Source organism: Pongo pygmaeus, chromosome X (genome assembly GCF_028885625.2).
Source record: "Pongo pygmaeus isolate AG05252 chromosome X, NHGRI_mPonPyg2-v2.0_pri, whole genome shotgun sequence".
Lineage (NCBI taxonomy): Eukaryota > Metazoa > Chordata > Mammalia > Primates > Hominidae > Pongo > Pongo pygmaeus.
Window position 1 is genome coordinate 106,589,584 of NC_072396.2, and position 144,179 is coordinate 106,733,762.

At 40.4% G+C, this 144,179-nt stretch overlaps 3 protein-coding genes, 1 long non-coding RNA gene and 1 pseudogene across 11 annotated transcripts; 3 read left to right on the forward strand and 2 right to left on the reverse strand.

The window, feature by feature from the left end:
- LOC129024155 (forkhead box protein N3-like) overlaps window positions 1-509 on the reverse strand; it is a 1,541-nt pseudogene extending 1,032 nt beyond the window's left edge.
- Window positions 510-3,504: 2,995 nt separating this feature from the next.
- On the forward strand, window positions 3,505-23,640 carry LOC129023802 (nuclear RNA export factor 2-like). 2 transcript variants are annotated; one of them, XM_054470623.1, is made up of 21 exons: window positions 3,505-3,655; window positions 13,404-13,587; window positions 13,830-13,962; window positions 14,551-14,634; window positions 14,746-14,850; window positions 14,969-15,049; window positions 15,159-15,228; window positions 15,387-15,475; window positions 15,596-15,703; window positions 15,890-15,999; window positions 17,701-17,737; window positions 18,143-18,211; window positions 18,290-18,345; window positions 18,492-18,599; window positions 18,716-18,774; window positions 18,883-18,998; window positions 19,099-19,141; window positions 19,798-19,870; window positions 20,363-20,545; window positions 23,160-23,220; window positions 23,367-23,640. In XM_054470623.1, exons 1-20 carry the CDS (start codon window positions 3,652-3,654, stop codon window positions 23,179-23,181), a joined length of 1,734 nt encoding a protein of 577 aa, XP_054326598.1. In that variant the 5' UTR covers window positions 3,505-3,651; the 3' UTR covers window positions 23,182-23,220; window positions 23,367-23,640. The 2 variants fall into 2 exon arrangements, with proteins under 2 accessions (XP_054326598.1, XP_054326599.1); XM_054470624.1 differs by lacking the exons at window positions 14,551-14,634; window positions 14,746-14,850.
- Window positions 20,922-50,741, reverse strand: LOC134739033 (uncharacterized). Its single transcript, XR_010125411.1, has 2 exons — window positions 50,351-50,741; window positions 20,922-24,086 (listed from the first exon to the last, which is right to left on the reverse strand). It is a non-coding gene; the product is annotated as an uncharacterized LOC134739033 (long non-coding RNA).
- Window positions 50,742-50,794: 53 nt separating this feature from the next.
- Window positions 50,795-119,923, forward strand: GPRASP1 (G protein-coupled receptor associated sorting protein 1). Of its 7 annotated transcripts, XM_054470625.2 has the most exons (7): window positions 56,762-56,885; window positions 100,887-101,018; window positions 111,440-113,083; window positions 113,644-113,734; window positions 114,299-114,366; window positions 114,689-114,766; window positions 115,048-119,923. In XM_054470625.2, the coding sequence occupies exon 7, from the start codon at window positions 115,382-115,384 to the stop codon at window positions 119,567-119,569; it is 4,188 nt and encodes a 1,395-aa protein (XP_054326600.1). In that variant the 5' UTR covers window positions 56,762-56,885; window positions 100,887-101,018; window positions 111,440-113,083; window positions 113,644-113,734; window positions 114,299-114,366; window positions 114,689-114,766; window positions 115,048-115,381; the 3' UTR covers window positions 119,570-119,923. The 7 variants fall into 7 exon arrangements, 5 of the variants coding, with proteins under 5 accessions (XP_054326600.1, XP_054326601.1, XP_063516355.1 ...); XM_054470626.2 differs by lacking the exon at window positions 100,887-101,018 and having other exon boundaries at window positions 56,777-56,885; XR_010125375.1 differs by lacking the exons at window positions 111,440-113,083; window positions 113,644-113,734; window positions 114,299-114,366; window positions 114,689-114,766; window positions 115,048-119,923 and adding exons at window positions 50,951-51,084; window positions 52,698-52,743; window positions 53,114-53,211 and having other exon boundaries at window positions 56,714-56,885; window positions 100,887-103,199.
- ARMCX5 (armadillo repeat containing X-linked 5) lies at window positions 53,335-55,391 on the forward strand. The gene has a single exon (XM_054470629.2). It carries the CDS (start codon window positions 53,376-53,378, stop codon window positions 55,050-55,052), a length of 1,677 nt encoding a protein of 558 aa, XP_054326604.1. The 5' UTR covers window positions 53,335-53,375; the 3' UTR covers window positions 55,053-55,391.
- Window positions 119,924-144,179: the final 24,256 nt, after the last annotated feature.

The following is a 144,179-nucleotide window of genomic DNA, read 5'->3' on the forward strand; positions in this document are numbered from 1 at the left end:
CTTATTCAACGACAAATTGTGTCTCACTGAGTATTTCCACCCAGTAGGTGCATTTGCAAAATATGGAAAATGTTTCAAGATCCAGTTGTAAATATCTTTCACTGGCAGGCGCTTGGTTGGAGAGTCCTCGATGGCCATAAATATGAGGCAGCTAAAGGAGTAAGGGGGGATTGCAGTTGGGGTTCTGCCTGGCATCGTAGGGCATATCAGAGTGGGTGGGGACGGGGGCTGTCATCGTCCAGGCCCTGGACCGGGCTGACACTCTTGAGGATCGACTCCCCAGAGCTCTTCAGCAAGTTATTGCTCTCATGCAGCCAGCTCAGGTTGGTCAGCTCTTCATCTTCCATGGTCCCCTCTTTCAATAGGATGTCAGGCAGAGAAAAGTCGAGGTCATCGTCTTCCTAAAGGGCCTTGGAGAAACCGCTGCCCCAGTAACACTGACTCAGTCCACTGGAGACACTAACTCCTGAGCTTTCTGGCATCTTACTGGGAGGCATGACGGGACCCATTTACATGAAGGCTCCTGAGTCAGAATGGGTCCAGGAAACCGAGGTCAGCATTGCTTCCGTCCCAGAAAGGACAGAAGGGCCTCCATAATCACGAGAATGCTGGTCTTCTAGGGGCTTGGATCACCTGCCCCCGCGTTGCTTCTCACGGCCGCATTCCGGGGATGCGGCGACGCTGGACTCACATGTGGTCCAGCCGCTGGGTCGCGCCGTCTCCCAGCCGAGCTGCTGCCAGAACCCCGGCTCCTGTGCCCGGCGCCCGCCCGGCACCTGCCCAGGCCAGAAGTTAGGTTTCTAATTCACTAAAGGTTTAGGATTAATAGTTCGTGAAACTGTTTTACACATTTCAGCGTGACTCCAAAATTCTTCATCAATATTAGACTCATGCTGCTTACGAAAATGCAAAATAAATGCAGTTTTTCTACAAGATCATTATAAGCTTATGTATTTGCCTTATACATACTTTTGTAATTTCCACTGAGAGTAGAAATCATCAAATCTTACTCATCTCTGCATTTCTCACTAAGCATTATAGCCTAACACAGAGAGGTGCCCATTAAATGTCTGTTAACAAAACAACAGACATCAAAGGAAAGCTTTAGATCTGGAATAACTAAAAATATTCTGACATTATTTGGTATATGTTAAATAGTTCATAATAAATTTTATTATAATTTAAATAGTGCATAATAACATTTTAAAAATCCATGCAACAAGAATCTCTCATATGATGAATTCCTAGAAATGATGCTGCAAGTTCAGAGGTCTGTAAATTGTGTAAAATTTAAGTGGTGAATATTTTTCAAACAAATGTATATTGTGAAATTCAAATATTATAAACTAATTTACAAAACAAATAAAATACAAAGAAGAAAGCAATCATGATTACTTCCTTAACTCAGCAATGGCAGCAATATTCTTAATCTTCATTACTACACACAAACACACACATGTAGTAATGTGTGTTGCTCATCCTATGTACCAGTGGAATACAGGATAAGGGATGTGGCCTACTTAAGGTGCTGTAAAGAGAAATGGGTCTGTTTCTTACTCTAGTGCTCTATCCAACAGATTAACACCTATTTATTCTTCTGAACACCTTTCCTAATTAGCCTCCAGAGAAATCAGTAGACATTATTTTTGCTGACATTCCCAATCTTCTTAAAACAATTAAAGAATGGGGGCAAGGAAATGAGCACATCAATGACATGCAAAAGAAAGGAGAGAGTTCTGTTGTTGAGGTCCTAGATAGTAACGATCACTCTGTTATTATCTAACTCTTCTTCCCCAGAAGCTATTGTCTTTGAATTTGCACAACAACAAAGTTTGCTGGCTGGATGACCTGTCTAACATTATAAAGAAGGCCCCCAAAGTCAAGATCCTGAACGTCTCCAAAAATGAGGTGAGAAGAAAGGGCCAGATCAAATTTGGGTTGAGGGTAAATTATAGTGCACATCAGGATGATAACAAGAAATAGGATCCCCAGCAGACACGGGCCAGCTCCTGGAAATGCCTTCACTGGCCAGACCACCCACTCCTGCTCTTCTTTTTCTCCTAGGAGCAGCTTGTGCAAGTACTTCAAGGATAGCAGAAATATAAAAACTCAAATTTGTGATGGGGAAGACTGGGCAAGGTAAGGGGGTGTGATGGGAGCAATCACAGGGGCCAAGGGCCAGGGTGTGGCAGCACCCCCCCACCAAACCTTGCTTCTTCTCTCCTCTACAGACCTGCGGGGGCAGCTGCTAAAGCACACAAAACATGACATTGTGGACTCCCTCAGTGTGTGTCCAAAACTCAGCATGACCTCAGCTCCTTCCTGGTGGACATGTGTTACCAGAAGGCAAGCACCTGCTTACTCCCTTGGACAGGCCCAGAGAGCCAGAGCTGGGTAGGAGGTTAAGGGGGATCCTGAGCACTGGAGCTCTTCCCTTTCAGAAATGGATGCTCTACTTTTCTGTCTATGGTATGTTGAAAGAAGGTGAGTGTCTGTAGAGTCCCCTTCCCAAATCCCCCACTGCTCCCTCCCCCTGGCTGGACTCCCTCTCAGAACTCTCCCAGCTTCCCTGACCCCTTTTGTTCCCTTCCTATTCACCCTGTGTTCTTCCGTTCCCACTCTACTCCCAAAGAATTACCTGTCTTATTGCTAAGTCATAAATTTAATAAAAGTTTAGAAATACTTTCTATATTACCAAAAGAAAAAATATTAAAATCTGAAAAGCTGGAAGAACATATTTGCAACAATATTGCAGACTTTGTGTTAATATCCCTGTGCTAAAGGACTTTTGCTTACCAGGAGAAAGTGTAACAAATATCAACAGTTAATTTCCCTGAAAAGCAAAATGATCTATAATAAACATCTGCATCCAAACCACATTTGGTAAAGAAATGAGAATTAAAAGATGTCACAATATGTGAAAAAAATCAGTTTGCAGAAAATTATGTGACTTCAAATTCTTAAAAGAATATATATGTATAGTATATATATGTATGTTTGTTACTTACAAATATTTTAAGGTAGGTAAACATCTGCCTTGCATATCTAGAAAGTGTGCGCCAGATTGGTAAATAGATTACAGTGAATATCTTTAGGTCATCGTGAGGTGATCATATTGATAGAAGGTGCAGAATGACTTTATTTTCAAAATATACATTCTATAGTGTTGAATATTTTATAATTACGCAAACTTCAGGGACAGCAAGGAGCTGGTGATTCCGCAAATAAGTTTTCTCCTCTTCCATAAAGGAATACAATGTAATGCATTGGACAAAGACTGAATAGCTGAGCTCTCTGTTTGTAACAAGTACCTGGGTCTGAGGCCCTGATTGTATCTAACCAATTCTGCAAGAATATTTCCCTTGGAAACGGCTCCCGGGGGGGTTAGGCTGGTAGCGAACTTAGGGGGCAGTAAGAAAAGTAAATTCAGTCTCCTCTAGCCCCCAGAGGTCTCCTCTCTATGCCTTTGAAGAAGGGACTTCCTGTAAGGACTCCATCTTGTCCACTAACAAAGTTGCTTGGGACTTGCTCTCACCTTCCTCAGCTGCCCTCCCCAAACTTCTGCAAACCCGGAGCTCTAGACCGCAAAGATTCCCCTTAAGAGAGCCCTGTGTGGACACTGGTGAAAGGTCACTGCCTTAAAGACACACCATGGGTGAGTTGTTCAGCATGAAGCCTTGGCTTTAGGTCCCTATAGGGCAGGAGGGACTGAGCCCCCTCCCCACCTCCATTCCAACCCACATGACACCTAGCGGACTCTCCTTTAAATGGGAAGTAGCAAGAGCCCAGGCTGACTGTTTCCCACTCTCTTGAGGTCTTGGACCTAGTGGGTCCTGACATATCCACCCTGGCTCCACATGGAAAACTTCCCCTCCTGTGGTTATGGAAATGGCTGAGCCGAGATGTTCCCCTGATTTAGGGGAAAGGTCTGAGTCTTGTGATCCTCTCTGGTCCAGGATTTGGGGAGTAAGGAGTGTCACCTGAGGTGAGGGATATTGGAAATTAACATTCTTGAGATTTATACTGGGGTGGAGGAGGGGCAGGGAACCCACCAATACCCTCAAATTTTCAGCAGCCATTCAAAGTAGATTGTATTACCACTATAGCGTTTTTGAGGCTTGTTTTATAGGTCAGCATATAATCTGTTCTGAAATGTTGCATGTGCTGTCATATGCAGTGTTCTTTCTGTTAAGTAAATTTTGTTTGTTTGTTTGTCTGTTTTTTGAGACGGAGTCTCGCTCTGTCGCCCAGGCTGGATTGCAGTGGCACAATCTCGGCTCCCTGCAAGCTCCGCCTCCCGCGTTCACGCCATTCTCCTGCCTCAGCCTGCCTAGTAGCTGGGACTACAGGCGCCCGCCACCATGCCCGGCTTTTTTTTTTTTTGTATTTTTAGTAGAGACGGGGTTTCACCGTGTTGGTCAAGATGGTCTCGATCTCCTGACCTCGTGATCCGCCCGCCTCGGCCTCCCAAAGTGCTGGGATTACAGGCGTGAGCCACCACGCCCGGCCTCTGTTAAGTAAATTTTGTTAGTCATGTTTTTTAAATCTTCTTCACCTAATGGATTTTGTGGCTGTTTTATTTGTCATTCAGTGAAGTATGTTTAAGTTTCCTACTGAGAATGTGGATTTGTTCATTTCTTCATTTACTTCTGTCAGTTTTTACTGTGCATTTTTTTCTCCATTTACTTCCATCAATTTATTGTCATGTATATTTTGGCTTTGTGCTAAAAAGTACATACAAATTTGTTTTATTAACATATTTATGTTGAATTGAACCATTTGTCATTACAAAATATCCCTTCTTCTAGTGATATTTTACTGAAAGTATATTTTTTCTCTTATGAATAGTTATAACAGCTTTCATTTCGTCAGTGTTTTAATGGTATATTTTTGCCATTTTTTTTTCAAATGTCTTGTGTTTTGTTTTACATATGTTATTATTAAGGAGCATTTGATTGAATTAATTTTTAATTGAGTCTTATGATCTCTGCTTTTTTATTTGAAACCTTCAGTACATTACATATAACATAATTCCACATAAATTTGGCTTAAATATAACATTTTTCTGTTTGCTTTATATCTATTTTCATATTCTAATTTTCTCTTTTCCTTTGTAAAATTTAAAATTATTATTTTTAAATTATTAATTTTTGCCTCATTTGGATTGATAATGTGACATTCTTCTGTCACTTTTGTAGTCTACCTTTAGGATTACAACATCCATTCTTGCCTCTAATGTACATTAGTTCTTTTACATATCCTTGGACAACACAGGTACCTTCCAATATTTTAATTCTTGTAATGCCCCTCCCAATATATGGGTGTGCATTTTTAATTATATATATTTATATATTTAAATTCCTTTTTAAAATTATGTTTAATTTTTATCTTAAGTTCTGGGCTACATGTGCAGGGTGTGCAGGTTTGTTACAGTTAAACGTGTGCCATGGTGGTTTGCTGCACAGATCAACCCATCACCTAGGTATTAAGCCCAGCATGCATTCGCTATTTTTCCCAATGCTCTGCCTCCCCCATCCCACCCCTCCGACAGGCCCCAGTGTGTGTTGTTCCCTCCCTCAACAAACTAATGCAGGAACAGAAAACCAAACACCGCATGTTGTCACTTATAAGTGAGAGCTGAACAATGAGAACACATATTTAAATTCTTTAAAGACATTATCACTGTATTATATAGTCAATATTCATTTAGATTTTCCTACGTATTTGCCAATGTAATTATTCTTCATTCCTTCTTATATTTACTTGCCTCAATCTGGGATCATATTTCTTTGGCCTGAGGATGAATCTTTAGTTTTGAGTTGACTGGTGACAAATTTGCTTAGCTTTTGTTTGCATTAAAATGTCACAAGTAGGGCCGGGCATGGTGGCTCATGTTTGTAATCCCAGCACTTTGGGAGGCCAAGACTGGCAGATCACTTGAGGTCAGGAGTTCGAGATCAGCCTGGCCAACATGGTGAAACTTTTTCTCTAGTAAAAATACAAAAATTAGCTGGGCGTGGTGGCATGCGCCTGTAATCCCAGCTACTCAGGAGGCTGAGGCAGGAGAATCACTTAAACCCAGAAGGCAGAGGTTGCAGTGAGCCAAGATCGTGCCATTTCATTCCAGCCTGGGCAACAAGAGCGAGACTCCAGCTCAACAACAACAACAACAAAAAAGTCACAAGTAGCCTGGAAAACATGGCAAAACCCCGTCTCGACAAACAAAAATTAGCCAGGCGTGGTGGTGCGTGCCTGTAGTCCCAGCTACTCTAGAGGCTAAGGTGGGATATTGCTTGAGCCAGGAGGCGGAGGTTGCAGTGAGCCAACACCGTGTCACTGCACTCCAGCCTGGGCAGCGACAGAGTGAGACTTGTCTCAAAAAAAAAAAAAAAAGTCACAAGTGTGAAAAAAAAAACACTTAAAGTGCTTTTTTCTATTTTCCCACTCCACAACAACCATCAGCACAGAAGACTTCTGTGACCAAATGTGTGGGGGAGTTTTCCCCACCAACAAGCAAGCAGTCAGTTTTATAGTAAACACCTGCTGTGTGTCCTCTAATTTAATTTTGAAAGTGTCAAAATTAAATTAGGTTACCTGGAGATAGCATCAGATCCCACAGGTTGGGGCTCAGTTCCCAAGACTGGCCCCCTACTTCAGACACCACCTGTCGGAAGTCTGGGGCTCCAGAACTTCTGACTGATGGCCTTCAAGTTGGAGTTCCTACAACCCTCTTTTTGAATGTGATTACTTTGCTAGAATGGCTCACAGAACTCAGGGAAGCACTTACATTTACCAGCTTATTATAAAGAATATTGCAAATAATACAGACAAATAGATGTATGGGGCAAGGTACAGGGAAGGGATGTGGGGCTTCTATGCCCTCTCCAGGTGTGCCACCCTCCAGGAACTTTCATGTGTTCATCCATCCAGAAGTTCTCTGAACTCTGTCCTTTGACTTTTTATGTAGGCTTTTTATGTATGCATGACTGATTAATCCATTGGACATTGGTGACTGACTTAACCTTCAGCCCCTTGAAAGTGCCAGTGCTTTAATACTGCCGTGCTCTTTCCAGTGACTGTCTCCCATCCCGAAGCTACCTAGGGGCTGCCAGCCTAGCATACAAAAAGACTTCACTTTGGAGTTTATAAAAATTTTAGGAGCTGTATGCCAGGAAACAGGGTTGAAGATCTAATATATGTTTTGCAATATCACAGATGTTTATTTAACTTCCATTTTTGTATCTTTCAAAAAATGGAAGTTAAGTAAACACACAATTCTAGGCCTACAGCTATTATACTTTAGCACTCTGGGTATATAACATTACTTTCTTCAAGCTACATTATTTCTGTTTAAAAATTATATATCGATCCAGTCTTATTTTTGCTCATTTGAAGATAACCCATTGTTTTTATTTTACTTTGAATATTTGCTTTTTTCTTTGGATTTCAACAGCTTTACTATGATGGACCTGGGTTTGGTTTTCCTCATGCCCCACTGTACTTGAAATACACATTGCTTCTTGCATCTGTGACTTGGTATCTTTTGTTACTTTTTGAAACTGCTCAAAAATTATACCTTGAAATACTGCTTTTGCACTACTCTCTTTTCTTTCTTCTAGAACGCCAATTAAACATGTTTGATGTATTTACTGTATCTCCTTTAATTTTGCCCCATGTCTTTTTGTATTCTTCATCATTTTGTGTCTTCATACTTCATTCTGGATATTATCTTCAGATCCTTCTTTCCAAACCTCCTTGTTGTTCAAGGAGATGTAAAAGAACTAATATGCATTAGACTGTGATAAGGCAAGAATGTACATCGTAATCTGAAGGGTAAAGACCACAAAAGTATATTTGTTATGTTATGCTGCTAATCACAAAGTTGTTCTTAATTACAGTGATTGGATTTATGAATTCTAGAAATTCTATTCATTTTAATATATTTTCCAATTCTTGGATGAAATGCTTAATCTTTTATATTCTTGACAATAATGCCATTATCTGATTATCTGGATTTTATGTTTTTTATTGTCCTTTTTTTGTTTGTTTGCTTAGTTTTTAATCATGTCATTTTATCTCCTTCTAGATTTTTTTTCAGAGAACTATATATAATAAATTATAGATTTATTTATTTCAGTCTTAGGATGAAGTTGTCTTGCTCCAGGGAAGATTTTTTTCTGCCAACTTGCTAGGTTGCAAGGAAAACCCCAAATCTCTTTAATCCCATGGATGATTGAGATGATTAATTTGGACTTCAGTCCCTTGGAGGGCTGGTCTATTTCCAGTTTACCCGTATTTACCTGACGTAGCTCTTAGAGGTTCCTATCTAAGCCTGAGTGGTTTGCCAAGGTCCCTTCTCCTTAACATACCCAACTTCAGATTTTATGCTCTTAGCTCTATGACTCTGGGAATTTGGCACAAATTCACAGCATTTTAGCATCGTACCTATATCCTTAGGCATCACCAACTGCTGCTAGAAAAAAATCAGCCCCAAGGATTGGGATTACATTCTGAGTTTCCTTTTTTCCCCTGGTATTTCCCCCATAACATCTTATTGTATCATTAGCTTTTTGATGCCTTTAAACAACCTTTTATTTTAAATTGTTTTCCACACTTTTCTAGTTGTTCTCAGTTGGAAGTTTGGTGCAATGTAACTAGTCTCTCTTTGCTGGAAGAAAAACTCTAAATTTATTTTTTCAAATGCTGAGTTTGGTATAGTTCTTATTATCCTCATTATTATCTTCTTTACTGTGTCTTCTCTCTAATGTTTGGAAGATAATGTCACAGGAATGGGAAAACACATGTAATATGCTTTCCATGAAGTTTTCCAGATGGACATATATGGCTAGCATGGATTCGGTATATCAGAAGTTTTTCTCATTTTATTGTATTGCCATTGCTCATCCTCATCTTATGCTTCCATCCTTGAGTGTTTGCCTCTTGTTTATGAGATTGTCAGGTCTCTTTCAGCCTTCAACTACTCTCTGATATCTCAGCCACTCCCCTGATAATAAATTCTGGATCCTTCTCTTCCCACCATCCTCCTAATTATGAATATATACATTGAGGGAATGTTTTTCAAAATATAAACTTTAAAAAGGGCAATTGTTTTACCAACATATACAAATTTTCAAAATGGTTGGTGAACTGGTGAGAATATAAGCTCATTCACTCACTCTTGATTAACATGCAAATAAGTATAAATGTATATTTTAAATGCCACTTCTAAAAATCTCTTAAATTTGAAAGCATTCATGTTTTGACCAAAGTAATCCGCTTGTAGAATTATTGCAGGAAAAACTGTAAACAAATAATAGAATGTATATATAATCCTATTCTTCGCAGCATTGTTTATAGTAGCAAAAATTTGGAAAGATTTATTAAAATTTGAAATTTTATTAGTAGATTAAAGTTTGTGACAGATTTTTTTTTTTTTTTTTTTCTTGAGACGGAGTTTCGCTCTTGTTGTCCAAGCTGTGATCTCAGCTCACCGCAACCTCCGCCTCCTGGGTTCAAGCGATTCTCCTGCCTTAGCCTCCCGTGTAGCTGGGATTACAGCCATGCGCCACCATGCCAGTCTAATTTTGTATTTTTAGTAGAGACAGGGTTTCTCCGTGTTGGCCAGACTGCTCTTGAACTCCCGACCTCAGGTGATCCAACCGCCTCGGCCTCCTAAAGTGCTGGGATTACAGACATGAGCTACCGCGCCCGACCTGTGACACATTTTAACTATAATAATAATCTATTGTATAAATTATATTAAAGTCAGAAATTGTTATTTAGGTATTTTAGAAAATATGAAAAAGGTAAATTTTGGACTAATCATATTTATTCTTTCCTGAGCTTCCAGCTCAATGAGATTCAACCATCAGTTCTTGCTCTGGTAAACAGGTGCCCTTAGCTTTAATTTCCACAGTGTCTTTAAAGGAAAGCATATTAATTTGACAGATAATAAAAATCAATTAAATATTATTTCTGAACATGCAATGATATAAAATGTTAACTGAAATAGTAGGTTACAGATATTTTTACAATATGATTGCAGTTTGAAAATATATCTGTGTATATATAACATATTCAATAGCACACAAGCATACAGCAGCAAACATATTCACTTATCACCTCTCTGTTTCTCTCAGTCTCTCTTTCTCCCTCTCTCTCAAATTATTTGTTAAAGAAACTGGATCTTTTGTCATGCATTTGGTTCGTTGCCTATCCACAATGATGAAGCCCTAAATTGCTGCTGAGGCCTGATCAGATTCAGGTTTAATGTTTGGCAAGAATATTTCATAGGTGGTACCCATAACAAAGTACATTATATCTGGTTGTTTCCCTTTTTGTGATTTTTGCAAGGCATTAATGATCACTGTATAAATTCTTTATTTAATTAGAAGTTTTTGAATGATGATAGTCAAATTCTATCTTGCCTTCTTCATATATTAGCTAGAATATTCCTATAAAAATAAAATTTCATCAACAATTTGGCTATCTTTATGTACAGCTTGCATAGGGAAGGCAGAATAAATATTTGATTTTTCCCTTTTATTTACAAATTTTTATAAATATAAGTTGGTTTCCTGGCATTCTACAAATGTCATCAATAAGGTTCTTCTTGGTTGTTGTTTTTGAGTATCATTATGAACTCACGGCTTTTTAACATATTGATGGGATTCAAACCCTTGTTATAAAATTTTTGAGCAGAGGAATGAGAAGATTTGACTTATGCTTCAAAAAAAATCACTCTCCCTGCTATGACGAAAATGCATGGTGAGGGAGCAAGTGTAAAAGCAGAGGGACAAGTTGGAAGGCAATGTAATCCAGGAGATAGATGTTGGTGACCTTGCCAGGGTAGTAGCAATGGAGGGAATGAAAAGGGGCCAGACTCTGGATATATTTTAAAGGTAGAGTCAAGAGACTTTCCTGATCAGTTGGATGTGAAGTATGAGAAAAAGAGAGCACTCCAAGCTATCATCAAATTTTGGGGACTGAACATTTCTGGATCAAATGCTCTAACCCATATTTAATTTCACTTCCAGTGCCATACAGGGAAAGTCCCAAAGGTTATGAGTAACAAGACTATCTTGACCATGGGTCACATGGTGAAAGCAATGACTTTCCAGAAGAGTTCATCTGAGGCCTGGTCATAATAAGTATATTGTAAAGTGATGAGGAGTGAATAGAATGTTTACTCACAAGTATGTCCTGAGATAACATGGAGTAATTAATATATAATATGTATAAAATACAAACCTATGGACAGGCATGGTGGCTCATGTTTGTAATCCCAGCAATTTGGAAGACCGAGGCAGGCAAATTTCTTGAGCTCAGGAGTTCGAAACCAGCCTGGGCAACATGGTGAGACCCCATGTCTACCAAAAATTAAAAAAAAAATAGCCTGGCATGGTGGTGTGGTCCCAGCTACTTGGGAGGCTGAGGTGGGAGGATTCAGTGGAGCCCAGGGGGTGGAGGTTGTAGTGAGCCAAGATCATGCCTCTGCACTCCAGCCTAGGTGACAGTGTAAGACCCTGTCTCAAAAAATATATATTTCATATAAATATATATTTTATATAATATATATTTTTATATAAATATATATTTTATATAATATATATTTTTATATAAATATATATTATATAATATATATATTTATATAAATATATATTATATAATATATATTTTTATATATTATATAAATATATATTTTATATAATATATATTTTTATATATTATATAAATATATATTTTATATAATATATATTTTTATATATTATATAAATATATATTTATATATTATATAAATATATTTTTATATATTATATAAATATATATTTATATAATATATATTTTTATATATTATATAAATATATATTTTATATAAGGTAAAATACAAACCTAGAGAACCTTAAATTTAGATGCTAAAAGGAAGCTGGCTTCGGATAGTCTAATTTCCTTAATCCCCACTTCCAAAACCACTAGTATTACCATTGTTTCAGTTGAATGTGATAAAAATAAAATATCCTTTGTGAATATGCTTATGGGAAAGATAATTGATACTATCTTGTAGATGTAAATTAAACTTCCAAATCTTGTCACATGGTGAATTGAACATGTTGGTGGGGAATACGGAGGGTGAACAAGGAAATTCCTAGGAGTAAATACAGTGTGAAATATAACTGAAACACTTTATAAGCATTCCTGAGTCCACAATTATTTGATAAAGTAGACTTGCTAGCAAAGAAAACCAATAGAAACAAAAAGAATATTACATAATGATAAAAGGATCAATCCACCAGGAAGACAGAATGATCCTACCTGTGTACACACCCAAACAGCAGAGGCTCAAAATACATGAAAGAAAAACTGATGGAGCTGAAATAGCCAAGTCCACAGTTGTCATTGGGGCCTTCAACATCCCACTCTTAGCAATTGATAGAATTACTATACAGAAAATCTACAAGGTTATAGAAGATGTGAATAGTATAATCAGTATAATAGTATAATACAGTAGTATAATCAATACAGATCTACATGACATATATAGAACATTTTATCCAACAACAGCAGAGTACACTATTTTCCCACATATCTTATAACATTCATGATAGACCATGTTCACAGACATAGACCATGTCCTGGGCCATCAAAAAACCTCAATAAATTTAAAAGAATGAAAGTCATACAGAGTATTCTCTCTGCCACAGAAAAATCTCTAAACACTTGGAAATTGTAGTTGACACCTATCATTTCTGATCATTGTTCAGCTCCTTGTTATAGAAGAGTAGAGGTTAGAAGCATTGCCTTCTCAACTGAAAGGCATTTCAGGCTCAGCAAAAAGAAAGCTCACTCTGTATTTCCAAAAGAGTATTGTTGAGGGCAAGGCTGGAGGCAGAGAGACAGTTCAGCAGGATGATGCATCAATCCATCCTGTCATGAAAGCTTGCACTAGAAAAGACAGTACAGCTTGCTGATTGTTAATAAAATCAATTTGGTGGCTGATTGCATTTGGGAGGTGTGAGAGAGGTTGCCTATCAGGTTTTGGTGAGGTTGTTAGACTATAGTGGCATAAGAGAAGGCAACATTTGGATCCTTCCTGGGGTATGGTTGATGTCCAGTCTAATCCATGAACATTCACACTTCTGTTCTCTATAAATCCTGCTCCATTTTCCAAATGGTTCCAAACAGTTACCTCCTCCTTTAAGATCTCTTCCCTAACTATGTCATCTGTGAGAAAAGGCTTTCCTATCTGGACAGGTAGAGGAGTTTGCTTTCTGGGGCTTGTGTGACTGCTCTGTTAGGGTGGGTTGGCACTTTGCTTGCCTTACTATGGTGTTAGGCCAAGAAATGGTACATGGTATATGACCACTGATGTGTCTTCAAACTTGTATTTTTGTTCCAAATTTCAGAACACAGTGATGGTAGCAGCTCTCCTCAAGGAGAAAATAAAGGTGGAGATTCTTCCCAGGGGAATTTTGGAAAGGAGAACCTTCATGATGAACATGATGGGTATGAGCTCCCACCTCCCCACCTTCAGAAGGAAGATGAAAATGTGGAGGTGGGTGATGTCCACGAGGACCCCCAAATAAGAAAGTAAGTGACCAGGCAGGCTGGTTTGCACATAGCAGCCCCTGGGACTTTGTAATTCTTTCACTCTCTGTAGTCTTTTTTTCCTCTCCTTGAAAAACTGAAGAATGCTAGAAGTGAAGTAATGGCTGAGAAATCCTAATTGCAGACCTGGTTTTCAGTGAGTTGAGGGTGTATGAAAAACTGTGTCACATTTCTATGCATTTCTATACATTTATAGACATATCTTTTTATCCATTTCCCTACAGCAACCCCTCTACCTTACAACCCGATAGGAGGAGTGTGAAATGCCATAGTGAATACCAAGATAGAATTCCTCCAGAGAGAGAAGTGGAGAAGAACACACAGAATGGAGACCCAGGGACCTGGTTCAAGGTCACAGTGAGTGTCCTCAGAAAATGCAAAAAATGTGCAGGAAAGGTGGGTCAGGGAGAGTTGTGTTAATCACACGTAGAAATACTAGATATTTTTCTGAGGACAAGGAAGTTAACATCTAAGCACAGGTTCAGAAAAACAATGTAAAGGGAACAGGCTGACTGCAAGAGGACCCAAGAGGCTGTCTAAACGCAAAGGTGGAAACTACTGCCAAGAAGATGTGGCAGGTCTCCACAAGATGCCTCATGGCTCAAGCTGAGTGTAGCAGTGTTGAGTTTCTGGAGTTCTTGTCAGAGGTGCAGGCTGGGTCTTCAATAGGTAGAATCTCCTAGCACCTTAAAAAAAAAGATCATTTAGAACATCTGAATTTTATTATCTGAGAGGTATATTTGGAATAGAGAGAAAGGACAACTAGGAAACCCATGTCTGGCAAAAAAAAAAAAAAAAAAAAGTTGCAATCATGTTAATGGTCCCTATCTTAGAAGTCTTTTAAAGCTCCATTAGAAGGTTAGAATAAAACACTTAGTTGGGTTATTTTCCAAACTTAATTCCATGTTGTCTCTCTTCTATCCTGTCCCTTCTTTTCACCATTAGATTCCTTATGGGATAAAGTATGATGAGAGTTGGATAGTGAATTCAATCCAGAGCCATTGCAGTGTCCCCTTCACTCCAGTCACTGTAAGAGAAGATGGTGAAGCCAGATGAGTAGGCACAAGGGAGGGGGAGACGCCTGACTCAGCAGGGGCCACTGACCTCTGACACTATTGCTCTTGCCTTTACTCCCTGTAGTTCCACTACAACAAAAATCGGGCCCATTTCTTTATTCAGGATGCTAGTGTTGCCTGTGCATTAAAGAAAGTCAACTGCAAGATTCATGATGAGGAAAACCAAAAGGTGTATGTCAACAACATTCCCTATATGTAGTCTCTGGGAAGGAGGACAGGCCAGGGGCTAGTCATTGTCTTTTTTGAGATTGAGGTCCTGGTGCTCAACTTGCCTCACCTTCTTGCAGGTATTTGTTTTTGTCAATCTTTCTACTAAACCCCAGTCTATCCAGAAAATGTTGAAACCAAAAGAGATAGCACAGCTAAAGGTAATACAGACTCAAGGCACCACTTCTTCCCCCACCCCTATATTTCCCTGTTACCACCACTACCACTACCAGAGCCTCAGAGCTGATCTCTTCATCTCTGTCTCTGCAGCTGACCCTGAACAAACGATATGATGTCTCCCAGCAAGCTCTTGATCTCCAGAGGCTCCGCTTTGACCCAGGTATGGCTGACGGCAGCAATTCTAGGGCAAGTAGGGGCAGAGCAGTCTGCCTGGGAGGGAGACTTATATGGATGGCAACTTTGGGAGGGGTTGGTGCTGGTGCTGGTCCAGTCAGGCCCCTCACAGCCTTCTGATGCCCTTCTCTCGGCTTCCTGGAGACTTGGTGAAACATCATGTTGATATAATCCTGAATCAAAGAAATTACATGGCTGCCACTCTGAAGATCATTGAAAGGAATTTCCCTGAGGTGAGGCCTTAGGCCCAGTGCTAGTATTTAATTAGAGGGGTGGAAGAGATGGGGTGAAAGGCAGATTTGTCTCCAAGGCTCGAGATAGTATCCATCACTCTAACTGTTCTTACCTGATAGCTATTATCTTTGAACTTGTGCGACAACAAACTGTACCAGCTGGATGGCCTGCCTGACATTATAGAGAAGGCTCCCAAAGTCAAGACCCTGAATCTCTCCAAAAATAAGGTGAGAAGGGGGAACCAGATCAACTTTGGATGGAGGGTGGATGGCAGTACACATCAGAATAATGGCAACAAGCAGGCAGAGGCACCTGTGGGTGACTGTGAGGACTGGGGGAATTCGGGACCCAGGGTCCCGGGTGTCTCTCTTTCCCTGGCCCTCCTTCTCCAGTTTCCTCCCCATCTTTCTTAGCTGAAGTCGGCTTGGGAGTTGGGCAAGGTGAAAGGGTTGAAGCTCGAAGAGCTATGGCTAGAAGGGAACCCCTTGTGCAGCACCTTCTCTGACCAGTCCGCCTATGTAAGGTCAGTGGCAACCCCTGTCGCCCTTCCTGGGCACCTTTGCTCCTTGGGTGACTGAGCTGTATCTGAAAGTGCCCTTATGCAGGAAGCAGCAGCCTTGGTCCTCTGCGAGGACCACAGACCTCCCCTCCTACTCTCTCTCTCTCTCTCTCTCTCTCTCTCTCCCCCTCCCTCCTCTCTCTCTGACTCACTCATCTGTGCTTAGAGGTTTCCTTTCCTTCCTCTGACATGGTCCCCTTTTCACCTGCTCTGAGGTGTATTTCCCGCCTGTCTCCACCAAGCCTCCTCCAGTGTGCCCTCTGTGAGTATGCTCCAGGAAGTGGGGCTCCCCCACCTCCCCAGGACCAGCAGTATTCAGATGCTGGTGCCCTGGACCGAGAAGAGTCCTTTAGTCCGGGACCTCATGCTGAGACAGGCCTTCCTGCCTCCATGCTGAGATGGGGCTTCCCTCCCCCGTCCCGAGAGGGGTTCTCCTTCTCTTGCTCCAAAAAGGTCCCCCCACCTGTCCTGGGCTGGCATGGAGGCTTCCCTGCCCCATACTGAGGGCTGGGGCCCTGGGTGGCTGTTGTCATGCCATCTCTTCCTCTGGCCCAATGCCAGGAGCTGGGCCCTCCTTGGGGAGAAACCTGGGTTTCCTGAGTCAAGGGGCCAGAAGTGGGCCACGTTCCTGAGGCAGGAGTGGAAGGCAGAGGGCAGAGGAGGTTGAGGAGACAGGAGGACAGGCCTCTCAAGGCACTGCCCCACCTTCCCTCCACACCTCACATCATCCTGCCTGGGCCCTCAGAGGAACCCTGGGTAGCCCGAGATGGGTAGCATTCCTCGGTCAAGGCATCAGCACAGAGGGGCACAGGAGTCAGGGACCATCAGAAGAGAATGCAGTGGTCTGGAGAGGGGGTCCCCAGACTCTGAACCCCATGCTGAGCTGGGGCCTGACCCTTCACTCCTCCCGGGAGAAGGTCTCCTGTCCCCGTGGCTGCTCTGTTTCCCATGCCCAGCTCAGACTGAGCTCACACAGGTGAGAAAGGCTCCAGCTGCATCCAGTGGGCCCCAGCCCAACAGGTACATGTTTTCCTTTCCTGCCTCAGTTCCCAGGGCCAGCCAGGGGCGATGAGGGAAAGGGCTGCAGCAGGGGAGCCCTTTTCTCCTCTATACCTCCCTGAACTCCACCTCCACAGTAGAGCATCTTTCCCTTCCCTTTGCTTTGCGTCCTGTTTCTCCCTTGCCTCTCCTCTCCTATGTCTCACCCATCTCTCCCTCCCCTACCTTCACCCCATTTCTGTTGTCATCCCCCTGCCTTCCCCTTCCTGCCTCCTGAGCCCAGCCTCACTCACCTACCTATCCTAGCATCCTCAGCATCCCTAAGACCTGACCTGGTCTTGGCCAGGGGCAGGCCAGGCAGACTGATGGACAGCCAGTGGGGTATCAGAGCCCTGGGCTCCCACTCCATTTCCTGCTCCCTGCGGAGCCTTCCGTGGGGATTTGAACACAGGGGAGGGAGGGAGGGGGAAGAAACCCTGGAGCTCCCAATGCTGCTTCTTGTGGCACTGGAGAAGAGAGTCGGAGCAAGCTAGGTGGAAGCTAACCAGGAGGAAGGAGAGGGAGGAGAGTGAGAGGGGGAGAGGTAGGGGCAGGGGGAGGGAGAGGAAGAGAGGCTGTGCAGCCCTGAATTGTCAATCACTTCATTCTATTTTTTGTTATGGACAGTACCATCCGGGAATATTTCCCCAAGTTGTTACGCCTGGTAAGTATTTACTGTCATGATTGTCTCCTCTTACTCAAGTACATGACCTCTATGCCTGCCCTCAAGTCCTTTGGCTCTTGCCTGGATTACATGTTTGTATCCAACCCTCATCCATTTTAGAGGCATAGATTCCTGAAAAAGACAAGAATATTCTCCCTGGAATAAAATGTCCATAAACACACACATGCACCCACACTCACTAATTCACACAAAAGTTGCATCTAATAATAGATGCTTCCAAGACCCATTGTTGAAGACTCCATCTGTTGTCTTGCTGATGGAATTTTGAGGGGGCCATTTCATGCCTCACCTCTGACTCTTTTTCCCTCCGGGCCTGTTCATCTCCTTGCTCATCCAGCTCTACCTCCCTGGTATGCACTACTGACTGCCTCTTTCCTTTCTCAGGATGGCCAGGAGTTAGCATCTCCAATTATGATTGGCATTGAAGCCCCTGAGATAATAAAACCTTGTAAGGTAAGGAGGGACCAGATTTGAGATATTGTAAGGGACGTTTTTTAAACCACATAGTTTCAAGATGTCTTTTGATTCCAGGAAAGCTATAAAGGATCTGAGACCATAAAGAGTCTGGTACTTCAGTTCCTGCTTCAGTAAGTACCCCAGAATCCTGAGGCAGTGGAAGGCTGAGACAAGACAGGCCACCCAAGCAAATGTCTATTCATGGATTTAGGAAGTCTTCAAGTCTCCTTTGGGGCCCAGGCCACAGAGATAGCCTTTCCCCACTGCTCTTTCACAGGTATTACTTGATCTATGACTCTGAAGATCGAAAGGGTCTCCTCAGTGTTTACCATGACAAGGCCTGCTTCTCCCTGACCATTACCTTCAACCCTGAGGACCCAGAACCGTGAGTATCATGGCTCTGACTCTGCTCTGGGGCCAAGTGGCTCCCCAGCAAAGGCCAGTTCCTGGAAATGTCTGCACTAGCTGGACCACCCACTCCTGTTCCTCTTCTTCTCCTAGGAGCAGCTTGGAAAAATACTTCAAGGATAGCAGGAATATAAAGAATATCAAGGACCCTCGTGAGTGTGTGATGGGTGAAGATCAGCATGGGAAATGGGGTGGAGAGTCAATAATAGGGGACAGGGTACAGGGTGTGGCAGCCCTCAATGCTTCTCTTTCTCACACAGGCCTGAGGATTCAGCTGCTGAAGCACACAAAACGTGAGATTGTGGACTCCCTCAGTGTATTGCCCAGAACTCAGCATGACCTTAACTCCTACGTGGTAGACTTGTGCATCCAAACGGTGAGCACCTGCTTCCTCCCTCAGTCAGGCCCAGAGAGCTGAAGTAGGTAGGTGGGTAGGAGGATCATGAAGGCTCTAGTTTTTTCTTCTTTCTTTTCAGGAAAGGATGCTCTTCTTTTCTGTCAATGGAGTATTTAAGGAAGGTGAGTGTCTATAGATTCTTCTCTCCAGATCACTCATTACTCCCTTCCCCAGGCTGGGCTTACTCCAAGAACTCTCTCAGCTTCCCAAGTTACTCTTCTCCCCTTCCCTTGCATTCTTCCTCTCCTGGCAACTTTCTGTTATCTTTGTGTTCTTTCCTTTTTGTTCCCTTCCCCTTGTGTTCTTCCTCTCCCCCAATTTTGTTCCCAAACATCATTACTTCCTGACCTACATCCATGCCAGTCTGCACCTGCACAACTCAGGTGTTAGGGACACAGCCTGTAGAGTTTGATGGCTCTCATCCCAGGTTGTTACTTTGCGAACTTGGGACATTGTCCTGTTACCTAACCCCTCAGTTTCCTCATTTGCAAAATGGGGTTGGTGAGCTCATCTCTTGGGCGACTGTGTAAAATGAATCAAGCGAACTCATGTTTGTCAAGAGACCGACACATGTTAGGGGGTTCTATCCCTGGGTGCCGCTTGTTGCTATTGTTGCCCTCTCAGTCCCTGAAACCCCCTCCTGACTCTCACTGAAAAGTTGTCCCAGCCTGGCTCCCTTCAGGGTGCCAAAAGATTATCTCCCTGACTGGAGAACCCTGTATGAATGTGTAAAGCATGTGCAACTGTAAGGAGGTATCATTGTTTGTTGTTTTTAAAGTGGAAAGAGAGTCTCCAGGTTCTGTTCTTGCCTTCACCCGAACCTTCATCTTGACTTCTGTCAGCAATTCCAAGTAAGTGCTGTGTTGTGGGTGGGAGCACCCATCCTGTCCTGGAGCCAATGGTGTGGTAATGTGGTGGTGCAGTCCTCGGGATGTTCTCAGTACCATGGAAAGCCAACTGGTAGATCCAAGGAGAGGTCTAGATTATGAGAATACCAGATTCTCTTTTTGGCCACAATACTTACTAATTAGCTGTGTATCTTTTTGACCAGTTGTAAGATTTCTCTGTGAAACAGTCCTTTTCTGAAAATGGGATGTCTACTTCTTTTGTAAAGTGTAAATGCATTGGGGTTAAATCTACAAATCTAAGGAAACTGGTAGACAATCTCTCCAAAGGTGGACTCTGTAGCAGGGGTAAAGCCTACCAGCCAAGGAATCCGAAAGGTGGGCAGAGTAGGGGCTTGGAAGGAATCTGGTTCCTCAGTGGCAGTGGAAGCAGGATCATTGTTGAAAGTGTGGGGTTGTCCATTTTTCCAGTTGTCTGAGAGCTTGTCTTTCCTTCAGTCTGTATATTGTGAATGACAAGCTGATTGTGAGGAATGCCAGCACGAAGGAGACCCAGAGTGCCTTCTCCATCCCAGTGCCTGCACCCTCCTCCAGCTCCTTGCCTACCCTCTCCCAGAAGCAGCAGGAAATGGTGGAGACTGTCTCCACTCAGTCTGGGATGAAACTTGAGCAGTCTCAGAAGTGAGTGCTGGGAGTCTTTCAGGACAGATGTGAGCTGGGAAGAGTGGGGAGTGAAAAATGGAAACTCTCAGTTAATTTGTAAAAATAACTATTTAGATGTGGTGCTTCCAAAAATGAGTGGCCTCATAAAGTATATATATTAATTGATTGTGATAAAGAAATTAATTTTTAAACAATATAGCGTTCAGATCACATGACATGATCTTGTATATATAAAATCCTATGGAAACCACTTAAAAACACGTTAAAATTAATAAACAAGTTCTGCCTTGTTTCAGGATACAAAATCAATATACTAAAACCAATTGTATTACTATATACCTGTAATGAACAATAAGAAAATAAAATTAAGAAAACAATTCCACGTACAAAAGCATAAAAATAACACAGGAACAAATTTAATGACAAAGAAAAATCCAAAACATTTACTTTGAAATCTGCAGTACATTATAGAAAGAAATTAAGGAAGACCTAAATAAATGGAATGACATCCCATGTCCCTGGATCGGAAGACTTAATATTGTTAAAATGGCAATACTCCCCAAATTTTGTATATAGATTCAATGCAAATGCAATCCATATCAAAATCCCAGCTGGCTTCTTTATAGAAATTAAGAGGTTAACCATAACATTTAAATGAAAATACAATGAATGCAGAATAAAAAATAATTTTGAAAAAGAACAAAGTTGGAGGACCCACTATAAAGTTACTGCAGTCTTACTACAAAGCTACAGTAATCAATCCATACTGAGTGATACAGACCTAAGAATAGACATATAGATCAATGTAATAAAATAAGAGTCCAAAATAAACCAAAATCCTTACCTTTATGGTCAATAGCTTTTCTACCAGAGTGCCAAGAAAAAAAGCCAATGGATAAAGAAAGAATAGCCTTTTCAACAACTGGCGCAGGCAGAACTGGATATCCACTCACAAACAATGAATTTGTACCCCATCATATGCCATATACGATAATAAATCAAAATAGCCAAAGGCATAAAAGTTAGAGCTAAAACTATAAAAATCTTAGAAGGAAACAAAAGAGTGAATCTTTGTGACCTTGAATTAGACAGTGGTTTCTGACATATAACAAAACACACATACACACACAAAATTAGATAAAGTGGATTTCTTCACAATTTAAAACTTGTTTTGCATCAAAAGGCACTATCAATGAAGTGAAAAGACAACCCAAGAATCAGAGAAAATATGTGCATTATTATACATCTGATAAGGGACTTGTATTCAGAATATATAAAGAACTCTTGGAACTCAACCATAAAAATGAAAATAACCCAATTAAAATCTAAACCACACTGAGGTATCACTTCACACACAGCAGGATGGCTACCATTTTTTGAGATCGAAATAACAAGTGTTGATAGGAGGAAAGCAATAGGGAGAGCTGTGTTAAAAGATACAAAATTACAGCTACATAGGAGGAATAAGTTCTAGTGTTTTACAGCATTGTGGGATGACTATAGCTAACAATAATATGTAGTTTCAAATAGCTAGAAGGAGGATATTAAATGTTCCCAACACAAAGATAAATATTTAAGATGATGGATATGCTAGTTACATTCATCTGCTCACTGTACATTGCATGTATCGAAACATCATTATGTACCCCATAAATATGTACAATTATTATATGTCAATTAAAAAATATTTTTTAATGTTGACAAAGCTATGGATAAATTGGAACCCTCATACATTGCTGGTAAGAATGGAAAATGATGCAGCTACTGTGGAAAATAGTTTGTCAGTTCTTCAAAATGGTAAATATGGAATTACTATATGACACAGCGATTACACAAAGAGTGATGAAAACTTATGTTCACACAAAAACTTGAAAATGAGTGTTTATTGCAGCATTATTTGTAATAGTCAAAAAGTGGAAACAATCCAAATATTCATCCATTTATGAAGATAAATAAAATGTGATATATCTATATAATGAAATATTACTTGGCAATAAAATAGAATTAAGTTGTGATACATGCTATAACATGGGTGACCCTTGAAAATATTATGCTAAGTGAAAACAGCCAATCACAAAAGACTACATATTATATGCGTTCGTTTATATAAAATGCCCCGAATAGGCAAATCCATAGAGACAGATAACAGATTAATGGTAACTAGGGTCTGGGCAAAAAGGAGAATGAGGAGTGACTGCTAACAGGTAAGGAGTATTTTTTTTAAGGTGGTGGAAATGTTTTGGGTAGATAAAATTGTAATGGTTGCACAATCTTGTAAATATACCAGAAAAATCACTGAATTGTACACCTTAAAATGATGAATCCTGTCTTACACCACAATTTTAAAATTAGTGGATAATTTTTAGCTTTGAATTTCTATTTGTTATTTCTTGAACATCTTTTTTGTCAATATATATTAAGCCCTTGTTCATTTGAACAACCCTATTTTCCTACTCTGTATTCTAGTGGGCATGAATGTCAGCGATAGGCATTTTGGTTTTCCCTAGGACTTTATTCATCATTACAATAGTGCTCATATTGGTACGTGGGTCCCAGCAAAAAGTAGCATAGATTAAGGGGTGGCATTGCATAGTCAGCGTGTTAGAGATCACCTGTTCTTCTCCCATCCCAGGTGCTTTCAGGACAGTGAGTAGAACTACACCAAAGCTGACCAGGTTTTCACTATACTCCAGGTGAGATCTGGGAATCAGGTGGGTAAAATGTGGATGTTTCCTGTCTTTCAGAAAGGCCAGAAAATTGTAGGCCAGGTGATCTGGGTATGGAACCCAGGGCATCTGGCTCTTTGGATGTCCCAACTCCTTTTCTTTACTTCCTCTAGACCGAGAGCAAGATCTCAGTGGAGGCCTTCAAGCAAATCCCCTAAAAGGAGCCCTTCGATGTCTTCTTTGTCTTCATTTACATCCTCTTTGTTTCCTCTTTTTACCAGCCTAAGGCTGTGCCCAGGACTGGGGTTGGCAGTCTGGCTCACCAGAAAGCCAAAGTTAACTTGCAGGCCGGGTAACATAACCACTTGAAGAACCAGTTGTTCTGTGTATTCGCCCCACTCATGATCACCATTTATTTTCATAATAAAGAGTGATGTTACACGTTGTACATTGTATGTCCTGGATTGCTCTTCCCCTGCCCCATGAGCCAGAAGGGCCAGGACTGAAAGACCCTGCATCCCTGTTCATCCCTGGCTGGCTGTAGGAGATACATTGATCGGGCTTGCATTCATAGGTAATTTGTCAATAAATCCTGATGAGAAAGGGCACACGCTCATTCCAGAGACTGGCCTTGGCCTTAAGAGACAGTGGGACTCTGTCAGATGCTCAACCTGGAGCCAAACAGAAGCGGGCATGTTACCTGGCACAACAGGGGCTTCCATCCACCGTCCCGACCCCTCCCTTTCCCAAAGGTGCACTTTGCGAGGAGTCTCAGGTTAGCATCTGCAGGGGCGGGGAGACTCAGCCCATCTGCCCAGCTTATTCCTCAGAGAGCTGACACCGGGTGCTCCATGTCCATGTTCTTGAATGGGTTCAGCCATTTATTTTCACTTCTAAGCAAAAAACAGAAGCACAGAATCTCAGGTTATGGTCATTTCAGTAGGAACTTTCTCAACAACTGGCATTTAGCAGTTCCGAATTGCAGGCAAGAGTTGAATGGGACATTTGCACAATTTATTTTCCACACTTCTGTAATGCTTGCACGTTAGACAATCAGCAGGAACACTTTTCGAAATTAGAATAATAGTGGTACGACGTTTTCAAGTCACAATCCTACAAATGATTACATAGGAGAGGTACCACCAGTTTACAAATTATGCCTCCACTTTCGTGTTTGGCATATGTTATTTCCTACCAGTTGCCACTTTCCTACCACTTGCCACTTTTCAATTCTTTATGTACATGTACATTCGGGAGCCATATGTTGGAGTGTTAATCTCTTAAAACTAGGAACTAAGGGGATAGTTGCAATCACATAAAGAATAATGCCAACTTTGTTCTTCCCTGTATTGCCTCAATAGTCAAAAACAAGCTCCTGTACCTCTCTAAGCCTTGGTCCTCTCACCTAGGGAGCAGAGACCACACTGTGCACTTCTCAGCCTCATCGTGGGGACTACAGATGGTCTCACATGTTACTTATCAACCACGGTGTCTGTTCAGGCACTCAGAGCTCAGAGCTGCCTGGGTTCCTTTGTGTGCAGGAATCATGGAACCCATCACATGGCCCCTCTACTTCCCCTCTGTACATCATCAGGCTTCCACAACCTTGATCTCCTTTTCTAGCCAGCTCAGACACCATGGTCTTCCAGTCTCTCATCCTCCTGCCAGTTCCCACAATTCCTTGTGGTCTCATGCTCCCGAGCAAATGCTAACCCTAAAGTTGTCTTCATCACATATATCTATATACCCAAAGTCACAGTTTCTAAGTAGCAGAATTGAGATGTGAAACTAGACAGTGGGGCCTCAATGTCTTGAGTATGGAATGTCTGCACACTCATTAAACCTCCAGTCTTTTATTTTAATCTCCAAAACAGCATGTTGCATGAGCATTAGTGCTATTCTCATTTAAAAGAAGATAAAAATTAGGCCCAGAGGAGTGACATAGTTAATACAACTCAGGATTTTGGTATGCAGTCACTCACCTGTGCCACCCTCAACTATAACATAGATTCATACTCGATGTAAAAATATAGCTAGACTTGAAGTCAGCACAAGGGAAATGACTCAACCATTTTCCTCTGGTCATGGATAGATGTGCTCTTGGAACACCCCTTTCCATACTCCAATCTTTAGTTCCTGTGTACACCCTCTCCATTCTTAGACACAATAAGAAAACTGTGGCTTTGATGTTCAACTATAGGGTGGTGCAGCAGAGACAAGAAAGAACACAGAATGAAATGAAGGTTTCCAGCGAGACCGATACTAATTTACAAGATTATGTTCCTATGGTTTTACACATTTTATTTAAGTATCAATGCTCTCTCTCTCTCTCTCACTAACATCCCATTCCTTGATCTCTCTAATTTTCTCCCACTTTCAGACCTTCTAGCACTTTCTTTCCCTTCCAAACTTGATTGCAGGCTCCATAATTTCAAGCACAATTGAGGCAAAATCCTCAACTTCCTTGCAGTGTCAGCAGGGTCACTAAATTTTATTCATGATAATAGCCTGGGAATCAGAAATTAGTAAATGGACACTGGTGCCAGGGTCAGTTTTTCTATAGTTAACTGCTTTCTGTTGAATTGAAAATATTAAAGTTCAAAAGATATAGTCTATCCCCTCTGCAAAACAACCAAAAATTAATGGCAAGTGAAAAATTGGAAAAGTATTTGCAACATATTTTAGCGAGAGAAGATTAATATACTGGACATATAAATAAATCTGACTTAGCTAAAAGAGTGATGTCTATGGCCAGCTATTATATATTTCAAAGAAATATTAAACTAATTCAAATATATACACAATTTTAAAGTACATATAAAAAACAAGAGATAAATACATGAAAAAGCAAATTTCAGAATATACATATAATAAGATCCAACTGATTAAAAAGAATATATATTTACATATTAACATACATATATGAGTTTCATTGTTTGGAAATCATAGTAATAATAGATATTTACTTCTAGTGCTTTGTTCATGGTTTCTACAACTCTTCAGTAATACCTCTTACTTTCCTCTATTAGAAAGTATTTTCGGGGGCTGTTCCAAGATGGCCAAATAGGAACAGCTCCAGTCTACAGCTCCCAGCATGAGTGACGGAGACGACGGGTGATTTCTGCATTTCCGTCTGAGGTACCGTGTTCATCTCACTAGGGAGTGCCAGACAGTGGGCGCAGGTCAGTGGGTGAGTGCACCGTGCGCCAGCCGAAGCAGGGGCAAGGCATTGCCTCACTCGGGAAGCGCAAGGGGTCAGGGAGTTCCCTTTACAAGGGTGACAGACGGCACCTGGAAAATCGGGCCACTCCCACCCGAATACTGTGCTTTTCCGACGGGCTTAGGAAATGGTGCCCCAGGAGATTATAGCCCGCACCTGGCTCAGAGGGTCCTATGCCCACGGAGTCTCGCTGATTGCTAGCACAGCAGTCTGAGATCAAACAGCAAGTCGGCAGCGAGGCTGGGGGAGGGGCACCCGCCATTGCCCAGGCTCGCTTAGGTAAACAAAGCAGCCAGGAAGCTTGAACTGGGTGGAGCCCACCACAGCTCAAGGAGGCCTGCCTGCCTCTGTAGGCTCCACCTCTGGGGGCAGGGCACAGACAAACAAAAAGACAGCAGTAATCTCTGCAGACTTAAATGTCCCTGTCTGACAGCTTTGAGGAGAGCAGTGGTTCTCCCAGCACGCAACTGGAGATCTGAAAACGGGCAGACTGCCTCCTCTAGTGGGTCCCTGACCCCTGACCCCCGAGCAGCCTAACTGGGAGGCATCCCCCCAGTAGGGGCAGACTGACACCTCACACGGCCGGCCAGGTACTCCAACAGACCTGCAGCTGAGGGTCCTGTCTGTTGGAAGGAAAACTAACAGGAAGGACATCCACACCAAAAACCCATCTCTACATCACCATCATCAAAGACCAAAAGTAGATAAAACCACAAAGATGGGGAAAAAACAGAGCAGAAAAACTGGAAACTCTAAAAAGCAGAGTACCTCTCCTCCTCCAAAGGAACGCAGTTCCTCACCAGCAATGGAACAAAGCTGGACGGAGAATGACTTTGACGAGCTGAGAGAAGAAGGCTTCAGACGATCAAATTACTCCGAGCTACGGGAGGATATTCAAACCAAAGGCAAAGAAGTTGAAAACTTTGAAAAAAATTTAGAAGAATGTATAACTAGAATAACCAATACAGAGAAGTGCTTAAAGGAGCTGATGGAGCTGAAAACCAAGGCTCGAGAACTACGTGAAGAATGCAGAAGCCTCAGGAGCCGATGCAATCAAATGGAAGAAAGGGTATCAGCCCTGGAAGATGAAATGAATGAAATGAAGCCAGAAGGGAAGTTTAGAGAAAAAAGAATAAAAAGAAACGAGCAAAGCCTCCAAGAAATGTGGGACTATGTGAAAAGACCAAATCTACGTCTGATTGGTGTACCCGAAAGTGATGGGGAGAATGGAAACAAGTTGGAAAACACTCTGCAGGATATTATCCAGGAGAACGTCCCCAATCTAGCAAGGCAGGCCAACATTCAGATTCAGGAAATACAGAGAACGCCACAAAGATACTCCTCAAGAAGAGCAACTCCAAGACACATAATTGTGAGATTCACCAAAGTTGAAATGAAGGAAAAAATGTTAAGGGCAGCCAGAGAGAAAGGTCGGGTGACCATCAAAGGGAAGCCCATCAGACTAACAGTGGATCTCTCGGCAGAAACCCTACAAGCCAGAAGAGAGTGGGGGCCAATATTCAACATTCTTAAAGAAAAGAATTTTCAACCCAGAATTTCATATCCAGCCAAACTAAGCTTCATAAGTGAAGGAGAAATAAAATACTTTACAGACAAGCAAATGCTGAGAGATTTTGTCACCACCAGGCCTGCCCTAAAAGAGCTCCTAAAGGAAGCACTAAACATGGAAAGGCACAACCGGTACCAGCCACTGCAAAATCATGCCAAAATGTAAAGACCATCGAGACTAGGAAGAGACTGCATCAACTAACGAGCAAAATAACCAGCTAACATCATAATGACAGGATCAGATTCACACATAACAATATTAACTTTAAATGTAAATGGACTAAATGCTCCAATTAAAAGACACAGACTGGCAAATTGGATAAAGACTCAAGACCCATCAGTGTGCTGTATTCAGGAAACCCATCTCACGTGCAGAGACACACATAGGCTCAAAATAAAAGGATGGAGGAAGATCTACCAAGCAAATGGAAAACAAAAAAGGCAGGGGTTGCAATCCTAGTCTCTGATAAAACAGACTTTAAACCAACAAAGATCAAAAGAGACAAAGAAGGCCATTACATAATGGTAAAGGGATTAATTCAACAAGAAGAGCTAACTATCCTAAATATATATGCACCCAATACAGGAGCACCCAGATTCATAAAGCAAGTCCTGAGTGACCTACAAAGAGACTTAGACTCCCACACATTAATAATGGGAGACTTTAACACCCCACTGTCAACATTAGACAGATCAACGAGACAGAAAGTCAACAAGGATACCCAGGAATTGAACTCAGCTCTGCACCAAGTGGACCTAATAGACATCTACAGAACTCTCCACCCCAAATCAACAGAATATACATTTTTTTCAGCACCACACCACACCTATTCTAAAATTGACCACATACTTGGAAGTAAAGCTCTCCTCAATAAATGTAAAAGAACAGAAATTATAACAAACTATCTCTCAGATCACAGTGCAATCAAGCTAGAACTCAGGATTAAGAATCTCACTCAAAACCACTCAACTACGTGGAAACTGAACAACCTGCTCCTGAATGACTACTGGGTACATAACGAAATGAAGGCAGAAATAAAGATGTTCTTTGAAACCAACGAGAACCAAGACACAACATACCAGAATCTCTGGGACACATTCAAAGCAGTGTGTAGAGGGAAATTTATAGCACTAAATGCCCACAAGAGAAAGCAGGAAAGATCCAAAATTGACACCCTAACATCACAATTAAAAGAACTGGAAAAGCAAGAGCAAACACATTCAAAAGCTAGCGGAAGGCAAGAAATAACTAAAATCAGAGCAGAACTGAAGGAAACAGAGACACAAAAAACCCTTCAAAAAATTAATGAATCCAGGAGCTGGTTTTTTGAAAGGATCAACAAAATTGATAGACCACTAGCAAGATTAATAAAGAAAAAAAGAGAGAAGAATCAAATAGATGCAATAAAAAATGATAAAGGGGATATCACCACCGATCCCACAGAAATACAAACTACCATCAGAGAATACTACAAACACCTCTATGCAAATAAACTAGAAAATCTAGAAGAAATGGATAAATTCCTCAACACATACACCCTCCCAAGACTAAACCAGGAAGAAGTTGAATCTCTGAATAGACCAATAACAGGAGCTGAAATTGTGGCAATAATCAATAGCTTACCAACCAAAAAAAGTCCAGGACCAGATGGGTTCACAGCCGAATTCTACCAGAGGTACAAGGAGGAACTGGTACCATTCCTTCTGAAACTATTCCAATCAATAGAAAAAGAGGGAATCCTCCCTAACTCATTTTATGAGGCCAGCATCATCCTGATACCAAAGCCTGGCAGAGACACAACAAAAAAAGAGAATTTTAGACCAATATCCTTGATGAACATTGATGCAAAAATCCTCAATAAAATACTGGCAAACAGAATCCAGCAGCACATCAAAAAGCTTATCCACCATGATCAAGTGGGCTTCATCCCTGGGATGCAAGGCTGGTTCAATATACGCAAATCAATAAATGTAATCCAGCATATAAACAGAACCAAAGACAAAAACCACATGATTATCTCCATAGATGCAGAAAAGGCCTTTGACAAAATTCAACAACCCTTCATGCTAAAAACTCTCAATAAATTAGGTATTGATGGGACGTATCTCAAAATAATAAGAGCTATCTATGACAAACCCACAGCCAATATCATACTGAATAGGCAAAAACTGGAAGCATTCCCTTTGAAAACTGGCACAAGACAGGGATGCCCTCTCTCACCACTTCTATTCAACATAGTGTTGGAAGTTCTGGCCAGGGCAATTAGGCAGGAGAAGGAAATAAAGGGTATTCAATTAGGAAAAGAGGAAGTCAAATTGTCCCTGTTTGCAGATGACATGATTGTATATCTAGAAAACCCCATTGTCTCAGCCCAAAATCTCCTTAAGCTGATAAGCAACTTCAGCAAAGTCTCAGGATACAAAATCAGTGTACAAAAATCACAAGCATTCTTATACATCAATAACAGACAAACAGAGAGCCAAATAATGAGTGAACTCCCATTCACAATTGCTTCAAAGAGAATAAAATACCTAGGAATCCAACTTACAAGGGATGTGAAGGACCTCTTCAAGGACAGCTACAAACCACTGCTCAAGGAAATAAAAGAGGATACAAACAAATGGAAGAACATTCCATGCTCATGGGTAGGAAAAATCAATATCGTGAAAATGGCCATCCTTCCCAAGGTAATTTACAGATTCAATGCCATCCCCATCAAGCTACCAATGACTTTCTTCACAGAATTGGAAAAAACTACTTTAAAGTTCATATGGAACCAAAAAAGAGCCCGCATCGCCAAGTCAATCCTAAGCCAAAAGAACAAAGCTGGAGGCATCACACTACCTGACTTCAAACTCTACTACAAGGCTACAGTAACCAAAACAGCATGGTACTGGTATCAAAACAGAGATATAGATCAATGGAACAGAACAGAGCCGTCAGAAATAATGCCACATATCTACAACTATCTGATCTTTGACAAACCTGAGAAAAACAAGAAATGGGGAAAGGATTCCCTATTTAATAAATGGTGCTGGGAAAACTGGCTAGCCATATGTAGAAAGCTGAAACTGGATCCCTTCCTTACACCTTATACAAAAATCAATTCAAGATGGATTAAAGACTTAAACATTAGACCTAAAACCATAAAAACCCTAGAAGAAAACCTAGGCATTACCATTCAGGACATAGGCATGGGCAAGGACTTCATGTCTAAAACACCAAAAGCAATGGCAACAAAAGCCAAAATTGACAAATGGGATCTAATTAAACTAAAGAGCTTCTGCACAGCAAAAGAAACTACCATCAGAGTGAGCAGGCAACCTACAAAATGGGAGAAAATTTTCGCAACCTACTCATCTGACAAAGGGCTAATATCCAGAATCTACAATGAACTCCAACAAATTTACAAGAAAAAAACAAACAAACCCATCAAAAAGTGGGCGAAGGACATGAACAGACACTTCTCAAAAGAAGACATTTATGCAGCCAAAAAACACATGAAAAAGTGCTCACCATCACTGGCCATCAGAGAAATGCAAATCAAAACCACAATGAGATACCATCTCACACCAGTTAGAATGGCAATCATTAAAAAGTCAGGAAACAACAGGTGCTGGAGAGGATGTGGAGAAATAGAAACACTTTTACACTGTTGGTGGGACTGTAAACTAGTTCAACCCTTGTGGAAGTCAGTGTGGCGATTCCTCAGGGATCTAGAACTAGAAATTCCATTCGACCCAGCCATCCCATTACTGGGTATATACCCAAAGGACTATAAATCATGCTGCTATAAAGACACATGCACACGTATGTTTATTGCGGCATTATTCACAATAGCAAAGACTTGGAACCAAGCCAAATGTCCAACAATGATAGACTGGATTAAGAAAATGTGGCACATATACACCATGGAATACTACTATGCAGTCATAAAAAATGATGAGTTCATGTCCTTTGTAGGGACATGGATGAAATTGGAAATCATCATTCTCAGTAAACTATTACAAGAACAAAAAACCAAACACCGCATATTCTCACTCATAGGTGGGAATTGAACAATGAGAACACATGGACACAGGAAGGGGAACATCACACTTCGGGGACTGTTGTGGGGTGGGGGGAGGGGGGAGGGATAGCATTGGGAGATATACCTAATGCTAGATGACGAGTTAGTGGGTGCAGTGCACCAGCATGGCACATGTATACATATGTAACTTACCTGCACATTGCGCACATGTACCATAAAACCTATAGTATAATAATAATAATAATAATAATAATAAAATAAAAAAATAAAGAAAATGTGGCACATATACACCATGGAATACTATGCAGCCATAAAAAAGGATGAGTTCATGTGCTTTGTAGGGACATGGATAAAGCTGGAAACCATCATTCTCAGCAAACTATCGCAAGGACAAAAAAACAAACACCGCATGTTCTCACTCATAGGTAGGAATTGAACAATGAGATCACTTGGACACAGGAAGGGGAACATCACACACCGGGGCCTGTTGTGCGGTTGGGGGAGTGGGGAGGGATAGCATTAGGAGGTATACCTAATGTAAATGACGAGTTAATGGGTGCAGCACACCAACATGGCACACGTATACATATGTAACAAACCTGCACGTTGTGCACATGTACCCTAGAACTTAAAGTATAATAAAAAAATTTAAAAACAAAACAAAACACTGAATGCTATCTTAGGCATCTATTTTATTATATGAGCTCTTTATAGGGTATGCATATGAAATGACAAACTACAGGAAACATATTAGAGAGTACAACTTAGAAAAGTGTTCACATCAATAGTACAGCATTTGATTCTTGGGTTTGTTAAGTATGACATGCAAGGGTAATGAGATTGTTGAAATATATAAATAAAATACACAATAATTTAAATAATTATGAAAAAAAAAGTATTTTCCTGTCAAATAAGGTATCAAAAGCATCAATCCAAGAAATAGAGAAAAATATATTAGGAACAGCTTGTATTTGTATGTTCTAAACTAAAATGGAACACTTAATCATCAATATTTTAATAAATAAATCTTCCAAATAAAAATACATATATAATATTATACACAAATATATATGGGAAATACAAACTTAGTTTTCAATAGTGGACATCTTGGCAACACAAGGGACCCTTGTAGTGAAACTTTTCTGGATCTTTGTCAGTTATCAATACATTGCTTGTAATATGTATTAAGGTTTTGCAAGATATTAACTTCGAGGGAAACTATGTAAATACTATAAGAGATTGCTCTGCATTATTGATTACAACTGCAGAATCTACAATTATCTCAAAATAAAATGCTTAATTTAAAAAATGAAGGGGAAATAAACATGTTTTCAGTTTTTTTAAAAAAAGCATAAACATCTTGTGGGAATGGGATGGGAAGGAGATAACATGCTAATTTTCTTCCATAAATACATATTTATTGTATGGGGGTTATATTTAGAATAAATAATGAATTTTGAAATCTGCAAAAGTAACAGATTATATTTTGATAACACCGGACACCCCTGCTTGCAAATCACATCTCTGAAGTAATGTTAATCATATATTTTTTAATTTAAAAAGAAGATTGCAAAAAGCTTTTCAGACTATGTATCTGTGTTTACGAATTATATATATAGCTCATTGTATATAATCCCATATAAATCCATAATACCCATAGCATTATAGAAGTGTAATATTAAGAAGGTTGAATACATAATGCTTAATTAGATGACCTCATTTTCTCCTTACAATAATCCTAATTAGGTAATGTTCTTAATCACCCCTCACTGACAATAAACCCATTCCTTTGCACTTATCATGTGTTTTTGAATTGCAATATCATTTTACAAATATATGTACATATATGTTTGTGCATCTATGTATCTCTGCCGAACTATCTATCTACTTATCTATCTATCCACTCTCCTAATAAAGTTTCCATTTACTGCTTACCTACTATGACAAAGGTCAGAGCAAAGAGGTCACGGTCACGAGGGACCACAAGGCCAGTGGCTACAATGGCATGGCCCACAGGCCCAAGCTGTGGATGTCAGGCAGTCACCCTCCTAAAGCCACCAGGACTAGTTGTACATCATCAGTCACCAATCTAGAGATCAGCCTAGAGTATTTACCTTCTAGCAAGAAGGAAATGAAGATACAGCGAAAAAACGCTGAATTTTAGAAGCCTTTGTTTTCTCCAGTGCCATTGCCCATTTCCTCCCCACTTCCACAATACAGCTACCCATGTACCCAAAGCATCATGATAGAGAATGGTTCGGTGAAGGGCAAGGTTAACCTAAGATACTGTGAGTATTCTCAACAGGACAGACATAGAATGCTAAACTAGGCAAAGCCAGATGTAGGTGGAGCCAATTAAGATGATCAAACCAGTTAAAGAGACAACGGTCCTACATATTTTTTGCACACTGGAATACATGTTGAGCAAATTTGAGGCACCGCTCAGATATGGCCATAAATTTTTCTCCTTATCCTCAACTTAGTACTAAATATATGAGTACATCATACTCTTCCCAGTATGCCCGTTTCTTGTAGCCACCTGAAGTAACAGGATAGAAATCCACCTAAAATCAGATTCAGATGTCAAGACTGATAATGCCACACACACAGCAAGAGGGTATGAGAAGCTTTATTACTAACATAATGAGGCTTCTCAGGAGGGCACAGTGGGCCTCCCAAGCTGGTCCAAAAATGGCTTGAGAGACCAAGAATAGGAGACTGACTTGAGATTTGTGTGTTGTTTAAGGGGTAGGGCCAGGGTGAGAGTTCCTGTGCACAATCAGGGGCTTGCATGATTTGAATCTCTTACTGGTGCTAAAGGACAGAGCACCTAGACTTTCTTATAAGCTTACCTGGTGTGGGGCAGAAGGGAAAGATGCATGAGTGAGGCTTAAAAGTTGTCAGCAAACATTAAAAAATAGAGTTAGACTCTTTATTATATACTTCCACGTGGACATTTACTTTAGAAAACTTCATTCATGACAAGCTTCTCCTGTAGAAATCCCAGGCATGTGTAATAGTGCTTTACATAAGTGCAAAGAGCCAAGCCTCACTTAGAGCAACCCTGTCTTCAGCCTTAACTCACTACCACAGTCTAGTGTCTGTGGTTTCCTCTGGATCAATATGGTTTCCTCTGGATCAACATGGTTTCCTCTGGATCTTCACTGGTTCCTGGTGGAAGATTAACACTCTAGACATCTCTCTGAACTGGTGACTACTGAGGTACAACTGGTCTTGTTTTTGTTTTTGTTTTCTGTGCAGGTAACTGTTTGGGCCTGTTGACCAGACCATTCACCTCTGTGTATATATATGTATATACACAGTTATATACATATATAGTTTGCCGATAGTAAGTTTTATATAATATATATATACATATACGTATATATATACATATATATACAGAAACGAGTTATCTCTCACTAGAAAGATTAAGAATAATATCTAACAGAATTACAGTAAGGAGAAAATAAACAGAGAAAGTTTGTTTTGACACATAGTAGGCCTTCAATACATGTTAGTTTTTTACTCCTCTCTTCTGAAAATGAGGTGATGCTCACATAAATAGCATAACACTCAGGGACCACAGGAAAATGTAAACACAAAAAGTGAAGTGTACATACTATTATATATTGTAAGAATTTTGGTGCTCTTTTGGAGTGCTATGATATGTTACCTGATGGAGGTGAGAAGAGGGATAGATGCACCATTCATTTTCATTCTTTCATAAACATTCCCGTCTATTATTCTGTCTTTATATTTAACATCAGAAGTGCACATTTCCATCGAAGTTGAAAAATAACGGTTCACAATCCCTGAATATGCAAAATTCAGTCAAAATGTCTGTGCCATTGAGTACAAATAGTAAGTTATCGGTTAATAGTTTGCCGATAGTAAGTTATTGGCAAAACTGTTGCATGTGTCTATTACATGATAAAACAGAAGTCAGTTTATAGCTTACATTGGGATTCTGAAGTGGCATTGGCATAAATCTGTATTTAATTGGCCTTTTAAAATTGTCATAACTTTCCATGTAATAAAAGGTGTCTAGCACCACCATGAGTGTACTGAAGCTGGAAAAAAATGGTGAGAAGGCAAAAGGTTTCAATTTATAGACAACATCCTTGGGTATAAACAGAGGCCTGTAATGGAAAGCCTACTAGGTAATCAGAGGAAGCCTGAGACAAAGACTGTGGCTGAACTCTGTAGTAAAGGACAGTCTATCGGAAACAATTCATTTCAATATCCACAGGGCTACCTGTGTAGACAAAAGACCAAGGAACAAGAGGGATTTGAGATGTCTCAGAAGATTTCTGTTTTGACAAATGATTCAAGGACCAAAAAGCACCTGCATGCCTTGAATCTATGAAAGACCTATGGGAACTTTACTCAGTCACATCCCCAGAAAATGAGAGCAACGTGACCAGAACATATCTGTGATATCTGCCTGACTCCACGTGGAGAATGTGATCAGACTGGTCAATGGAGACACAAGACACTTACAGGACTTCTTTTAGGAAGCAGAACACGTAAAGCAAAAAGTCACTCCATAGGGTTTAAGGTAAATTTAAGATGTTCTTCCTCACACCTTCTCCTAAGATGTTTACAATCAAATCATTCTTCAAGTGTTTTAACAATTAATAACTGTTTGTAGATATGGACCATTGTGTTTAGACCAAAGAGATGAGATTACCCATGCATATATTTGGGCCATTAAGTAGAATGTTGAAATAGGTGAAAGAAAATATTTTGGTTTGTTTGTGTTGTTTAAGCTCATTCCTGGCCACTGCAGCAGGAGCCAAGAGAAATGGAGAAAGCAGAAGAGCCTTTTCCTTTATTCTTGAGTTAATCTATACACCACAGATATCCTTTGCCAGGTGTTCCAGACGGTCCCAGGAATATCTGTCAGTGTTGAGTAGGACTGCTTTACTTTTATTGAAGGTCTTGACATAAAGGTTCTGGAATTCAAAACTGCTATGGAAGTATGATTTCTCCTATATATATAAGCCTATGTTTATTGACAAGGACCTGGATTTAGCAAACAAGGGAAAAACTACAAGAGTGCAGCCATGAAGTACACAAAACAGAAAGAACTGCACATTCATGTGTGTATGCATGCACACACACACACACAACCAATTTTACATTTGACAATTGATAAAGTGATAATGAAAAGTGATTATTCAAATTTACACTGAAACCTAACATTATATGCCAGAGACTGTTTACCTGTATCAGGCACATATAATGTTTCCAAAATTCTGTCTCAGTTGCTTCTCATGATTACAAAATATTTATATCTGTTCCACAAAATACCTTCCAAAATAAATTTTTTTTTGAGTAAGAAACTATATTGCATTTTGTTCTCTCTCTCTATTCAACCACAAGATATCCAATATTAAGTTTGATGTATATGCTTATGATAAATCTATAAATCTATATTTTATTCATATCTATAGCTACATCTATATCTATTATAGATAAATATATAATGCATATGTAAGTATATTCACATACTACTCTGCATCTTTATATTTTCAATTCTATGTCATTTTTCTTATTTGCATTTCTTTAATCACTAGGACATTTCGATATATTTTCATATGTTTGATTATAATTTAAGGTTCTTTTGTAAGTAATATACATACGATCTTTTATTCTCTCCATTGGAATTATTAATACAAGTATTAGGTTGGTGCAAAAGTAATTGTGGTTTTTGTCATTAAAGGTAATATATTAGCCACATGCCTATAGTATACATTATAAATATAATCTGCCAATGTTCCCTATATATCGACTTTTTTCCCACACAGAATCTCCTTCCTAAGCTTTCCTTTCGCTTTCTAATTGGGAACATTATATGGCTCATTGTGAAACAATCGACCCTTGTACTGGAGAGCATTGACCTCTGCCTGACCATCTCAATCATAAATAAGGAGATTGGCTGGGCGTGGTGGCTCAAGTCTGTAATCCCAGCAGTATGGGAGGCCGAGGCGAGTGGATCACTTGAATCCAGGAGTTTGAGACCAGTCTGGCCAACATGGGGAAACCCCATCTCTACTAAAAATACAAAAATTAACTGGGCATGGTGGCGCATGCCTGTAATCCCAGCTACATGGGAGGCTGAGGCAGGAGAATCGCTGGAACCCAGGAGATGGAGGTTGCAGTGAGCAGAGATCATGCCACTGCACTCCAGCCTGGGCAACAGAGTGAGACTCTGTCTCAAAAAAAAAAAATGTATATATAGATACAGATATATAGATAACCGAGGCATTTTTTATTAGTTTCATTTTTCTGTATCCTCTTCACCTCCTAGTTTAAGATTGGATTAGTTTCACTTACCATGTTCTTGAGGTTCATCCATGTTGCAGCATGTACACATATTTTTACTGCTGAATAGCATTTCATTATGTGGACATACCACCTTTGTTTATTCATTTACCAGTTAATAGATATTTGGATTGTTTCCAATGTGGAAGCATAATTATGCTGTTGTAAACTTTCATGTAAGAGTCTTTGGGTGGACATAAGTTTTCATTTTTCCTGGGTAGATTCCTAGTAGTGGTATTGTTGGAACATATAATAAATTTATATTTAACTTTTATGTTTTCAAAATTTCTATTTTTAAGTATAAAAAGTTTCATAATAAAACTAGTATCTAGTTATCTTTGGATTTTTGAAAACTTTCTAATGAAGTTATGGTTATTCACATTTGTTAACTTGTTATAATTTCTCTTTGGTAAATTGTCTTTTCACATCCTTTCTCTAGTGCAGACTTCATATTTTAATTATCAATCTATATTAGCTGTTTATGCTGATCATTTTTATTGTTTTTCTCAGTTTTTTTGCCTTTTAAATTTGCTTCTATTTATGACATTACAGAAGAATTTTAAAGAAATGAGAATATTTACATTTGTGGAGTTTTTTCACTTCTTTTTATCTTAGAAATTTTTCGTTCCTGTAAACATTTATGTTATTTAATCATAGATTTTTATCAATTACATTATAAAATTTTAACTCTTAAATTTAATTGGTATGTGTTTAGTGAAATGTCATAAGCCAAGGGTTATAAACAGAAGTCCTCACCTCCTAAAAATAATTGCCCAGAATCATTTATGGAATAATAATGTATTTTAATATTTGAATATAATAAGTCTCTTCAAATAATTTTTTTACATTTTACTTCTTAAGCTGTTTTCCAAAGTGGCTGCATAAATTTGTATTCCATCCAGTAATATATAAAGTTTCTAGTTTCTCCATAACCTCATATTTGTTATTGTCTGTCTTTAGGTTATAGCCATTTTAGTGGGCAGGGAGTTAAATCTCATTTTTGTTTTAATTTGCATTTCCCTAATGTTTAATGATTTTGAATATCTTTTCACCATATCTTCTTTCATTAAATGCTTATTCAAATCTTTTGCCTTTTTTATTTGGATTATTTGCATTCATGTTATTCAGCTGTAGACAATCTTTTAATATTATTAATATTTCATTAGATATATGATTTGCAAACATTTTATCCTAATGTGGGGTATGTCTTTCATTTTCTTAATAGTATTTTTGGGGTTAGGAAGGTGGGGCAGGAAATGCAGTTTTTCATTATAAATGTAATGACTCCCATGTCCTAACTTCAATTCTTTAACCTCATGTATACAAATTAAATTTAAAAATTATTCTAACTTATGTAAACAAAAAAATAGTATTTTTGAAGTGTAAAAGTTTTTTATTTTGATTAAGTACAATTTATCATATTTTTAAATGGATTATGCTTTTGGTGTTATTCCTAAGAAATCTTTGCTTAATTCAAGGTTACAAAGATTTTCTCCTATATTTTATTCTAAAAGTTTTATGCTTTTAGCTTGTACATTTAGGTCTATGATCCATTTTGAGGTCATTATTGTGTATAATTTGCAAGGGAAGGGTGTAAGTTTATCTTTACCATAAATGCAGAAGTTTATTTGTGAACTTTCAGTTCTGACCCACTGATATACCTATCTGTGCTTATGCTAGTATCATACTGACATAACTAGAGCATTATAGTAAGTTTTGAAATAAGGAAGTGTAAGTCCTTCAACTTTGCTCTTCTTTTTCAAGATTGTTTTGGCTATTTTGGGACCTTTGCCCTGCCATATAAATTTTAGTATCGGCTTGTCAGATTTTCTCTTCTTTTTTTTTTCAGAAACACCTGCTGAAATTTTGATAGGGATTGTATTGGATCTGTAAATCAATTTGGGGAATATTGCCATGTCTTTTGATTCATGAGCATGAGCTGTCTGTATTCACCTGTCTCTCCAGTTTTGGGGCCAAGCAGTTTGTCCTGTGACCTAAATTCTCTGATGGATATGAGCAAAGTTGTTCATTTTTCAGTTTTTTTCATTCCTTTTCCTTGTTATAAGGACAATAGTGATGACTTTCAAGCTCTTTATCTGTCAGACCAGAAAACAGAAGTCTAAATTAACACTAACTTAGTTCCAGGAAGATATAAAAACTTTGCTTCAATATATATCCATTCTTCTGCCCCCTCTTTGTGTTATTATTATCATATATATTACATTGATGTGTATTATAAGCCCCCAAAATACAGTGTTATAATGATTGCCCTATGTAATCTTGCATCTGTAAGAAGTTAAGAGAAGTTGAGAGTAAAAATATCTTTATGTTTTTTTACATTAACCCACACATTTACTCTTTTCATTAATCTTCATTTCTTCCTGTAGATCCTAATTACCATCTGGTGTCATTTCTTTATTCCAATATAGTGCCATTACTCCACCTTCCTTTGTGTTATCATTGTAATAAATATAACATCTTTCATGTTACGAAGCTATCAATACAGTTTTATAATTATTATTTTATGCAATTGTGTGTTAAGTCATTTAAAAGGAAAGAAATAGGTTGAATCCAGATTTTTGGCTATTGTGAATAGTGCTGTAATAAATGTGGGAATGCAGATAGCTTTTTGATACATTGATTTCCTTTCTTTTGGATATATATCAAGTAGTGGGATTGCTGGATCATATGGAATTTTCATTTTTAGTTTTTTGAGGAACTTCTATACTGTTCTCCATAGTAGCTACACTAATTTACATTCCCACCAACAATGTGTGAGGGTTCTCCTTTCTCCACATCATCACCAGCACCTGTTATTGTCTGTCTTTTTGATAAAATACATTTTACCTAGAGTGAAATGATATCTCATTGTAGTTTTTATTTTAATTTCTCTGATGATTAGAGATGTTGAGCATTTTATATGCCTGTTGGCCATTTGTACCTATCAAAGGAAGAATAGGTTAAAACATGTGGTTTGCATATCCAATGGAATATTCTTCAGTCATAAAAAAAGAATGAAATACTGTCATTTCCAGAAACATGGATGGAACTGGAGGTCATTATGTTAAGTGAAACAAGCCAAGCACAAAAAAACACATTGATTGTTCTCACTCATATCTGGAAGCTAAAAAATGATCTCACGGAGATAGAGAGTAGATTGGTGGTTACCAGAGACAGGGAAGGACAGGAAGGAAGGGAGATGAAGAGAACTTGATCAATGGATGCAAATACATGACTTGATACATGTAATAAGACCTAGGGTTTGATCAGTAGGGTAACTACAGTTTTCAATAATCTATTGTACATTCCAAAATAGCTAGAAGAAAGTAATTCAAATGTTTTTAACGTAAAGAAAAGACAAATATTTAAGGTGATGGATATCCCAAGTACACTGATTTGATCTTTGCAAATTATATGAATGTATTGTTATCACATGTACCTTCAAACTATGTATATCTATTAGCATCAATGAAAATATTTTTAAGAAGAGAGAAATAATACATATATATATATATATATACTGTTACATTTACCTATGTAATTATCTTTACCAGTGCTCATTATTTCATTGTATAGATTCATATTAGCATTTGGTGTTATTTCATTTTAGCCTGCAAAAATTTCCTTAGTATTTCTTGTAAAGACAGGACTACTAGCAATGAATTCTTTCAGTCTTTGTTTACCTGGGAATATCTTTTTTCACACTGTCACTTTTGAAGTATGGTTTTACTATTAGGTTGGTGCAAAAGTAATTGCAGTTTTTTACTTTTAATGTTCATTACTTTTAATGGCAAAAAACTCAATTACTTTTGCACCAGCCTAATAGATATGCAATTTTGGCTTGACATTTTTTTCTTTCTTTCTGCGCCTTGACAGTCATCCCTTTGTTTTCTGGCCTCCATTGTTTCTGATGACAAATCAGCTATAATATTATTGTGACTTTCTTGTATTTGATGATTCCATTTTGTCTTACTGCCTTCCAGGTTTGCTGTCTTTGGTTTTCAACAGTTTGTGATGTGCTAACATCTCTTACTCTTTATTCTATTTACAGTTAGTTGAGATTCTTAGATATTTAGATTAGCACTTTTCATCCAATTTGGGATGTTTGGGGACATCATTTCTTCAAATATGTTTTAACAGGTTTATTTCAATGTAGCTCACATATCATACAACTCATCCATTTAAAATGTATAATGCAATGGGTTTTAGTATTTCCACAGAATTGTGCATTAGTCACCACAACCAATTCTACAACATTTTAGTCATCTCTAAAAGAAACCATACTTAACTGTCACCCCAATCTCCCCATACCTCTGAGCTCTAGGCAATCACTAATATACATTTTGTTTGTATAGATTTGCCTATTATGGACATTTCACATAAGTGAAATTATATAAAATATGTTATTATTCGTGACTGGGTTCTTAAAGTTAGCATGTTTTCAAGATTCATCCATGTTGGAGCATGTATCAGTACTTCATTTATTTTTATGCTGAATGATAGTCCATTGTATGAATATACCACCTTTACCCATTCATAAGTTGGTGGACATTCAAGTTGTTTTAAATTTTGGGCTATTATGAATAATGTTGCTATGAAAATTCATGCACAAGTTTTTGTGTGGATATATGTTTTCATTTCTGTGTACATGACTAGGAGTGGAATTGCTGGATTATATGATAACGCTATGTTTAACAATGTGAATACCTGCTAGACCATTTTCAAAAGTGGCTGCACCATTTTATATCCCCACCAGCAAAGTATGAAGTTTGCAGTTTCTCCACATCCTTGCCAACACTTACTATTTTTATTATAGACATCCTAGTGGGTGTGAAGTGGTATCTTATTGTGGTATTGATTTGTATTTCTCTAATGGCTAATGATGTTGAGTATCTTTTCATCTGCTTATTGGCCATTTGTATATCTCCTTTGGAAAAATGTCTATCCAGTTCCTTTGTCCATTTTAAGTTCAGGTGTCTTATAACTTTTGAGTTGTAAGCATTTATTTATATATTCCATATACAATTTCCTTTTAATACATATGATTTGCAAAAATGTTCTCCAATTCTGTGGGTTGGGTTGCCTTTTCACCTTGATGGTATCCTTTGAAGCATAAAAGCTTTTATTTTGATAAATGCCAATTTATGTACTTTTTATTTTGTTACATATATTTTTGTTGTCATAAAAAATAAACCATTTCTTAATTCAAAGTCACAAAGACGACTTTTGTTTCCTTCTAAGACTTTTAGAGTTTATCTCTTACTTTTAGATCTTTGATCATTTTGAATTAATTTATATATATGTATATATATTTGAGACAGAGCCTCGCTCTGTGGCCCAGGCTGGAGCGCAGTGGTGCAATCTGGGCTCACTGCAACCTCCACCTCCCGGGTTCAAGCAATTCTCCTGCCTCAGCCTCCCGACTAGCTGGGATTACAGGCACACACCACCATGCCCCATTAATTTTTGTATTTTTAGTAGAGATGGGGTTTCGCCATGTTGGCCAGGCTGGTCTCCAACTCCTGACCTCAGATGATCCCCCCATCTCGGCCTCCCAAAGTGCTGGGATTACAGGCGTGAGCTACTGCGCCCAGCCAGTTTTTGTATATTTGCATGTGGATAGTCAGTTGTCCCTACACCATTTGAAGACAACACACCAATTTCTTCCACTAAATGGTATTGGCACTCTTTTCTTATATCAGATAACCATAAATATATAGGTTTATTTCTGGATTCTCAACTGTACTCCAACAGACATCTATATGTCTATCTTTTTACCAATACCACCATCGTAATAAATGTAGCTTTGTAGTAAGTTTTAAAATTGGGAAATTGAATTCCTCCAACTTTTTATTTTCCATGATTGTTTGGCTATTCTGAATCCATGCATTTTATTTGGATTTTAGAATGAACTTGTCATTTTCAGAAAAGAAGTGAAGTGGTATTTTGATACGGGTTGTGTGGAATCTGTACATAAAATTGGGGCATAATGCCATCTTAATAATATTCTGTCTTCAGATCCATGAGCAGGAAATTTTCTCTCATTTGTTTAGATTTCATTTTATTTCTTTCAATGATATTTTATAGTTTTAAGTATACAAGTTATCTACTATTGGTTAAATTTATCTCCAAATGTTTTATTCTTAATGGTATTATAAATGGAATTGTTTTATAAATTGTATTTTCAGATTGTTCATCACAAGTGTATAGAAATGAATTGATGTTTGCATATTTATCTTGTATATTACCACCCTGTTGAACTTGTTTAATAGTTCGAACCATCCTATGGGGCCTGTTTATGGATTCCAATGGGGAAGGAATGGCTGAAACCTCTTGAATGATACTGCTGTTTACCTCTTGAGTGTATGGCCTCCAGTGCCCAGAGAACAGAAGTACTCAGACCCTGCTTACTTGCAGCTGCCCACATCCCATGAGGATGTGGGTACTCACTCACAGACTAAACCCAGCAGTCACCTTCATTCATTCATAACCACATGCTGAAAGACAAGAATGTGCCATGCTGTGTGCCAGGCAGCATGACAATGCCTACATTAGCTCTAAGGCTCAGCCAGCCCCTATTTCTCTGTCTCATATTTAAATGGTTGTGAAGAGGACTTACTCCAGCCACAGAGATTTCCTTCCTAGGAAAGCTGCCCCATTGGGGCCACACCAATATGGGTGACCTGCTTCCATCTCTGCTCATCAAGGTCTGTTGATAAGTTCAAACTGTAGAGAGGGCCCCTCAGAGAGGATACTTCCCAGTATGACATCCCCATAATGGCTGGCCAAAACTTCTCCTCAGCTTCTTTGTGTGACCCTCTCTCCCATACTCTCTGCACACTCCTTTCTCTGGGTCTAATACATCACTCAAGATCCCCTATATTAATTTACCCTCAGAGAATGTAAACATAATTTATGTACACAGCCACGTGTATGATTACACATTGAAGCAGAGATTCCAAAGAATTATGTATTTTGGGCAAAATAAATAAGACCTCGAAAAGCATGGAAGGAGAAAATAACATAATACTTTTTCTTCCCATATTACTTGAAATAATATTGCTCTTTATGACATTCCTATATTAATTTTGCCCCACCACACACATACATTTTCCAGAACATGGGAATTTTTGAGACATCTTTTGTAAAGCTACAGTTTTTTTTTTTTTAAAAAAAAGAAGAAAAACAGAAAGAATTATTCAATGTTTTGGTGTCTTAAATCTCTTGTTTTGTGAGAGGATAATGATTCCTGTCTTCAAGAGGGGGCAAGTTCTTGGAGTGATTCTCAATCACCAATAGAACTTGATAGCCTTGTCAATGGAAACAGTCAAACAATCATAATTTTTTCACAGGGATAAGTGAATGAATGGATAGATATTATCCCAGGCGTCCCAGTTTGAAAACGTCATTTCTAAATGGCTTGGTAGCATCTGAATAGCAAATTCTGTGTGGATAGAACATGATTGAGCTTGGTCAAGAACTCTGAATAATAGCAAAATGAATACCTAGAAAACGTAGCAAAACTCTCATTCACAGATATGTGTCTATGGCATCAGGGAATTATCTCCACAATGTCTTTGGCCAGCAACCACAGTTCTATCTGGTAGTCAGATCTAAACTCTGAAGAAATAATAAGTGCAAAAAAGAAATATGTAAAAGATATTGATAGTGAGTGTTAAATTTTGCCTAAGCTTGTCAAAGCAGTCTGTGTTGGGATACAACTCACTGAGCTGATGAAAGGAGTTGAGGCTACAAAGGAGGGGAAAAGCCTCTGAATAATCTCTGGTAGGATACAGAGATAAAACAAATGAAAGAGCAAGTATTAACACATGAGGAGAGTGCTCTGATTGAGAATATGACTCCAGAATGCAGGCAAAAACTCGCTGGTAGATGGGAGTCCATGAAACTTAGAGTCAGAGAAAATTTAAGGGGAGTATATAATTTTCAGAGGGACAGGTTTGATTAATTATAAACAATTTCCTTTGAAATCCACTTCCTACTAATGAAGGTTTAGGAAACTGAACATCAACTTATCTTTACTACCGTCAGTGCTCCTGGTTCTTCTCTGCCGCCATGAATGACTGGCAGATACATGGGCACTTTTCTTCTTACTAACATTTGTGCTAATTCATTGTGTAAAGGAACTATGTAGCATCCTGTAGAAACCAATGTGTTCTTTCCTTAATTGGTCCTACACCGGGATGACCTCAGACCCCTGTAGTGTCCAGTCAGTTATCTCTGAGCCCTGTCTATTCACCTGAGATGACCCCAGTCTTCACTCCAGTTATACTAGACTCCCTCTCCCTTCCACCCATCCAGCCTCCATAAGTCCTGCCCATTGTTCTGGGTACAGCTCCTCTTCAAGGAGACTCTGACATCTCCAGTGAGGCTACCCTTCTCTTTTATACATTAATGTAGTTTTACAGAGGTCATCCTAACTTCCACGCAGACCTAGACCTTGTTCAGTGGTTATCTTGATATTTCACAGCACATAGGCCACAGGGGATGTTGAGAGTGACCACATAAATGCTCATTGATTCTGGCGATCATGATATCTCTGGGACTGAGGTTCTGTGGTGCAGTGGTTAAGAGTACTGGCCCTAAAGCCATGTCATACTGTTCATATCATCATGTTCAAATCCAAGATGTGGCCCTCACTAACTTAACAACTCTATTGATGATGAAAATAGTGATGGTGTAGGTGAAATCCTGCTCCCTGTACCAAGAGGCCTAGGTGTTGAGGGTCATGGGTAATGACTAGTCCCTGAGGTGCTGTGTCATTCAGGCAGAAACACAGGTTGTTGACATAGAAAAACTGAAGTAAGGAGTAGGGTATTAAAACTTTTAGAAATACTATATTCCAGGTATTATACATTTTTATCTCCCTTGATCCTACCATTTTTATTACCATGACTCATATCAAGTGTTAGGAGAAGTGACTTTCCTCAGAGAAAAAATAATGTGAATTACTTTTCAGGGACTCAAGCCCTGGAAATACTAAACATCCCAATATTTTTCTATCCCATCATGTGGACTTTCAATAGACTTTCAATGTCCTCACGTATACTGTTTGTATTTGCTCTTAAATAGCAAACTATACTACATTTTAAAATTAAAAAGCTATAAAATTTGAAATGTCTTATGTATAGAGATATATGTATATATACATATGGCTTTATATACATATAACTACATATTAATGTCTTTGGTATAGCTTTCTCCATATATAGCATACACAAATTGTGCATAAATAGCATACAAATTATTTATAAGTGCATATATATATATATGCACACATATATACATACATACATACATACACACAAAAAAGGTGTAGGAAAGTATTTATGACCTATATTGAAGACATGGGGTTAGTATGCTTGGCATATAAAGATCTCTTAACAAATAGAGAAATTGGCAAATAATAACAACAGAATGCACAAAGAACTATGTAAATATACAATAAATATTTGAAAATGTGCTCAACCAAATGAAATGGCAAATAAAAATCCAGAGATATCATAATAAGGAAAAGAGGTAAGGTAATATATTACACAGAGGGTAATCACGATTTTGCAAAGAAATGTATTTTACGTGTTTATACATTGGAGTGTTTTTATATCTGAGAATACATTAAAGAAAGAGAAACAATCTGAAGAATATGCACCAAGTGATTAACAGTGAATGGATAATTAAGTACCTAAAATTGCTACTAACAATTGCTAACATGTGTTGGATCTTTCAGCGCTCAAGCAATGCCGTGAGGTGTACTTAGAGAATGCGTTAAGTCACTTTTCTTTTTGGTAGAATGTAAGATTAGAAGTGTGAGTATTCCTTTAACAGTAAAAATCAACTTGAATCTCCAATGGGCTTTCTGGCTAAAAGTTGAAGGCCAAGTAAAAATCTTGGAGCAAGGGCATTTTTTTTTTCTCCTTGCTTCAACTTACTGCTCATAGCGCCTGCCACTCAAAAAAGAGAAATGAAGCCTGGCGCTAGTAAAATACTTAGGTTATTCTCTGATATCCTCATTTTTTAAGGTGTATATAAGATACCTTTTCTCCTTTGGATCTTTCAAATGTCTGAAATTTCCTAAGATAGTTACATAAGTCATAAAACAGCAGTTATTATGAAAATGAATGATGATTTTAAAATTTTATCAGTTGATAGACATACTTCAGCAGTAAGATCATTACTCAAGGAGAACTACAAACCACTGCTCAAGGAAATCAAAGAGGAAACAAGCAGATAGAAAAACATTCCATGCTCATGGATAGGAAGAATCAATATTGTGAAAATGGCCATACTGCCCAAAGTAATTTATAGATTCAATGCTATTCCCATCAAACTACCATTGACATTTCTCACAGAATTAGAAGAAACTATTTTAAAATTCACGCAGAGCCAAAAAAGAGCTTGTATAGCCAAGACAATCCTAAGTAAAAAGAACAAAGCTGGAGGCATCACACTACCTGACTTCAAACTATACTGCAAGGCTACAGTAACCTTGTAGAACAGCATGGTTCTGGTACAAAAACAGACACATAGACCAGTCGAACAGAATAGAGAACTCAGAAATATGACTGCACACATACAGCTATTTGATCTTCGACAAACCTGACAAAAACAAGCAATGAGGAAAGGATTACCTATTTAATAAATGGTGTTGGGAAAACTGGCTAGCCATATGTAGAAAACTGAAACTTGACCCCTTGCTTACACTTTATACAAAATTTAACTCAAGATGGATTAAAGACTTAAATGTCAAACCCAAAACTGTAAAAACCCTGGAAGAAAATTTAGGCAATACCATTCAGGACACAGGCACAGGCAAATTGCCAAAAGCAATTGCAACAAAAGCAAAATGTGACAAATGGGATCTAATTAAACTAAAGAGCTTCTGCACAGAAAAAGAAACTATCATCAGAGTGAACAGGTAACCTACAGAAGAGAAAATTTTTGCAGTCTACCTATGTGACAAAGGTCTAATATCCAGAATCTACAAGGAACTTACATTTACAAGAAAAAAACAAACAACCCCATTAAAAAGTGGGCAAAGGACATGAACAGACACTTCTCAAAAGAAGACATTTATGTGGCCAACAAACACACGGAAAAAAGCTCAACATCACTGATCATTAGAGAAATGCAAATCAAAGTCACAATGAGATACCATCTCACACCAGTCAGAATGGCAATTATTAAAAAGTTAAGAAACAAGAGATGCTGGCAAGGTTGCGGAGAAACGGAAACACTTTTACATTGGTGGGAATGTAAATTAGTTCAACCATTGTGGAAGACGTTGTGGCAATTCCTCAAATATCTAGAACCAGAAATATCATTTGACCCAGCAATCCCATTACTGGGTATACACCCAAAGGAATAGAAATCATTCTATTACAAAGATACATGCACACGTATATTCATTGCTGCACTATTCACAATAGCAAAGACGTGGAACCAACCCCAATGCCCATCAATGACAGGATTAAGAAAATGTGGTACATATACACCATGAAATACCATGCAGCCATAATAAAGAGTGAGATCATGTCCTTTGAAGGGACATGGATCGAGCTGGAAGCCATTATCCTCAGCAAACTAATGCAGCAACAGAAAACAAATACTGCATGTTCTCACTTATAAGTGGAAGCTGAACAATGAGAACACATGTACACAGGGAAGGGAAAAACACACACTGGGACCTGTCAGGGGTTGGGGGGGGGGCGGTGAGGGAAAGCCTTAGGAAAAATAGCTAATGCGTGCCAGGCTTAATACCTAGGTCATAGGTTGATTGGTGCAGCCAGCCACCATGGCACACGTTTGCCTATTTAACAAAATGCACATCCTGCACATGTATCCCAGAACTTAAAAAAAAAAAAAAAAAGAAAAGAAAAGAAAATGAAAATTAAGGGCTGGGAGCGGGGACTCCAAGGAACACAAAGTTTGTGGAATCGATTAGTATGTATCCTCCTATCTCAGTCTTGACTCTCTTTGCTGACTTTCCTACCTTGGGCGCCACCCCGAGACCGCCCATTTCAGTGGGCCTCTGTGTTTGGAGAGATGAACTTCGAAAGACTGGAACACTTCCGCCTGTCAGGCCAGAAGAAATTTCCTGACACCACAGCTGGAAACCCGTGTGCATTTCAGTTCAGGAAAGAATGGTAGGCTTGGTGGGGGGAGCTCCCGCAAAAGGGGAACTAATACAGAAACACTCTGGTATGTCTCTGCTTCTCTTGTTCCAGCGCCGTTTTCCCTATATCCGGAATTCGCCCTTGCGCATTCCAATACCTGAAGCGACCACAGGGCACAGGACAGGGAGCCCTCCGACAGAAAGAGTCGCGGCGCTAAACAAAGCCTGATATCACTCCGCTTCCATAAGCCGGATCCCCATAAACTACGCTCTAGCTCCTCCCACTGCCGTTTGTGGGTAACCCGGACGTGGAAGAACCTAGTCTGCGGAGGAAAAGGTAGATGTTAAATGGTAACTACGCGCGAGGTTCTGAGGATCCCTGGGAACAGGAAGGAGAAAAGAATACCAAAAGTGACAACAGTTTGCCAATCGCAGTCTTTAATCTGATAAAGCGGTTATCTCGTCTTGAGTCCCAGGTGCGGGTCAATCCCCATACACAGCCGCCGCCATTGCCTCGAGTCCTTGTGTCTGACTGTCTGTTCCTGCTGCTGTATGACACAGCATCTCGAGGCAAGGAAATAAGAAAACTGCCTCTGATCCAAGCAGAGAAGGTCAGTGAGAAGGTGGGCATCGCTTGCGGGTGGATGTGGGTATCAGAGGTGAACACTGGATACGCGACCTGGTGATGGGAGGCGGGCGGTGAGAAGGAGAGAGAGATGGGTAGTTGGAATGGCACACAACAATTAAAAAAAAATGATCTACCTTTTTCTAGCTTGATTTCCATACACTCGGTTAACCTCAGACCATGCTTGGGAAGAAAAAGGTTGCAGCTTCTAGCAGGAAAAAGGCAGACTAGATGAGGAAGAGAGGGCTACTTCCACAGGCGAGGACAGTTGTCTGGGGAGCCCTGAGAGGGAGAGAATGTAAAAAGAGGTTGTAAATGTTTGATAATCAAGGCTCTGGATTCGAAAAGGGTCTCATGTCTTGGTTACTGGTCTGACCATTAATAACCACGTCTTTCTCTCTGTCTTTTCATTTGTTCTTTGGGTGTGTATCATGCATTTTTATGTGTAGATCTGTTCCTAAGTTTGCAGCACTCCATGTTTCTGTAAAGATCTGTAGGGGACAGCAGACCTCAAGGGGAGAGGAGGAGGAAAAGAACATTGGCCTGGTTTTTACAGAGTGGGTAGTACTTGGGAGGCAGTACTTGGAGGTGGTAGATGGCTAAGATTAGAGTAGGCAGGAGTGTAAGGGAGCCTCCAGATCTCTCTGCCAGCTTTCCTAACATGTCCTCCTTTACCCGCATTATGTTGCAGAAAATGATAGGCTTTGGGAGAGAGGAAGGAAACATAGGAACCCAGATGAAATATGGAAATAAATACTTTTCATTTTTTCCCCAGCCTCCGTGGTTTGTCTAGGCATTTCGTCCCTACTAACACCACTCCTACTACCTTGTAGGGATGTTTGAGTTGTCTCTGTATAGGAATTGTCAGACTTTGAGAATAGAGCAGAGAGGCTTGGAGATTTAGGAGTGGGAGAAAAAGGGGAGATAGAAAATGTTTGCCAAACAGGTACCTGTATCCAGAAAGAATCTGTGCCCTAGGTGCTGGTCTCTACCAAAGACAGCCTCAACTCTCTCCTGTGTCTTAATTTATTGGTCTCTGTTTTTGTGAATCCCTGTAGGTAGATCTGTCCCCAGGTCTGTGGAACTGTCAGTTGTGAAGTTTTGTAAAATGGCCACCCAACTTAAAACTAGGAAATTACGAAGAAGAGAAAATTGCCCTGTATCTGTTAAGATTGGTGTAAAGGTACAGGGACAGGGGGGCAACTTCTACTAGAGAATTCCATCTCTTCTGTTTTGTCATTTTACCAATTATTTCCCATCTGCCCCACCCCCTGCTGCTGCTGATTTAGTTGGGAGTCTTGGTAAATTGTGGGGGTACAGAATACTAAGACCTGCCTTTCCCACTGTCCACTTGCTTGTCCTGCTCTCATGCTTGAATCTAGTCTAATCTGAACGAGGGACATTCTAGGGCAATCACTGGTGGGCAATAGGAAGGAGGAGGAGGAGTAGCCCTGAAACAAAGCAGTGGGGGAGAGGGGACTAGGAGGAGGGAAACACTAGACAAAGTGTATCTGGAAAGGCAAGAATAGGGGCCAGGGACCAAGGTCTATCACCAGGAGATCAGTTTCCACATTCTCCTGTTTGTTTATTTGTCCATAGGTCTGCCTGTAGATCTGCTGTAGGGCTTGTCACCATTGGAAGCAAGGTAAGGAGGAGAAAGTTACTCCAGATCAGTGCAGGTTGGTATGAGTGTGGGTATTGCCTGGGTAGACCTGTAGGATGGAGTAGTGGAGAGCTGGTTGTCTCCAGCAGGGGTCAAGAACCACTAAAGGGATTCCTCAGCTTCTCATCCAGTTTTCCTTCTCCTTATGCTCCTGTTTGGTGACTGGAAAGAAGGTTGATGGCACTTGGAAGTGTAGGGAGTGGGTGAAATGAAGGGAGAGAGAGTTTGCTAATTATCTACCTCTCTCACCTAGCACTGAATCTCCATATTCTCCTGTCTCCCTGTGCTGATCAGCATGAGGAGAAAAAAGTTGGAAGAGACTGAAAGCCCCATTTCCTTCCTCCACCCCTAGGTCCTACTTCAGTGGCAGATCTGGTGGCCTTGGAGTGGCTGAAGACCACCACCCTCCACAGGGCTGGGCCCATGCACAACCATCCTTCCCTACCTTGAGTGAGCTTCCTCTGCATGTTTTCTATATCACTGGCAGAGCCTGTAGTTGGAAAGGGGACAGAGTGACTACTGGACTTTGTGTGAAAACACCAACCGGGACAAAACTTCAGTCAAGGCTGAGACGGGTGGGGGTATATAACTTGTCCTTACCTTAAACTTGGAACATGGTTGACTCTGGGACAGAAGCAAGGGCTAGAGGAAAGGCTGAGGCTGGCCTGCAAGATGGAATCAGTGGTCCTGCTGCTGCTAGAGTGAATGGTAAAACCCAGGCCAAGGCAGTGGCTGAGGCAGAACTGAAAACAGAATCAGTGACCCAGGCCAAAGCTGGTGATGGAGCAATGACCAGGACACATACAGTGACCTACAGGGAGGCTATGGCTGTGACAAGGGAAGTGATCAAGGTGGAAGATACAACTAAGACTAGAGTCATGGTTCAGACTAAGACAAAACCCCTGGCAGAACGCAGTATAGTGCCACAAACCAAGTCAAGGGCCATGCCTATGTCTAGGGTCAGTACTGTAACCAAGTCTGAAGTCAAGGTTGTTGCTGTCATTGAGGCAAATATTAAGTCCTATGCCAAGTCACATGATAAGGCCAATACTGGGTCCAGACCTGACAGAAGGGAAGAGGCCAGCATTGGGATGAAATCCAGTGATGAGGATGAAGAAAATATATGCTCCTGGTTCTGGACTGGAGAAGAGCCTAGTGTAGGGTCCTGGTTCTGGCCTGAAGAAGAGACCTCTCTTCAAGTTTATAAGCCCCTACCTAAGATCCAGGAAAAGCCCAAGCCCACACACAAACCCACACTTACTATAAAACAAAAGGTAATAGCATGGTCAAGGGCCAGGTATATTGTCCTAGTTCCAGTTGAGGGAGGGGAGCAATCCTTTCCTCCAGAAGGAAACTGGACCCTGGTTGAGACCTTGATTGAAACTCCTCTGGGGATTCGACCTTTGACCAAGATCCCACCTTATCATGGGCCTTATTACCAGACCTTAGCTGAGATCAAAAAACAGATTAGGCAAAGGGAAAAGTATGGGCCTAATCCGAAGGCCTGCCACTGCAAATCACGTGGCTTTAGTTTAGAGCCTAAAGAGTTTGATAAACTTGTTGCCCTCCTTAAGTTAACTAAGGATCCTTTCATTCATGAAATAGCTACAATGATAATGGGCATCAGTCCTGCTTATCCATTTACTCAAGATATAATTCATGATGTGGGTATTACTGTTATGATTGAAAACTTGGTCAATAATCCCAATGTTAAAGAACACCCTAGAGCTTTAAGTATGGTGGATGACAGCTCTGAGTCTTCCGAAGGACCAAAATCAGGGGAGTCATATATACATCAAGTTTGTAAAGGCATAATCTCTTGCCCCATGAACTCCCCTGTGCAGCTGGCTGGACTGAAATTACTAGGGCACTTGAGTGTAAAATTTGAAGATCACTATGTGATTACCAGTTATATTCCAGATTTCCTCACCTTGTTAAACAAGGGAAGTGTCAAAACCAAGTTTTATGTTTTAAAAGTATTTTCGTGTTTGTCTAAAAATCACGCCAATACAAGAGAATTGATCAGTGCCAAAGTACTATCATCATTGGTTGCACCCTTTAACAAGAATGAGTCAAAGGCCAATATTCTTAATATTATTGAAATATTTGAGAATATAAATTTTCAGTTCAAAACAAAGGCAAAGCTATTTACCAAGGAAAAGTTCACTAAATCTGAGCTTATTTCAATATTCCAGGAAGCAAAACAGTTTGGTCAGAAACTCCAAGACTTAGCAGAGCACAGTGATCCTGAAGTGAGAGATAAAGTCATACGATTAATACTCAAACTCTGAATACCCCTCTGTTCTCATAAAACCTCAAACAGTTTTTTGGAGTTGCAATATGAAATCAATGCATATTGTAATTATAAATTCAATACTTATGTTTTCCATGTTGATTGAGGGAGGCAATTTTATGGATACCAATTAATCTTGAGTTCCTGAACGTGTGCTGATTTTTATTGTGCTATATAATATAAATTGAGATATTTTTAGTATTTCTGCAGCGTGACCTGATAATGAATATTCATCCTGAGTAAGCTATACTTCTGTGCTTTATATTGATATAAGTGTATTCTTTTGAGATTTTATTTACATGTTGTTAATAAAGTTGCATGCTAAAACTGGTGAAAATATTGTCCTAGTTCTTCAGTTGAAATCTAGTCTGGGGGGATAAAGCACAGAGAGCATAAAGATGGTGAAGAACACTGCCTGTGTGTCTGTAGTGGGGCACAAACAAAACAAGTTCACATTGACAGATTATTTAGTTTCGACATACTTAAGAAGTAGAATCACTCTATGCAAGAAGACAGGACTGTGCTATTAGCTGTCTGTAGGCTCCTACTGATAGGGCTTCAAATGAGGAAAGAAGCCCTATCTGGGCAGCTCTGGGGAAGGGAGTAAGGAGGAAGGGAATACAGATGCTTTCATTGTAGTCTCAGTTCCAGAATTTGTGCTCAGCTTTTCACATAAAATGTCTCATCAGGATGCCTTGAAGCTTTTTAACCCCAAGAGTATTCCTGGTTCTCACCCCTATTCAGTAAGCCATGGACAGCTGCACAGGAAGTGTGGTTCTGAAGGGACCCAGCCCCACTGTACCTTCAACAGCTCCCTCCCTATCCAGGGGTATCAGATTTACTGCTTCATCTGGGATTCTTTTCCCCTGAAGTCCTGGGCCTCAGAGGAGAGTCTTTCTGGGGATTACCCACTGAAACTGCTTCATAGATAATCTCATCTGTCTCATCCTGGTGACTGTTTACTCCTTACCTTTGTTTTCTGGCCAATGTTTGGACTTGGTGATTTGTACCACAGTTGGTAGCAGCCCCTTTTTGTGCTGATTCTTTCTGGTCAGAGCTCAGCTCTATGTATGGCATAGCCACAGCATACCAAATTCCTTTAGAAGTGTGTAGTTAGGAAGAAATTAATTCCCATAAAACCCACTGTTCTGTCTATTTGCATAGTTTATAGAGCTGAAGCCATGTTGTCTATACTAAGCTTGTCCTGTTTATTCTTAACAAAAGCTAGGTTCTCTGCAAGGGTTTGTGGAATAGAATGACAATGTATAGTTTAGGATTTTGGGGTCACCTCTGCCTCTCCTACCCCCTGCCTCTTTTACTGTTAATTTACTGCCCAGAACTGGGAAATATAAATATTAGGATCAGTATACAAATGGTCTTTCTGTTGACCTTCCTCTCCTAACTTTTTATGCATTTAGGGGGAGGTCTAAAGTGGAAAATCTCAATATGGTGTAATGGATCCCTACTTTTAATAGCTATCTCTAGTTTAATTTCTACTAGGATCAGTTGTGAATCTATTGTGGTACATCTAAAAGTTTAAATGAAGCACAGTTAGCTACACTTGTGCATTAAGGGAAACAAGCAAGGTAGTTTTTTTGCAATGTGAAACTTCAATTTAGATGATTTTTGAAGTTCTTTATAACATTTTTTAATCCACAGAACTCCTGTAGCCTGTAATACCAGCTGTGGGTACTACTCTCAGTGTTGGAGATCATCAAAATACAATTGGACCAGACCCTTTGGAAATAATTCTGTGTCTCAAATGCCCTGTGGAGCACACACTTAATCAGTTGATGGCTATGGAATTTTCCAACATCAGCTAAAGAGAAGGGTGAGTGTGGGGTGTGTATGTATTTGTGTCAAAGCACAAAGTTGATGGTCTCTCCTTGGATGGGAATTGTGGGATGCGAAGTCATCTCCTAGATTGTTCATGAGGTGTCATCTGTTGATGGACACTTAGGTTATTTCCATCTTTTGGCTCTTATGAATATTGCTGCAGTGAACATTGGAGTACAAGTATCTGTTTGAGTCCCTGATTTAAATTCTTTTGGGTATATACCTAGACGTGGAATTCCTGGGTTGTATGATTTGTTTAGCTTTTTGAGGAATTACCAGCTGTTTTCCACGGTGCCTGTACCATTTTACATTCCCGCCAGCAATATGCAAGGGTTCCAATTTATCCACATTCTTGCTGACACTTGTTGTTTTCCATTATTATTTAAATAGCCATCTTAGGAGGTGTGAAGTAGTATATCATTGTGGTTTTAATTTGCATTTCCCAAAAGTCTTATGATGTTGAGCATCTTTTCGTGTGCTTATTGGCCATTTGCGTATATTTTTTAGAGAATGTATGTTTAAGTTCTTTGCTCATTTTTAATTGTGTTTTTGGTTATTGTTGCATTATAGGAGTTTTAAAATACATATATTCTGGATACATGCCCCTAATTAGCTATATGATTTGCAAATATTTTCTCCTGTTCTGTAGATTTTTTCACTTTTGATGATGTCATTTGATGTGCAAAAGTTTTTAATTTCAATGAAGCCCAATTTATCTATTTTTTTCTTTTGTTGCTGGTGCTTTTGGTGTCATATCTAAGAATTCATCACCAAATTCAAGGTCACAAAGATACCCCTATGTTTTCTTCTAAAAGTGGTATAGTTTTAAACATCAGAGTAATTAGTGTTTCTGTCACCTCAAACATTTATCATTTCTTTGTTTTGGGAACATTCAAAATCTTTTCTTGCTATTTGAAAATATACAATTATTTATTGTTAACTGTAGTCACCCTACATTGCCATGTAGATCATTAGAACTTATTCCTCCTATCTTGCTGTAATTTTGTATCTGTTAACCAACCTTTCCCTCCCCATTCCTTTCCCTATATTCTCTTAACTTTTAATTGAAAAAAAAGACCACAATAACTTTTGCACCGTCCTAATAGTAACCACTATTCTACACTCTACTTCTATGAGATGAGCTTTTTTAGCTTCCACATGTGAATGATAATATGTGGTATTTATCTTTCTGTGCCTGGCTTATTTCATATAATGTCCTCCAGGTTCATCCATGTTTCCACCAATGACAGGATTTCTTTCATTGTTATGGCTGAATAGTGGTCTGTTGTGTATATATACCACATTTTTTTATCCTTGCATCTGTTTATGGGTACTTATATTGATTCCATATCTTGGCTATTGTGAATAGTGCTGTGATAAACATGAGAGTGCAGATGTCTCTTTGATATACTGATATCCTTTCTTTTTGATACATACCCAGCAGTAAGATTGCTGGATCATATGGTAGTTCTATTTTTAGTTTATTGACAAATCTCCATGCTGTTTTTCATAATGGCTGTACTAATTTACATTCCCACGTACAATGTATAAGAGTTCCATTCTCTCTGCATCCATCCCAGCATTTGTTATTTTTTTTGTCTTTTTGACAATAGCCATTCTAACTGGGGTGTGATGATATCTCATTGTGGTTTTGATTTGCATTTCCCTGATGATTAGTGATGTTGAGTGTTTTTTCATATAATTTTTGGCCACTTGTATGTCTTCTTTTGAGAAATGCCTATTCAGATCATTTGCCAATTTTTAAATTGAATTATTCGTGTTTTTGTTGTTTAGTTGTTTGAGCTCCTTGTATAGTCGTGTTCTATACAATGTTTCAGTCAATGATGGACTGCATGTATGACAGTGGTCCCATAAGAATATAATACCAAATTTTTGCTGTACCTTTTATATGATTAGATACATGAATACTTACCACTGTCTTACAATTGCCTGCATTATTCAATACAATAACATTCTATACAGGTGAGTAGCCTAGGAGCAATAGGCTGTACTACGCAGCCTAGGTATGTAGTAGGCTATACCATCTAGGTATTTGTAAGTAGTACTTTTCTTCTTCTAAGTAGAAGAGCTTTTTTGCCCTTCTTCTTTTAGAAGATCTTAAGAAAATCTGAATCTGTGATAGTCTTACAATGGTGAAAATGTCTAAGGACACATTTCTCAGAATGTATCCACATGGTTAAGCAATACATGACTATATATTCTGGATATTAGTCCCTTGTCAGATGAATAGTTTGCAAATATTTTCTCCCATTCTGTAGATTATCTCTTCGCTCTCTGATTGTTTCTTTTGCTGTGCAGAAGCTTTTTAGTTTGATATAATCCCATTTGTCTATTTTTGCTATTTCGCCTGTGCTTTTGAGGTCTTATCCATAAAATCATTGCCCAGACCAATGTATTTCTCCTATGTTTTCTTTTTCTAGTAGTTTCATAGTTACATTTAGGTCTATAATCCATTTTGAGTTGTGCTAGGAAACCTGGATATCCATATACAGATGAATGAAACTAGACCTCTCTATCTCATCAAGTACTGCAGAATTTTGATTACAGTAGTTTTATAGTACATTTTGAAATCAGGAAGTGTATGTGCTCCAACTTTGTTCTTCTGCTTCAAGATTGTTTTTGTTATTCTGAGTCCCTTTCCATTCCATGTCAATTTTAGAGTCAGCTTTTCCATTTATACAAAAAAGTCTTTGGAATTTTCACATTGAAATTTTGCTTGGGGGTATTGCCCTCTTTATAATATTTAGTTTCCAAACTATAAAGACATAATGCCCTTCCATTTATTTTGATCTTTAACTTCTTTTAGCAATAGTTTATAGTTTTAGGTATGTAAGTTGTTCATCTCCTTAGTTAAATTTATTCCTGGGTATTTCATTCTTTTATATGCTATTGTAAATGGAATTATTTTCTTTCTTTTTCATATTGTTCATTGCTGGTATATAGAAACATAACTGATATGTGTGTGTTGATTTTGTCACTTGCAACTTTGCTGAATTTATTCACTCTAGTAGTTTTTTTGTGGATTCTTTTGAAATTTCTATCTATAGGGTCATGTCATCCATGATAGAAATACTTTATCTTCCTTTTTCTTATATGGTTACCACATATTTCTTTTTCCGGTCTAGTTGCTCTGGCTGTAACTTGAATAACAGTGCAGAAAACGGGCATGCTTGTCCTGTTGCTGATCTTCCCAGTGAAAGCTTTCAGTCTTTTACTATTGAATATGACATTAGCCGTGGGATTTTCATAAATGTCTTTTATCATGGTAAGGAAGTTCCTTTCTGTGCCTAACTTTATGAGTGTTTTTTTAAAGGATATCAGGTTTTATCAAATATCTTTTTTGTATCAACAGAGATGATCATGCGCAGATTTTTTTGTTCTATTCAACTGGTATATTACATTGTTTGACTCTCTCATGTTGACCACCCTTGCATTTCTAGGATAAATCCCACTTGGTCATGGTATATAATCTTTTTAATATGCTGTTGGATTTGTTGTGCTGGGATTTTGTTGATAATTTTTGCATCTATATTCATAAGGGATATTGGTACGTAATGTTTCCTTGTGATGTCTTCATCTGGTTTTGGTATCAGAGTAATGTTGGCTCCGTAGAATTAGTTAGAAGATATTCCCCCTTCTACTTTTTAGAAGAGCTTGAGAAGGATTGTTGTTGACTCTTCTTTATGTTTGTTGGAATTGTCTAGTGAAACCGTCTGGTCCTGGAATTCTCTTTTTGGGGAAGTTTTTGATTACTGGTCTAATTTCCTCACTCTTTATGGGTCAGTTGAGATTTTCTATTCAGTTCAGTGTCTTTTCTATTCAGATTTGGAGTCCGTTTGTATAATTTACACATGTATTTAAGAATTTGTTCTCATTGTTCAATTCCCACCTATGAGTGAGAATATGCGGTGTTTGGTTTTTTGTTCTTGCGATAGTTTACTGAGAATGATGATTTCCAATTTCATCCATGTCCCTACAAAGGACGTGAACTCATCATTTTTTATGGCTGCATAGTATTCCATGGTGTATATGTGCCACATTTTCTTAATCCAGTCTATCATTGTTGGACATTTGGGTTGGTTCCAAGTCTTTGCTATTGTGAATAATGCCGCAATAAACATACGTGTGCATGTGTCTTAGGGGAACATCACACTCTGGGGACTGTTGTGGGGTGGGGGGAGGGGGGAGTGATAGCATTGGGAGATATACCTAATGCTAGATGACGAGTTGGTGGGTGCAGTGCACCAGCATGGCACATGTATACATATGTAACTTACCTGCACATTGCGCACATGTACCATAAAACCTAAAGTATAATAATAATAATAATAATAATAAAAGAAAAAAAAAAGAATTTGTTGATTTCATCTAAGTTATCTAATTTGTTGGTGTATAAATGTTCATTGTGTACTTTTAATCTTTTAAAATTTCTGTGTGGCTGGTAATAATGTTCCCCCTTTCTGGTTTTAGATATTTGTGTCTTCTTTTTTTGTCTCTAGCTGAAAGATTGTCAATTTTCTTTATCTTTTTGAAGAACCAACTTTTGGTTTCATTGGTTCTCTCTACTGTTTTTCCATTCTCTATTTTGTTTATTTCTACTCGAATCTTTATTATTTCCTTCCTTCAGTTAGCTATGGGTTTCGTTTGCTCTTCTTTTTCTAGTTCCTCAAGGTGTAAAGTTAGGTAATTGATTTGAGATCTTTCTTATTTTTTAATGTAGGTGTTTATAGTATAAACTTCTCTCTGACCACTGCTTTTGCTGCATCCCATAAGTTTAGTTATGCTGTTTTTGTTTTTATTCATTTCTGAGTATTTTCTGATTTTCCTTGTGATTTCTTCTTTGACCCATTGGTTATTTAAGAGTGTGTTGTTTAATCTCCATATATATGTGAATTTTTTATTTTTCTTTCTGGCATTGATTCCTAGCTTCATCCATTGTCAATGAAGATATTTCACATGATATCAGTCTTACAGAGTTCATTGAGACTTATTTTAGAAGAATGTGTTTTTGCTATTGTTTGGTGCAGAGTTCTATATATGTCTGTTAGGTCTAGTTGATGTATACCACTGTTCAAGTCCTGTATCTCTTTATTGATCTTGAGTCTAGATGCTCTGTTCATTATTAAGTATGGGGTTTGAAGTTTCCTACTATTATTATAAAACTGTATTTTTTCTCTTCAGTTCTGTCAGTGTTTGCTTCTTCTTAGGGACTTTCGCTTTCCTACTTATTTACATTCTCCTGTATTTTAACCCCACTATTTTTATAGGTTTCCCCATATCTGCATGGAACATATAATCATTTTTCCCTTGGGAGGAAAAAAATCCTTTTCCTAACACTAAACTCACACTTTTCCAGCTGTCTTTCTCTCCACCCTTTCAGAATAATGAAGTTTTCCGCATTTGTTGTCTCTGCTTTCTCATTTCTTACTCAGTCCTCACACAATTGCAATCTAGTTTCTTTCTCCACTACTCAACTAAAACTCTGCCTCAGTGTCACCAAAGCCTCCATATTCCCTAAAGAAAAGCAATTTAAATTTTTTAAAATTTTATTTATACATGCTGTTATGGAATAATAATGTTTTTTTCCCCCACTTTTGATGTATCCTTACATGTAGTGGGATCTTTATTAGAATAACATCTCTGGCTTTTCTGTGTCCCCACCCTTACTCATTCTTACCCTTCTCTCTTCCCTTTCTTGTTCCACAGAGGGTTGTGTCCTTCTTTGCGGTGTCTTGGGTCATAGGCATTTTTTTGTTTTAGTGGACACTAGAAATCTCCTTACAAAGGGATTATATCATCTTATGCTTCCTCAGTATATCAAAGCCCCTCATTCCTCACACACTCACCAGCAGTACTATCTGCATATTTAAACATATCTACCAATCTGATGATGAAAATGGTGTCTCTTCCTTTTATGTTTTTACTAATGTTGAAGACAATAAATAAGCTCTCTAAACTCACAGAAAAGAATCAAATTGGAAATACAAATTAAAATAAAATACAAATACAAATACAAATCAATTTGTAAGCAGCAAAATGCTTATTAGAAAGATTTTGGAGGCTGAAGAATTGTCTGAAGAGAAAAGCATTTTTTCTTTGCCTGAACTTAATATTCAAAATTCCTGATATGCAAATAGAAGTCATCTCATAGCACTAACAAACTTGAGTTTACTATTATGTGACCTTTTATTCTTTTAGCTGTTTCAAATATGTTGAGACACTTCAGATAATTATAAGTTATTGATAATTAGTATGATAATAAATGATGATTCAAAACTATATTAGATGATATAATTCAACACTAAGATTACTAAGCTCTTCTTGAAGGAAGTTTCTATTCAAAATGTATAAAAGCTTAAATCATCTTGGTGGTGGTAAGAACAGTTTAGACAATCATCTTTGTACTATGTAAAATAAAATCTGACAGTTTATTTTCTAAAATATACTTAACACATTTTTATTAATGTTCATTCACAACTAATGGTGTCTTCTTTTTTTTTTTTTAGATGGAGCCTTGCTCTGTCGCCCAGGCTGGAATGCAGTGGTGCGATCTCGGCTCACTGCAACTTCTGCCTCTTGGGTTCAAGCGATTTTCCTGCCTCAGCCTCCAGAGTAGCTGGGACTACAGGCGCACGCCACCACGCCCGGCTAATTTTTGTATTTTTCACAGAGATAGGGGCTCACCATATTGGTCAGGCTGGTCTTGAACTCCTGACCTTGTGATCCACCCACCTCAGCCTCCCAAAGTGCTGGGATTACAGGCAAGAGCCACCATGCCTGGCAGTGTCTTCTTATTACTGACCTAGTTGAATACCCGAAGTTGTGGGAACAGGCTCTGTAAAGTATGAAATTCCATTTTCTTAGCTGAGAATTTTTTTTCTCTCTAAGGTGATACTTACAGGATTTTCAAACATGTCTAGATCTCATTGATGTTAATGTTTTTTGGGGAATTGATTTATTTACCAGAGAAGAAAGTTAGGCACACTGAAATATATGATCCAAAATGAAAAGTGAGAAAATGGTTGTATGTGCAAACATATGATCTGATCTCCTATGTTAGAACTCCATTCTGTGCTACAGCAAATCCCATAATCTGATTGCACTAAAGTGACCCTAAGCAGTATATATGTTTAATGAAGAATTCTATGTCAATATTGTTTGTTCTCTAGCGGGGATTTATTTCATTGAGATAACATAATTGAAGTAATTTTATGCTCTTCAAAGCACCTTAGATGATAAACCCTAGCCCAGGGCTGAAGATTTATCCCTCAGTGAGATAATGACCAAGTACACAAAAAGCTTGTGCTTCTAGAGCAGGCCTCTCTATCACCTTTGAATTCCTTAAACAGATAATAATTTATTTTGAGTCAAAAGTTTTGAATATCACCCCTTGGTGTGTAAATCCCAAGTGGATAAGAAGCAAGAGAAAATGGCTCAAAGGTTTTGCCTTTTTGAGACTCCTGTTAATGTGCTTTTTCTAGTATACCAAAAATAATGGTATTTAATATTTAAATAACTTTATCAATCAGTAAAAAGACCAATAACACAATTAAAAACTAGGCAAAGGACTTTAATAGACATATATCCAAAGAAGATATACAAACGGCCAACAAGCACATGAAGAGATGCTCAACATTATTGGTCTTTAAAGAAATGCAAGTCAAAACCATAGCTACACCACTCCACACTAGTATGTCTATAATTTTTTAATGGAACCTAAGTATTGGCAAGGATGTGGAGAAATTGGAACTCTTATACATTGCTTGTGGGAATATAAAATGGTACAGCCACTGTGGAAAATAATTCGATAGTTTTTCTAGTGTATCACTTTCATTCACTTCTCGTTTCTCCTTTTTTTTTGTATTTTTTTCCATTGTTTTTCTTAGTGGTTACTCTGGGTATTACAATTAATATCTTAACTATACAACATCCAAGTTTAAATTAATACCAACTTAGTTTCAATGATATGAAAATTCTGCTCCTTTATACTTCCATCTCCCTCTTTATGTTATTATTGTCACAAATTCGATCTTTATATACTGTGTGCCTATTAACAGATTTATAATTATAGTTTTATGCATTTGGCTTTTAAAACATATAGGGAAAAAAACAGAAGTCAAACACCAAAAATGCAATAATACTGGCTTTTTGAAAAACTGACTTTATATTTTATAGTAGTTTTAGGTTTACAGAAAAATTGGGCAGAAAGTACATACAGAGAGCTCCCATATATTACTTTTCTCCCATATCCCACCTCTGCCACCCGGTGCCCACGGGTTCCCATATTATTAGCATCTTGTATTAGTATGGTACTTTTTTTTCAAACGATAAATGAATACTGATACATTATTATCAACTAAAGTCCCTAGTATACTTTAAGGTCTACCCATAAGTTGTACATTTCATTTTTTTTAAACATTATAGTAAAATACACATGACATGAAATTTGCCATTTTAACCACTTTTAACTGTCCAATTTGGTGGTGTTAAGTGCAATCACATTGCTGTGCAACTATCACCACTATTGATCTCCAGAACTTTTGCATCATTTCAAATTAAAATTATACATATTAAAAAATATCTCCTTGTTATTCCCTCCCATCAGCCCCTGGGAAGCACTAACCTACTTTCTTTCTCTGCTAAGTCTTTCATGCATTTTGAGTTAATTTTTGTATATTGAGTAAGGTAAGGTCCAACTTTTTTTTTTTTTTTTTTTGCATATGGTTATCGAGTTGTCCCAGCAACATTTTTTGAAAACACTGTTCTTCTCCCACTAAATAGTCTTGGTACCTTTGTCAAAAATCATTTGAACATATTCTTGAGGGTTTATTTCTGGGCTCTCTATTCTATTCCATTGGTTTATATGTCTGTCTTTATTCAAGTACCATACTATTTAGATTACTTTAGTTATATATAGTAAGTTTTGAAATCAGGAGGCATTAGTCCTCCAACTTTGTTCTTCTTTTCCAAGGCTGTTTTATCTATTCATTGTCCCTTGAGATTCCATATGAATTTTAGGATAGTATTTTCTATTTGTGCAAAACACATCATTGGGATTCTAATAGGAATTACATGGAAGCTTATAGATTGCTTTGGATTGTATTGAAAACAGCATTAAGTCTTCTGATCGATTAAATAGGATATCTTTTCCGGTTTTCAGTGTGTAAGTCTTTGGCTTCCTTAGTTAAGCATATTTCTAAGTATTTTATTTTTTTGATTCTATTGTAAATGAAATAGTTTTTTGGCCGGATGCGGTGGCTCAGCCTGTAATCCCAGCACTTTGGGAGGCCGAGGCGGGCGGATCATGAGGTCAGGAGATCGAGACCATCCTAGCTAACACGGTGAAACCCCATCTCTACTAAAAATACAAAAAATTAGCCGGGCGTGGTGGTGGGTGCCTGTAGTCCCAGCTACTTGGGAGGCTGAGGCAGGAGAATGGTGTGAACCCAGGAGATGGAGCTTGCAGTGAGCCAAGATTGCGCCACTGCACTCCAGCCTGGGTGACAGAGCAAGACTCCATCTCAAAAATAAAAAAAAAAAAGAAATAGTTTTTTTTTTTTAATTTCCCTGTCAGATTGTACCATTGTTAGTATACAAAATACACCACATTTTTGTTGATTTTGTATCCTTCACTTTTGCTGAAATTGTTTATTAGCTTTAACCATTTCTGGGGAAAATCTTTGGGGTTTTCTATATGTATAATCATGCCATCTGTAAATATAGATACTTTTATTTTTTTCCATTCCAACTTATATACCTTTTATTTCTTTTTTTTAATTTTATTATTATTATACTTTAAGTTTTAGGGTACATGCACACAATGTGCAGGTTTGTTACATATGTATACATGTGCCATGTTGGTGTGCTGCACCCATTAACTCATCATTTAGCGTTAGGTATATCTCCTAATGCTATCCCTCCCCCCTCCCCCCACCCCACAGCAGTCCCCGGAGTGTGATGTTCCCCTTCTTGTGTCCATGTGTTCTCATTGTTCAATTCCCACCTATGAGTGAGAACATGCGGTGTTTGGTTTTTTGTCCTTGTGATAGTTTGCTGAGAATGTATTTATTTCTTTTTTTTTTTTTTTTTTTGGACTAATTGCTTTGGCTAGAACTTTAAATACTATGTTGAATAGAAGTGGAAAAATGGACTTCTTGTCTTGTTGCTGATATTATGGGAAAAGCTTTCAGTCTTTCACCATTGAATATGTTGTTAGCTGGGGGCTTTTCATGTATGTCCTTTGTTTTGTTGAGGAGTTGAGGAGGTTTCCTTTTATTCCTAGGTTGTTGAGTGTTATTTTTTTCATGAAGGATTGTTGAATTTTTCTAAAATGCTATTTCTACATGAATTGAGATGATGATGTGTTTTTTTTCTCTTAATTCTGTTAATAGGGTATAGTATATTGTTTGATTTTTGTATGTTGAACCATCCTTACATTCCAGGCATAAGTCCCTCTTGGTCCTTGATATGGTTTGGCTCTGTGTCCTCACCCAAATCTCTTCTCGAATTGTAATCTCCATGTGTGGAGGAAGGGACCTGTAATCCTCACCTGTTGAGGAAGGGAAGTGATTGGATTATGGGGGTGGTTTCCCCCATGTGGTTCTCATAATAGTGAGTGAATTGTCACAAGATCTAATGGTTTTATAAATGATAGTTTTTCCTGCATGCTCTCTCTCACCTGCTGCCATGTACGATGTGCCTGCCTCTCCTACTGCCATGATTGAAAGTTTCCTGAGGCCTCCCCAGGCATGCAGAACTGTGAGTCAATTAAACCTTTTTCCTTTATAAATTACCCAGTCTCAGGTAGTATATTTATAGCAGTGTGAGAATGGACTAGTACAGTAAATTGGTACCATAGAGAGTGGGGCAGTGCTATAAAGATACTTGAAAATGCAGAGGGAACTTTGGAACTGGCTAATGGGCATAGTTGGAACAGTTTGGAGGGCTCAGAAGACAACAGAAAGATGTAGGAAAGTTTGAAACTTCCTAGAGACCTGTTGAATGGTTTTGACCAAAATGCTGATACTGATATGGACAATGAAGTCCAGGCTGAAGTGGTCTCAGATGGAGATGAGAAAATTCTTGGGAGCCGGAGCAAAGATCAATCTTGCTATGCTTTAGCAAAGAGACTGGCAGCATTTTGCCCTTGCCCTAGAGATCTGTAGAACTTTGAACTTTAGAGACATGATCTGAAATTGGAATTTATGTTTAAAAGGGAAGTAGAGCATAAAAGTTTGGAAAATTTGCAGGCTGATGATGCAATAGAAAAGAAAAACCCGTTTTCTTGGAAGAAATTCAAGCTGGCTGAGGGAATTTGCATAAGTAACGAGGAGCCAAATGGTAATCACCAAAACAATTGGGAAAATATCTCCAGGGTATGTAAGAGATCTTGGTATCAGCCCCTCCCATCACAGGCCTGGAGGCCTAGGAGGGAAAAATGGGCTGGGCTCAGGGCATCCCTGCTCTGTGCAGCCTCAGAACTTGGTGCCCTGTGTCCTAGCTACTTCAACTCCAGCTGTGGCTAAAAGGGGCCAAGGTATAGCTCAGGCTGTTGCTTCAGAGGATGCAAGCCCCAAGCCTTGGTGGCTTTCACATGGTGTTGGGCCTGTGGGTGCACAGAAGTCAAGAATTGCAGTTTGGGAACCTCTGCCTAGATTTCAGAGGATGTATGGAAATGCCTGGATGTCTAAGGAAAAGTCTGCTGGAGGGGTGGAACCCTCATGGATAGCCTCTGCTAGGGCAGTGTGGAAGGGAAATGTGGGGTTGGAGCCCACATAGTCCCCACTGGGGTACTGCCTTACAGAGCTGTGAGGAGAGGGCCACCATCCTCCAGACCCCAGAATGGTAGATCCACTGACACCTTATACTGTGCACCTGGAAAAGTCACAGACACTCAACAACCAGCCTGTGAAAGCAGCTGGGAGTGGGGCTGTACTCTGCAAAGCCACAGGGTCAGAGCTGCCCAGGGCCGTTGGAGCCCACCTCTTGCATCAGCATAACCCAGGTGTGAGACATTAAGTCAAAGGAGATCGTTTTGGAGCTTTAAGATTTAATTACTGCCCTGCCGGATTTCGGACTTGGATGGGGCCTGTAGCCCCTTCGTTTTGGCCAATTTCTCCCCTTTGGAACAGGAGCATTTACCCAATGCCTATACCTCCATTGTATCTAGGAAGTAACTAACCTACTTTTGATTTTAAAGGCTCATTGACAGAAGGGTCTTGCCTTGTCTCAAATGAGACTTTGGACTGTGGACTTCTGAGTTAATGCCTAAATGAGTTAAGACTTTGGGGGACTGTTGTGAAGACATGATTGTGTTTTGAAGTGTGAAAAGTCATGAGATTTAGGAGGGGTTGGGATGGAATAGTATGGTTTGGCTCTGTGTCCCTACCCAAATGTCATCTCAAATTGTAATCCCCAGGTGTTGAGGGAGGGACCTGTAATCCCCACCTGTTGAGGGAGGGAAGTGATTGGATTATGGGGGTGGTTCCCCCATGCTGTTCTCATAATAGTGAGTGAATTCTCACAAGATCTGATGGTTTTATAAATGGTGGTTTTTCCTGCACTCTCCCTCTCACCTGCTGCCATGTGAGATGTGCTTGCTTCCCCTACCACCATGATTGTAAGTTTCCTAAGGCCTCCCCAGCCATGCAGAGCTGTGAGTCAATTAAACGTCTTTCCTTTATAAATTACCCAGTCTCAGGTAGTATCTTTATAGCAGTGTGAGAACGGACTAATGCAGCCATGGAGTATAATTTTTCAAATATGTTGCTGAATTTGGTTTGCTAGTATTTTCTTGAGAATTTTGCATAAGTATTCATAATGAATATTGGTTTATGGTTGTTAGTTTTTTCTTATAGTACCTTTGACTTTGGTACCAAGCTAATAGGAAGTAGCCCCTCTTCTTTCATTATTTTTTAAAGAGCTCGGAAAGGATTCCTGTTAATTCTCCTTTAAATGTTTAGTAAAATTTACTAGTGAAACAATCTGGTCCAGTGTTTTTCTTTGTTGGGAGGTTTTTTGATTACTGATTTGATATCCTCACTAGTTATAGGTCTATTCAGATTTTCTATTACTTAATTATTCAGTTTTGGTAAATTGTATGTTTCTAGGAATGTATCCATTTCATCTAGGTTATCCAGTTTTTTGGCATGCTGTTGTTCATAGTACTCATACTCTTTTTTTGTTTCTATAAAGTGGTAATAATATTTCTGCTTTCATTTCTGATTTTATTAATTTGAGTTCTCCATCATTTAAAGTCAATCTAGCTAAAGGTTTGTCATTAAAAAATATTTTCAAGTGCTCACTTTTGATCTTACTGATTTTCCTTGTTGTTTTCTACTCCATATTTATCTCCATTCTAGTGTCTATTATCTTCTTTCTGCTGGCTCTAGGCCTAGTTTGTTATTCTCTTTCTGATTCCTTAAGGTGTATAGTTTAGTTGTTGATTTGAATTTTTCTTTTTCTTTCTTTTCTTTTTTTTTTTTTTGCGATGGAGTCTTGCTCTGTCGCCCAGGCTACAGTGCAATGGCACAATCTCGGCTCACTACAACCTCCATCTCCTGGGTTTAAGCCATTCTCCTGCCTCAGCCTATCAAGTTGCTGGGACTACAGGCATGGGCATGCGCCACCATACCAGGCTAATTTTTGTATTTTTAGTAGAGATGGGGTTTCACCATGTTGGCCAGGCTGGTCTCAAACTCCTGACCTCAAGTGATCTGCCTACCTCGGCCCCCCAAAGTGCTGGGATTACAGGCGTAAGTCACCACGCCCAGCCTGAAATTTTCTTATCTTTTAACTCTAATGCTTATTATCTCCTTATTGCCTTCAATTTCACTGAATTCTGCTCTTTTATGATTTCTTTGTTCTGCTCAATTTGGATTTAGTATCCTCTTCCTGTTTAGTTTTTAAAGGTGGCATGCTAGATAATTAGTGTTATTGATACTTCTTTTTTCTGATATATCTATTCAATCCTATAAATTTACTGTTAAGCACTGCTTTATTTGCATGCCGCAAATTTTGATGTTATATTTTCATTTTGATTTATTTTAAGCTATTTTAAAAAATTTCTCTTGTTAGTTCTTCTTTGATTTATTTGTTATTCAGAAATGTGTTGTTTAATTTTCAAATATTTTGGATTTGACAGCTACATTTCTATTACTTTCTTGTTTAATTCCATTATGGTCCAAGAACATACACTGACCAATTTGCTCTTTTAAGTTTGTTAAGGTACTTTTTGTGACTCACAATATGGTCCATCTTGGTGTCTGTTCCATGTGATCTTTAGAAGAATGTATATTCTGGTTTTAGATGAAATATTCTACAGATGTCAATTAGAACCAGTTAATTGTTGGTGCTATTCAGTACAACTGTGTCCTCACTGCTTTTCCGCCTAGTGGATCTTTCAATTACTGAGAGTGTTGAAATCTCTAATTATCATAGTGAATTTGCCTGCTTTTTTTTTTTTGCAATGCTATCACATTTTGCCTCCAATATTTTGATACTCTGTCTTTAGGAACATATATAGTAAGAGCTGTTATGTCTTCTTTGACATTTGACCCATTCATTATTTTTTTTTCTTTTATTATTATTATTATTATTATTATTATTATTATACTTTAGGTTTTATGGTACATGTGCACAATGTGCAGGTAAGTTACATATGTATACATGTGCCATGCTGGTGCGCTGCACCCACCAACTCGTCATCTAGCATTAGGTATATCTCCCAATGCTATCCCTCCCCCCTCCCCCCACCCCACAACAGTCCCCGAAGTGTGATGTTCCCCTTCCTGTGTCCATGTGTTCTCATTGTTCAATTCCCACCTATGAGTGAGAATATGCGGTGTTTGGTTTTTTGTTCTTGCGATAGTTTACTGAGAATGATGATTTCCAATTTCATCCATGTCCCTACAAAGGACATGAACTCATCATTTTTTATGGCTGCATAGTATTCCATGGTGTATATGTGCCACATTTTCTTAATCCAGTCTATCATTGTTGGACATTTGGCTTGGTTCCAAGTCTTTGCTATTGTGAATAATGCCGCAGTAAACATACGTGTGCATGTGTCTTTATAGCAGCATGATTTATAGTCCTTTGGGTATATACCCAGTAATGGGATGGCTGGGTCGAATGGAATTTCTAGTTCTAGATCCCTGAGGAATCGCCACACTGACTTCCACAAGGGTTGAACTAGTTTACAGTCCCACCAACAGTGTAAAAGTGTTCCTATTTCTCCACATCCTCTCCAGCACCTGTTGTTTCCTGACTTTTTAATGATTGCCATTCTAACTGGTGTGACATGGTATCTCATTGTGGTTTTGATTTGCATTTCTCTGATGGCCAGTGATGGTGAGCATTTTTTCATGTGTTTTTTGGCTGCATAAATGTCTTCTTTTGAGAAGTGTCTGTTCATGTCCTTCGCCCACTTTTTGATGGGTTTGTTTGTTTTTTTCTTGTAAATTTGTTGGAGTTCATTGTAGATTCTGGATATTAGCCCTTTGTCAGATGAGTAGGTTGCGAAAATTTTCTCCCATTGTGTAGGTTGCCTGTTCACTCTGATGGTAGTTTCCTTTGCTGTGCAGAAGCTCTTTAGTTTAATTAGATCCCATTTGTCAATTTTGGCTTTTGTTGCCATTGCTTTTGGTGTTTTAGACATGAAGTCCTTGCCCATGCCTATGTCCTGAATGGTAATGCCTAGGTTTTCTTCTAGGGTTTTTATGGTTTTAGGTCTAACGTTTAAGTCTTTAATCCATCTTGAATTGTTTTTTGTATAAGGTGTAAGGAAGGGATCCAGTTTCAGCTTTCTACATATTGCTAGCCAGTTTTCCCAGCACCATTTATTAAATAGGGAATCCTTTCCCCATTTCTTGTTTTTGTCAGGTTTGTCAAAGATCAGATAGTTGTAGATATGTGGCATTATTTCTGACGGCTCTGTTCTGTTCCATTGATCTATATCTCTGTTTTGGTACCAGTACCATGCTGTTTTGGTTACTGTAGCCTTGTAGTATAGTTTGAAGTCAGGTAGCGTGATGCCTCCAGCTTTGTTCTTTTGGCTTAGGATTGACTTGGCGATGCGGGCTCTTTTTTGGTTCCATATGAACTTTAAAGTAGTTTTTTCCAATTCTGTGAAGAAAGTCATTGGTAGCTTGATGGGGATGGCATTGAATCTGTAAATTACCTTGGGAAGGATGGCCATTTTCATGATATTGATTCTTCCTACCCATGGGCATGGAATGTTCTTCCATTTGTTTGTATCCTCTTTTATTTCCTTGAGCAGTGGTTTGTAGTTCTCCTTGAAGAGGTCTTTCACATCCCTTGTAAGTTGGATTCCTAGGTATTTTATTCTCTTTGAAGCAATTGTGAATGGGAGTTCACTCATGATTTGGCTCTCTGTTTGTCTGTTATTGATGTATAAGAATGCTTGTGATTTTTGCACATTGATTTTGTATCGTGAGACTTTGCTGAAGTTGCTTATCAGCTTAAGGAGATTTTGGGCTGAGACAATGGGGTTTTCTAGATATACTATCATGTAGAGAATTTTAGACCAATATCCTTGATGAACATTGATGCAAAAATCCTCAATAAAATACTGGCAAACAGAATCCAGCAGCACATCCAAAAGCTTATCCACCATGATCAAGTGGGCTTCATCCCTGGGATGCAAGGCTGGTTCAATATACGCTAATCAATAAATGTAATCCAGCATATAAACAGAACCAAAGACAAAAACCACATGATTATCTCAATAGATGCAGAAAAGGCCTTTGACAAAATTCAACAACCCTTCATGCTAAAAACTCTCAATAAATTAGGAATTGATGGGACGTATCTCAAAATAATAAGAGCTATTTATGACAAACCCACAGCCAATATCATACTGAATGGGCAAAAACTGGAAGCATTCCCTTTGAAAACTGGCACAAGACAGGGATGCCCTCTCTCACCACTCCTATTCAACATAGTGTTGGAAGTTCTGGCCAGGGCAATTAGGCAGGAGAAGGAAATCAAGGGTATTCAATTAGGAAAAGAGGAAGTCATTCATTATTGTTGAAGTCTGCTTTTTTCTTTTGATTCTTTTGATTAGTGTTTGCATCTTATGTCTTAGTCTCCTTTACTTTCAAGCTATCTGTGTCTTTATATATATATAGTGGATTGTTATTGACAACATATAGTTGGGTCTTGATTTTTTTCATTCACCCCTAAAGTCTGCCTTTTAATAGGAGTATTCAGACAATTCATATTTAAAGTGATTGTTGACATATTTAGATAAGTGTTTAACACATTTGTAACTATTTTATGTTTGTTACCGTGTTCTTAGTGTTGTATTTTGTATTCCACTTTGTTTCCGTCTTCTCTGGTTTTAATTGAGCATTTAAAAAATTATTCTGTTTATTTTGTTCTCTTAGTACATTAATTATACAAACTGAGTATCCCTGTTTTGAAAATTTGAAATCTAAAATGCTCCAAACTCTGAAACTTTTTGAGCACCAATGGGACTTTAAAAGAAAATACTCATTGGATTTCGGATCTCAATTTTTTTGTGTTAGGGATGCTGAACTGATATAATAAGTATAATGCAGATATTCCAAAATCTGAAAGAAAAAAAAAAGCTGGAATCTTAAACTTTTCTGGCCCCAAGCATTTCAGAGAAGTATTTCTTTTTACAATTTTCATAGTGATTGCTCTAGGGTTTGTCATATACATTAGCAACTACTCTAAATCCAGTTTCACATAACACTATACTGATTCATGGGTAGTTCACATACCTCATGACAAGGTGTTACCAATTCTTCTCTCTCATCCTTTCTAACATTGTTGTCATTATTTCAAATATCCATAAGCTGTAATCACTGAATACATTGTTTCTATTGTTATTTTGAACAAATTATTGTCTATTAGATCAATTAGAAATAAGAAAAATATGGTTGACTGTTGAACAACACAGGTTTGAACTGCACTGGTCCACTTATATGCAGATTTTCTTCTGCCTCTGCCATCCCAAGACAGCAAGACCAGCCCCTCTTCTTCCTCCTCCTTGGCCTACTCAATGCGTAGATGATAAGGATGAAGAACTTTATGATGGTCCACCTCCACTTAGCGAATAGTAAATATACTTTGTCTTCCTTATGATTTTCTTAATAGCATTTTCTTTTCTCTAGCTTACTTTGTTGTAAGAATATAATATATAATACATCTAAGACACAAATATGTGTTAATAAGCTGTTTATCAGTAAGATTTCTGATCAACAGTAGGCTATCAATAGTTTGGGAAGTCAAAAATTATATATGGATTTTTGACTGTGCAGTGGGGTCAGCACCCCTAACCCCTGTGTTGTTCAAGGGTCAACTGTAAAATATTTGTAAATTTCATTTATCCCTTCTTCAACAGTCCTTTTTCCCTATGTGGATCTGACTTTCTTACCTATATAGTTTTCCTTCCCTCTGAACTACTTTTAACATTTCTGGCAAGAGAGGTCTACTGGCAATAAATTCTCTTAATTTTTTAAAGCACTTCTAGGAGACTGCCAGGAAACAAATCCAACAAGCTTATTGTTTTATTTATGAAAACAAATCCTCATTTGAATGTCCCAAATCAAATGGTCTTTAAATACAAAGACTGTCACAACCAGAGTTAAAAATTTTTACATAGAACTTATTGAAGTAGTTAATCATGGAAGTTAATCATAATTATGTTTTCAGATAAAGTGGGTGGCTCTTAAAAGTGACTTTGAGTTGGGTAGAATTATTGCTGAGGAAGCTTTATGCTCTCTCTCTATGAATGTGGCATGTAAGCTCAATGTTCTTGAGCATGATAGTCACTCAGAGTGGATGGCACACAGATTGATGTTCTCAAAGAGCCCCACCAGGTAGGCCTCTCACACTTCCTGCAGCTGCTGAGCTTTGGAAGTGCAGGTTGGTCTGGAAGTTCTGTGCGATCTTGTGCACCAGATCATGGAATGGCAGCTTGCGGATCAGCGGCTCAGTTGGCTTCTGGTAGCAGCGGATCTTATGCAGGGCCACTGTGCCAAGCTGGTAGCTGTAGGGCTTATTTATGCTTCTGGTGCTGGAGCACTCTTGTGGGCTACCTTGGTGGCCAGATGTTTACATGGCAGTTTACTGCCAGTAGACTTGTGTGTAGTCTGCTTGATGTGGGCCATTTCAGATTAACCAAAGAAAAAACACAGATTTGGTCTCAAATTTTGTTTGTCTGAAAGTCTTTATCTTCTACACTTTAGAAGGATTATTTTGTTGTATACAGTATTTCAGATTGGTGTGTTTTTTTACTATAACATTTTAGATATTGCACTCCACTTTCTTCCTGATGGCATGGTTTCTGAAGATAAGTTCAACCTAATTCTTAGCCTTGCTCTTCTGTAAGTAAGGCATTTTTTTTTCTTTTGGCTTCTATGAAGATTTTATCTTTGTCTTTCATTTTCTGCAGCTTGAGTATGATATGTCTATGTGTAGATTTTTTGGTTAAATTCTGCTTAGTGTTCTCTGAGCTTCTTGGATTTGTGGTTTGGCATCTGCTATGGTTTGAATATCCCCTCCAAAATTCATGTTGAAATTTTATTGCAAATGTAATACTGTTGGGAGTTGGGACCTTTAAGAGGTATTTAGGTTGTGAGGTCTTCACCATCATGAGTGGATTAATGCCATTATTGAGGGTGTGGGTTAGTTATTGCAGGAGTTAGGCCCTCTTTTTTTCTTTGTCTCACATGCTGACTTGCCCTTCCATAATGTTATGATGCAGCAAGAAGACCTTCACCAGATTCAGCCTTTTGATCCTGGACTTCTCAGCCTCCAGAACCATGAACCAAATAAACCCCTTTTCTTTACAAATTACCCAGTCTGTGATAGTCTTTTATAGCAGCAGAAAACAGACCAAGACAGCATCTGTCATTCAGTTTGCAAAAGTTTCAGCCATTATTACTTCAAATGGTTGTTTCTTTCTTTCTTCCCCTTCTGGTATCACCATTATCTGTGTGTTACAACTTTTGTAATTGTTCCATAATTCTTGGATATTCTTTTCTGTGTTTTTCCTTTTGGTTTATCTATTTATTTTATTTATTCTTTCCTTTTTATTCTTGTCAGTTTGAGGACTTTCTATTGATATACTTCTAAGCTCACCGATTCTTCCCTTGACTGTCCAATCCACTGATGAAGGAATCCTTTAGAGGTATTCTTCATTTCAGTTACAGTGCTTTAAATTTCTAGCATTTACTTTTGAGTATTTCATATAATTTTCTTTTCTTTGTTTTTTGTCTAACTTTTATTTTAGGTTCAGTGGTACATGTACAGGTTTATTATATAGGTTTATTATATGGGTGTATTATCTGTACACCTGCACCACAGGGGTTTGGTGTACAGATAATTTTGTCACCCATGCACTAAGCATAGAACCGAATAGGTATTTTTTTTATTATCTCCCCACTCCTACCCTCAACCCTCAAGTAGGGCCCAGTATCTGTTGTTCCCTGCTTTGTGTTTATGTGTTCTTGTCATTTAGCTCCCACTTATAAGTTAGAACATGCGATATTTGATTTTCTGTTCCTGCATTAGTTTGCTAAGGATAATAGTCTCCAGCTCCATCAATTTGCTGCAAAGGACACAATCTCATTCATTCTTATGGCTGCATAGTATTCCCTGGTATATATTTACCACATTTTCTTTATCCAGTATACCATTGATGGGCATTTAGATTGACTCCGTGTCTTTGCTTATTGTGAATAGTGCTGCAGCGAATAAATGCGTGCATGTGTCTTTATGGTAGAACAATTTATATTCCTTTGGGTATATACTCAGTAATGGGATTGTTGGGTTGAATGGCCATTCTGTTTTTAGTTCTTTGAGGAATCACCACACTGCTTTCCACAATGGCTGAACTGATTTACACTCCCACTAGCAGTGTATAAGTGTTCCCTTTTCTGTGCAACCTTCCCAGCATGTTATATTTTGATTTTTAAATAATAGCCATTCTGACTGCTGTGAGATGGTATCTTATTGTGGTTTTGATTTGCATTTCTCTAATGATTTATGAAGTTGAGCATTTTTTTTCTTTTATTATTATTATACTTTAAGTTTTAGGGTACATGTGCACAATGTGCAGGTTAGTTACATGTGTATACATGTGCCATGCTGGTGTGCTGCACCCATTAACTCGTCATTTAGCATTTTTTCATGTGCTTGTTGGCCACATGTATGTCTTCTTTTGAAAAGTGTCTGTTCATGTCCTTCACTCACTTTTTAATGGGGTTGTTTGCTTTTTGCTTGTAAATTTGTTTAAGTTCCTTATAGATGCTGGATATTAGACCATTGTCAGATGCATAGTTTGCTGATATTTTCTCCCATTTTATAGGTTGTCTGTTTACCCTGCTGATAGTTTCTTTTGCTTGCAGAAGCTCTTTAGTTGACTTAGTTCTCTTTTATCAATTTTTGCTTTTGTCACAATTGCTTTTGGCATCTTTGTCATGAAATCTTTGCCCGTTTCTGTTTCCAGAATGGTACTTCCTAGGTTATCTTGCAGGATTTTTATAGTTTTAGGTCTTACATTTAAGTCTTCAATCCACCTTGAGTTGATTTTTGTATATGATGTAAGGAAGGGGTCCAGTTTCAACTTTCTGCATATGGCTAGCCAGTTATCCTAGCACCATTTATTGAATAGGAAGTCCTTTTTCCATTGCATGTTTTTGTCAGTTTTGTTGAAGATCAGATAATTGTAGGTGTGTGGCATTATTTGTGGGCTCTCTGTTCTATTTCATTGGTCTTTCTGTTTTTGTACCAGTAGCATGCTGTTTTGGTTATTGTAGCCCTGTTGTATAGTTTGAAGTTGGGTAATGTGATGCCTTCAGCCTTATTCTTTTTTTTAGGATTGCCTTTGCTATTCAGGCTCTTTTTTGGTTCCATATGAATTTTAAAATAGTTTTTGTCTAAAATCTCAATGGTAGTTAAATAGTAATAGCATTGAATCTGTAAATTGCTTTGGGTCTTATGGCTATTTTAACAATATTGACTCTATCTATGAGCATGGAGTATTTTACCATTTGTGTCATCTCTGATTTCTTTGAGTAGTGTTTTGTAATTCTCATTGTAGAGATCTTTCACCTCCCTGGTTAGCTGTATTTCTAGGTATTTTATTCTTTTTGTGGTCATTGTGAGTGGGATTATGTTCCTGGTTTGGCTCTCAGCTTGGATGTTGTTGGTACACAGGAATGCTATTGGTTTTCCTATATTGATTTTGTATCCTGAAACTGCTAAAGTTGTTTATCAGCTCAAGGAGATTTTGGTCATAGATGATAAGGTTTTCTAGATACAGAATTATGTTGTCTGCAAACAGGGGTACTTTGACTTCCTCTCGTCCTATTTGGATGCCTTTTATTTCTTTTTCTTGTCTGATTGCTTTGGCCAGAACTTCCAAATACTATATTGAACAAGTGTTAAGAGAGGGCATCCTTGCCTTGTGCCGGTTTTCAAGGGGAATGCTTTCAGCTTTTGCCCATTCCCTGCAATGTTGGCTGTGGGTTTGTCATAGATGACTCTTATCATTTTGCAGTGTGGTTCTTCAATGCCTAGTTTTTTGAAGGTTTCTAACATGAAGGGGTGTTGAATTTTATCAAAAGCGTTTTCTGCATCTATTGATAAAATCATGTGGTTTTTGTCTTTAGTTTTGTCTATGTGATGAATCACAATTATTGATTAGCATATGTTGAACCAACCTTGCATCCCAGGAATAAAACCTACTTGATTATGATGGATTAGGTTTTTTATGGGCTGATGTTTGCTAGTATTTTGTTGAGGATTTTTGCAGCTGTGTTCATCAGGGATATTGACCTGAAGTTTTCTCTTTTTTGTTGTGTCTCTGCCACTTTTTTGTATCAGGATGATGCTGGTCTGATAGAATGAGTTGGGGAAGAGTCCCTCCTTCTCAATTGTTTTGGAATAGTTTCAGTAGGAATGATACCGGCTCTTTGTACCTCTGATAGAATTTGGCTGTGAATCAGTCTGGTCCTAGGCTTTTGTTGGTTGGTAGGCTATTTATTACTGATTCAATTTCAGATCTCATCATTGGTCTGTTCAGGGATTCAGTTTCTTCCTAGTTCAGTCCTGCAAAAATGTATGTGTTCAAGAATTTATCCATTTCCTCTAGATTTTCTAGTTTTTGTGCATAGAGGTATTCATTATAGTCTCTGATGGTTATTTGTATTTCTTTGGGGTTAGTGGTAACATCTCTTTTGTCATTTCTAATTGTTTGGATCATCTCTCTTTTCTTCTTTATTAGTCTAGCTAGCAGTCTATCTGTCTTACTGATTTTTTTAAAGAAGCAACTCCTGGATTCATTGATTATTTTTTATGACTTTTCATGTCTCAGTCTGCTTCAGTTCACTTCTGATTTGGCTATTCCTTATCTTCTGCTAGTTTTGTGGTTGGTTTGCTCTTGCTTCTCTATTTCTTCTAGTTATGATCTTAGGTTGTTAATTTGAGATTTTCCTAAGTTTTTGATGTGGGCATTTTATGCTATAAGTTTCCCTCTTAACACTGCCTTTGCTGTGTCTCAAAGATTGTGGTGTGTTGTATCATTGTTCTCATTAGTTTCAAAGAACTTCTTTACCCAGAAGTCATTATTTACCCAAAAGTCATTCAGAAGCAGGTGGTTTAATATCCACATAAATGAATGATTTTGAGCAATTTTCTTTGTATTGAAGACTATTTTAATTATGCTCTGGTCTGTAAGTATGGTTGATATGATTTCAGGTTTTTTGAATTTGCTAAGGATTGTTTTATGTTCAATTGCGTGGTCAATTTTAAAGCATTTGGCATGTGGCAATAAGAAGAATGTATATTCTGCTGTTTTTGGATGGAAAGTTCTGCAGATGTCTATTAGGTCCATTTGGTCAAGTGCTAAGTTCAGGTCCTGAATACCTTTGTTAATTTTCTGCCCTGATGATCTGATACTATCAGTAGGGTATTGAAGTCTCCCACTGTTATTGTGTGGGAATCTAAGTCTCTTTGTAGATCTCTAAGAACTGTTTTAATGAATCTGGGTGCTCCTGTATTGAGTGCATATATTTAGGATAGTTAGGTCTTCATGTTGAATTGAACCCTTTACCATTATGGGTTCCAAAAAAGACTTTCTTTATCTTTTTTGTTTTTGTTGATTTAATGTCTGTTTTGTCTGAAATTAGGATTGTAACCCCTGCTTTTTTCTGTTCTCCATTTGCTTGGTAGATTTTTTTCCATTCCTTTATTTTGAGCTTATGGGTGTCATTACATGTGAGATGAGTCTTTTGAAGTCAGCATACCATTGGGTCTTGCTTCTTTATCCAGCTTGCCAATCTGTGCCTTTTAATTGAGGGCATTTAGCCTGTTTACATTCAAGTTTAATATTGATATGTGTGGATTTGATCCTGTCATCATGATGTTAGCTGGTTATTATGCAGACTTGTGTGATTGCTTTATAGTTTCACTGGTCTGTGTACTTAAAAGTATTTTTGCAGTGGCTGGTAACAGCCTTTCCTTTTCATAGTTAGTGCTTTATTCAGGAGCTCTTGTAAGGCAGATCTGGTGGTAACAAATTCCCTCAGCCCTTACTTGTCTGAAAAGGATCTTATTTCTCCTTCACCTAGTAAGCTTAATTTGGCCAGATATAAAATTCTGGGTTGGAATTTCTTTTCTTTGAGAATGGTGAATATAGTCCCCAATCTCTTCTGGTGTGAAGGGTTTCTGTTGAGAGGTCCACTCTTAGCCTGATGTGGTTCCCTTTTTAGGTGACCTGCTCTTTCTCACTAGCTGCCTTTAACATTTTTTCTTTCATTTCGATCTTGGAAAATCTGATGATTATCTGTCTCGGGGATGATCTTCTTGTGTAGAATCTTGCAAGGGTTCTCTGCATTTCCTGAATTTGAATATTGGTCTCTCTAGCGAGTTTGGGGAAGTTTTCATGGATGATATGCTGAAATATGTTTTCCAAGTTGCTTGCTTTCTCCCCATCTCTTTCAGGGATGTCAGTGAGTCATAGATTTGGTCTCATTACATAATCTTGTATTTCTTGTAGATTTTGTGTTTTCCTTTCAATTCTTTTGTCTTTATTTTTGTTTGACTGTCTTATTTAAGGGAACCAGTCTTCAAGCTCTGAGATTCTTTCCTCACCTTGTTCTATTCTGCTGTTAATACTTGTGATTTGATTGCATTATGAAATTCTTGTAGTGTGTTTCTCAGCTCTTATCAGGTCAGTTTGTTCTTTTTTATACTGACTATTTTGTCTATAAGCACCTGTATATCCTTTCTTGTGATGCTTAGCTTCCTTGGATTGGGTTTCAGTGTTATCCTAAATCTTGATGTTCTTCATTCCTATTCATATTCTGAATTCTATTTCTGTTTTTTCAGCTCTCTCATCTCAGTTAAGAACCCTTGCTGGAGAACTAGTGTGTGCAGTCATTTGGAGGAAAGAAGACACTTTGGCCTTTTGACTTACCAGAGTTCTTGCACTGTTTTTTTTTTCTCGTCTGTACGTGTGGGTGTTTCTTTAACTGTGGTGTAAATTGAGTACAGTCAGTAGACTTCTTTTCTGGATGTTTTCAGAGGGCTGTGGCTTTATGCAAGGACTTTATTTGTAACTGAATTCTTGTCTTTGGTTTCGCAGGGGAGTATGTTCGCAAAGTATTTTTGGTGTTGAAGTTTTGGGGTATGATCTAGTATGTGGCACTTATGCATAATGGTCAGTAGGTAGGCTCTTGCTTAGTCATGTGGCTCCTGTGTATTTCTCTATGGTTGCAGCTGTGTCCCTCTCAATGCTCTGACAATACTGGCTCCTCTCCCACTTGAGTGCTGGCTGCAGATCTCAACTTGGCACTCCCAAGCTGTACACTGTGGCTCTGGGGTGATCTCAGGCTTTCTGTTCGCTCCCCAGTTTGGAGACAGCAGAAGGAGGGACCTTAGCTGTGGTTGTGGCCTAGGGTCTTTCACTTGTCTCCGGGGTGCTACCCCAGAGACATGTAAAGCTGTGATCAATCAATGTGATTGGCCCGGGATGGGGAGGCTGTACTTACGTGGGCCCAACCTAGAGGGCCCCTGCCTGGTGATGAGCAAGAGGAGTGGGTGGGACCTGTGGGAGACAGACTGGTCTCCTCTCCTTAAAGCAACTGCAGTTTGCTGGAAGTGTGGATAAAGCACTCAGGGTCTTTACTCCTTCCCCAGTTTGAGGACAGTAAGAGCAGTTCCACTGCAGAGGCAGTGGCAGAGGGGCTTTCAGTTGCCCCTAGGAGTTCTACCTCCAAGAAACACAGAGCTGCTGCTACTGGGAGTGTTCAGCCAGGGGCTAGATCAGCTGCACTGCTGTCCTGAGGTAGGGGCTCTACTTGTTGGGGAGCAGGGTATCACGGGCTCACAGGGAGGAGAGACCGACTCCTCTCCGTGTGGCGACTGTGTTATGCTGTAAGCTTGCGTGAAGCCCTTGAGCTCTTTGTTTCTTTCCCCAACTGAGGGTAGCAGGGGCGGAAACTGCTACTGTGGCAGTGGCAGAGGGGCTGTTGGTTGCCTCCAGGAACCTCTTCCAAAGAAAACTCAGAGCCACTACCAGTGGGGTATGCTCAGCAGTGAGTAGGGCAGCTGTTCTGGAGTTGTGAGCCTGGGGCCCTGCCTGGTGAAGAGAGGGGGATGAAGACGCCCAAGGAAGAGGAACTGGACTCCCTTCCATATGGTGGCTGCAGTGTGCTGGAAGTGCCAACACAACAACTAGGCCATTTGTTCCTTCCCCAGCCTAAGGGTAATTAGGGAAGTACCACTGCAGCTGCAGTGGTGGAAGGGTTTTGAATTGACTCTGGGATTTCCTACTTGGAGAAATGCTGAGCCACCTCTAATTGAAGTGTTCAGGTGGGTGCAGGGTAGTTCTGCTGGAGTCCCAGGTCGGGAGGCCTTGCCCAGTGAGAAGTGGGGACAGATACCTGCATGGGGAACAATGTGGCCACTTTTCCATGGGGTAGCTGCACTGTGCTGAGGGTCTGCAGCAGTCCCTAGTTACTGTGGACTCGTGAGAGCTTGAAGGTAGCAAAGGCAAGGGCTGCAAGAGAGCAAAGATGTTGGCTTGCTCCTTCTTTGAGCTCTGTCCCAGGGATCTGCAGAGCTGCCACCAGCATGAGAACCCCAGCGAGGGGGTGGCTGGAGTCCCAGGTTGGGAGGTCCTGCCCAGTGGGAAGAAACGGTATTGGAGACCCACATAGAAAACAGTCTGGCTGCTTTTTTCAGGGTGGCCACACTGTGCTGGGAGTCTGTGCCACACCCTAGTTGCCTGGGACTCTCCGGAGCCTGAAGGCTGCAAGATTACAAAGATGGCAGCCCACCTCTCTGGGAGGTGAGGAGCTGTTACAGGCCTAAGAGCCCTAGTAGGGGGTAACTAAAGTCCAGACCAGTGTGTCTTAGCCTGTGAGGCTTGCAGACCTTCATTGTTCAGCACCCTGGATTCAGCACCTTTCTTGGGGTTGTATAAGAGAGGCTTACTTCCCCCCAACCTTTTTTTTTGAGACAGAGTCTAGCTCTGTCCCCCAGGCTGGAGTGTGCAGTGGCACAATCTCGGCTCACTGCAAGCTCCACCTCCTGAGTTCACGCCATTCTCTTGCCTCAGCCTCCCGAATAGCTGGGACAACAGGCGCCCGCCACCACGCCCGGCTAATTTTTTGTATTTTTAGTAGAGACGGGGTTTCACTGTGTTAGCCAGGGTGGTCTTGATCTCCTGACCTCGTGATCCGCCCGCCTCGGCCTCCCAAAGTGCTGGGATTACAGGCGTGAGCCACCGCACCTGGCCTACCTCCCCTTTTACCAGAGCTGCAGCTGCTAATGCCAGGATGCCTGGAGATCCAAGGCTCCTTGGGACTCTGCATATATGTGAGTATGGCTCTGCCCAGTCTCCACATAGCTCTGTGTGTCAGTCCGAAGGCCCTGGTGGAGTGGGCTCACAGGGGGATCTCCTGATCCTGGAGTTCCAAAGATCCTAAGTGTGGATTCCTGAGGTTTCTCACTCACTCACCATTTCCCATGGAGGGGGAACCTCCCAGATGGACAGAGATCCTTTCTTACTCCTCTCTGTTCTTCGTGGGTCGAGTTGTTTGCTTGATGAATTCCAATATGTTTACCTGCATGTTTCAGTTGAAGATGTAGTGTTTAATTGCTACTGTTTCTTTTCTTTGTGAGTGTGGCATACACTAGCTACTTCTAGTCAGCCATCTTGTCCTTCCCCCTCATTCTTCATAGGGTTTTCAAATCTCTCTGTTTATATTACTCATTTGTTCTTAAATGTTGTCCATTTTTTTCCACTAGAGCACTTATCATACTAGTCTGATAGTTCCAAAAATCTCTGCCATATCTGAGTCAGGTTCTGATGCTTACTTTGACTCTTGAGACTGTATTTTGCACTTTAACATGCCTTGCAATTTTTTGTTCAAAGCTAGACATGATATATTAGGCAACAGAACTCAGAAAAATAGGCCTTAAGTGTGAGGCTTTATGTTTATCTGTCTAAGAATCAGGCTATATTCAATATTTGTTGTAGCTGTAGATTGTCAAACTCTAAAATTTCTTCTGCTATCCCTGCTTTTTCCTATTCTGTTGTCTTTGGGTTCCTGGGAGATTACTTTTTATTTAGGGTCTGATACTTAACAGTTGTTCCAGCTGTAATTCCCTGTTATTAGACATTAGCCTGATTGATGTAGTGGTAAGCAGTGGGTACAAGGGGGATATATTCTATTGTCTTATGATTAGGTCTTAGTCTTTTAGTGATCTAGTACCCCTGTGCTGTGACCTTCACAAGTTTTTCTCAGTTTTTTCTTCCCACTAGGTGACACGGGAATCCTAGAGGGGGCTGAATTGGTTATTTTCCTTACCCTATATCAGGCTAGTGGGTACTAGATCTGGGTATTTCCCTTCTTTACAGTCGGATAGGCATTGATAAAACCCAATTCACTTGGGTTCTGGTAAAATAGTTTCCCTTTGGGGAAGCAGGGATTGTTAAGGAGAACAGAATACTCCGGGCATATTTCAAATGGTTACTCCCCGCTCCACACCCCCGCCCCCACTGCCAACCCCTGTCTTCTTACTAGAAACATGAGGATATTTTATTTATTTTTATTTTTATTATTTTTTTTTACCAGTCTCTATATTGAGAACCTGTCAGCGCTCCTGGAGACAAAACTCACAAAGATTTGGGAGCCTCTCTGAGAGGAACCTCTAGAGGTTTTAACTGTAAAGCTAGTCCACATTGAGCCTTCCACTACTGGGTCTAGCAGTGGGCTTCTGCTCCTGAGATTCTGATGTCAGTAAGCTGTGGTTTTCAGTAACCACATTTTTTCTCAATTTTGGGGGCAGTGGCTTGTCCTGTGACCTCAATTCTCTGGTGGATCTAAGAAGAACTGTTAATTTTCAGTTTGTTCAGCTTTTTTCTTATACTAACAATGAGAGTAACGACTTCCAATCACTTTACATTTCAGACTGGAAATCAGAAGTCTCTGTTTTATTGATTTTTTGAGTTCTCATTTATGCTACTGAACATTTCTTGTTAGAAGTAATCTTACTTATAAGTTTTAACCATAGTGCCATGTAGGAGCCATAATGTCATCCTTAGAAAAAACAAGTTTGAGAACAGCTTTCTTTCTTTGTATTCCTTATCAATGAAAGGTATAACAGAAGCACTGCCCAATATAATTTTAGCTCTTATATTTATGCCTTTCATATATTCAGAGTTAATTTTTATATATGGCATGAGGTAGGAGTCCAAGTTCATTCTTTGGCATGTAGCTTTCTAGTTGTTCCAGCCATATTTTTTGAAGATATTCTTTCACATTTTATGGTCTCGGTACCATTGTTGAACTTCAGTTGTCTATAGATGTGTTTATTTCTGGCCACTCAATTCCATTCCATTAATCTACACATCTGTCCTTATGTCTGTACCTCCCTGTTTTGATTATTGTAGCTTTGTAGTATGTTTTAAAATTGGGAATTGTGAGTTCTCCAACTTTTTTTTTTTCAAGATTGTTTTGGCTATTTGAAGCCCCTTGCAATTCTATATGAATTTTAATATCTGCTTTTCCATTTCTGCAAAAAGAGGCTTTGTAATTTTGATAGTGATTACACTTGTCCTTAAAGTTTTAAGCAAGAACTATATAGCCTCTGTTCAGTTTGATTGTGAGGCTTTTTTAAATTTAGCAAGTTACATTGTGAATGATGTAATTTCATAAGCAAAGTCCATTTTTGCTGTGTAAGGTAACATATTCACAGATTCCAGGGATTAGAAAATTGACATGTTGTGGGGGCTGATACATTATTTAGTCTACTGTACTACTTACAGTAAAGGCAGTGGTCATAGAATCAAGCAAGTTATATATGGGTAAATAAATGTGGTAAAATAGGCTATCCATATTTTGCAGAAGCTGAAATTCCAGTGATAAACACAAGGTAGAGACTGTTAAAATTTTACTACTTTCATAGACTCTGTGTATCAGCAGTTCGCAACCACCATATGTGTTAGTTGGAAATAATTCATCATTATTAATCCTTGCGGGGAGAAATTCTGTTAATTAGATGTTTGGGAAATGCTATTATAGTTTGCTGTACAAAGAATACTAGCAGTTATCTCTTACAAAACATTGATAATAATATATTTACTTTCCCGTACCTGCTTAAAAATTACAAATAGCATTTTCCTAGAATAAAGGGTCTAGGAAGGACACAGGAAAAGAGGGGGCTATTGCTACTTTTCAAAGGACTCAGTAGACATTAGGGAACATATTCAAGCAGTCAGTATATTTGTAGAAAGCTTGTTGAGTTTTTTTTCTATCCGTTTTCTTTCTGTATGCCAGTTTTATCACAAAATAATACTTATGAGTTCACCTTTCCTTTCTGAGCAATAAACAAGCTTAAGGTATCTAAGCCTTGAAAATTGGCTTTGGTACTGGTCTCTAAATTTGAAGTAATCTCTTTGTTCTTCAACAAGGCCTTACTACCTATTGTCTTATAGCCTTAGGATATGGGGCACACAGCAGCAAGTTTAGGGCTGAGTGAGTACGGACTGACTTTGTGATCTGCTCAGTATCAATATACCCAGCAATTTCCCAAATAATTCCCTAAAGAAGAGTTCTAGTATACCTTCCTACTCCTAAAAATCAGACTGCTTTTCCTATTTTCCTGTTGTTGTAACAAATTACCATAAATTTGATTGCTTAAAACAACATATATTTATTATGTTACTATTCTAGATGTCAGAAGTTCAAATTTAGTCTTGCCGGGTTTAAGTGAAGGTGTTGGCAGGGCTGGTTCCTTCTGGAGGCTGTGAGAGGAGAATCTGTTTTCTTGCCTTTTTTTCAGCTTCTGCCTGTGTTCCTTGGCTTATAATCTCTTTCTCACATCATTTCAGCCTTTAATTTTATTGTCCCATCTCTTTCTGTCTTTGACCTTCTTGCCTCCCTCTTTTAATGACTCTACTTATGTTAGGACTAACTGCATAATCAAGGATAGCCTTCCCATCTCAAGATCCTTAACTTAATTATATGAGCAGAGTCCCTTTTTTCCATGTAAGGTAACATATTGACAGTTTCCAGGGATTAGAAAATGGAATATTGTGGAGAGGGATACATTACTTAGTCTGTTATACAACTTACAGTAAAGGCAGTGGTCACAGAATCAAGCAAGTTATAGATAGGTAAATAAATGTGGTAAAATAGGCTATTCATTGAGTTTTGGGCATTATATAGATATCTTTAACATGCTTACTTCCAGTTATTGGCATTTTACCATCTATGAATTCACATGGGTATATCATAATAAGGGGAAAATTGATGAGTGTCAAACACTGCAGATTTCCTTACCAAAAGGGAGTTGTGAAATTTGACAGTTCTGTAAATTTTACCTCACAAGTGAATTAAAAAACAACTTGGTAACCTGTCTTGTGGTAGAGTTCCTATAAATATGATAGGAGTTCGTTTGAATACTCTCTTTACCATGTTAATCTTCTGTTATGGGCTGAATCCTGTCCACCCCAAAATTCTCATGTTTAAGCACTAATCTCAAGTACTTCCAAATGTGACTGTGTTTGGAGACAGGGCCTTTAAAGGGGCAATTAAGTTAATTAGGGTGGGTCCTAATTCAATCTGATTGGTGTCCTTATAAGAACTGGAAATTTGGACACACAGAGAAATACTGGAGGTGCACATGCACAGAGGAAACACCATGTGACAACACAGCAAGATGGTGGTCATTTGTAAACCAGGGAAAGGAGGCCTCAGGACAAATTAAACCTGCCAAAATCTTGATCTTGGATTTCAAGTCTCCAAAATTATGGGAAAATAAATTTATGTTGTTTAAGTCACCCAGCCTGTGGTATTTTGTTGTGGCAGCACTAACAAACTAAAACATCCTCAAACGTTTATGTATTTGTTTGGCATTTTACATCAGATTGGAAAAAAAGGAAGCCTTGTGTTTATGGTAAAGGTACAGAGTTTCATAGAAGTTTAGACTTTCAGACTTGATAAATCCTATCAAAGCTAGAGCACTTTTCCAGTATTATGTTCAATTCCAGTGTGGCAGTGTGTACATTAGCTTACTACCTGCTTTAGATGGCAAAATAGAAAATTAAATATAGAGAGTACCCAGAAATAAATTCACACATTTATACTTCATTGATTTTTGACAAAGGTTCCAAGAATACACAATGAGGGAAGAACAATCTCTTTAATAAATAGTGTTGGAAAAACTGGATATCCACATGTAGAAGAATGAAATTAGACCCTTATCTTACAACATATATAAAAACCAACTCAAAATGGATTGAAGACTTAAACATTAGACCTGAAACTGTAAAACTACTAGAACAAAAAATAAGAGGAAAACTCCATGACATAGGTCTAGGCATTTATTTTTTGGTTATGAACCCAAAAGCACAGGGAACAAAAGCAAAAATAAACAAGTGGGATTACTTCAAACTAAAAAGCTTCTGCACAGCTAAGGAAACAACCGAGTGAAGAGACAATCTACAGAATGGGAGAGAATATTTGAAAACCATATATTTGATAAGGGGTTAATATCAAAAATACATAAGGAGCTCAACTCAATAGCAAGAAAACAATAACCTGATTTTTAAAATGGCAAAGGACCTCAATAGACATTTCTCAAAGGAAGACATACAAATGGCCAACAGATATGTCAAAAAATGTTCTACATCACTAATCATCAGGGAAATGCAAGTTAAAACCACAGTGCAATATCACTTAAACCTGTTAGAATGGCTATTATTGAAAAGATGAAAGATAACAAGTGTCAATGAGGATGTGGAGAAAAGAGAACCCTTGTACACTCTAGAAATATAAACTAGTACAGCCATTATGGAAAACTGTATGGAGGTTCCTAAAAAAAACTAAGTATAGAACTATCATGTGATCCAGCAATTCCACTTCTTGGTATATGTACAAAACAACTGAAATCAGTATGTAACATATATATATATATTATATATATATATCAGGCACAGAAAGACAAATACTCCATGATCTCGCTTATATATAGAATCTGAAAAAGTTGAACTCATAGCAGTAGAAAGGAGAATGGTGGTTACCAGAGGATGGGAGTGAGAACAGGAATGGGGATGTGTTGGTCAAAGGGTACAAAGTTTCACATTGACAGGAGGAGTAAGTTTTTGACATTTACTGCACAGTATTGCAATTATAGTTAATAATTATGAATTGCATATTTCAAAATTGTTAATAGAGTACATTTCAAATCTTCTCACCAAAAAATGGTATGTGAGGTGATGGCTATGTTAATTAGCTAAATTTATTCCATCATGCATACATATTTCAAAACAATTGTTGTATATGATAAGTGTATACAATTTTGTGAATTACCAAAATAAAAACAAACAAAACCAAAATTAAATTTGAAATGTGCATTCAAAGTAAACCTAGAATGAACTGAACTTACTACAAACAAAAATCTCCACCTCTCTCTTTCTCCCCCCATTCCTATTTTAATTGAATTACAGTCAGTAATTTAGGGAAGAGTGGGCAGGTAGCTCTAAAAAACCAATTTGAATTAAAACTTTTAAAAACCTACTGGGTGAGACACTTGCCAGCCGAAAATATTGTCTCTAACAAAATAATTTGTCTGAATATTTTTATAGGGGTGCTTCTTTGTCTGATTGGTCAGTGATAGATGCTTATAAAGGCATAATGTCTCTTCTGAGATTTTAAAGTATAGTGTAAACTGATATGATTTATATAATCAACAGAAAACCATATGTTCCAGGGGTCTTTATATTTTCAACAAATTGAACAATCTGTTTTGTCCCAAGCACTGTTTCTAGGTTCTAGGAATACAGCATAGAATAAAACAAAACATCATCCTCATGGAGCTTACATTTAGGGATGAGGGAAACAGATAATAAGAAATTAAATATATAAATATGTAATATTAAGTGGTTGTGAATGATACAGAGAAAAATAAAACAGGGTATGAGAGTGTTGGAAGGAGGGATACTATTTTAGATGGGATAGTCAGAGAAGGTCATTCTGAGCAAATACCTGAATGAAGTGATGGAGCAAGTCATGAGGTTATCTAACAGATAAATATTCTAGGCTTTGGGAACAACAAACACAGTGGTCCTTAGGGAGGAATGTGTTTGGCTTGCTCAAAAAACAGCAAGAAGGCTAGTGTGGCTGAAATGGAGGAAGCAAGGGGAGAATGGTGAGAGATTATTTTAAAATGGTAGCCAGGGGCCAGATCATGTAAGATATTATAGGCCATGGAAAGAAGTTTGGATTCTAAGTCTTACAGAAAGCCACTAGAAGGTTTTGGCAAGGGGAGCTGGAGAGCTGTGAGATATATATATATGCTGTCTGATATATATATATATATATAGAGAGAGAGAGAGAGAGAGAGAGAGACAGTCTTGCTCTGTCACCCAGGCTGGAGCACAGTGGCATGGTCACGGCTAAGTGCATGCAACCTCTGCCTCCCAGGTTCAGGCAATTCTCGTGCCTCAGCCTCCCAAGTAACTGGGACTACAGGCATGCACCACCACACACAGCTAATGTTTATATTTTTAATACAGACGGGGTCTCACCGTGTCTCCCAGGTTGGTCTCAAACTCCTGGCCTCAAGTGATCCACCTGCCTCAGCTTCCCAAAATGCTAGGATTACAGGCGTGAGCCACCATGCCTGGCCATGACTTATATTTTTAAATAGTAATCCTGGCTACTGTGTACAGAATGGACTCTAGAGAAACAAGAATTGAGGCAAGAAGGATAACTAGTACCTATAAAAGAATTACAGTGGTCCAGGTAACAGATGATATTGATTTGGAATAAGATCTCAGCTGTGGAAATGGTGGTAAGTGTCCAGCTTTGAAATATATTTAGTGGGTAGATTCAATGGACGTTGTAGATGAATCAAATATAGAGTAAGAGAAAAAGAGGCATTGATTCTGATGCTGAGCAGCTCAGTGAATAAAGATATCACTTATTGCATTTCAGATGCCTTTTAGACATCCATGTTGAGATGGAAAGTAAGCAGTTGGAGATATAAGTTTGGGACTTTAGAGATAGGTCCAGACTAGAGGTAGAAATTTGAGAAACATGAAGGTATAGGTGGTATTTAAAGCCAAGAGGTTGGATGAGATGACTAAGAGATGTAGATAGTGCGAGTAGTAAGAGAGGAAGTCCAAAGATTGAGCTTTGGCAAGGATGCCCTCTCTCACCACTCCAATTCAACATAGTATTAGAAGTCCTATCCAGGGCAATGAGGCAAGAGACAGAAACAAAGGGCGTCCAAAATAGGAAGAGAGAAAGTCAAACTATCTCTTTGCAGACGACGTGATTCTATATCTAGAAAACCCCATAGTCTTGGCCCCAAATTTCCTTTAGCTAATAAACAACTTCAGCAAAGTTTCAGGATACAAAATCAATGTATAAAAATCACTAGCATTCCTATACACCAACAACAGCCAAACTGAGAGCCAAATCAGGAAGGCAATCTCATTTAGAATTGCCACAAAAAGAAGAAAATACGTAAGAATACAGCTAACCAGAGAAGTGAAAGATCTCTACAATGAGAACACTGCTCAAAGAAATCAGAGATGACACAAACAAATGAAAAAACATTCCATGCTCATGGATAGGAAGAATCAATATCATTAAAATGGCTATTCTGCCCAAGGCAATTTACAGATTCAGTGTTATTCCTATGAAACTACCAATGGCATGTTTTGCGGAACTAGAAAAAAAACTATTTTAAAATTCATATGGAACCAAAAAAGAGTCCGAATAAAAATGGCAATCCTAAGCAAGATGAGTAAACCTGGAGGCATCACACTACCTGACTTCAAACTATACGGGCTACAGTAACCAAAACAGCATGGTACTGGTACAAGAACAGACACATAGACCAATGGAACAAAGTAGGGATCCCAGAAGTAAGGCTGTACACCTACGACCATCTGATTTTCGACAAACCTGACAAAAACAAGCAATGGGGAAAAGACTCCCTAGTCAATAAATGGTGCTGGGATAACTGGCTAGCCACATACAGAAAATTGAAGCTGGACCTTACTTACGTCATATACAAAAAATCAACTCAAGATGGATTGAAGACTGAAATGTAAAACCCAAAACTATAAAAACTCTAGAAGACAACCTAGGTAATACCATTCTGGACATAGGAACAGGCAAAGATTTCATGATGAAGATGTCAAAAGCAATTGCAGCAAAAGCAAAAATTGACAAGTGGGATTTAATTAAACTTAAGAGCTTCCGCACAGAGAAAGAAACTGTCAACAGAGTAAACAGACAAACTACAGAATGGGAGAAAATATTTGCAAAGTATTCATCTGACAAAGGTCTAATATCTAGTATCTATAAGGAACTTAAATTTACAAGAGGAAAACAACCCTATTCAAAAGTGGGCAAAAGGCTTGAACAGTTTTCAAAAGAAGACATACATGCGGCCAACAAGCATGTGAAAAAAAGGATTAATATCACTGATTATTAGAGAAATGCACATCAAAACCACAATGAGATAACGTCTCACGCAAGTCAGAATGGCTCTTATTAAAAAGTCAAAAAATAACAGATGCTGGCAAGATTGTGGAAGAAAAGGAACACTTATACACTGTTTGTGGGAACCATTGTGGAAAGCAGTATGGCAATTCCTCACAAAAAAGCAGAACCACCATTTGACTCAGGAATCCCATCACTGGGTGTATACCCAGAGGAGTATAAATCATTCTACTGTAAAGTCACATGGACGCGAATGTTCATTGCAGCACTATTCACAGTGGCAAAGACATGGAATCAACCTAAATGCCCATCAATGATAGACCGGATAAAGAAAATGTGGTACATATACACACTGGAAAACTATGCAGCCACTAAAAGAATTAGATCATGTCATTTGCAGGAACATGGATGGAGCTGGAGGCTATCATCCTTAGCATACTAATACAAGAACAGAAAACCAAATACTGCATGTTCTCATAAATGGGAGCTAAATGATAAGAACTTATGAACACAAAGAAGGAAACAACAGACACTGGGGTCTACTTAAGGGTTGAGGGTGGGAGGAGGGAAAGGATCAGGAAAAGTAATTAATAGGTACTGGGCTTAATACCTGAGTGATGAAATAATCTGTACAACAAACTCCCATGACATGAGTTTACCTATGTAACATAACAAATCTTCACATGTGCCCCCGAACCTAAAAGTTAAAAAAAAGATTAGGCTTTGCGGCATTTCAAAGTTGAGATACAGGAGATGATAATAAATCATCACAAACAAAAGTTAATAAGGTGCAATCAAGGAGTAGCCCGTAAGGTAGGAGAAAAACCAGGAACATATAATATGTTAGAAGCCAAGTCAAGAAGATGCTTCACAGAGGAGTGAGTGATCAACCTGTCTAACACTACTGTTAGGTAAATGACCAAATATCATTTAGTTTCCCAGGACAGTCCTGGTTTATGCCTGTTGTACAGGAATAATTGTTAATAAGACCCTTTTTTACTTTTAGAAGTGCCTTGATTTGGATGATAAATTATATGCTAACTATGATGATAGGTCAACAAGAGGATTGAGAATTGAGTATTGGATTTGGCAACATGGAGATCATTGGAAATCTTGAGGAAAACAGTTTCAGTGGAGCATTCAGCTTCATTGGATTGTAGGATAAAATGAATCCAATGAATACCAACTTCATCGGATTGTAGGATAAAAGACTGGAGTGGTTTGAAGGGAAAAAGAGGAGACAGTGTCTGGTAACAATTGACAACTATTTTGAGGGGTTCTACAGCAAAACATCAGAGAATTGGGGCATTAGCTCTGGAATGATATAGGTACAGGGAGAATTTTGTTTTTCAAGATAGATAATAGTACAGCATGTTTTCATGCTGATGAGAATATTCCAGGAGAGAGGAAAATTTGTGTAGACTATTTTTTTAAAGAGCAGTTTAAGGTTTACAGAAAAAGTGAGAGGAAGGAACAAAGTTATCCCAAATATTTTCTGCCCCCAACCATGCATAGTCTCACCCATTGCCAATATTCCCCACAACAGTGGTTCCATCAGCTAAAATTGATGAACCTACATTGACACATCATTGTCACCCAAACTCCACTGTTCACATTAGGGTTCGCTCTTGGTGTTGTATGTTCTGTGGGTTTGGAAAAATATATAATGTCATGTATCTATCATTGTATTATAATACAGAGTATTTTCAAAAGCCTAAAAATCCTCTGTGCTCAGCCTATTCATTCCTCCCTCTCCCCAACCCATGGCAACCACTGATCCTTCTACTCTTTCCATAGTTTTGCTTTTACATCATATAGTTGGAATAAAACAGTATGTAGTCTTTTTAGACTGGTTTATTTCACTTATTAATATGCATTTAAATTTCTTCCGTGTGTTTTCATGGCTTGATTGTTCATTTCTTTTGAGTGCTGCATAATATTCCATTGTCTGGATGTACCACAGTGTATTTATCCATTCACCTACTGAAGGACATCTTTGATGTTTCCATGTTTGACAATTATGAATAAAGCTGCTAGACACATCAACGTGCAGGTTTTGGTTTGGATGTGTTTTCAATTTATCTGGGTAAATACCAAGGAGAGCAATTGCTGAATTGTATGCTAAGTACATTTAGTTTTGTAAGAAACTGCTAAATTGCCCTCCAAATTAGCTATACAGTTTTGTATTCCACCAGCAATGAATGACACTTCCTGTTGCCTCATATCCTCACCAGTGTTTGGCACTGTAAGTGTTTGGATTTTGGCCATCCTAATAGTTGTGTATTGGTATCTCATTGTTTTTATAATTAGCATTTACCTGATGACATATGATGTGGAACGTCTTTTCATATGTTCATATGCCATCTGTATATCTTCTTAGGTGAGGATATATCTGTTAAGGTATATCTGTTAAGAGGTATATCTGTTAAGATCACTGGCCTGTTTTTAAATTGTCATGTTTGTTTTCTTTTTTTTTGGGGGGGGGTGGAGAACACCATATTGTCCTCCATAAGTAACTTATTTTTATTTTTTTTTATTAAGTATTTATTGATCATTCTTGGGTGTTTCTCGGAGAGGGGGATATGGCAGGGTCATAGGATAATAGTGGAGAGAAGGTCAGGAGATAAACACATGAACCTTTGTCTCTGGTTTTCCTAGGAAGAGGTCCCTGCGGCCTTCTGCAGTGTTTGTGTCCCTGGGTACTTGAGATTAGGGAGTGGTGATGACTCTTAAAGAGCATGCTGCCTTCAAGCATCTGTTTAACAAAGCACATCTTGCACCGCCCTTAATCCATTTAACCCTGAGTTGACACAGCACATGTTTCAGAGAGCAGGGGGCTGGGGGAAAGGCCATAGATCATCAGCATCCCAAGGCAGAAGAATTTCTCCTAGTCAGAACAAAATGGAGTCTCCTATGCCCACCTCTTTCTACACAGACACAGCAACAATCTGATCTCTCCTTCTTTTCCCCACACTTCCCCCCTTCTTTTCAACAAAACCGCCATCATCCTCATGGCCCGCTCCCGATGGTCGCTGTCTCTTCGGAGCTGTTGGGTACACCTCCCAGACAGGGTGGCCGGGTAGAGGCACTCCTCACCTCCCAGACAGGGCGGCTGGGCAGAGGCGCTCCTCACTTCCCAGACGGGGCAGCCGGGCAGAGGCGCTCCTCACTTCTCAGATGGGGCGGCCGGGCAGAGGTGCTCCTCACATCCCAGACGGGGCGGCTGGGCAGAGGTGCTCCTCGCTTCCTCCCAGACGATGGGCGGCCGGGTAGAGGCGCTCCTCACCTCCCAGATGGGGAGGCTGGGCAGAGGTCCTCGTCACCTCCCAGACGGGGCGGCTGGGCAGAGGCGCTCCTCACTTCCTCCCAGATGGGGTGGCAGCCAGGCAGAGGCGCTCCTCACTTCCCAGACGGGGCGGCCGGGCAGAGGCGCTCCTCACTTCCCAGACGGGACGGCCGGGCAGAGGCGTTCCTCACTCCCCAGACGGGGCGGCCGGGCAGAGGCGCTCCTCACATCCCAGACGGGGCGGCCGGGCAGAGGCCCTCCTCACCTCCCAGACGGGGCGGCCGGGCAGAGGCGCTCCTCACCTCCCAGACGGTGCGGCCGGGCAGAGGCGCTCCTCACCTCCCAGACGGGGCGGCCGGGCAGAGGCGCTCCTCACCTCCCAGACGGGGCGGCCGGGCAGAGGCGCTCCTCACTTCCCAGACGGGGCGGCCGGGCAGAGGCGCTCCTCACTTCCCAGACGGGGCGGCCGGGCAGAGGTCCTCCTCACCTCCCAGACGGCGCGGCTGGGCAGAGGCGCTCACCTCCCAGACGGGGCGGCCGGGCAGAGACGCTCCTCACCTCCCAGACGGGGCGGCCGGGCAGATGCGCTCCTCACTTCCTCCCAGACAGGGTGGCAGCCAGGTAGAGGTGCTCCTCACCTCCCAGACAGGGCGGCCGGGCAGAGGTGCTCCTCACTTCCCAGACGGGGCAGCCGGGCAGAGGCGCTCCTCACTTCCCAGACAGCGCGGCCGGGCAGAGGCGCTCCTCACTTCCCAGACGGGGCAGCCAGGCAGAGGCGCTCCTCACTTCCCAGACGGGGCGGCTGGGCAGAGACGCTCCTCACCTCCCAGATGGGGCAGCCGGGCAGAGGCACTCCTCACTTCCCAGACGGGGTGGCCGGGGAGACGCTCCTCACCTCCCAGACGGGGCGGCCGGGCAGAGGCGCTCCTTACTTCCTCCCAGACGAGGTGGCAGCCAGGCAGAGGTGCTCCTCACCTCCCAGACAGGGCGGCCGGGCAGAGGCGCTCCTCACTTCCCAGACGGGGCGGCCGGGCAGAGGCATTCCTCACTTCCCAGACGGGGCGGCCGGGCAGACGCTCCTCACCTCCCAGACGGGGCGGCCAGGCAGAGGCGCTTCTCACTTCCTCCCAGATGGGGTGGCAGCCAGGCAGAGGCGCCCCTCACCTCCCAGACAGGGCAGCCGGGCAGAGGCGCTCCTCACCTCCCAGACGGGGCAGCCGGGCAGCGGCGCTCCTCACCTCCCAGACGGGGCGGCCGGGCAGAGGCGCTCCTTGCTTCCTCCCAGACGGGGTGGCAGCCAGGCAGAGGTGCTCCTCACCTCCCAGACGGGGCGGCCGGGCAGAGGCGCTCCTCACTTCCCAGACGGGGCGGGAGCCAGGCAGAGGCGCTCCTCACTTCCCAGACGGGGCGGCCGGGCAGAGGCGCTCCTCACTTCCTCCCAGACGGGGCGGCCGGGCAGAGGCGCTCCTCACCTCCCAGACGGGGCATCCAGGCAGAGGCGCTCCTCACTTCCCAGATGAGGTGGCGGCCGGGCAGAGGCGCTCCTCACTTCCCAGACGGGGCGGCCGGGCAGAGGCGCTCTTCACTTCCTCCCAGACGGGGTGGCGGCCAGGCAGAGGCGCTCCTCACCTCCCAGACGGGGCGGTCGAGCAGAGGTGCTCCTCACTTCCTCCCAGACGGGGAGGCGGCCAGGCAGAGGCACTCCTCACCTCCCAGATGGGGCGGCCGGGCAGAGGCGCTCCTCACTTCCCAGACGGGGCAGCCGGGCAGAGGCGCTCCTCACTTTCCAGACGGGGCAGCCAGGTAGAGGCGCTCCTCACTTCCAGACGGGGCGGCCGGGCAGAGGCGCTCCTCACTTCCTCCCAGACTGGGTGGCGGTCGGGCAGAGGCGCTCCTCACCTCCCAGACAGGGCGACCGGGCAGAGGTGCTCCTCACTCCCCAGACGGGGCGACCGGGCAGAGGGGCTCCTCACATCCCAGACGATGGGCGGCCAGGCAGAGACGCTCCTCACTTCCTAGACGGGGTGGCGGCAGGGCAGAGGCTGTAATCTTAGCATTTTCGGAGGCCAAGGCAGGCGGCTGGGAGGTGGAGGCTGTAGCGAGCCGAGATCACGCCACTGCACTCCAGCCTGAGCAACATTGAGCACTGAGTGAGCGAGACTCCGTCTGCAATCCCAGCACCTCGGGAGGCCGAGGCGGGCAGATCACTCGAGGCCAGGAGCTGGAGACCAGCCCAGTCAACACGGCGAAACCCCGTCTCCACCAAAAATACAAAGACCAGTCGGGCGTGGCGGCGCGCGCCTGCAATCCCAGGCACTTGGCAAGCTGAGGCAGGAGAATCACAGGAGCCCGAGGCAGGGAGGTTGCAGCGAGGGGAGATCACAGCAGTACAGTCCAGCTTTGGCAACAGAGGGAGACTGAAAAAAGAAGGAGAGGGAGACGGAAGAAAGGGGAGACAGGGAGAGAGAGAGGGAGAGGGGGAGGGGGAGGGGGCCATGTTTGTTTTCTTATTGTTGATTTTAAGAGCTCTTAGTATATTTTGGTTAACAATACTTTCATCAGATATGTCTTTTGTAAGCATTTTCTCAGTTTGTGGCCTCAGCCTCTTGACAGCGTGTTTTGCAGATCAGAAATATTTAATTGTAATGAAGTAAGCTTATTCTTTTTTTAAAAAAACACTTGCTTTTTATGTTTTTTAGTAATACATAGTATTTTTACGTATTATGGGGTACATGTAATGTTTTGTTACATGCATAGAATGTGTAATTATCAAGTTAAGGTATTTAGGGTATCCATCGCCTCTAGTATTTGTCATTTCTATGCGTTGGAAACATTTCAAGTCCTCTTTTCTAGCTTTTTTGACATATATAATATATAGTTGTTAATTATAGCCACCCTATTATGCTATTGAACGTTAGAGCTTATTCTTTCTATCTAACTGTATGTTTGTACCCATTAAGTAACCTCTCTTCATCACCCCTCATACACCCATCTTTTTTCATGGATTATTGCGTTTAGTAGTGTAGCTATGTCATCATCAAACCAGGGTCATCCAGATTTTATCTTATGTTATCTTCTAGGAGATGTACTTTATATTTAAGACTGTGATCTATTTTTAGTTAATTTTTGAAAGATATAAGGTATGTATCTAGATTAATTTTTTTGCATGTGGATGTCCAGTTGTTCCAGCATAATTTATCGGAAAGACTGTCCTTTCTCCATTATATTGCCTTTGCTCCTTTGTCAAAGATCAGTTGACCATATTTATATGGATCTATTTCTGGGCTCTCTGTTCTGTTGCATTGCTCTCTATCTGTTGTCCTTCCTTTCACTGGTACCATACTGTCTTTGATTACTATAGCTTTACAGTTAGTCTTGAAGTCACAAAAGCATGGGATCCCCCATTAGTGGATCGTCCTGGAATTTTTAACTCTCAGATTTGTACACACCTAGCCTTCAGCAATTTGTGAATTACAGTTCAGATTTTCCTACCCTAGCACTGGTTCCCAAAGAGGTTTCTGTTAAAGTATGTTGTGATTCTCTCCATCTACGACTTTCTCTTCCAATTTTTGGGACAGAGGTTTGTCTTGTGACCTCACTTCTCTTACAGATCTAAGAATAATGGTTGATTTTTCAGTTTGTTCAACTTTTTACTTGTTAGGATAGAGTGGTGACTTCCAAGCTTCATGCAGAACCGGACAACAGAAATTGAGAGGGAAATTTTTATGACAGAAGAGAGAAAGAAGAAAATTGCTGGAAATGACCTTGAATAGAGGAGATGGGATATCATCTGGTAAGCAAATAGAGAAGCTGTTTTAGATAAGAGCCTGGGCAATTCATTCATAGAATAGCAGAAAAGGCAGAATTTATGTGCATAGATGCAAGTGGTATAGTAGATATAGTGATAGGAGTTTGTAAAAGTTGCCTTCTAATTGCTATTTTTTTTTCAATGAAATAAGAAACAAAGTCATCAACTCAAAGTGAGTAATATGTAGGAGGTGATTATTGTTTGAGGAGAGAGGAGAATGTGTGATACCTTTTGTTAATTATGGTAAAATATAACACAAAATTTGCCATTTTAACCCATTTTAAGTGGACAATTAAGTGTCATTAATTACATTCACACAGTTGTACATCTGCCACCACTATCTTCTTCTAAAACTTTTTATCACCTCTTATAGTTTAAATTGTGCCCCCACAAAAGATATGTTGGAGTCCTATCCCTTAATATTAATGTGACCTTATTTGGAGATAGGATCTTTATAAAGGTATTCAAATTAACATGAGATCATTAGGGTGGAATCCTAATCCAAAATGATTAGTGTCCTTATAAAAAGGGGAAATTTGGACACAGAGGCAAGCACACAGGGAGAGTGCCAAGTGAAGATGAAGAAAAAGATCAGAGTGATACAAAGAAGTCAAAGAACACCAAAGATTGCCAACAAACCACCAGAAGCTAGGAGAAAGGCCTGAAACAGATCCTTCCCACGTGCCTTCAGAGGGAGCATGGGCCTGCAGACACTTTGATCTCAGACTTCTACCCTATGGAACTGTGCAAAAATAAATGTCTGTTGTTTAAGCCATTCGGTTTGTGTTACAGCAGCCCAAGGAAATGAATACATCATTCTAAATAGAAATTTTTTAATAATTAAGTATTTTCCTCTCCTTGGAGCACTTGGTAACTTCTAATTCTACTTTCTATCTCTATTAATTTGCCTATTCTAGATATATCAAATGAGTGAAATAATACAATAGTTGTCTTTTTGTGTCTGGCTTCTTTTACTTTGCATAATGTTTTCAAGGTTCATTCATGTTGTAGCATGTATCTGAACTTCATTCTTTTTCTGGCTGAAAATTTTATTATATGTATGTATCACATTTTGTGTCTCTATTCATCATTGATGGATATTTGGATAGATTTAAGTCATTTGTCTTTTGTGAATAGTGCTATTAATATTATGAACACTTGAGTACAAGTTTTTGTTTAAATACCTCTTTTCTTTTTTCTTGGATATATTATCTAGGTGAAGAATGGCAAGATCATATGGTAATTCTATTTAGCTTTTTGAGGAACTGCCAGACCTTTCCACAATGACTGCACAATTATACATTTCCAGTAGGGTTCCAGTTTATCCATATTCTCACCAATGCTTTTTTTTTTTTCTGTTTTTTAAAATTATACTGATCATAGGAAGTGTAAAGCAGTATTTCAGTTTGGTTTTGATTTGCATTTCCCTAATGATTAATGATGTTGAGATTCCTTTCACGTGCATATTGACCATTTTTATGTCATTTTGGGAAAATATTTATTCACGTTTTTGCCCATTTTTTAGTTGGGTTGTCTTTTTTTGCTGTTGAGTTGTAGGAGTTCTTTATATTTTCTGGATATTAAACCCTCATCAGATAAATTATTTGCAAATGTTTTCTCCCATTCTGTTAATTTTCTTAATGTTGTCTTTTGATGCACATTGTAAAAATTTTTTAAATCAATTTCCATTTTCTTATTTTTTTATTATTATGCTTTAAGTTCTGGGATACACGTGCAGAACGTGCAGGTTTGTTACATAGGTATACACGTGCCATGGTGGTTTGCTGCACCCATCAACCCATCATCTACATTAGGCATTTCTCCTAATGCTATCCCTCCCCTTGCCCTGCACCCCCCAGCAGACCCCAGTGTGTGATGTTCCCCTCCCTGTGTCCATGTGTTCCCATTGTTCAACTCCCACTTGAGTGAGAACATGCAGTGTTTGGTTTTCTGTTCCTGTGTTAGTTTGCTGAGAATGATGGTTTCCAGCTTCATCCATGTCCCGGAAAAAGATATGAACTCATCCTTCTTTATGGCTGCATAGTATTCCATGATGTATATGTGCCACATTTTCTTCATTTCCAGTCTATCATTGATGGGCATTTGGGTTGGTTCCAAGTCTTTGCTATTGTGAACAGTGCCACAATAAACATATGTTTGCATGTGTCTTTATAGTAGAATTATTTGTAATCCTTTGGGTATATACCCAGTAATGGGATTGCTGGGTCAAATGGTATTTTTAGTATTTCTAGTTCTAGATCCTTGAGGAATCGCCACACTATCTTCCATGATGGTTGAACTAATTTACACTCCCACCAGCAGTGTAAAAGCATTCCTATTTCTCCACATCCTTTCCAGCATCTGTTGTTTCCTGACTTTTTAATGATTGCCATTCTAACTGGCATGAGATAGTATCTCACTGTGGTTTTGATTTGCATTTCTCTAATGACCGGTGATGATAAGCTTTTTTTTTTAATATGTTTTCATATGTTTGTTGGCTGCATAACTGTCTTCTTTTGAGAAGTGTCTGTTCATATCCTTCGCCCACTTTTTGATAGGGTTGTTTTTTTCTTGTAAATTTGTTTAAGTTCTTTGTAGATTCTGGATATTAGCCGTTTTTCAGATGGATAGATTGTAAAAATTTTCTCCCATTCTTTAGGTTGCCTGTTCACTCTGATGATAGTTTCTTTTGCTGTGCAGAAGCTCTTTAGTTTAATTAGATCCCATTTGTCAATTTTGGCTTTTGTTGCCATTGCTTTTGGTGTTTTAGCCATGGGTAAAATTTTTTGATGAAGTCCATTTAATCTATTTTTTTTTCTTTTCTTAATCTTGCTTTTGGTATTATATCCAAGAAACCATTGCCAAATCTAAGGTCATGAAGGTTTACCCCTATGTATTTGTGTTAGTCCACTCTCACACTGCTATGAAGAAACACCGAAGACTGGTTAATTCATAAAGGAAAGAAGTTTAATTGACTTACAGTTTCACATTGCTGGGGAAGCCTCAGGAAACTTACAATCATGGCGGAAGGCAAAGGAGAAGCAGGCACCTTCTTCACAGGGTGGCAGTATGGAGTTAGTGCAAGCAGGGTAAATGCCAGACACTTATAAAACCACCAGATCTTGTGAGGCTCACTCATTATCACGAGAACAGCATGGGGGAAGCTGCCCTCATGATCTAATTACTTCCACCTGGTTCTGCCCTTGACACATGAGGATTATATGGGATTATGCAGGTTACAATTCACGATGAGATTTTGGATGGGGACACAGCCAAACCATATCACTATTCTAAGAACATGATACTTTTAGCTCTTATATTTATGTCTTTAATCTATTTGGAATTAAATATTACATATGGTATGAAGAGGAGTCTAGCTTCATATTTTTTTATTTCAGCAAAATATTCATTATATTACATAATCATGTAAGTTATATGCAATGAAATCTCCCTTCCATGGTATGATACTTCAATAGATTAACCAAGTCCCCAAAATAGGTAGGAAGAAAAATATTGTATCCACTGGAACTGCAAGATGAACAGTATGTAGCCTTTTTACAAGGCTTTTTTTACTTAGTAATATGCATTTAAGTTTCATCCAGATCTTTTCATGGCTTGATAGCTCATTTATTTTTAGTGGTGGATAGTATTCCATTGTCTGGATATGCCGCAGTTTATCTATTAATCTAGTAGAGGACATCTTGGTTACTTCCAATTATTGGCAATTATAAATGAAGCTGCTAGAAACATCCATGTGCAAGTTTTTGTGTGGACATACGTTTTCAACTCACTTGCATGAATACCAAGGAGTTCCATTTCAGTATTATTTGCTAAGAGTATATTTAGTTTTCTAAGAAACCATGACCATCTTCCGAAGTGGCTATATCATGTTGCATTCCTACCAGCACTAAATAAGTTTCTGTTGCTCTACCTCCTTTGCAGCACTTGGTGGTGTCAGTGTCCTACATGTTGACCATTGTATTAAGTGTATAATGGTATCTCACTGTTGTTTTAATTTGCATTTTCCTGATGACATACAATGTGGAGCATCTTTTCATATGTTTATTTGCCATCTGTATATCTTCTTAGGTGAGGTGTCTGTTAAGGTCCTTAGCCCATTTTTTAATCTTGTTTGTTTTCTTATTGTTGGGTTTTAAGAGTTCTTTATATATTATAGATAACAGTTCTTTATCACATATGTCTTTTGCAAATATTTTCTCCTGGTTTGTGGCTTATCTTCTCAGATAACAGTGCCTTTCTCAGAGTAGAAGTTTTTACTTTTAATGAAGTCCCGCTAACCAATACCTTATTTCATGAATCATACCTTTGGTATTATATTTAGAGAATTGTCACCATACACAAGGTAATCTAGACTTTTAGAAAATGTAACCATCTAGGAACTGTAATTTTGCATTTTACTTTTAGTTCTGTTATCCATTTTGAGTTAATTTTGTGAAATGTGTAGAGTCTGTGTCTAGATTTTTTTTGCATGTGGGTGTTGAGTTGTTTCAGTATAATTTATTGAAAAGACTCTCTTTTCTCTATTGTATTGCCTTTGCTCCTTTGTTAAAGATCAGTTGGCCATATTTACATGGGTCTGTTTCTGGGCTCTCTGTTCTGTTGCATTTATTCGCCTGTCCTTTTGTTGATACCACACTGTTTTGATTACTATAGCTTTATAGTAATTTTTAAAGTTGGGTAGTATTGGTCCAACTTTGTTCTTCTCCAATAGTGTGTCAGCTATTATGGGCCTTTTGCCTCTCCATGTAAATTTTAGAATCAGTTTGTCAGTACTTACAAAATAACTTGCTGTAATTTTGGTTGGGATCGCACTGAATTTATAGATTAAATTTGGAAGAATTAATATCTTGACAATATTGAATCCTCCTATCCATATACATGGAATATCTCTGCATTTATTTAGTTATTTTATTTCCTTCATCAGTGTTTCATAGTTTCACTCATATAGATATTGTGCATATTCTGCTAGATTTATACCTAAGTGTTTCATTTTTAGGTGCTAATGTAAATGTTATCATTTTTAAATTACAAATTCTACTTTCTCATTGCTTGTATTTAGGAAAGTCATTTTTAAAATATATTAATCTTGTATCCTGCAACCTTGCCATAACTATCAGTTCCAGAAGTTTTTTTTGTTGTTGTCAGTTCTTTCAGATTTTGTACATACACAATCATTTCATCTGCACATGAAAACAGTTTTCTTTCTTCCCAGTCAGTATAACTTTAATTTCTTTTTCTTGTCTTTATTGCATTAGCTAGGACTTCCATTATAATGTAGAAAAGCAGTGGTGAAAGGGAAAATATCTGCCTCATTCCTGATCTTACTGATAAATCAAGTTTCTCACCGTTAAGTATGATGTTAGCTGTAGGTTTTTGGTAAATATCCTTTATCAAGTTGAGGAAGTTCTCCTCTATTTTTAGTTTGCTGAGACAACTTTATTCTTTTATCTGTGGATATCTGGTTCTCTCATTACCACCACCACATGTAGAGAAAGGACAAGATTTTTAATAAATGGTGATTGAGTCCTCTATTAGTTTGTTTTCATGCTGCTGATAAAGATGTACCCGAAACTGGGAACAAAAAGAGGTTTAATTGGACTTACAGTTCCACATGGCTCAGAAGGCCTCAGAATTATGGCAGGAGGTAAAAGGCACTTCTTACACAGCGGGAGCAAGAGAAAAATGAGGAAGAAGCAAAATCAGAAACCCCTGATAGGCCCATAAGATTTCGTGAGTCTTATTCACTATCACAAGAATAACACGGGAGAGACCATATCCCTGATTCAATTACCTCCCCCTGGGTCCTTACCATAACACGTGGGAATTCTGGGAGATACAATTCGAGTTGAGATTTTGGTGGGGACATGGCCAAACCATATCATTTCACCCATGGCCCCTCCAAATCTCATGCCCTCACATTTTAAAACCAATTATGTCTTCCCAACAATCCCCCAAAGTCTTAAGTCATTTCAGCACAACCCAAAAGTCCACAGTCCAAAGTCTCATATGAGACAAGGCAAGTCCCTTCTGCCTATGAGCTTGTAAAATCAAAATCAATCTAGTTACTTCCTGGATACAATGGGGGTGCAGGTATTGGGTAAATACAACCATTCCAAGTGGGAGAAATTGGCCAAAACAAAGGGGTTACAGGGCCCATGCAAGCCTGAAATCCAGTGGGGCAGTCAAATTTTAAAGCTCCAAAATGATCTCCTTCGACTCTAGGTCTCACATCCAGGTCATGCTGATGCAAGAAGTGGGTTCCCACAGTCTTTGGCAGCTCTGCCCTGTGGCTTTGCAGGGTACAGCCTCCCTCCTGGCTGCTTTCATGGGTTGGCATTGTCTGTGGCTTTTCCATGCACACAGTGCAAGCCGTCAGTGGATCTATCATTCTGGGGTCTGGAGGATGGTGGCCCTCTTCTCACAGCTCCACTAGGTGGTGCCTCAGTAGGGACTCTGTGTGAGGGTTGTGACCCCACATTTCCCTTCTACACTGCCCTAGCAGAGGTTCTCCATGAGGGCCCCACCCCTGCAGCAAACTTTTACCTGGGCATCCAAGTGTTTCTTACATCTTCTGAAATCTAGGCAGAGGTTCCCAAACCTCAGTTCTTGACTTCTGTACACCTGCATGCTCAACACCACGTGGAAGCTGCCAAGGCTTGGGGCTTCCACCCTCTGAAGCCACAGCCCAAGCTGTATGTTGGCCCCTTTCAGCCACAGCTGGAGCAGCTGGAACACAGGGCACCAAGTGCCCGGGTTGCAGACAGCATGGGGACCTTGTGCCCAGCCCACAAGAACACTTTTTCCTCCTGGGCCTCCAGGCCTGTGATGGGAGGGACTACCGGGAAGTTCTCTGACATGGCCTGGAGACATTTTCCCTATGGTCTTGGGGATTAACATTAGGCTGCTTGCTACTTATGCAAATTTCTGCAGCCGGCTTGAATTTCTCCCCATAAAATGGGTTTTTCTTTCTTATCGCATAGTCAGGCTGCAAATTTTCCAAACTTTTATGCTCTGCTTCTGTTATAAAACTGAATGCCTTTAACAGCATCCAAGTTACCTCTTGAATGCTTTGATGCTTAGAAATTTCTTCCGCCAGATACCTTAAATCATCTCTCTGAAGTTCAAAGTTCTACAAATCTCTAGGGCAGGGGCAAAATGCTGCCAGTCTCTTTGCCAAAACATAACAAGAGTCACCTTTGCTCCAGTTCCCAACAAGTCCCTCATCTCCATCTGAGACCACCTCAGCCTGAATTTTATTGTCCATATCACTATCAACATTTTGGGCAAAGCCATTCAACAAGTGTCTAGGAAGTTCCAAACGTTCCCACATTTTCCTGTCTTCTGAGCCCTGTTCCAACCTCTGCCTGTTACCCAGTTTCAAAGTCGCTTCCATATTTTGGGGTGTCTTTTGAGCAACACCCCACTCTACTGGTACCAATTTACTGTATTAGTTTGTTTTCATGCTGCTGATAAAGACATAACCGAGACTGGGAAGAAAAAGAGGTTTAATTGGACTTACAGTTCCACATGGCTGGGGAGGCCTCAGAATCGTGGCAGAAGGTAAAAGGCACTTCTTACATGGCAGTGACAATATAAAAATAAGGAAGAAGCAAAAATAGAAACCCCTGATAAACCCATCAGATTTTGTGAGACTTATTCACTATCATGAGAATAGCACTGGAAAGAACAGCCCCCATGATTCAATTACCTCCCCCTGGGTCCCTCTCACAACATGTGGGAATTCTGGGAGTTACAATTCAAGTTGAGACTTGGATGGGGACACAGTCAAACCATATCAAGTCCCATCAATGGAATGTGAGTGGAAATGATGTGAGCATTTCCTCACCATGGATTTTAAGAAGGAAATCAACTACTTCTATTCTCCTTTTTCTCATTTGCTGGCTGGATGCAGGCTGTGATGAGGCCCTATCATCATGAGGCAGGAAGTGATGGTTAGTTAATGAGAAACAACAACAAAAGGTAGTGTAGATTTCTCATTATTTTTTCTATTATAGAAAGCAATTTGACATTCCATTAATTTCTAATATTTATTGACATTATGGAAATTCAGGTTTTCTTCTCCCTGTAAAGCTAATTAGCTCTCCTTGCCAGCTCCTATAGTTCTAAAAATCCTCAAGGGGTATTTCCTATGTCCTGAATTTTTGGGGTTTTCCTGTGATTCTTCCAGTTGTTGCTGCCATTCTAAGCTGTATTGCCAGGCACTTAATGTCCTCTAACTGTTCTCTCTAATTTTCCTAACCCCACCTATACACAGGGTTTTCATGATGTCAGATCTGAGTAGTAGTCAAAAGTTTAAATCCATGTTAGAAAGGAAGATATTTTCCTCTCTTTAGGTTATGCTTTATTAATGGGATCTGCACACTGGAGTGTTACAGAGTTTACTTAAAGACAGTTATTTCCAGGATACGTATAAACCTGCCTTTGCTATGACAGATATACAGTTGAGGGTTTGTGTTGGAATAGGCACAAATAGGAGTTCTATAATAATTTCAGTGTTGCTATTAGAATAGCTATACTTCCCTAATGGCAAGGCATTGTTCATGGGCTAGGGTCCTTGTGCGTGACTTGGTTTTTCTTCAAGATTAATTCTCTTGAAGTAGACCCCACCCCAAATATTAACTGAAAATATTCTTGGGTCAGGCCTCCCCACCAGTTCTGCAAATGTACGCTGTCTCAAGTAGTAGAGGTAGGCTGAGATCTTTCCCATAGCATTTTCAGGCTACACTGAAAATAGACATCTGTTGGGCCAATTTCACCATATAGTTCACCAGACCAACCTCAGCCCAGTTGTTCCTGACTACAGGGAACTTTAATTTCTGTGTATAACCTTTGAAACTTTGGGATAGAAGAAGGGGATACATTATAAGAAAACACAGGGTTTGGCTCAGCCTTGACCAAAAGAGAAGTCTCAGAAGGAAGCTTTGCTTGAGGCCCATAAAGGACAGTATAGAGGCAAGTAAAACTAAATAGACAAAAACAAGTCTGTGACCATGGTGATTGAGACAGACAAGAGGAGAACAGGCAAGTGATAGGCTGGTGTGCAAGTTCATGAGCATGCTTGGGGGTGGTGGGTGGGATTTGGAAGAAAAGAGTGAGTATGATGAGTGAGCACGGTTGCATCTGTATCGTGGACTTAATGCTTATAGATTATTTGGCTCTGACATTTAGATTTCAGGGGTAAGTCAGGGTTACACAGGTGCTAGTGTAGGCACTGAGGAGTGGAAAGATGACTGTTGTAATTTATTGAACTAGAATCAATTATAGGAGGAAATAAATAGTGCTTAGCAGTCAGAATATCTTACTTCAATCTTTTATTTGCTCAAATGTTTTAAAAATAATAATCTATTTGATACATACCCATACAAAGCTAACACATGAAAAGCTTAAAGTAGGGCCTTTATCACTTCAGTACATACTAACCAATACAAGACCATGTTTTCTAAGAGTACTGACAACAAATTGTCCAACACACATTTTAAAGTCTCACACAGTAAAATTTGTCAGCTTTTGGTAGAACCATTCCTCTGTCAGTAAATATCTTGGAATAAAGATCCTAGCACCTGCAGAATTACGACAGAAGCTTGTGCAAGTGTGATTTTGGACATAATTATAAAACAGTAAAGGGGATTGGTGGCTGTATTGGTGAGATGAGCCCTAAAATATTTCTCAGAGACTGAAGCACAGGTAAAGAAAGGCAGTGGGAATAGAATTCATCAGGATGGTGAGTGTATTCTGTTCCTAATCCTGCTAGTGTTACCAACCAACACAGTGGGTGGGTTCAGTCATTTGACATCAACCCCATGATCACAGCAAGGATTTAGTAAGGGGATTTATTACTTGTAACAAAGTAATGAGAACACCAGGGATACTTCCCAAAATAATGTCTCCCTGAGACGGGGGCTGGGTCAGGTTTTCATAAGCATTGGGTATTAAGGGTATATCCTGATGGCTTTGGATCTTACAATGAGGTGATGCTGAGAGGCATGATCTGACCAGATCCTGCCATCCAGTGTCCACTTCTTAATTCATCCCTGGTCCTAATTCCAAACACTTACATTCTCCCTCTGATTGCATGCTTGGTTCATCTGAGGATGCTCAGGTAACATGATCTGAGGGTCCCTGGCAACTGAAAGACAATGCACAACTTTGTTATATAAAAGTTAAACCAGATGGGTCTGGTGCTGCTACCCTGTAACCAGTTACCATACATGGAATGGCTTAAAATAATACCAATTTATTATTATCTTACAGTCCTGGAGGTTGGAAATCTGCAAAGGGCTTCACCACACTAAAATCAAGATGTTGCCAGAGGAGCTATCCCTCTGGCATTTCTAGGGAAGAATCTGTTTCTTTGTCTTTTCCAGGTTCTGGAGACAGCCTGTATTTCTTGGATCTTGGCTTCCTTCCATCTTCAAAGCCAACAATGACAAATGTAGACTTTTTCATGCTGCTTCAATCTGACATGGAGTCCCTGCCTTCCACATCTAAAGTACCCTTGCAATTACATTGGCCAAGATAACCCAGAATAATCTTAAATTAAACTCAGCTGATTAGCAATCTTAATGATCCTTTGTCAGGTAATGTAAAATGGTACATGTTCTGGCGAACAGGACATGGACATCTTTAGAGGACCGTTACCTGCCAAACACAATGAGGGTAGCGTCTAAATGAGTTTTCAAATGGACAACAGTAACAACATCAACTTGGTGTTTAACCACATTGCTCTGTCTGTCCCATGCAGGAAGCAGGGAAAGGAGGGGCTCAAGAGTAGAGGACAGATGTGGGGGTGAAAGAAGAGGATTCAAAAGGAGCCAGGTTGCTTTGTTTCGGGGAGGGGGGTGCACGGTGGGATCCTCTCCTGAGAATGACTGCTGAAACAATAGGTAGTTGTGGCAGGTGGCTGAGATTCAAGCTGGTTCGAATACCAGCCACATTTCCACACTGCCAAATATCATGGCAAGAGAAGACTTGACAGGGAACCGAAGAGGAGCCAGGACCATCCCTACCTGGTGGCATCAAAGAGAGGGGACTGTTATGACCTCCTGCGGGTCCTGACAGGGAAAGGTCCTCTTTTGGGGGCAACTGTGGCGACGGCCCAATGCCAACGTGAGCCACCATTTGAAATGAGAAACAGCGGTGTGGCAGAAAGAAATGAGTCTGGTGCAGACCAGTGGTTGGTTTCCTAGGGTTAGAGGTCTAGGTCTACCTTCTTTTAGAAGACGGGCAGTGGTGAGTCCTTGATGGGAGCCCCCTGCCCCGGAGTTCACTTAAGAGCAAGTGTACCTTCCTCCCCTGCGTGGCTCCACGAAGCTGGGAAAGAAACGCACAGGACGACCACCCTAGAACCCCGGGCCTGTCTGGACTGAAATCGCCTCTCCCCTCCCACACTGCAGTGCTGACACCCCCTCTCCCATTAGCATCCAGGAAGGAGGGTGAGCAGACTAGGGAGAGAGAGAGTGCAAACACCCAGCAGTCCTTATAGGGGGGCGGTTGGGGCGGGGGTGCAGACACATCACGGGACGGTTTGGTATCCATCCGCTGCTCCCTCCAGCGCGGCTCTTCGCGACCTCGCGATCCTGTCCCCCGCCCGACCCCGCAGCCGCACGCCGGTGCCATATATTATAGCAGCGCCAGAAATGTGGTGGTCGTCGCCACTTTAGGGTCCGCGGGGTCCTCCTGAGGCAGCCTGGTGCCAACCCGCAGGCCCAGGCTGGGGCTCGTCCTGGCCCCGCCCACCTCTGGGTCGGAACTATGGTGGTTCTGTGAGGGGGGCGTCCTGCACTTTCGCGCCGTATCCCTCCGCCCCCCTTCCCGACACCCTCGCGGAGAGCGGTTCTTGCCGCATCCTGCGCAGCCCCTACCCAGTTTGGTGCAGAGGCGTGGGGGGCGGGACTCATCTTTGCCATTCGGATCGCTGGGAAAGAGCTGGGAATCCAACTGAAGAGCAGCCAGAGGAGAGCTGAAGAGAGGAGGGGGAGGCCGATGACCTGGGCCCTGGGCCTCTGAAGGCAAGTAGGGGTGCGTGAGGTGGGGGGCCGTGATTTGGGGGTGGTCCGCCAGGGTGGACCGGCTGGCAATCTTCCCCCCGGACCCTGACAGCCTGGCAACGAGGAGACTATCCGTTCGGAGCCGGGCGCTGGAGAGAGGTGCGCAGTGCCCGAGATCCCTGGCTTTGGGGAGGCGGTGACTGGTGCGGTCCAGGCCGGACCAAGGGCTGAGGGGCTGGCTCCAGAGGCACCGTCAGATCGTCTGGAGGAGAACCGCGCTGACCTCTTCCCAGCCAGCTTTGCAGGCGCCCGCGCGCCGCCCTCGACGGTTTCTGTACCGAGAGACGGCTGTGGGGGAGGCTCCTGCGGGAGAAATGGCCAAACGGGAGCCGTTTTGGGGGGCGCCTGGGGAGGCCCTCGTGGGCCAGCGTCCCAGCTCTGTGCCTAGCCAGCGGGAGGTGGGTCGCGTTCGCTGTTCCGGGCCCTGATTCCGGAAAGGGGCCTGTGGGGCCCCGTGTCCTGGGTGCTGTCCCTTCCCACAGGCTCCAGGTTGATGTCAAAGTCTTCTGTCTGCGCGGTAGGTCTGGCGTATTCTGACAGGACTCAGTGAGCATCTGTAGAGGAGAGGCTTGAAACAAAGGAGGAGCACGAATATTGCCTGGATTTCTGGAGGTGTGTGGGGATGTGGGGTAGGTGCCAAACACTGAAGAACCGAATCGGGGTGGGGGACTGCGACCAAAGCAGGTCAGGCATCCAGGAGCACCTCCTAATCTTCCCCTCTCTAATGGTGTTCCAGGCGCTTCCCCCACCTTCCATCCCCATCTGCCTCCCCCACAGTCCTAAACTGGGGGCTTGAAAGGGTGAGCTTTGGAGGTAGGGGTGATGAGGGAGACATACTGACAAGTACCAATTCACAACCTGTTTTCTAGAATATGCGGCGCCCTTCCCCCATTTTATGCTGCGCAGAGCAAGGGGATGTGGCGCACCTAGTGGTCAATCCTCAGAATTGGAGAAGGGAGTAATGGGAAGAGTATGACGTCAAGAGAAGGAGTTGTTATCTCTAGAACCTTGAAGCAGGGCCTAAAGAAAACGAGAATATTCCACCAGCAAAACCCCGAATGTTGAAAGACAGATATCAATAATATGGGGATTCTTATCCTTAGCGTTGGTCTGTCTACCAAGGGCTTTACTGCCACCCTCATTTCATGTCTTACTTTTTCATCTGTTTGTCCATAGGCCTGCTTTAAGCCTGGCCAGTTCTGCAAGAAAGGCAAGGAGGAGGAGACTGGCTCACACCTCTGGAGGTTGGTGAGAAGGGGGAGGGGGCAATTCAGGGGACAGTTGGAGAAAGAGAGCATAGCAGGTGGCTTTGAGACCAGTGGGTGCAGACCCACTTCTACTCTGCTGGATTTGCACAGTACCAGCATCCTTTTTATTTCTTGCAGGAGACATGAGATAGGTGTAGGTTGGGTTGTGACTCAGAAAGACCTGAGAGCAGGGACCAGGACACAGGAAACCATAGATATATTGAACCCTTGAATGGGAAGACAGATATTTGTCACAGGGGCCAGAGTGCTTGCCTATCTACCATTCTCCATTCTCTCCTGTATGTTCACTTGTCTGTAGGACCCCCTTCTGTCAGCTGTGGGGCTTGACACTACTTGAACAAGAAAAAGAGGGGGAAACTGCACCACATCAGTGAAGGTTGGTATGAGAGCGGGTATACTTTTGGGTGGGGTAGTGGAGACCAGCATGGGTCCGGGAGTGATTAGGGTCCAATCTGGGGGCTTCTTGGCCCCTCCCATTGCCAACACACTTTCCCACCATTGTTGGACCTGTTTTGTAGGAGGCAGCCAGTCCAGAGAGACTTTCTCAAAGCCCAGCTGTCCCACCTAGCATTCAACATCAGTCTCACTGTGTATGTCTCTGCATGGGGTGACACAATTGGAAGAGACTCAAAGCCCCATTTCATTCTCTCTCCCTAGATCCACCTCCAGTGGCTGCTTTGCTGGTGGTGGAGTTGCTGCTGACAACCACCCTCAACGGGTCTGCACCCATCCAGGAAATCTCTGTCTTCCTCAAGCTTGGTTGTGCCTGTTCTACACTCTATCTGTATTATTGAATTACTGACTGAGACTGTGTTTGGGAAGGAGGCTGAGTGACTACTGGACTGGATATTGACTCTAACTCTTGTTTCCAAGCTTATATCCTCAATCACCTAAAGATCAGAGTGTGAAGAAACAAACCTGTGACAGATCTGTGGTTGAGGTTTAGACTGGGGGAGGAGTATATTACTGGACTTTCTTTGTAACTTGTACCATGACTGGAGCAGAGATTGAGTCTGGTGCCCAGGTCAAGCCTGAAAAGAAGCCTGGGGAAGAGGTTGTAGGTGGGGCTGAGATAGAGAATGATGTCCCTCTGGTGGTCAGACCCAAGGTTAGGACCCAGGCCCAGATAATGCCTGGGGCAAGGCCCAAGAATAAGTCCAAGGTTATGCCTGGAGCAAGCACCAAAGTTGAGACAAGTGCAGTGGGTGGGGCACGTCCTAAGAGTAAGGCCAAGGCAATACCTGTTTCACGATTTAAGGAAGAAGCCCAGATGTGGGCTCAGCCCAGGTTTGGTGCTGAAAGATTGTCTAAGACAGAGAGAAACTCCCAGACCAATATCATAGCCTCTCCACTTGTCAATACTGATTCTGTGTTGGTTGCTAAAACAAAGTACCTGTCTGAGGTTAGAGAACTGGTTAATACAGACACTGAGAGCTTTCCTAGAAGGAAGGCCCATTACCAAGCAGGATTCCAGCCTTCTTTTAGGTCAAAGGAGGAGACCAATATGGGGTCCTGGTGCTGTCCTAGGCCTACATCTAAACAAGAAGCCTCTCCTAATTCTGATTTCAAATGGGTAGACAAATCTGTGAGTTCCTTGTTCTGGAGTGGAGATGAGGTCACTGCAAAATTTCATCCTGGGAATAGGGTAAAAGATAGTACCAGATCCAGGCACATGGCCAATCAAGAGGCTAATACCATGTCTAGGTCCCAAACTAACCAGGAGCTCTATATTGCATCTAGTTCTGGTTCTGAGGATGAGTCTGTTAAGACACCCTGGTTCTGGGCCAGAGATAAAACCAATACCTGGTCTGGGCCCAGGGAAGATCCCAATAGCAGGTCCAGGTTTAGGTCTAAGAAAGAAGTCTATGTTGAATCAAGTTCTGAATCTGAGCATGAAGACCATTTGGAGTCCTGGTTTGGGGCTGGAGAGGAGGCCAAATTCAGGTCCAAAATGAGAGCCGGGAAGGAGGCCAATAACAGGGCCAGGCATAGGGCCAAGCGAGAAGCTTGCATTGATTTCATGCCTGGGTCTATAGATGTAATTAAAAAAGAGTCCTGTTTCTGGCCTGAAGAAAATGCTAATACCTTTTCAAGGCCCATGATCAAGAAAGAGGCCAGGGCCAGAGCAATGGCAAAGGAAGAGGCCAAAACCAAGGCCCGAGCCAGGGCCAAGCAAGAAGCCAGGTCAGAGGAGGAAGCCCTCATTGGGACCTGGTTCTGGGCTACAGATGAGTCCAGCGTGGCAGATGAAGCCAGCATAGAGTCCAGTCTACAAGTGGAGGATGAGTCCATAATTGGGAATTGGTTCTGGACTGAAGAAGAGGCCAGTATGGGGACGGGGGCTAGCAGTAAATCCAGACCAAGGACTGATGGGGAGCCTACTGGTGATTCCTTATTTGGGGCTAGGGAAAAGACCAGTATGAAAACTGGGGCTGAGGCCACCTCTGAATCTATACTAGCAGCTGATGATGAACAGGTCATTGTTGGTTCCTGGTTCTGGGCTGGTGAAGAGGTCAACCAAGAGGCTGAGGAAGAGACCATTTTTGGGTCGTGGTTCTGGGTCACTGATGCAGCCAGTGTGGAATCTGGTGTTGGGGTCAGCTGTGAGTCCAGGACAAGGTCTGAGGAAGAAGAGGTCATTGGTCCCTGGTTTTGGTCTGGAGAACAAGTTGATATAGAGGCTGGAATCGGAGAAGAGGCCAGGCCAGGAGCTGAAGAAGAGACAATATTTGGGTCCTGGTTTTGGGCTGAAAACCAGACCTATATGGATTGTAGGGCTGAAACTAGCTGTGACACCATGCAAGGGGCTGAGGAGGAGGAGCCCATTATTGGGTCCTGGCTTTGGACCAGAGTAGAAGCTTGTGTGGAGGGTGATGTCAACAGCAAGTCTAGCCTGGAGGACAAGGAAGAGGCCATGATACCATGTTTTGGAGCCAAAGAAGAGGTCAGTATGAAGCATGGGACTGGTGTCAGATGCAGATTTATGGCAGGGGCTGAGGAGACCAATAATAAGTCTTGCTTCTGGGCAGAAAAAGAACCCTGTATGTATCCTGCTGGTGGAGGAAGTTGGAAATCTAGGCCAGAGGAGGAAGAGGACATTGTCAATTCATGGTTCTGGTCCAGAAAATACACAAAGCCAGAGGCCATTATAGGGTCCTGGTTATGGGCTACAGAAGAGAGTAATATAGATGGGACTGGAGAAGAGGCCAAGTTACTGACTGAAGAGGAGACCATAATCAATTCCTGGTTCTGGAAAGAAGATGAAGCCATTTCAGAGGCTACTGACAGAGAAGAGTCCAGGCCAGAAGCTGAGGAGGGAGACATTATTGGTTCTTGGTTCTGGGCTGGAGAAGAGAACAGACTAGAGCCAGCTGCTGAGACTAGAGAAGAAGACAGGCTAGCAGCTGAGAAAGAAGGTATTGTTGGGTCCTGGTTTGGGGCCAGAGAACAGACCATTAGAAGAGAGGCTGGGTCTTGCAGCAAATCCAGTCCTAAAGCTGAAGAGGAAGAAGTTATTATTGGGTCCTGGTTCTGGGAAGAAGAGGCCAGTCTGGAGGCAGTGGCAGGAGTCGGCTTTGAGTTAAAGCCTGGGACTGAGGAGGAAGAAATCACTGTTGGGTCCTGGTTCTGGCCTGAAGAAGAAGCCAGTATAGAGGCTGGATCTCAGGCAGTAGAGGAGATGGAGTCAGAGACTGAAGAGGAAACCATTTTTGGGTCCTGGTTCTGGGATGGAAAAGAAGTCAGTGAAGAAGCAGGACCATGCTGTGTATCCAAGCCAGAGGATGATGAAGAGATGATTTTTGAGTCCTGGTTCTGGTCTAGAGACAAAGCCATTAAGGAAACTGGAACTGTGGCCACCTGTGAGTCCAAGCCAGAAAACGAGGAAGGGGCCATTGCTGGGTCTTGGTTTGAGGCTGAAGATGAGGTAGATAACAGGACTGACAATGGAAGCAACTGTGAGTCCAGGACATTAGCTGATGAAGATGAGGCCATAGTGGGGTCCTGGTTCTGGGCAGGAGATGAGGCCCATTTTGAATCAAATCCTAGCCCCGTGTTCAGGGCCATTTGCAGGTCCACGTGTTCAGTTGAACAGGAGCCTGATCCTTCACGCAGGCCTCAGAGTTGGGAGGAGGTCACTGTTCAGTTCAAGCCTGGTCCATGGGGTAGGGTCGGCTTCCCATCTATAAGCCCCTTTAGATTTCCGAAAGAGGCAGCATCTTTATTCTGTGAAATGTTTGGGGGCAAACCCAGGAACATGGTACTTAGCCCAGAAGGGGAAGATCAGGAATCTTTGCTTCAGCCTGATCAGCCTGATCCTGAGTTCCCATTTCAGTATGATCCTTCCTACCGGTCAGTCCAGGAAATTCGAGAGCACCTTAGGGCCAAGGAGAGTGCAGAGCCTGAGAGTTGGTCCTGTAACTGCATACAATGTGAGCTGAAAATTGGTTCTGAAGAGTTTGAAGAACTCCTTTTATTAATGGAAAAAATTCGGGATCCTTTTATTCATGAAATATCTAAAATTGCAATGGGTATGAGAAGTGCTTCTCAATTTACCCGAGATTTCATTCGCGATTCAGGTGTTGTCTCACTTATTGAAACCTTGCTTAATTATCCGTCCTCCCGAGTTAGAACAAGTTTTTTGGAAAATATGATTCGTATGGCCCCACCTTATCCAAATCTAAACATGATTCAGACATACATATGTAAAGTGTGTGAGGAAACCCTTGCTTATAGCGTGGATTCCCCGGAACAGCTGTCTGGAATAAGGATGATTAGACATCTCACTACTACTACTGACTATCACACACTGGTTGCCAATTATATGTCTGGGTTTCTCTCCTTATTAGCTACAGGCAATGCCAAAACAAGGTTTCATGTTTTGAAAATGCTACTGAATTTATCTGAAAATCTTTTCATGACAAAAGAACTACTCAGTGCTGAAGCAGTGTCAGAATTTATAGGCCTTTTTAACAGGGAAGAGACAAATGACAATATTCAAATTGTTCTTGCAATATTTGAGAATATTGGCAACAATATCAAAAAAGAAACAGTGTTCGCTGATGATGATTTCAATCTTGAGCCGCTTATTTCTGCATTCCACAAAGTTGAGAAATTTGCTAAGGAACTGCAAGGCAAAACAGACAATCAAAATGACCCTGAAGGGGACCAAGAAAATTAGTAATGGTTAATTGCTGGCCTCAGATTGTCCTTATGTTCCTGAGTTGTGATCCTTGAGTAATGCTTTGATTTTAACAGTTGGTTCTGTGTTGCAACATATATCTTTAGTGCTGACACTAACTTTGTCCAACTCTGTCTGTAAGCTGGAGCATTTTTCTGATGCCAACTGAATATTAGAGCTGAAAACACATTTGTTGATATTTGTCTTGTCCAGATTGTGATGTTCAGTATTTGAGCTTATAGTGAACTGAGCGATCATAAATAAGCCACCCTTCTGATTGTCATTCTACTGTATATATATATATTTGAGTGTTGTTTGTGTTTCAATAAAGTTCTATGTTAAAGTTGGCAGAAATCACCCTTCTTCTTGAAATTAAAATACAGACCCAATGATAACACATGAACACACATAGAGATAATTAATATATGAATAATATGTTCCTTTCAAAAGTTTTTTCTCAGCTTTAAACGCAAAAATTACCAGGGGCTGCTATGTAGGGCATACTTCAGAGAAAAAGTAGCTACTTCGGTTGGACTCTGAAGTTTTGGAAAGATATTGGTGGTGTAAAAAAAAAAAAACATGGAGTCAGGAAAAGTTTTCCTATGGGAGTGAGGTATCCTGTTTGCCTAGAGTGAGTGAGAGGAATATATTGAGCAACATAGAGGATGACATAAGTTTTAAAGAGCTGAGGATTTGCATTTTACAGCTCAAAGTACAACTGCTGCTTCCATACTACCTAAAGGGCAAAAGAATAAGACAGGAAAGCATAGGGATTTGATTGAGTCAGGAAGACAATTTAATCATGATGGTACCATGGTAAGCGTTAAGGCAACATTATACAGCCATTAAACATGATGATGTATAGGGTTTTAGAAAAAGCCCTGACACTTTTGATATTTCATATAATAGAGAACACTGGTGTCATACATGGAAAGTATGATCCCATTTGAAAAATAAATGTGAATAAATTGACCAGACTCATATGAAATGTATATTATCTAATAATAGAAAATTCTACAATGATATAAAATGTATCAAAGGAATGAAGAGGTAAGAGAGACTACAATTTCAGAAGAACTGGCTTGTCAATTAAAAATTTAAAATTATTTAAAGGACAAAACTGCAAAATTACCAAAGTTCCTGAGTTCATCCCACATGTATTTTTACACTTAAAAAGGTTGGAATATATATGTTCAGACAGTAGCAAGAGACAGGGATAAAGTCGGTTTGGGGAGAGAGTCCAGGATAACAGGAAATATGCAAAGTTTTATTTTCTCAGGAAAAAAAAATAGATAGTGACCCTTTTACATTTGGTTTGCCTCAGGATGCAAAGTGCTTTTTCCCACCTGATCTTATTTCTCATTACTTACTATTTCTGGTTCATTATAAATGATATAAATTAAATTCCAATATGATGTTAGTTTGCTAAGGTTTACGAAAGCAGGGCAAAGTGTCAGTTTTGCCTCCCTTCACAAATCAAAAGTTTTCACAGGGATCATCCTACTGGTGCAAATTGGAGTTTGAATGTTTGTTTTGCTTACCAGCATTTTTCAAGACAGATCTTGCGTGTGTTTTAGTATGTCGCTCGAGTCGTATACAAAATATTACAAATCACTTCATCTCCCAAATCCTCATCGAATGTTCCTCGCCAGCCCAGTGATCCTCCAGAGCAAAGCCCGGACTTCCTTCCAGCTGTCTGGGCCAGGAGCTTGAGGGTCTTCTAGCAAGCACCCCGGAGGCTGTCTTCTGACTGTCATCCAGGGCTGTGGCGAACTAGCTGACTGCGCAGTCACGTGGAGGGGGGAGGGGCTGACGGTGAGTCATGTGACCAGGCTCTGGGTTGAGCCGGCCTAGAGGAGTGTTTTCTTACACCCAGAAAGTACAGGAAAGGCGGACGACAACTGTGCTCCTCAGAGCGGGAGGTGGGGGGAACGGCGGAATGTTAAGGTGGGTAGGTGTCTCTCCATGCTTCATCAGCCTGAAAACTAATTTCTCAGGCGACCGGAATTACAGCATTTCTTAGTAGAGGAAACTATCCCTCAGCCAACCGCTAGCGGTCTTAGACGGTCTGTCTTTTGTCCAGGAGCTCAAGAAGCAGAGACTCTACCTGCCCGAGGCGTTCCTGAAGAGAAGCGGCTGTTGCTATTGGAGGAGGTGGGTGCAAGGACGGCAGATGCCATCCCTGAGAGGCAGTGACTGAGACTAGATGAGGGTGCAGGTAGTGCCTCGGATCCTCCGGCTGCCTCCTGCCTTTTGAACGTCCCAGGGCTCCCAGCCCAGCGCCTTGTGTTTCTATGTGTGGGTGGGAGAGGTGGGCATATGGATGGAGTTGGCTTCAGGGGAGCCCAGAGAAGGGAAATGGTGAAGTGACAATTCGTGAACACGTGTGGTGCTGGATCAGGAAAGGTAAGGGTGGGGATGGGAACCATGGGCTATGCTACTGCTGTCTTCCTCCCACCAAGTAGGCACTCACTCTGCTCTCTGTCTGTGTGCTTACTGGCAGTATTCAGGCAGTGGGGATGGCTGATACCAGCTCAAAACTGGCAGAGGGTGGAGGAGGGCAGGAGAAGAGAACACATGCATCTGCCTTTTGCTCCAAGGCTCCAGGTGGCTGGGGATGCAAGAGAGGAATGAACCTCAATCCGGGCAGTTCTAGGAAAAGAAGGAGGAGACATAGACTCGAGGGGAGGAAACCTAGATGCTGTGGGCCCTTCACTTAGGATTTCTCATTAGGATACTCCAAGCTTCTCGACCCCCAAGGGGATTCCTGGATCTCAGCCACATGCAGCAGGATCTCATTCCCGCTGAGGGACACAAAGTGGGTTGCTGCTCCATGTGACGCTGTCTCTCCCTGCTGTCTTGGGCCTTAGAGGAGGGTCTGGGGACCACCTACAGAAACTGCTTCATGGATAGTCTCATAGTTTCCCCTCTGCATATCCTTTGCTCCCTTGTGTTGTGATCTCTGCTCATTCCTTAGGACGTATTTCTTTGGTCTCATTCCAGGTAGCAGTCCCATGGTAAGTCCTTGTCCTCTTTCACATTGAGTATCCTCCTTTCCCCCTGCCCCATGCATCCACTGGGTACCAAGTGAAAGAAAATGGTTCCTCTCCCCACAATACTTCTGGGATAGAATGTGTGGATTTTTCACACCAAGCAAGTCTCTTATTTGAGGACACCAGCTAGGTATCCTACAATTTAATTCAATTCTGACACTATCCAGAGTTAGTGCAGACTTCTCTGGTTAAGGGCTCATTCCCATAAGGCTGACCTCCCCCACTTCAGACAACAGTCACAAGTAATGGATCTCAATGTTACCCACACTTCTGTCTGACTTAGCTACTAGTTGGGAGTTCTCACAACCCCCTCCTCAGGTTCAATAATTTGCTATAAGGACCCACAGAACTCAGGGAAACACTACTTCCTATTATTGGTTCATTATAAAGAATATAAATTAAAAGCCAGATGAAGAGGTACATATGGCAAGATCCAGAAGGGTTCCAAATGCAGAAGCTGCCATCCATGTGGATTTGGGGTACACCACCTTCCCAGAATATGAATGAGTTCACCAACCTGGAAAATCTCAGACAGTTAGGGTTTTTGTAGAGGTTTCATTACGTAGATATGATTGATGAAATCATTGACCATTGGTGATTAGCTCAATCTCCAGCCCCGTCCTCTCCTTGGAGGTCAAGGGGTGAGGCTGAAAGTTCCAACCCTCCAATCATGTCTTAGTGGGGGAGGGGGAACATGGACATCTGCCTTTTGCTCCAAGGCTCTAGCTGGCTGGGAATCCAAGGGAGGAATGAACCTCAATTTTCAGCTCTAGGGAAGAAAGGAGGAAACAGAGACTCAAGAGGAGGGAACCTAAATGCTTTGGGTTCTTCACATAGGAATTTTCATTGCGATACTCTATGTTTCTCAACCCCCAAGTCGATTTCTGGATCTCAGCCTCAGGCAGCAGCATCCTGAGGATCTGCCCTGGATATGAGGCCCTGAAAGGACCCAGTCTCAAACTGTGCTCTCAACAGTTCCTTTTCATCTAATGACAAGGGTTGCTGCTCCATCTGAAGCCCCCTCCTCCTAAAGTCCAGGGCCTCAGAAGAGGGTCTTTCTGAGAACGACCTACAGAGACTGTCTTACAGATTCCCCTCTGTAGACCCTTTGCTGTCTTCCTTGTTTCAGTTTTATGGCCAATGCTTTAGACTTGGTGATTTGCACCTATTCTTGGTGACACCTCCTAGTTGGTGTTGAAGCCTTTTGGTCATAGCTTAGGTCTATGAGATAGCCACATGATACCAAATTCTTTTAGGAGAATATGTTAGAAAAAATAAATTATTAGTCCTATTAACCTCTATATTTTTTGCATTTTACAGATTTGAAGCCAACTCATAAATGTCTTCCACATTATTTTTTACAGCTGCATAGTACTTTATTGTGTCACTACCATAATTTATTTACTCACTTTCCTATGAGTGGACATTTGTTTCTAATATTAAGCTATTACAAATAATACTGGAAGGAATAACCTTGTGAAAATATACAGTATTTTTGTATGTTCGGACGTGTATCTTCACAGATTCCTAGATCTGGTGCTGGTAGGTCAAATAATAAGTGCATGTGTGTAGTTTTATTAGGTATTCTCAAATTTCCCTGCAAAGGGGTACTATAAGTATTTACTGCCACCAGCAATATATGTGAATATCTGTTTTACTACAGCCTTGTTAATCAGTTTCTTATTATTCTTTTGACATTTGTACAGTATCTGATGATTTAACCTCTCATTCCTGATGTTACTAATTGTGTCTTCTCCTTCTCTCTCTTTTTAAAAATTTTTCTGCCTAGAGGGTTATCAATTTTATTGACCATCTCAATGAACTAGCATTTAGTCTTATTGATTTTCTTTATTGTTTTACTGTTTTCTATTTCCTTGGATTCTCCCTTCATATATATTATTTCTTTTGTTTACTTGGTGTTTAAGTTACTCTACTTTTTCTGGTCACTTAAAGTAGAAACTGAGTCCATTGATTTGAGACCTTTCTTCTTTTCTAATATAGGGATTTTAGTACTGCAAATTCCCCTCTAATACTACTTTAACTATATCTCACAATTTTTGATGTGTTTTCATTTTTCTTCAGTTTGAAATTACTTACTGATTTCTCTTTGAGTTTGTTCTTTGATGCAAGAGTTAGTTATTTAGATGTATACTGTGTAGTTCTCAAGTATTTGGGGACTTTTCCAGTTATAGATTTCTAATTTAATTACACTGTAGCCAGAGAACATACTTCGTGTAACTTGAATCCTTTTAATTTACTGAGACTTCATTTATGGTCCAGAATATGGTCTATCTTGATAAATATTCTATGTGTACTTGAAGAGAATGTGTATTCTTCTGTTATTGTGTGAATTGTTCTATAAATGTCAGTAAGGCCCAGTTGGTTCAGAATTATTTTATTCTATTTTATTTTATTTTATTTTATTTTATTTTTATTTTTTTATTTTATTATTATTATTATTATTATTATTATACTTTAGGCTCTATGGTACATGTGCACAACGTGCAGGTAAATTACATATGTATACATGTGCCATGCTGGTGCGCTGCACCCACCAACTCGTCATCTAGCATTAGGTATATCTCCCAATGCTATCCCTCCCCCCTCCCCCAACCCCACAACAGTCCCCGAAGTGTGATGTTCCCCTTCCTGTGTCCATGTGTTTTCATTGTTCAATTCCCACCTATGAGTGAGAATATGCGGTATTTGGTTTTTTGTTCTTGCGATAGTTTACTGAGAATGATGATTTCCAATTTCATCCATGTCCCTACAAAGGACATGAACTCATCATTTTTTATGGCTGCATAGTATTCCATGGTGTATATGTGCCACATTTTCTTAATCCAGTCTATCATTGTTGGACATTTGGGTTGGTTCCAAGTCTTTGCTATTGTGAATAATGCCGCAATAAACATACGTGTGCATGTGTCTTTATAGCAGCATGATTTATAGTCCTTTGGGTATATACCCAGTAATGGGATGGCTGGGTCGAATGGAATTTCTAGTTCTAGATCCCTGAGGAATCGCCACACTGACTTCCACAAGGGTTGAACTAGTTTACAGTCCCACCAACAGTGTAAAAGTGTTCCTATTTCTCCACATCCTCTCCAGCACCTGTTGTTTCCTGACTTTTTAATGATTGCCATTCTAACTGGTGTGAGATGGTATCTCATTGTGATTTTGATTTGCATTTCTCTGATGGCCAGTGATGGTGAGCACTTTTTCATGTGTTGTTTGGCTGCATAAATGTCTTCTTTTGAGAAGTGTCTGTTCATGTCCTTCGCCCACTTTTTGATGGGGTTGTTTGTTTTTTTCTTGTAAATTTGTTGGAGTTCATTGTAGATTCTGGATATTAGCCCTTTGTCAGATGAGTAGGTTGCGAAAATTTTCTCCCATTTTGTAGGTTGCCTGTTCACTCTGATGGTAGTTTCCTTTGCTGTGCAGAAGCTCTTTAGTTTAATTAGATCCCATTTGTCAATTTTGGCTTTTGTTGCCATTGCTTTTGGTGTTTTAGACATGAAGTCCTTGCCCATGCCTATGTCCTGAATGGTAATGCCTAGGTTTTCTTCTAGGGTTTTTATGGCTTTAGGTCTAACATTTAAGTCTTTAATCCATCTTGAATTGATTTTTGTATAAGGTGTAAGGAAGGGATCCAGTTTCAGCTTTCTGCATATGACTAGCCAGTTTTCCCAGCACCATTTATTAAATAGGGAATCCTTTCCCCATTTCTTGTTTTTCTCAGGTTTGTCAAAGATCAGATAGTTGTAGATATGTGGCATTATTTCTGACGGCTCTGTTCTGTTCCATTGATCTATATCTCTGTTTTGGTACCAGTACCATGCTGTTTTGGTTACTGTAGCCTTGTAGTATAGTTTGAAGTCAGGTAGTGTGATGCCTCCAGCTTTGTTCTTTTGGCTTAGGATTGACTTGGCGATGCGGGCTCTTTTTTGGTTCCATATGAACTTTAAAGTAGTTTTTTCCAATTCTGTGAAGAAAGTGATTGGTAACTTGATGGGGATGGCATTGAATCTGTAAATTACCTTGGGAAGGATGGCCATTTTCATGATATTGATTCTTCCTACCCATGAGCATGGAATGTTCTTCCATTTGTTTGTATTCTCTTTTATTTCCTTGAGCAGTGGTTTGGAGTTCTCCTTGAAGAGGTCCTTCACATCCCTTGTAAGTTAGATTCCTAGGTATTTTATTCTCTTTGAAGCAATTGTGAATGGGAGTTCACTCATGATTTGGCTCTCTGTTTGTCTGTTATTGATGTATAAGAATGCTTGTGATTTTTGTACATTGATTTTGTATCCTGAGACTTTGCTGAAGTTGCTTATCAGCTTAAGGAGATTTTGGGCTGAGACAATGGGGTTTTCTAGATATACTATCATGTCATCTGCAAACAGGGACAATTTGACTTCCTCTTTTCCTAATTGAATACCCTTGATTTCCTTCTCTTGCCTGATTGCCCTGGCCAGAACTTCCAACACTATGTTGAATAGAAGTGGTGAGAGAGGGCATCCCTGTCTTGTGCCAGTTTTCAAAGGGAATGCTTCCAGTTTTTGGCCATTCAGTATGATATTGGCTGTGGGTTTGTCATAAATAGCTCTTATTATTTTGAGATACGTCCCATCAATACCTAATTTATTGAGAGTTTTTAGCATGAAGGGTTGTTGAATTTTGTCAAAGGCCTTTTCTGCATCTATGGAGATAATCATGTGGTTTTTGTCTTCGGTTCTGTTTATATGCTGGATTACATTTATTGATTTGCATATATTGAACCGGCCTTGCATCCCAGGGATGAAGCCCACTTGATCATGGTGGATAAGCTTTTTGATGTGCTGCTGGATTCTGTTTGCCAGTATTTTATTGAGGATTTTTGCATCAGTGTTCATCAAGGATATTGGTCTAAAATTCTCTTTTTTTGTTGTGTCTCTGCCAGGCTTTGGTATCAGGATGATGCTGGCCTCATAAAATGAGTTAGGGAGGATTCCCTCTTTTTCTATTGATTGGAATAGTTTCAGAAGGTATGGTACCAGCTCCTCCTTGTACCTCTGGTAGAATTCGGCTGTGAACCCATCTGGTCCTGGACTTTTTTTGGTTGGTAAGCTATTGATTATTGCCACAATTTCAGCTCCTGTTATTGGTCTATTCAGAGATTCAACTTCTTCCTGGTTTATTCTTGGGAGGGTGTATGTGTTGAGGAATTTATCCATTTCTTCTAGATTTTCTAGTTTATTTGCATAGAGGTGTTTGTAATATTCTCTGATGGTAGTTTGTATTTCTGTGGGATCAGTGGTGATATCCCCTTTATCATTTTTTATTGCATCTATTTGATTCTTCTCTCTTTTTTTCTTTATTAATCTTGCTAGCGGTCTATCAATTTTGTTGATCCTTTCAAAAAACCAGCTCCTGGATTCATTAATTTTTTGAAGGGTTTTTTGTGTCCCTATTTCCTTCAGTTCTGCTCTGATTTTAGTTATTTCTTGCCTTCTGCTAGCTTTTAAATGTGTTTGCTCTTGCTTTTCTAGTTCTTTTAATTGTGATGTTAGGGTGTCAATTTTGGATCTTTCCTGCTTTCTCTTGTGGGCATTTAGTGCTATAAATTTCCCTCTACACACTGCTTTGAATGTGTCCCAGAGATTCTGGTATGTTGTGTCTTGGTTCTCGTTGGTTTCAAAGAACATCTTTATTTCTGCCTTCATTTCGTTATGTACCCAGTAGTCATTCAGGAGCAGGTTGTTCAGTTTCCACGTAGTTGAGCGGTTTTGAGTGAGATTCTTAATCCTGAGTTCTAGCTTGATTGCACTGTGATCTGAGAGATAGTTTGTTATAATTTCTGTTCTTTTACATTTATTGAGGAGAGCTTTACTTCCAAGTATATGGTCAATTTTGGAATAGGTGTGGTGTGGTGCTGAAAAAAATGTATATTCTGTTGATTTGGGGTGGAGAGCTCTGTAGATGTCTATTAGGTCCACTTGGTGCAGAGCTGAGTTCGATTCCTGGGTATCCTTGTTGACTTTCTGTCTCGTTGATCTGTCTAATGTTGACAGTGGGGTGTTAAAGTCTCCCATTATTAATGTGTGGGAGTCTAAGTCTCTTTGTAGGTCACTCAGGACTTGCTTTATGAATCTGGGTGCTCCTGTATTGGGTGCATATATATTTAGGATAGTTAGCTCTTCTTGTTGAATTACTCCCTTTACCAGTATGTAATGGCCTTCTTTGTCTCTTTTGATCTTTGTTGGTTTAAAGTCTGTTTTATCAGAGACTAGGATTGCAACCCCTGCCTTTTTTTGTTTTCCATTTGCTTGGTAGATCTTCCTCCATCCTTTTATTTTGAGCCTATGTGTGTCTCTGCACGTGAGATGGGTTTCCTGAATACAGCACACTGATGGGTCTTGAGTCTTTATCCAATTTGCCAGTCTGTGTCTTTTAATTGGAGCATTTAGTCCATTTACATTTAAAGTTAATATTGTTATGTGTGAATCTGATCCTGTCATTATGATGTTAGCTGGTTATTTTGCTCGTTAGTTGATGCAGTCTCTTCCTAGTCTCGATGGTCTTTACATTTCGGTATGATTTTGCAGTGGCTGGTACCGGTTGTGCCTTTCCATGTTTAGCGCTTCCTTCAGGAGCTCTTTTAGGGCAGGCCTGGTGGTGACAAAATCTCTCAGCATTTGCTTGTCTGTAAAGTATTTTATTTCTCCTTCACTTATGAAGCTTAGTTTGGCAGGATATGAAATTCTGGGTTGAAAATTCTTTTCTTTAAGAATGTTGAATATTGGCCCCCACTCTCTTCTGGCTTGTAGGGTTTCTGCCGAGAGATCCGCTGTTAGTCTGATGGGCTTCCCTTTGATGGTAACCCGACCTTTCTCTCTGGCTGCCCTTAACATTTTTTCCTTCATTTCAACTTTGGTGAATCTGACAATTATGTGTCTTGGAGTTGCTCTTCTCGAGGAGTATCTTTGTGGCGTTCTCTGTATTTCCTGAATCTGAATGTTGGCCTGCCTTGCTAGATTGGGGAAGTTCTCCTGGATAATATCCTGCAGAGTGTTTTCCAACTTGTTTCCATTCTCCCCGTCACTTTCAGGTACACCAATCAGATGTAGATTTGGTCTTTTCACATAGTCCCACATTTCTTGGAGGCTTTGCTCATTTCTTTTTATTCTTTTTTCTCTAAACTTCCCTTCTCGCTTCATTTCATTCATTTCATTTTCCAGGGCTGATACCCTTTCTTCCATTTGATCGCATCGGCTCCTGAGGCTTCTGCATTCTTCACGTAGTTCTCGAGCCTTGGTTTTCAGCTCCATCAGCTCCTTTAAGCACTTCTCTGTATTGGTTATTCTAGTTATACATTCTTCTATATTTTTTTCAAAGTTTTCAACTTCTTTGCCTTTGGTTTGAATATCCTCCCGTAGCTCGGAGTAATTTGATCGTCTGAAGCCTTCTTCTCTCAGCTCGTCAAAGTCATTCTCCGTCCAGCTTTGTTCCATTGCTGGTGAGGAACTGCGTTCCTTTGGAGGAGGAGAGGTACTCTGCTTTTTAGAGTTTCCAGTTTTTCTGCTCTGTTTTTTCCCCATCTTTGTGGTTTTATCTACTTTTGGTCTTTGATGATGGTGATGTAGAGATGGGTTTTTGGTATGGATGTCCTTCCTGTTAGTTTTCTTTCTAACAGACAGGACCCTCAGCTGCAGGTCTGTTGGAGTACCTGGCCGGCCGTGTGAGGTGTCAGTCTGCCCCTGCTGGGGGGTGCCTCCCAGTTAGGCTGCTTGGGGGTCAGGGGTCAGGGACCCACTTGAGGAGGCAGTCAGCCCGTTCTCAGATCTCCAGTTGCGTGCTAGGAGAACCACTGCTCTCCTCAAAGCTGTCAGACAGGGACATTTAAGTCTGCAGAGGTTACTGCTGTCTTTTTGTTTGTCTGTGCCCTGCCCCCAGAGGTGGAGCCTACAGAGGCAGGCAGGCCTCCTTGAGCTGTGGTGGGCTCCACCCAGTTCAAGCTTCCAGACTGCTTTGTTTACCTAAGCGAGCCTGGGCAATGGCGGGCGCCCCTCCCCCAGCCTCGCTGCCGACTTGCTGTTTGATCTCAGACTGCTGTGCTAGCAATCAGCGAGACTCCGTGGGCGTAGGACCCTCTGAGCCAGGTGCGGGCTATACTCTCCTGCGGCACCGTTTCCTAAGCCCTTCGGAAAAGCACAGTATTCGGGTGGGAGTGGCACCCCTGGAAAGGGAACTCCCTGACCCCTTTCGCTTCCCGAGTGAGGAAATGCCTCGCCCCTGCTTCGGCTGGCGCACGGTGCACTCACCCACTGACCTGCACCCACTGTCTGGCACTCCCTAGTGAGATGAACACGGTACCTCAGATGGAAATGCAGAAATCACCCGTCTTCTGCGTCTCTCGCGCTGGGAGCTGTAGATGGTAGCTGTTCCTATTCGGCCATCTTGGCTCCTCCCCTCTATTTTATTTTATTTTCTAAGTTCCAGGGTACATGTGCAGGATGTGCAGGTAAATGTGTGCCATGGTGGTTTGCTGCACCTATCAACCCATCACCTAGCTATTAAGCCTGGCATGCATTAACTCATTTTCCTAATGCTCTCCCTGCTTGCTGCCCTCCCCTGACAGGCCCCAGTGTGTGTTGTTCCCATCTCTGTGTTGATGTGTTCTCATTGTTGAGCTCCCACTTATAAGTGAGAACCTGCAGTCTTGGGTTTTCTGTCTCTGCATTAGTTTGCTAAGGATAATGCCTTCCTGCTTCATCCATGTCACTTCAAAGGACATGATCTTTATGATTTTTATGGCTGCATAGTGTTCCATGGTGTACATGTACCACATTTTCTTTATCCAGTCCATCACTGATGGGCATTTGGGTTGATTCCACATCTTTGCTATTGTGAATATTGCTGCAGTGAGCATACATGTGCATGCATCTTTATAATAGAATGATTTATATTCCTTTGGGTATATACCCAATAATGGGATTGTTGGGTCAAATGGTGTTTCTGATTCTAGGTCTTTGGGGAATCGCCACACTGTCTTCCACAGTGCTTGAACTAATTTACATTCCCAACAACAGTGTAAAAGCATCCCTATTCTTCTGCAACCTCACCAGGATCTGTTGTTTCTTGACTTGTTAATAATCGCCAGTCTGACTGGTATTGTATGGTATCTCATTGTGATTTTGATTTGCATTTCTCTAATGATCAGTGATGTTGAGCTTTTTTTTCATATTTTTTTGGCCACATTTATGTCTTCTTTTGAAAATTGTCTGTTCATTTCCTTTGCCCACTTTTTAATGGAGTTGTTTAGTTTTTCTTGTAAATTTAAGTTTCTTGTAGATTCTGGATATTAGACCTTTGTCAGATGGACAGACTGTAAAAGTCTTCTCCCATTCTGTAGGTTGTCTGTTCATTCTGATGATAGTTTATTTTGCTGTGCAGAAGCTCTTTAGTTTTATTAGATCCCATTTGTCAATTTTTGCTTTTGTTGCAGTTGCTTTTGACATTTTTGTCATGAAACCTTTGCCCATCCCTATGTCCTGAATGGTATTGCCCAGTTTTTCTTCTAGGGTTTTTATAGTTTTGGGTTTTACATTTAAGTCTTTAATCCATTTTGAGTTAATTTTTGTATATGGTGTAAGGAAGGGGTCCATTTTCAATTTTTGGCATATGGCTAGCCAGTTCTGCCAGCACCATTTGTTAAATAGGGAATCCTTTCCCCATTGCTTGTTTTTGTCAGGTTTGTCAAAGATCATATGGTTGTAGATGTGCGGTTTTATTTCTGAGTTTTGTATTCTGTTCCATTGGTCTGTGTGTCTGTTTTTGTGCCGATACCATGCTGTTTTGGTTACTGTAGCCTTATAGTATAGTTTGAAGTCAGGTAGCGTGATGCCGCTAGCTTTGGTCTTTTTACTTAGGACTTTCCCGGCCACACGAGCTCTTTTTTGCTTCCATATGAATTTTAAAATTGTTTCTTCTAATTTTGTGAAGAATGCCAATGGTAGTTTAATGGGAATAGCACTGAATCTATAAATCGCTTTGGGCAGTATGGCCATTTTCACAATATTGATTCTTCCTATCCATGAGTATAGAATGTTTTTCCATCTGCTCATTTCCTCTCTGATTTCCTTCAGCAGTAGTTTGTAGTTCTCCTCGAAGAGGTCCTTCACTTCCCTTGTTAGCTTTATTCCTAGGTATTTTCTTCCTTTGTGGCAATTGAAAATGGGAGTTCATTCATGATTTGGGTCTCTGCTTGTTTGCTGTTGGTATGTATGAATGCTTGTGATTTCTGCACATTGATTTTTTATCCTGAGACTTTGCTGAAGGTGCTTATCAGCTTAAGAAGATTTTGGGCTCTATTGATAGGGTTTTCTAGGTATAGGATCATGTTATCTGCATACAAGGACAATTTGACTTCCTCTCTTCCTATTCGAATATACTTTATTACTTTCTCTTGCCTGATTGCCCCGGCCAGAACTTCTAATACTATGTCGAATAGAAGTGGTGAGAGAGGGTATTCTTGTCTTGTTCTGGTTTTCAAGAGAAATTCTTCCAGCTTTTGCCCATTCAGTATGATATTGGCTGTGGGTTTGTCATAAATGGCCCTTATTATTTTGAGATATGTTCCTTCAATACCTAGTTTGTTGAGAGTTTTTAACATGAAGGGATGTTGACTTTTATCGAAGGCCTTTTCTGCATCTATTGAGATAATCATGTGTTTTTTTCTCTTTAGTTCTGTTTATGTGATGAATTACATTTATTGATTTGCATATGGATTCGGTTTGCTAGTATTTTACTGAGGATTTTTGCATGTATGTTCATCAGGGATATTGGCTTGAAGTTTTCTTTTCTTGTTGCATCTCTGCCAGGTTTTGGTATCGGGATGATGCTGGCCTCATAAAATGAATTAGGGAGGAGTCCCTCCTTTTCTGTTGTTTGGAATAGTTTCAGAAGAAATAGTACCAGCTCCTCTTTGTACCTCTGGTAGAATTCAGCTGTAAATCCATCTGGTCCTGAGATTTTTTTTGGTTGGTGGGCTGTTTATTACTGCCTCAATTTCAGAACTTGTTATTGGTCTGCTCAGGGATTCAACTTCTTGCTGGTTCAGTCTTGGGAGGGTGTATACTCCAGGAATTTATCCATTTCTTCTAGATTTTCTAGTTTATTTGCATAGAGGTGTTTATAGTATTCTCTGGTGGGGTTTTTTTTTTTCTATTTCTGTGGGGTCAGTGGTGGTATCCCCGTTATCATTTCTGATTGTGTTTATTTGAATCTTCTGTCTTTTCTTCTTTGTTAGTCTAGCTAGTGGTCTATTTTATTGACTTTTTTATATATATAAAAAAACAGCTCCTGGATTCATTGTGCAGTGGTGCGATCTCAGCTCACTGCAAGCTCCGCCTCCTGGGTTCACACCATTCTTCTGCTTCAGCCTCCCGAGTAGCTGGGACTACAGGCGCCCGCCACCACGCCCGGCTAATTTTTTTTTGTATTTTTAGTAGAGATGGGGTTTCAGTGTGTTAGCCAGGATGGTCTCAATCTCCTGACCTTGTGATCCGCCCGCCTTGGCCTCCCAAAGTGCTAGGATTACAGGTGCGAGCCACTGTGCCCGGATTCATTGAATTTTTGAAGGGATTTTCATGTCTCTATCTCCTTCATTTTTGCTCTCATCTTGGTTATTTCTTGTCTTCTGCTAGCTCTGGGGTTTGTTGACTCTTGATTCTCTAGCCTTTTTGTTGTGATGTTAGGGTGTCGATTTGAAATCTTTCTAGCTTTTCAATCTGGGCATTCAGTGTTATACATTTTCCTCTTAACACTGCTTTAGCTGCATCTCAGATTCTGGTACATTGTCCCTTTGTTCTCATTAGTTTCAAAAAACTTCTTGATTTCTGCCTTAATTTCATTATTTACCCAGGAGTCTTTCAGGAGCAGGTTGTTCAGTTTCCATGTAGTTGTGTGGTTTTGAGTGGGTTTCAATTCACTCAACTCTTAATCTTGAGTGCTCTGTGGTCTGAGAGACTGTTATGATTTCAGTTGTTTTGCATTTGCTGAGGAGTGCTTTACTTCCAATCATGCGATCAATTTTAGAGTAAGTGCCATGTGCTGCTGAGAAAAATCTATTTTCTGTTGTTTTTGGGTGGAGAGTTCTGTAGATACCTATCAGGTCCATTCGGTCAAGAACTGAGTTCAAGTCCTGAATATCTTTGCTAATTTTCTGTCTCAATGATCTGTCTTATACTGACAGCAGGGAATTAAAGTCTCCCATTGTTATTTTGTGGGGGTCTGAGTCTCTTTGTGGGTCTTTAAGAACTTGTTTTATGAATCTGGGTGCTCCTGTATTGGGTTCATATATATTTAGGATAGCTAGCTCTTCTTGTTGAATTGAACCGTTTACTATTATGTAATGCCCTTCTTTGTCATTGTTGACCTTTGTTGGTTTAAAGTCTATTTTGTCAGAAACTAGGATTCCCACCCCTGCTTTTTACTGCTTTCCATTTGCCTAGTATAATTTCCTCCATCCCTTTATTTCAAGCCTGTGTGTCTTTGCACATGATATGTTTCTCTTGAATACAGCATATTGATGCATCTTCTCTTTTTATCCAGCTTGCCATTCTGTGTCTTTTAATTGGGGCATTTACCCCATTTACGTTTAAGGGTAATATTGTTATGTGTGAATTTGATCCTGTTATCATGATGCTGGTTGATTAATTTTGCAGACTTGTTACTGTAGTTGCTTCATAGTGTCGTTGGTACTTCAGTGTGTTTCTGTAGTGGCTGGTAATGGTTTTTCCTTTCCATGTTTAGTGATTCCTTCAGGAGCTCTTTCAAGGCAGGCCTTGTGGTGATAAAATCCCTCAGCATTTGCTTGTCTGAAAAGGATTTTATTTTCCTTCACTTATGTAGCTTAATTTGACCGGCTATAAAATTCTGGGTTGGAAAATTTTTTTCTTTAAGAATGTTGACTATTGGCCCCCAATGTCTTCTGGCTTGTAGGTTTTCCACTGAGATCTGCTGTTATTCTGATGAGCTTCCCTTTGTAGGTGGCCTGGTCTTTCTCCCTGGCTGCCCTTAACATGTTTTCCGTCATTTTGACCTTGGAGAATCTGGTGACTGTGTGTCTTGGGGTTGATCTTCTCATGGAGTATCTTATTGGGGTTCTCTGGATTTTCTGAATTTGAATGTTGGCCTGTCTTGCTAAGTTGGGGAAGTTCTCCTGGATGTTATTCTGAAGTATGTTTTCCAACTTGGTTCTATTCTCTCTGTCTCTTTCAGGTACTCCAATCAGTCATAGGTTTGGTCTTTTTACATAGTCCCATAGTTCTCGGAGGTTTTGTTCATTCCTTTTCTTGCTTTTTTCTCTAATCTTATCTGTCTGCCTTATTTCAGCAAGATAGTCTTCAAGCTCTGATATTCTTTCTTCCACTTGATCAATTTGGCTGTTGATGCTTGTGTGTTGCTTGAAGTTCTAGTGCTGTGTTTCTCAACTTCATTAGGTCATTTATGTTTCTCTCTAAACTGATTATTCTAGTTAACAGCTCCTGTAACCTTTTATCATGATTCTTAGCTTCTTTGTATTGGGTTATAACATAATCCTTTAGCGCAATGAAGTTTGTTATTACCCACATTCTGAAGCCTACTGCTGTCAGTTCATCCATCTCAGCTTCAGCCCAGTTCTGTGCACTTGCTGGAGAGGTGTTGCAATCATTTGGAAGAGAAGAGGCAGTCTGCCTTTTGGAATTTTCAGCACTTTGCATTGGTTTTTCCTCATCTTCATGGATTTATCCACCTTTGCTCTTTGAGGCTGTTGACCTTTGTATGGGGTTTTTGTGTGGTCTTTTTTTGTTGATGTTTTTGTTGTTGTTGCCTTCTGTTTGTTTGTTTTTCTTCCAGCAATCAGGTCCCTCTTCTGCAGGTCTGCTGCAGTTTGCTGGGGGTCCACTCCAGACGTTGTTCACCTGGGTATCACCAGTGGAGCCTGCAGAACAGCAAAGATTGCTGCCTGCTCCTTCCTCTGGAAGCTTTGTCCCAGAGGGATACCGACCTGATACCAGCCAGAACTCTCCTGTATGAGGTGTCTGGCTACCCCTGTTGGGAGGTCTCACCCAGTCAGGAGGCATGGGATCAGGGGGAAGCTCTCTGGCTTCCGCTTAGTGGAGCTGGCATGCTGTGCTTGGGAAATCCCCCTTGTCCACATCACCTGGACTCTTCAGAGCCAGCAGGCAGGAAAGATTATGTCTGCTGAACCTGAGACCATGGCCACCCCTCTCTGAAGGTGCTCTTTCCCAGGGAGATGAGAGTTCTGTCTGGAAGCCCCCAGCTAGAGTTGCAGGAATTCCTGCAAGTAGGCCTTGCCCAATGAGGAGGGATGGATCCAGGTGCCACCTAAAGAAGCAGTCTGGCCAAGGTCTTCCACAGCCACTGTGCTATGCTGTGGGGGAATATCACCCAGTCCAAACCGCCCAGCTTCTCTAGCACTGGCAGTGGAAAACTGCCAACTAGAGCCACAGTAATGGTGGTCGCCCCTCCCCCCGGGAATTCAGTCATCTTCCGCAGACTCCAGGCTGTTGTGCTGTCCAGCGGGGATTCCAAGCCAGTGGGTCTTAGCTTATGGGATTCTGTGGTTGTGGGACCTACTGAGCAAGGCTACTTGGCTCTCTGACTTCAGCCCCCTTTCCATGGGAGTGGACGGCTCTTCTGCCACCCTGGAGTTCTGGGAGCCACCAGAGTATGTAAAAACTCCTGCAGCTCAGTGCCTGCCCCAACTGCTACTGACTGGTGCAGCTGCCGTAGGTATGCCCAGTTTTGTGTTTGGGACCCAAGGCCCTGGTGGTGTAAGCACACAAAGGAATCTTCTGATCTGCAGATTGCAAAAATCCGTGGGAAAAGTGTAGAACCCTGAGCAGGTAGCACAGTCCCTCACCACCTCCCTTGGCTGAGGGAGGGAGGTCCCTTTGCACCATGCAGCTCCCAGGTGAACTGTCGCCCCACCCTGCATTTCTTTGTTCTCCATGGATGATGCCATCCACCTAGTTAGTCCCAGTGATCCAGAGAAAATCTGTGTACCTCATTTGGAAATGCAGAAATCACTTGCCTTTTGCATTCATCTCAGTGGGAGCTGCCAACCAGAGCTGTTTATACTCAGCCATCTTGGGCCCTTCTCCAGTTCATAATTTTATGTCTTCTGTTGTACATCTTTACTTATTTTGTCTCTATTTTTTGTTATTGAAAGAGTGTTGCTGAAATCTTTGACTATAAGTATGCACATCCCTATTTACAATTGTGGATATGCCTATCTCATTGAAGTTCTATCACAGTATTTTTGTTATTATCATTGTTTATTAATATACTGCAGGGTTCACCTTGACAATTTTTCATTATTGTTTATGATTGAAGTTGCCTATAATTTTATTTTTATTCTTTAGTTTTCTCATTATGGTTTTGTTATGTTGAACTCATTAAATCAGTTTGGATAGCTTTTGTTCTTTTTCTAGTCTCAGGAACTGTTTGTATAAGATAGAGATTGTCTGTACCTTAAAGACACCTTAAAACTTATCTCTGAAACATTTGTACCCAATGCCTTTTAGGGTGGCACATATATCATATACTCTTTACAGATTAAAATAAGCTTTTCATACCGCAGCTTATTCACACAGTTTGTTGTACCTGGAGAAGCTACCTTTCTTACTTTGTCCCTTCCCTCCAGTTATCCTTCCCCCGCTATAATGTCTGTCTGTCAAAAGCCTGTCCATCCTTCAGCTATTTTCTACAAGGCCATCCACCCCCTACATGGTGACACTCCTGATCCCTCTCACCAACTCCGTGAACTTTCACCTTCTTTTGAGCCCACTTCCTAATCTAATGTGTTTATACCTTCACTCCAGTGGTTAACTTGTACTGTTTGATTGGATAGCCATTCAGATAATCTTCATATTCTGCCATTAACATTCCTGATCCTTCCTTCTCTGTGTATCTTTGTTTATCCTTGGCCCAGGTATTCAATGCTGGTTCAGGTTAGTGGAAACACCTTGCTTCAGAATCAAGTAAATAATTCCTTTGAGATGGGACTGTACACTAGACAGTTTGTCTTAGAAAGAGATGGTAAGCTTAGAACATACTGTTTTTAATGTGTTTATGACCTTAGTGGCATATATTTTTAATTTTTAAGTCATTTACTAATGGAATTGGATAATGTAGTATTGCACTGTTGTTTTGATCTTAGTAAAGAGGTTAAACATATTTTCAGATGTTTATTAGCTAGCTGTATTTTCTTTCTTGTGAGTGGAGTATTTTTAGGTTTTCCCCATTTGCCTTTAGAGGTCCTTGGTTTAGAGGTTTTCAGAGGTTCAAGAAATCCTTATAAATTTCTGTGCACACACAAACCTATGAACAGTCCAGCAATTTTGAAAGGAAAGTAATTTGGAGGTTGGGCAGGAATCTAAAATTTTTTTTATCAACTATGGTTATTAAAACAGTAGAACTGACTCAGGAAAAGATAAATGGGACACAGAGAGCCCATATATAGGCATTTATACTAAGACGACAGTTCAGATTCATGGAAAAAAGTGAAATATTCAGTCTGCTGTGGGTCCTCAAGACCATCCACATGTTCAATGATTTGCTAGCAGTACACACAGGACTTGGCATATAGTTGTACTCACAGCTGTGATTTATTACAGTGAAAGGATACAAAACCAAACCAGCAAAGGGGGAAAAAGCATGGAGCAAAATCTAGAAGGAAATAGGCTCAAGCTTCCAAGAGTCCTCTTGCCGTGTGTGGTCACACAGGATATGCTTAATTCCTCCAACAATTAATTGTGACAACATGTGTGAAATGTTTTGTCTACCAAAGACAACATTAGAGACTCAGTGCCCGAGATTTTTATTGGGGGCTTTTCATGTATCTGCCCTTTGCCTAGCACAGACCAAAATTCCAGAATCCAAGAAGGAAAGAAAGTATTTTGCATGAACCACATTGTTTGCACAAAAAGTTTATGTACAGTGAGCCATTCTTATCAGCTCTAGGAATGGTGGGAATTCTCCCTTAGTCCGAGTTCCCAGACTCCAGGGCCGTCCTGGCAAGCAGGAGTTTCTAAGGAGAGCAATCTCAGGCCTGCTATGTTAACTTTTTTTTTTGCATATTTAGTGAACGGTGTTGGAATAATTAGCTAGTTATTTGGGAAAACAAGTTAAATTCCAATACACATGAACAAATCCCAGGAAGATTAGATGCCTTAATGAGTGTTTTAAATGGAGTCAAGGAGAAATAAATACTCATTTACCTAGAATGAATTTTGGCTGGTAAATGAAAAATGGAAGAGGAAAATAGAAATGGATTTTTTTCTACATAATACCAATATCATTTATTCAATAATATGCCCCTACTCCAACAATTTCTCATGTCTCTTTTGAAATTGATGATGTCATTTTCACATGTGTTTCTGAGGTAACTGTTCTCTGGTGTTAGAAACATACCAGTTCACTTACTGCAGTTTATAATAAGCATTGTGTCTTATCTGAGATGTTATATCCATAACTCACATACATGGTTGGGCTCTCTAGTTAATTTCATCTCCAATTAATTTTATTTTCATATTCCATCAATCAGATTGATTAGTGGTGAGGGACACTAATATTCTTCTATAACTTCCTTGAAACTTTCTTGGAGTTTCAAAATGGAAAAGGCTGTCGGTCAGACCAAAGGATGTGTCTCTGTGTTGCCAGGTCTACTGGATGTCCTCAAGAAGCCATCCATAACACTTAGTACCTTGATGACATTAAAAGAAGTACACAATATCTGGCCCTAGACCATACCAACTCAGAAGCTCAATAACCTCATAACAGAAAAATAGATCCATCTGTGTGGGAAAAGCTCATGTTTAGCAAGTTCACGAGATTTACAGGATTCAAAATATCAGTTTATTAAATTATAAGGAGAAATAGTAACAGCATAGGAACTAGAATACTAGCATTTAGTGGATTCACTCACTTTATACAGACCTAGAGAAAAATAAAATTAAAATCACAAGACCAAGTAAGTAGTTTTGATTGAGAAGTAAATAAATTTTTCAATTTAAAGTTCCAGGATACATGTACAGAATGTGAAGGTTTTTTATATAGGTAAATGTGTGCCATGGTGGTTTGCTGCACCTATCAACTCATCACCTAGGTATTAAGCCTGGCATGCAATAGCTCTTCTCCCTAATGCTCTTGCCTCCCCCGCCCTCCCCCTCCCTCCCCCAACAGGCCCGAGTGTATGTTGTTCCCTTCCCTCTGTCCATGTGTTCTCATTGTTCAGCTCCCACTTATAAGTGACAACATGCAGTGTTGGGTTTTCTATTCCTGCATTAGTTTGCTGAAGATAATGACTTCCAGCTCCATCCATGTCCCTGAAAGGACATGATCTCATTCCTTTTTATGGCTGCATAGTATTCTATGGTATATATGGTACCACATTTTCTTTATCCAATCTATCATTGATGGGCATTTGGGTTGATTCCATGTCTTTGCTATTGTGAATAGTGCTGCAGTGAACATACATGTGCATGTATCTTTATAATAGAATGATTTATATTCCTTTGGGTATATACCCAGTAATGGGATTGCTGAGTCAAATGGTATTTCTGGTTCTAGGTCTTTGAGGAATTGCCACACTGTCTTTCACAATGGTTGAACTAATTTGCATTCCCACCAACAGTGTAAAAGTGTTCCTATTTCTCCACAGCCTCATCAGCATCTGTTGTTTCTTGACTCTTTAATAATTGCCATTCTGATTGGTGTGAAATGGTATCTTAATGTGGTTTTGATTTGCATTTCTGTAATGATCAGCGATGTGGAGCTTTTTTTCATGGTTGTTGGCTGCATAAATGTCTTCTTTTGAGAAGTGTGTGTTCATGTCCTTTGCCTACTTTTTAATGGGGTTGTTTGGGGTTTTTTGCTAAATTTAAGTTCCTTGTAGATTCTGGGTATTAGACTTTTGTCAGACGAATAGATTTCAAAAATTTTCTCCCAACCTGTACGTTGTCTGTTCACTCTGATTATAGTTTCTTTTGCTGTGCAGAAGCTCTTTAGTTTAATTAGATCCCATTTGTCAATTTTTGCTTTTGTTGCAATTGCTTTTGATATTTTTGTTGTGAAATCTTTGCCCGTCCCTACATTTTGAGTGTTATTGCCCAGATTTTCTTCTGGGTTTTTATGGTTTGGGGTTTTACATTTAAGTGTTTAATCCATCTTGAGTTAATTTTTGTATATGATGTAAGGAAGGGGTCCAATTTCAGTTTTCTGCATATGACTAGACAGTTTTTACAGCACCACTTATTAAATAAGCAATCCTTTCCCTGTTGCTTGTTTTTGTCAGATTTGTCGAAAATCAGATGGTTGTAGATGTGCAGTCTGATTTCTGAGATCTCTATTCTGTTCCATTGGTCTATGAGTCTGTTTGTACCACTACCATGCTGTTTGGTTACCACAGCCTTGTAGTATAGTTTGAAGTAGTGTGATACCTCCAGCTTTTTTCTTTTTGCTTAGGATTGTCTTGGCTATACTGGCTCTTTTTGGTTCCATATGAATTCTAATGTAGTTTTTTCTAATTCTGTGAAGAATATCAATGGTAGTTTAATAGGAATAGCATTGAATCTATAAATTGCTTGGGGCAGTGTGGCCATTTTCACGATATTAATTCTTCCTATCCATGAGCATGGAATGTTTTTCTATTTATTTGTGTCCTCTGACTTTTTTGAGCAGTGGTTTGTAGTTCTCCTTGAAGAGGTCCTTCATTTCCCTTGTTAGCTGTATTCCTAGGTATTTTATTCTCTTTGTAGCCATTTTGAATGGGAGTTTATTCATGATTTGGCTTTCTGCTTGTCTGTTGTTGGTGTATAGTAATGCTTGTGATTTTTGCACATTGATTTTGTATCCTGACTTTGCTGAAGTTGCTTATCAGCTTAAGAAGATCTTGGGCTGAGGTGATGGGGTTTTCTAGATATAGGATCATGTCATCTGCAAAAAGACAATTTGACTTCCTCTCCTCCTATTTGAATACCCTTTATTTCTTTCTCTTGACCAATTACCCTGGCCAGAACTTCTAATACTATGTTAAATAGAAGGGGAGAGGCCGGTCACGGTGGCTCACGCCTGTAATCCCAGCACTTTGGGAGGCCGAGGCGGGCAGATCATGAGGTCAGGAGATTAAGACCATCCTGTCTAACATGGTAAAACCCCATCTCTACTAAAATACAAAAAATTAGCCGGGTGTGGTGGCGGGTGCCTGTAGTCCCAGCTACTCAGGAGGCTGAGGCAGGAAAATGGAGTGAACCCGGGAGGCGGAGGTTGCAGTGAGCCAAGATCGCACCATTGCACTCCAGCCTGGGTGACAGAGCGAGACTCCGTCTCAAAAAAAAAAAAAAAAAAAAAAAATAGAAGGGGAGAGAGAGTGTATTCTTGTCTTGTGCTGGTTTTCAAGGGAAATGCTCCCAGCTTTTGCCCATTCAGTATGATATTGGCTATGAGTTTGTCATAAATGGCTCTTCTTTCTTTTCTTTTTCTTTCTTTTTTTGAGATGGAGTCTTGCTCTGTCACCCAGACTGGAGTGCAGTGGCACAATCTCGGCTCACTGCAACCTCTGCCTCCTGGGTTCAAGTGATTCTCGTGCCTCAGCCTCCTGAGTAGCTGGGAGTACAGGCACCTGCCACCATGCCAGGCCAATTTTTGTATTTTTAGTAGGGATGGAATTTCGCCATGTTGGCCAGGCTGGTTTCAAACTCCTGACCTCAGGTGATCTGCCCGCCTCGGCCTCCCAATGTGCTGCGATTACAGTCATGAGCAACCACGCCTGGCCATAAATGGCTCTTATTATTTTGAGGTATGTTCCTTCAATACCTAGTTTGTTGAGAGTTTTTAACTCGAAGGGATGTTGAATTTTATCGGAGGCCTTTTCTGCATCTATTGAGATAATCTTGTGGTTTTTGTCATTGGTTCTGTTTATGTGATAAAATACGTTAATTTGATTTCATATGCTGAACCAGACTTGAATCCCAGGGATGAAGCCAACTTGATCATGGTGGATAAGCTTTTTGATGTGCTACTAGATTCTGTTTGCCAGTATTTTACTGAGGATTTTTGCATTGATGTTCGTAAGGGATATTGGCTTGAAGTTTTTTTGTTTTTGTTGTATCTCTGCCAGGTTTTGGGTATCAGGATGATGCTGGCCTCATAAAGTGGGTTAGGGAGGAGTCCCTTCTTTTCAGTTGTTTGGAATAGTTTCAGAAGAAGTGGTCCCAGCTCCTCTTTGTACCTCTGGGTGAATTCAGTCGTAAATTTGTCTGGTCCTGGGCTTTTTTTGGTTAGTAGGCTATTTATTCCTGCCTCAATTTCAGAACTTGTTATTGGTCTATTCAGGGATTCAACTTCTTCCTGGTTCAGTCTTGAGGGTCTGTGTGTCCAGGAATTTATCCATTTCTTCTAGATTTTCTAGTTCATTTGCATAGCGGTGTTTATAGTATTCTCTGGTAGTTTTTTGTATTTCCGTGGGGTCATTGGTGATATCCTCTATCATTTTGTATTGTGTCTAT

What these genes read in the sequence shown, in the direction of transcription:
- ARMCX5 (XM_054470629.2), top strand. Translation starts at nt 53,376, where the DNA reads ATGGTTGACTCTGGGACAGAAGCAAGGGCTAGAGGAAAGGCTGAGGCT.
- GPRASP1 (XM_054470625.2), top strand. Translation starts at nt 115,382, where the DNA reads ATGACTGGAGCAGAGATTGAGTCTGGTGCCCAGGTCAAGCCTGAAAAG.
- LOC129023802 (XM_054470623.1), top strand. An exon ending in TCCCCAAGTTGTTACGCCTG is followed by an intron (nt 17,738 to 18,142) that starts GTAAGTATTTAC and finishes TTCCTTTCTCAG; the next exon opens with GATGGCCAGGAGTTAGCATC. An exon ending in CAATGGAGTATTTAAGGAAG is followed by an intron (nt 19,142 to 19,797) that starts GTGAGTGTCTAT and finishes TTGTTTTTAAAG; the next exon opens with TGGAAAGAGAGTCTCCAGGT.